Here is a 111,547-nt window from a genome sequence, read left to right on the forward strand (position 1 = left end):
TTTCCACCCTAGAATCCCACCCTAATAACATGGAATTGGCATGGCCATTCCAGAGAATAGTACGTGTCCAACAGACCAAAGGCAACCCATGGCCACAGTTAGAACTGAAGCCCTGCCAATGGCTTAATAATGACCCCTCATGCTGGAACCTATGAATATGTCTGAATTAGTTTTCTGTGGTTGCTATAACAAGTTACCACAAACCAGGGACCTTACCCAGGTGTCTCAGGGCTGTGCTCCCTCAGTAGATTATAGGGGAGGATCCTTCCTGCCTCTTCCAGCCCCGGTGGCTCCAGGGATCCCTGGGTTTTTGGCCACATCACTCCAGTCTCTGCCCACATGGTCTCATGGTGTTCTCCTCTGTGTGTCTGTGTCCAAATTTCATCTTGTCATAAAGACACCAGTCATGGGATTACAGCCTATCCTCCTGCATGGTGACCTCATCTAAACTAATGACATCTGCAAACACTGCATTTCAAAATAAAGTCATATTCACAGATGGGGGAGTGGGGATAGGTCTTCCATATATGAACTATGGGGGAAGATGCGATTCACCCCTTAACCATGTCACCTTGTATATTAGTCCATTTTCACACTGTTGATGAAGACATACCCAAGACTGGGCAATTTAAAAAAGAAAGAAGTTGTAAGAGAAACTGCAGAGGTCAGAGAAAGAGAGAGACTAGAGGATACTGTGCTGCCGGCTTTGAAGATGGAGGAAGAAGTCATAAGCCAAGGAATACTGCAGCCTCTAGAAGAGGGAAATGTCAAGGAAATGAATTTCAACATGTAGTGAGCCTAGATGGTACCACTGCACCTAGATGGCACCATGTGGCTAGGGCAGCCTCAATCATGGCAGAAGGCAAGGAGGAGCAAGTCATGTCTTACAAGGACAGTTGCAGCAAAGAGAAAAGAGCTTGTGCAAGGAAACTCTCTCTTAGAAAACCATCAGATCTTGTGAGACTTATTCACTGTCATGAGAACAGCATGAGAAAGACCTCCTTCCATGATTCAATTACCTCCCACCATTCAAGATGAGATTTGGATGGGGACACAGGCAAACCATATCACTTTGCATGGCAAGACAGACTTTGCAGATTTCATGAAATTAAGTGTCTTAACATGGGGAGATGATTCTGGATTATTTGGGTGGGCCTAATGTAATCATAAAGCTTTTTTTTAATATAGAGAGTTGGTTCAGCGGGGGGTTGTTTTTTGTTTTTATTTGTTTTGTTTTGTTTTGAGACAGGGTCTTGCTCTGTTGCCCAGGCTCACTGCAGTCTCAACTACCTGGGTTCAAGCAGTCCTCTCACCTCAGCCTCCCAACTAGCTGGGACCACAGGCACGTGCCACCACTTCCAGCTAATTTTCTAAAATCTTTGTAGAGACTGGGTCTTGCTATGCTGCACAGGCTGGTCTCAAATTCCTGGGCTCAAGCAATCTTTCCACCTCAGCCTCCCAAGTAACTGACACCACAAGCACACATCTAATTTTGTATTTTTTTTTTGTAGAGATGGGGTCTCATTATATTGCCCAGGCTGGTCTCAAACTCCTGGCTTCAAGCAGTCCTCCCACCTTGGCTTCCTGAAGTGCTGGGATGACAGGTTTGAAGCACTTTACCCTGCAAATTAAAATGTTTTTAACTTTTATGGATACATCAGAGTTGCACATATCTATGGGTTTGATGTGATACTTTTCAATACAAACATACAATGTATAGTGGTCAAATCTGGGTAACTGGGCTATCCATTGCCTCAAATATTTATCATTTCTTTGTGTTGGGAACATTCTAAATGTACTCTTCTAGTTATTTTGAAATATACAATTGGCAGGGTGCAGTGGCTCATGCCTGTAATCCCAGCACTTTGGGAGGCCAAGGTGGGCGGATCACCTGAGGTCAGGAGTTCGACAGTGGTCAACATGGTGAAAGCCTGTCTCTACTGAAAATACAAAAATTAGCTGAGCACGGTGCAGGGTGCCAGGAGGCTGAAGTGTGAGAATTGCTTGAACCTGGGAGGTGGAGGTTGTAGTGAACCTAGATGGCACCACTGCATTTCAGCCTGGGTGACAGAGCAAGACTCCGTCTCAAAAAATATATATATACACAATAAATTAACATTTAAAAAAATCTAACATTTGGCTGGGCATGGTGGATCACAACTGTAATCCCAGCACTTCGAGAGGCCAAAGTGGGTGGGTGGATCATTTAAGGCCAGGAGTTCAAGACCAGCCTGGCCAACATGGTGAAACCCCGTCTCTACTAAAAATACAAAAATTAACTGGGTGTGGTAGTGCACACCTGCAATCCCAGCTATTTGGGATGCTGAGGCAGGAGAATTGCTTGAACCTGGGAGGTGAATGTTGCAGTGAGCCGAGATCACGGCATTGCACTCCAGCCTGGGCGACAAGAGTGAGACTCAGTCTCAAAAAAAGAAAAAAAAAGCAAATGTTTTAAAAGGAAGAAAGCCTTGAGGTTAAAGGTCATCTCCAGGCAGAACACATCACCCCCTGTCCTTGGCCACCACGTCACTCTATCCCACTATTTGGGCAAATACTACCTTCATGCTATCCACTAAAAAAAAAATCACACTCCCCCATGTCATCGTGAGAACCTGGAATAGAAGAATGACATGTTTTCTTCTTTGTTTTCAGAAACCATAACATTTCCCACCCGGACAGCATGCTCAAAAGAAAAGAAAAGGGATTCAGAAGCACTCATCTTCTTTTTAATTTTTTTTTAATTTAAAATCTTCAACTTCCCCCACAGCTATAGGACGAATGGCGTGAACGGATACGCTTTGAAGGTGGAGGTTCTGGCTGGCTTACAAGCAGCCAGGACTTCTGCAGAAAACCCCACTGCGGCTTTTAGAAAACACATTCTTTAAAACGTTCACGTATAGCTCTTCGTTTGTATTTTGTTTTGGTTTTGGTTTTGGTTTTGGAGACGGGGTTTCAGTCTGTCGCCCAGGCTGGAGTGCTGTGGTGCAATCACAGCTCACTGTAGCCTCCAACTCCCAGGCTTAAGCGATCCTCTAGCCTTAACCTCCAGAGTGGCTGGGACAACAGGCACGTGCCACCACACTCGACTAATTATTTTTTATGCATAGAGATGGCATCTCCCTATGTTGCCCAGGCTGGTCTCGAACTCCGGCCTCCCACAGTGCTGGGATTATGGCTGTTTGAGAATTTGTGTCAAACTGTGGCAGGCCAGGTCTCTATCAGCAGCCAGAGCAACCAGCTGTCCTTTATTATAATTCTGATGAGTGTATAAGTTAAACATTAAAGAGCAGAAGAAAGCCGTTCTGGGAAGGAGGGCCAAAATGCCGACACAAACCTGTTCAGACCTGCCTGAGTTTTCACAGACCCTAAAGTCTGATCAAATAATCAAAGCATTCTTACACATACACCTCAGACCAGGGCTCACTGCAGATTAAGACACTTTCCAAGGATCTAGAGAAAGCTTCGCAGACCCTGGACCCTAGTTAAAGATTAGATAGGGACTGAAAGACAAATGCTCCTGCTTGTAGGTGCAATCCCACACGCAGGCATAGAGCTTCAAATGCATATAAACCCTGGAGAAACAAGTTTTCACTTGGAGTTGATTTGGTGAGTTAATCCAATCTTCTCCCTGTAACCCGTGGCAGAAATAAATTCCCTTCTTTCCCAATCTGTCTACACCTCGTTATTGAACCCCAAGAATAAGCAGCCAGCCCTCATTCGTTTGTCCGGGAACAAAACTTTATTAAAGAAAAAAAAGTATTCAGTGATATTAGGTTGGTAATTGCAGTTATTACTTTTGCTCGAACCTCATACTTGTGAAAGCATCACCAAAAAGATAACGAACATTGTCCAGATGACTGTGTTAAATACAGGGACCGCGGCAATGGGGGTTCGCAGTGCAGGAGAGAGACTGAGCTCAACCTCCAATCTGAATACAGCAAGGGCGAGTGGGAACGTATAGGCAAGGGGCAGGCAGGCGTGTACAGATGGAGCGGATCCTGGCTAAGCCAACCTCACAGGATTCTAGCTAAAGCCGGCCAGGGAGTCAGACATCACCCGGGGGTGGCAGACGATGAGGAACCTGGTATCATGGGTGGTGGCTTCTTGCAAAACTGACTTAGCAGGTCCTTTGCTGAAATCTAATTTTATAAGGAAATGCACAGCTGGGCCTGGGAGGGGCTTCAGGAACCTGGCGACGGTTTGGCCAGGCAGGGACTTTTTCTCACGTCTCCTCACCCAAAGGTGTCCGTATTGAGTTCTTGCATCATTTTCTTTCATGCATTTCCCCAGTCCTGTGTTGCAAACCAAACCCTGCAAATACAAGTGTGCTGCCGGCCTGTGAGCGGAGGGAATCAGCGAGGCAACCTGCAGAGAAGCCGCTCGGTCTGCAGACCTAGAGGAAGGACGCAGGGCTCTGCTAAGGAGGGCCAGCCGCGGGGGTGCAGGAGAGGGGGGCTTACAGCTGCCTTGCAGAGGGCCTGCCTTTATCTTGGGGGATGCCGGCAAGTCTGGCCTTTGACTCTTGTCCAAGATAAGGGCTGAGATTTATGACGTGCTAGTTAAAGTTCAAACCTCCCCTCTGACCCCAGAGTCTGTTTCTTTGCTTAAGGTTTGCACGTTTGCAAGTGGCCTATCCAGTTAGACAGGCTGGCGTCACTGAATGACCGAGTGGCAGCCGCAACCCCCACCTCCTCCATGTCTGCTGTGAGGCCTCCTGAAACCAACTTCCTCTCACTGTCCTTGGTGTGCCAACCCTGAGACAGAACAAAGGAGACCCTGGGCAGCTCCAGCACTGGCTGTGTGCCCTTCTCTCCTTGCACTGTCTTACCATCTTTTTTTTTTTTTTTGAGACGGAGTTTCGCTCCTGTTACCCAGGCTGGAGTGCAATGGCTCGATCTCGGCTCACCACAATCTCCGCCTCCTGGGTTCAAGCAATTCTCCTGCCTCAGCCTCCCGAGTAGCTGGGACTACAGGCATGCGCCTCCATGCCCAGCTAATTTTTGTATTTTTAGTAGAGACGGGGTTTCACCATGTTGACCAGGATGGTCTCGATCTCGTGACCTCGTGATCCACCCGCCTCAGCCTCCCAAAGTGCTGGGATTATAGGCGTGAGCCACCGCGCCCAGCCACTGTCTTACCATCTTAAACGAAAGCTCTGCCTGAGCATGAGCATGCTGGGTGGGGCCTGGGAAATCCACTCAAACATCCAAACTAGAAAACAAGAATTTTGAAATTCAACCACCAGGCGTGGTGGCTCATGCCTGTGATCCCAGCACTTTAGGAGACCAAGGTAGGTGAATTGCTTGAGCTCAGGAGTTCAAGACCCACCCTGGGAAACATGGTGAAATCCCGTCTCTACCAAAAATACAAATATTAGCTGGACATAGTCGCTCGCACCTGTGGTCCCAGATACTCAGGAGACTAATATGGAAGGATCGCTAGAGCCTGGGAATTTGAGGCTGCAGTGAGCTGGAATCATACCACTGTACTCCAGCCTGGGTGACAGATGAGACCCTGTCTCAAAAAAGCAGAAAAAGGTCGGGTGAGGTGGTTCATGCCTGTAATCCCAGCACTTTGGGAGGCCGAGGCTGGCTGATCACTTGAGGCTAGGAGTTCGAGACCAGCCTGGCCAACATGGGGAGACTCCGTCTCCATGAGAAAAAATGCAATAATTAGCCGGGCAAGGTGGCAGCTGCCTGTAGTCCCAGCTACTTGAGAGGCTGAGGCAGGAGAATCACTTGAACCCGGGAGGTGGCGCTTGCAATGAGCTGAGATCATGCCACTACACTCTAGCCTGGGCGACGGAGTGAGACTCTGTCTCAAAAAAAAAAAATTGAATCTAGAAATGACAGGACAAGGACTTAGACCATCAAAAGGAGTTTGCCGTAGACCAATATTCCCATCAAGATCCAGAAAACACAAATAACACTTTTTTTTTCTAAGAATATCAGCTTAAGGGCACAGGAGAGACATCAAAGGAATGTTGACTGAAGGTCACTAAAGAGAAACAGGGAGAATTTCCACCTGGCTCTTTTCCTGTTAGGGCATTTGTCAATTCCGGACACAGAGCACAGGATAAAGAATAGGGGCAGAGAGCTGTTGTAGATCTTTCCATCGTCTCAGAAGGTTGGGGCTCGGGGCTGCTAAGGCAGCTGCGAATTCTGAGCAAGGCCCCAGAGACGAGGGAGGCAAAGACACAGAAGCCTGACCGTGGCGATTTCCTCCTGAAGGCATCTGCTACACGCTGAAGCTGCTCAAGCAGAAAGCTCTGAAAGTCATAATGACGTTCTTTTCAGTTGTTACCTGATGCTGAGAAAAATAAATTGCAATTCAGGTCTCAACAAAGAGGAAGGAGCCTGGAAAACACCTCTTGCCTTTGACCAGAGTCCGAAGTCTGGAGATGAACGCTTTAGGAAGGAGGACAGACTAGAGAAAGCACACTCCTTAAAAAGACCTGTGAACCCGGAACATCTGAGACAGGTCTCAGTTAATTTAGAAAGTTTATGTTGCAAGGTTGAGGACGCACCTGTGACGCAGCCTCAGGAAGTCCCGAGGACATGTGCCCACGGTGGTTAGGGAGACATGAGACATCAGTCAATACATGTGAGAAGTACGTGGGTTCAGTCCAGAAAGGCGGAGCAACTCGAAGCAAAGGCAGAAAGACTTGAATAGTAAAACTAAGAAGGCTTTTTCAGTGTGTGGACAATTGCAGGACCCGGAGCTCTGCTAGTCGTCACTGAATCAGTCCCTGCCATGCACGCTCAAAACAAAAGACAGTTCACTCGAGACATCCTTAAAGTGTCTCCATTCTATGCCAATCGAGATTTCTAAATCTTGAGCCTTGTGTTCGTGTCTTTACAGTATTTTTCTTGACAGTATGTGAATTATAGTACACGCTGAGCACTTCAGCTATTTGCTAAAATTTGTGGGTGACTGTGAAGAAAAGCACATGTGGTTGCTTGAATTGACAACTGAATTAGCTACTTTTTTTCTTTTCTTTCCTTTCTTTCTTTCCCTTCCTTCCTTCCTCCTTCCTTCCTCTTTCTTTTCTTTTCTTTTTGAGACAGGCTCTGGCTCTATTGCCCAGGTGGTAGAATCTCAGCTCACTGCATCCTCAGCCTCCTGGGCTGAAGTGATCTTCCCACCTTGGCCTCCGGAGTAGCTGGGACTACAGGCATGCGCCACTGTGCCAGGATAATTTTCTTGGCATTTTTTTGTAGAGACGGAGTTTCACAATGTTGCCTAGGCTTGTCTCAAACTCTTGGGCTCAACATATCTGCATACTTCAGCCTCCCAAAGTGCTTCCTTTACCCGAAGCACCCTTCTGACTTCACTGATAGGCAAGCCGTGGCTGTTCAGACTTGCTATTTGGTAAACTATACACAAAGGGAGCTCGTTTCTACAAAGTGAACAGGGGACTGCATTTCCTTCCAATGATCAAATCTGAGTTTTTAAGCAGAAAATGAGTTCTACAAAATTTTTAGGCTGGGCACGGTAGCTTATGCCTGTAATCCCAGCATTTTGGGAGGCCAAGGAGGGAGGATCACTTGAGCCTAGGAGTTTGAGGCTGCAGTGAGCTAGGACCTCCAGCCTGGGCAACAGAGCCAGACCCTGTCTTAAAAAAAAAAGTTGTTTTGCTCTGTCAGCTCGACAGCTTTCTAACCCTTATAGAGTTGAGTGAGGAACCGTGATGTTGCCAAATGCTGTAAGTTTTATATTGTGTAATAAAATGTGTTGACATTAAAAATATCTGCAAAACTCAGTGAACTGATAGTTTCCAAATGACCAGGACATGATGTTGTCAAATCATATGTGGGTAAAAGATTATACAACGTGCAAAATGCAGACCAATGGGTTTTAATTAAGTATAAAAGGAATATGATACGGTTTCAGATTCCACACTGCAATTCACCTCTAAGTAATGAGTTCTTGTTGAGTTGAAAGAAAGAAAATTATTCAAGTTTCTATGAAAAGGCTATTCAATACTCTTCCTTTTTGTCGTCATAAAATTGAATCAAAACAGTATATTCCAAGAGATTCAATGTAGAAGAAAATATGAGAATCCAGTTGTCTTGTATTTAAGGCAGACATTAAAGAGATACAGACAAAGATTAAAACAATGACACTCTTCTCAATAAAGTTTTTTTGATTTGTAGAACAGAATTATTTTTTCACAGAAATGTCCTACTTGAGTGAACCTGTAATGCATCAATTTTTATTATTTTTAAAAAGAATACATGTTTTGGTGTTTCTCAGTTTTAATTACTAATACAGAAAATAACAACAGATACCACTCTCATAAAGCAAAAGCTCTTTGGGCCATAACAAATTTTTAAGAATGTAAAACTTTATGGATTTTATAGATTCTGGGACCTAAAATGTTAGGACCAGATCACCTAGAGAATAGAAGACTAAGATTAAATTGAGATGTGGGTTGGGGGTCATGACCCATGCCTGTAATTCCAACACTTTGGGAGGCTGAGATGGGAGGATCACTTGAAGCCAGGAGTTTGAGACCAGCCTAGGCAATATAGCTTGATCTTGTCTGTACAAAAGAAATAAATTAGCTGGGTGTAGTGGTGCATGCCTGTGGTCCCAGCTACTTAGGAGGCTGACGTGGGAGGATCTCTTGAGGCCAGAATTTTGAGGCTGCAGTGAGCCATGATCGTGCCACTGCACTCCAGCCTGGGCCACAAACTGGGACCCTGTCTCTCAAAAAAGAAATAATCATAATAAATTGAGATGTGTTTTTATTACTTGAGAGACTGAAAGAAATGTTGACCCCCACCCCTTTTTTCCATTATCGGAAATGAAAGCATTGATGTCCTTTTCTGTTTGAACTACTTTTATGTAGATATACTGAAATTCTAAAAAAAAAATTACTTTCTGAGGAGAGTAGAGAACTATTGTGAAACTTCAGAAATACGTCAGGAAAATCTTCTGAGCCTCAGACCTCATCGGGCATTTTAGCACTGCAAATATCTACATTACACACAGCCCTAGTCAAGACGTATTCCCTACTTAAAGGTCTATTAGGAACTGAAGGTCCCTTCAATCCAGAAAAAAAAATAGGTAGATGATAATAGATAATAGATAGATAGATAGGATGATACATAGATAGGATGGATGGATAGATAGAGAATAGATAGGATGGATGGATAGATGGACAGATAGATAGGAAAGATAGATTAGATGATAGGTAGATATATAGATAGATAGGATAGATGGATGGATGGATGGATGCATGATAGATAGACAGATAGATAGATAGATGTCTTTAGGTTTCAGACGGACCATACAAACGCACAGTAGGCTGAACCCGTATGAGACAGTCTGTGCAGTAACCAGTCCAGGAGCCCAAACGACAACCTTTGTAACCATCAGCCCAGCATGGTCCAAAATTAGTTTCTGCAGTATTCCTATATTTTGCCCTCAACTCAAGACCAACTACAGAACCCCAAATATGCCCCTAACCAATCATATTGGTAGCCTCGCTTCTAGTGAGTCGCCTCTAGTTTTCCCAGGCCAACGGCTGCCAATCAGGGCTCGCCACAAGCCTTCTCTTTTTCCACTTGCAGGAGAAGAAAAAATAGGTTTTCTTTACTCTTCTAGGTGTGTTTTGTTTTGTTTTTTTGAGAGAGAGTCTGGCTCTGTCACCCAGGCTGGATGGAGTGCAGTGGCGCCATCTCGGCTCACCGAAGCCTCTGCCTCCCAGGTTCAAGCGATTCTCCTGATCGCTGAGCCTCCGGAGTAGCTGGCATGACAGGTGTGCACCACCACGCCTGGCTATCTGCTAGTTTTTTTGGCTGGGCTATGTAGTAATTTGACATAAAACATATTAACAGGCGAAACATAATTTTAATGACAGCACGTGCGTGAGATTCCCACAAAAAAACGAGACTGAAAGAAGGGCCAGATGATTGAAGCTTATATATTATCCTGAATTACAGAAAGGAACGGAAATAGCTTCTGTGGGGGCAATGGTGGTGCAGACAAATTAGTGATGGGTGAAACAGGCATGTGCGGTGAAAAAAGGCTGGCTGGTTATTACAAACCCGTCTCTCTAGCGATAAAAGTTGTCTAGGCTGGGTTTGGTGGCTCTCACCTATAATCCCGGCACTCTGGGGTACTAAGGTGGGAGAATTACTTGAGGCAATGAGTTCGAGACCAGCCTGGGCAACATAGTGAGCTCCTATCGCTACAAAAAATAAATAAATAAAGATTAGCTAGGCATGGTGGCTCATATCTGTAATCCCAGCACTTTGGGACGCTGAGGGCGAGGATTGTTTGAGGTCAGCAGTTCCAGATCAGCCTGGACAACATAGCTTCATCTCATCTTTACAAAAAATTTAAAAAATTAGCCAGGTGTCGTAGCACATATCTGTAGTCCCAGCTACTCAGGAGGCTGAGGAAGGTTGATTGCTTGAGCCCAAGAGTTTGAGGCTACAGTGAGCTGTGATTTCAACAGTGTACTCCTGCCTGGGCAACAGACCCTCTCGCCAAGGAAAAAATACACGCTGTTTCCAAGAAGTCCTCTTCCTGGTACACATAATTTTACCAATGAATACTTTCTTTATAGATGTAAATTTCTCTCTTTTTTTTTTTTGAGATGGAGTTTTGTTCACTCTCGTTGCCCAGGCTGGACCTCCGCCTTGTGAATTCAAGTGATTCTCCTGCCTCAGCCTCCTGAGTAGCTGGGATTACAGGCATGAACCACCACACCCGCTACTTTTTGTATTTTTAGTAGAGATGGGGTTTTACCATGTTGGCCAGGCTGGTCTCAAACTCCTGACCTCAGGCGATCCACCCGCCTCGGCCTCCCAAAGTGCTGGGATGACAGGCATGAGCCACCACGCCTGGCCTAAATTTCTCTTTTCAAAAAGGAAATGTGTACTTTATTTTAGGCAGTTGAGGGACAAGTAAAGAGCTCCTCTCGTATTAGGTGGTCTCAATGTTTCGGCTCAAAGTAATGGCTACGTTGGGCTGGTAGATTCTGGCTGCCGGCTCTCACATCTGGGGCGGGGATCCTTGTCGTTCAGTCCCTGCCAAATGCAAATGGCGATGTCTGACTTCCTTACTAGGGCCAGCTCTGAGTAAGCGGCCTCTGCTTGTTTTCGTTTGGGATGAAAACATCTGGAATGGAGGAAGTCTCATTTATTTCCACCCGTTCTATTTATTTATTTATTTTGAGACAGAGTTTCACTCTGTTGCCCAGGCTGGAGTGCAGTGGTGCGATCTCAGCTCACTGCAACCTCCGCCTCCCAGGTTCAAGAGATTGTTCTGCCTCACTCAGCCTCCCGAGTAGCTGAGATTACAGGTGTGTGCCACCATGCCTGGCCAATTGCTTGCCTTTTTGGTAGAGACAGAGTTTCACCACGTTGGCCAGGCTGGTCTCCAACTCCTGACCTCAGGCAATCCACCCGCCTTGGCCTCCCAAAGTGCTGGGATTACAGGCGTAAGCCACCACGCTTGGCTTTTTTTTTTTTTTCTTTGACACAGTGTCTAGCTCTGTCACCCAGGCTGGAGTAGAGTGGCACAATCTTTCTCAATGCAACTTCTGCCTCCCAAGCTCTAGTGATCCTCCTACCTCAGCCTCCCAAGTAGCTGACACCACAGGCATGCACCAACACACCCATCGAAGTTTTGTTTATTTTGTACATTTTGTACAGAGGGGGTTTTGTCATGTTTCCCAGGCTAGTCTTGAACTCCTGGACTTAAGCAAACTGCCCACCTCGGCCTCTCGAAGTGCTGGAATTGCAGGCATGAACCACTGTGCCCAGCCAATTTTCACCTGCTCTAAAGCAGCTGCTTAGAGGACATGAGCTTGCAAAGACACAGCCCCTGAGCCGAGTTCTCTACATTCACGTAAAAACCAGCTAACGCACTGCCATCCCAACCCACTGCCAGACCTTGGATAATGGATAATCACCCATCTCCCTGTGCCAGGATGTGGCTTCAGGGTAAAAATAATGAATACAGATGTGACATTTATTCAGCCTTGACATGAACCAGGCACCACTCTCAGTGCTTTGCAGATCCCAGCTTCTACAATCTTCACAGCAATTGTGGCTCTTTTGCAACTCCATATCTCAGGGCATTTTGCCAATGTAGCCATTAGTCTATGAACAAAGCCCCATTCTGACCAGATTGAAGAGTCCAGAAAGGGAGAATGTGGTGGTGGACTTTGTTCTGTCAGTCACTCAGCAATCTCGCTCTTCTACTGACATCACCTCATGTGGCTATGGTTCTTCTACTTCCTTACAGGGCACAAGGTGGGATAGCACATCTAGGTGTTCTGCTATCATTTTGCCCCGACCCAACACATGGAAGAGTGGATCTCAGGCTTGGACCCTCCCACGTGTCCCTGAGCATCCCCCAACAGTAATCCCATAAAGCCACTGTTGCACGGTTCCCACAGGCTGTCCTTGAGTTCGCCGTGTTAGAACACTAGCTCTTCCGTTTTTCTTACTCTCCGGATGACCCCACACACTCACCATGCATGGATGGAGTTATTTAAGCAATCCAGGTTCATTTCTGTTGCTTGTGAGGGGTTTCAGGGCATGCCACCCCAAAACATGGCCACTTGGCATTGAAGAAAACAGCAGAAGCAGGAGGGTCTCTCTCTCTGATCTTCCTCTCAGCTTTCTCCCCTGATTTGAAAGGTGACTTCTCTAAACCCAGAGGAAAGAAACATCCTTATTTCCTTTTTTTAAATTATTATTTAATCGTTTCTTTCCATAGGTTTTTGGTTACATAAGTTCTTTAGTGATGATTTGTGAGATTTTGGTGCACCGAACACCTGAACAGTATACACTGCACCCAATTTGTAGTCTTTTATCCCTCCTCGCTCCCCTCCCACCCTTTCCCCGAGTCTCCAAAGTCCATCATGTCATTCTTACACCTTTGCATCCTCGAAGCTTAGCTCTCACTTATGAGCGAGAACATACAATGTTTGGTTTTCCATTCCTGAGTTACTGCACGTAGAACAATGGTCTCCAGTTCCATTCAGGTTTCTGTGAATGCCATTAATTCGTCCCTTTTTATGGCTGAGTAGTATTCTATTGTGTGTGTGTATATATCTCACAGTTCTTTCATCCAGTCATTGATTGATGGGTATTTGGGCTGGTTCCACATTTTTGCAATTGTGAATTGTGCTCCTATAAACATGTGGGTGCAAGTGTCTTTTTCATATAATAACTTATTTTCCTCTGGGTAGATACCCAGTAGTGGGATTGCTGGATCAAATGGTAGGGAACATCCTTATTTCTGAAGATACAGGGACGCAGAGGAGTGTGAACTGTTAAACTAAAATCTGGCTTGAGTCCTTGTGGGTGAACCCTAACCTGACTTGGTAGGTAGGCAGGCAGACTGCAAACCTAAGGCATTAGTCTGTTCCTGCACTGCTATAAAGAAGTACCTAAGCCTGGGAAACTTCTAAACAAACGATGTTTAATTGGCTCATGGTTCCACAGGAGGCATGGCTGGGGAGGCCTCAGGAGACTTATGGTCATGGCTGAAGGCGAAGGGGAAGCAGGCATGTCTTACCATGCCTGGAGCAGGAGCAAGAGAGACAGCGGGGAGCTGTCACACACTTTTAAACAACTGGATCTCGTGAGAACTCCACCATGAAAACAGCACTAAGGGAATGATGCTAAGCCATGATCCAATCACCTCCCACCAAGCCCCACCTTCAATACTGGAGATTACAACTCGACATGAGATTTGTGAGAACACACATCCAAATCATATCACCTAACTTAAGAGTATGCTTCTGTAACAATAGCTACATCTCCACCAATCCCAGCAGCCATACTTAACCACTCACAGGCAGTCAACTCTTCTAACCATGTTCAAATAAGGAAAACACTGAGCTGGAACCAATTGAATCTCTTTCATTTTTTCTTTCTTTCTTTCTTTCTTCTTTTTCTTTTTCTTTCTTTTTCTTCTTTCTTTTTCTTTCTTCTTTCTTTTTCTTTCTTCTTTCCTTTCTTTTCTTGACAGAGTCTTGCTCTGTTGCCTAGGCTGGAGTGCAGTGGCATGACCTTGGCTCACTACGACCTTCGCTCACTATAACCTCAGCTCACTATAACCTACACCGCCTGGGTTCAAGCAGTTCTCCTGGCTCAGCCTCCCGAGTAGCTGGGATTACAGGCACCTGCCACCATGCCTGGCTAATTTTTTTATGTTTTTAGTAGAGACAGGGTTTTGCCATCTTAGCCAGGCTGGTCTTGAACTCCTGACCCCAAGTGATTTAGGGTTTTCTTCTGCTCCTCATTTGGTGACCCTACGATTGAACCTCTTTCTCGTCTGCAGCCCTGAGTCTTGGGTTATAGACATGCTGTGTGTAACGAACCTGTTATGGTTACAGTTTAGCCTGGACCAGGCAACAGAAGTGGCTCCTCACCAGACACTGAATCTGCCAAGGCTTGACCTTGGACTGTGAGCCATAAATGCTGGTTGGTATAAACCCTTCAGTCTATGGTGTTTTCTCATAGCAGCTTAAACTGACTAAGACAGCTGGGGAGCGATTTGGCAGGTAGTCTCTGAGGAATGGCTGTTGCCTGTGAGTTGGTCCAGGTTTCCATCATTTCCATCTTTCACAATGGCTCACCTTTTAAATTAAATTAAATTAAATTAAATTATTTTATTTTATTTTATATTTTGAGATGGAGTTTTGTTCTTGTCACCCAGACTGGAGTGCAGTGGCATGATCTTGGTTAACTGCAGCCTGTGCCTCCTGGGTTCAAATGATTCTCCTGCCTCAGCCTCCCCAGTAGCTGGGACTGCACGTGTGTGCCACCACGCCTGGCTAATTTTTGTAATTTTAGTAGAGACAGGGTTTCACTATATGTTGGCCAGGCTGGTCTCGAACTCCTGACCTCAGGTGATCCAGCTGCCTCAGCCTCCCAAAGTGCTGGGATTACAGGCATGAGCCATGGCTGACCCCGGCCTGGGATCCCTTTTATAAGGACACTGACCCCTAACTGTTTGCTAAAATCACCATCTCCTAATGCTATTGTCTTGGGGATTAAGTTTCAATACACGAATGCTCAAGGCACCCATTGTTCAAGGCAAGCATTGAGACCCTAGCAACAGCCAAATCCACAAACACTGCCAAAGAATGCCCTAACAGCTGCCGTTGTCTTCTACGAGGCTCTACACAGCCTCCTGAAGGGCAGAATGCCTGGACTGGCCTCTCTGCCAGCCAGCCAGCAACAAGATTGTCACTTTCCAGGCTCTCTGCTGACCCTACCCTATGAATTCTGGCTAGCTTTTGACCCTTCATCCCCAATGGACCCCTCTCTAAGAGAAGAAATCCATTTGAATGCAAGATCACTGACCAGTGTACAAAATGACAAATAAGATGTCTCGGTGTTCTTGGACAGAGGCCAAGTCTCCAAGTCACATGATCTGAACTGGACTAGAAGGTGGTAATGAAGGAAGAAAGGAGACGGATGAGCCCTGCTGAATCTGTTTCAATCTTGCTGTCAGAGGCTTTTGAACCACAGCGACTCCATCTTGAATAGGGGCTGGGTAAAATGAGGCTGAGATCTGCCAGGCTGCATTCCCAGGAGATGGGGCATTCTAAGTCACAGGATGAGATAGGAGGTCAGCGCAAAATACAGGTCACAAAGACCTTGCTGATAAAACAGCATGCGGTAAAGAGGCCGGCCAAATCCCGCCAAAAGCAAGATTGTGACAAATGTGACCTCTGGCTGTCCTCCCGGCTTATTATATGCTAATTATAAAGCATTAGAATTACTAAGAGACACTCCCACCAGTGCCCTGACAGTTTACAAATGTCATGGCAATGTCAGGAGATTACCCTAACATTGGTCTAAAAGGGGAGGAATCCTCAGTTCTGGGAATTGCCCACCTGTTTCCCAGAAAACTGAAGAATAATCCACCCTCTGTTTGGCATATAATCAACAAATAACCATTAAAAAAGGCAACCAACAGCCCATGCTGCTGCTCTGCCCATGGAGTAGCCATGCTTTTATTCTTCTACTTTCTTAATAAATTTGCTTTCACTTTACCCTATGAACTCGCCCTGAATTCCTTTTTGCACTAGCTCCAAGACCCTTCTCTTGCGATCTGGATCTGGACTCCTTTCTGGAAACACGGCTATTAATGTTAAAGTGTTAACTGACTGCAAACACCAGGGAAAACAGATGAAATTGCGAAGTATGACCTTCCGGGGCCCTCCACCAGAAAAGAAAGGTTGCCTCAGATGGGCATTCGCACAACCCCTAAACACACTGCACATCCTCACTTTCCAAGGGTAGGGAGGGCACTGCTTATGTGGGCAGCGCGCCCCAAGGGACGAATCATGGGTACACCATGTAAACTCCCAGGATCCAGGTGAAACTCCCTCGCTCTCGCTCTCCACCTTCAGGTGTGCACTTGGGTCTCTTCCCTGTTCTAAGGCTGTTTTAAATAAACGTCCACTCCTGCTCTGACACTTGCCTTGGTCTCTTTTTCTGCCGTATGCCCTCAGTCAAATTCTTTCTTCTGAGGAGGCAAGGATTGAAATTACTGCAAAGCCATACAGATCTCTGCTAACTCAGATCTCTTCCACTGCTCTCAGGTACAGAGTTTCAGTTCTGCAAGATGAAAAGTGTGGAGACCCACTGCACAGCAATGTCGTTAGACTTTACGGAGCTCTCAACTCTACTCCCCACTTTTCTTTTTTAAATTTTTGTAATTTTTTTGTAGAGACAAGGTTTCGACATGTTGCACAGGCTCGTCTCTGTGTCCTGAGCGCGAGAGATCCACTCACCTTGGCCTCCCAAAGTGCTGAGCTTACAGGCATGAGCCACCACAGCTGGCCTGAACTGTACTCTTGAAAATCGTTGAGACGGTAAATGTAATGTTTTGTGTTTCGCACTACAATACAAAACAGGGGACTCCAGTTTACATTGCTTCAAGTCTTGTTCCTGTTCCCAGACTTTTCTCTTGTTTTCTCCTCTCCTCCCTTTTTGTTCCCCCACTGTCCTCTGAACCTTGACATATCGCAAAGCCTGGCAACAGAAACTGTCCTGGGAGTTGCTGAAACGGGACTGCACCAATAATACCAAGAAAGAGGCATTTATTACAGTGACAACAGTTTCCGATGGATACGATGCCAGGTTTTGCAACAGCTGAAGATGAAGAAAAGTGTAATTTGTTTTCTCGTCTTTTTTTTTTTTTTTTTTTTTGAGATGGAGTCTTGCTCTGTTGACCAGGCTGGAGTGCAGTGGCTCGATCTTGGCTCACTGTAACCTCTGCCTCCAGGTTTCAAGCAATTCTCCTGCCTTAGCCTCCCGAGTAGCTGGGATTACAGGAGTGCATCACCATGCCTGGCTAGGTTTCGTACTTTTAGCAGAGATGGGATTTCGCCATATTTCCCAGGCTGGTCTCAAACTCCTGATCTCAAGTGATCCGCCTGCCTCAGCCTTTCAAAGTGCTGGGATTACCAGTGAGAGCCTGTGCCTGGCCAGGAAATCGAAATTTCACTCAAAAACAGGCGCCCCTCTCTTCTTCTCATCTCACAAAAGTCGGATCCCGCTGTGCTTCAGTGAATGAGTTCCCTGTGCATAGGGGCGCTCTGGTGCAGAGATTGGGTCTTGCTGTGTTGCCCAGGCTGGATAGGATGTGGTGTGATCATGGCTTGCTGCAGCTCAGCTTCCCAGGCTCAAACAATCCTCCCCGCTCAGCCTCCCAGGTTGCTGGGAGTACAGGCATGCACCACCAGGCCTGGCTAATATGTATATATTTTTAAAGAGCTGGAGTTGCTTTGCTGCCCAAGCTGTCCTCAAACTCCTGAGCACAAGTTATCCTCCCACCTTAGCTACCCACCACGCCCAGCTAGTTATTGTTGTTGTTACTGTAGGACGGGGTTTGGCTATGTTGCCTAGGCTGGCTAAGTTTGTAAACTATCATACACAATCATAAACATAAACTTTTAAAAAAATCTTAATGGTGCTGCTCCTTTTCTTTTCTTTCTTTCTTTCTTTTTTTTTTTTTCGAGATATGGTCTCACTGTGTTGCCCAGGCTGCAGTGCAGTGGCGTGATCTTGGCTCACTGAAGACTCCACCTCCTGGGCTCAAGCAATGAAAAATTTTTAAAAACCCAAGTTACTGGCAGTATCTCTAAAGATCTCAATAAGGTCAAGCACGGTGGCTCACACCTACAATCCCAGCACTTTGGGAGGTAGAGGCAGTCAGATGGCTTGAGTTCAGGAGTTTGGGACCAGCCTAGGCAACATCGTGAAATCTGTCTCTACTAAAAAAAAAAAAAAAAAAAAAAAAAAAAAAAAAAAAAAAATAGCTGCACATTGTGTGCATGTCTGTCGTCCCAGCTACTTGTGTGGCTGAGGTGAGAGTATCACTTGAGCCTGGGAGGCCAAGTGGTCAAGACTGCGGTAAGCCCTGATTGCGCCGCTGCACTCCAGCCTAAGCAACACAGTGAGACCCTGACTCAAAAATAAGATTTCAATCAGACGTTGACGAAGGGAGCAGCAGCACATTGTGCTAAGAGCTTTGTGTTCATCGTCTCGTTTTATCCTCAGAAAATTCCCATGAGCACGTGGTATTATAATCCCTATTCCATAGACAGCGGAAGAAGATGTGGGGCTTAGTGTTCATTTGTTACAAAGATGTTTCAGAGCTATTTTTTAAACTACTGGCTGCATTTCCCTGATGAGGTATGAAGTCTGTTTAGAACATCAAACCTGGCTTGTTCTTAAAAATAAGAGCCACTCCTCATCACTCCCATTACCACCTGACCTCTACCTCCTGTCAGATCAGCAGCGGCATGAGATTCTCAGAGCAGCGCAAACCTTACTGTGAGCTCTGCACGCAAAGGATCCAGGTTGTGTGCTCCTTATGAGAATCTAGTGCCTGACGATCTGTCACTGGCTCTCATCGCCCCCAGAAGGGACCGTCTAGTTGCAGGAAAGCAAGCTCAGGGCTCCCACTGATTCTGCAAGATGTTGAGTTGTACAATTATTTCATGACATGCACTTGAGTCACCCCAGGACCAGTGCCCCCAGCATGGTTTGTGGAAACATCGTCCCTGGTGCCGAAAAGGTTGGGGACTACTGATATACAGTCACTATAGGATGACTATAGCTCAAAATAATATATAGTTTCAAATATATGCATATAAAAGGAGAATACTGAATATTCCCAACACAAAAAATGATACAGGTTTGAGATGACGGACATGCTAATCACCCTGACCTGATCAGTTACGTTACTATGTGCCCCATAAGTGTGTACAATTATTACATGACAATTAAAAAACATTTTAAATAAAAAATAAAATAAAATGTTTATTGCTTACTTGTAAAATTTTTCCTTGCAGTTCCAACTCAAATAATGCTTGTCATTATTATTAGATTTTATTTGTTTGTTTATTTTTTGAGACAGATTCTCACTCTGTCACCCCGGCTGGAGTAGGGTGGTGTGATCTCAGCTCTCTGCAACCTCCACCTCCCGGGTTAAAGCAATTCTTATGCCTCAGCTTTCCCAGTAGCTGGGATTACAGATGCGTGCCACCAGGCCTGGCTAATTTTTTGTGTGTTTTTGGTAGAGACAGGGTCTCACCATGTTGCCCAGGCTGGGCTTGAACTCCTGGCATCAAGTGATCCACCTGCTTCAGCCTCCCAAAGTGCTGGCATTACAGGAGTGAGCCACCACACCCAGCCTGATGCTTTTTATTTTAAAAACAAAATACAATAGAAAAGGCCAAAAATAAAATAGGCCCTACCCTTTGTTTAATATAAAATACAACTCTTATATCACAGAACACAGGCAAACACACACTGGAAGGAGTCCACATGACTGTTTTTTAACATTTTAATTTAAACACGTCAGCGTTTGTCCAAATGAGGTGATATAGGCTAGAACGCACAGCAGGATTCCATACTGGACTCACTCCATGAGCCAACTCATCACTGCCCGTGAACATGAATTCTGGTCCCCAGAGAAGCTGACATTCTTTCCCTGAATGTTCCCGTGGTCTCCCTCTGAAAGCCGATGACCGTCCAACCCTGACTCACCTGAGACTATATCCATATGGCTATTTTAAATTAACCCCTGAAATGTCCTATGAGCACTGCCCTCTGAGACTGCAGACTATTAACCACTCAGACGGAAAAAGAAACAGTCCCTCCATCACCCATATCTTGCACAAAAAACCACCACCACTAATGCCATAAATCCAGGCAGGTTCCTTTACCCAAAGGGCTAAACTGCTTCAGGTGACATAAAAAGTGGCCATGCCTCTCCACATAAACACATCCAATCAACACAGGCCAGGATTGAGCTCTCGCAGGCCTTCCTATCCCATCTCTCATTTCCTCTCTGCTTTTCCCTGGCATGTGCATGCTAAATAAACCTTCCAAACATTTCAAAAATCACACTTTCCTCTCTTTATTGCAATGATGCCCATTTTAATGACACTCCTGGTGGCCCCTGACAGCCACCTGGTGACAAACACAGCACACTGTGTCCATTAAATGAAGATGCTCTGACAATGAGCCTTTCTCATGGAATAAAGTGTCCTGTCTCATAAAACTGAGAATTCTCCAGAAAGAGCTGAGTGGGATGGCTTTGAGGAGCACAGTGATTCAATAAGTTACTGAGAACTGAGGTAGTGAGGGTAGCCTGACCGCACACTGATTTTTGTCGCCAAGCACAGAGCATCTCTAGATCCTGTCATCGTCAGCAAGTTGTTGCTCTAAATCATTTGGGGGCAAGTCCTTGATTCTTCCAAACCAGGAAGTGAGTCGGTTTAGAAGACCTTACATCCCCCGTGCCACCTACAATGTTTCTTCCCAACGTCCACAAGTAGCATTTCTGTCAACAGCACTAGAAGTCCTGTTAGGATTTAAAGCAGAGAGACCACAGCCGGGGTGTTTCTCAGATACACTTCGCCAAGTCCAAATGAGAGTCAAAGTCACGACGTCTAAATGTTTCCTTAGCCCTACAGAAATGGGTCTCCTTTGCAAAGGCTCAGAGGCGCTAAATACATATATTAGCGTTGTTAGCTTAGTGATGGGACGAAGTCTGCAGTGAGGTTTAATTCTAAATAGGGTAGGTCTCATAGCGCCTGTGCGACACGGCGCCACCATACTTCAGAGGTCCTTCTGGCAAGAGCAGCGACCACCGCCAGGGCCTACTAGAATTTTGTTATTGCTCACTTTTGCCGACAAGGTGAAGGGTAGAACTGAGCTCTAAAGAGAGCCCAGAAGGCATTGGTGCAGGGGTTGGGGCGAGGGGCGTTAAGGTGGATTTCTATCCTCTACGTTCCTTGTGTGAGGCACTCAAACGGATTAAGCATAAATAGAGGCACAAGGTTCAACAGCGTTTCCCTCTGAAAGGACCAGAGGAGATCCCCACGCAATATAACCACCCGACAACAGAAACATCGTCTAACTACACACAACGCCCACCACTGCCGGATTACTGCAGGAACCGGTCCAGCTTCTCCTGGATGCGGGCAAACGCGTCCTTCCCCATGTAGTCAATACGGCCTTCCTCCCACTTCCTCCTCTCTTCCTCGGGGCTCAGCTCCTTCACTTTCTCTTCAATGGAGATCTGGGAAACAGACACGGCCAGGTCGACCTAGGGAAGACAGTCAGTGAGAGATGGTTTTTGCGGCTGTCCATTATCAAGGGAGAGACTGCTAAAATCCACCCAGCGTAGGCTCCTGCAGAAAGACGCATCCCAGTTCTCAAAAACAGATTGCTAATCACTAGCACTCTGTTTTTAATGAGAGAGGGTCTCACTCTGTCACCCAGGCTGGAGTGCAGTGGTGCAGTCATAGCTCACTGCAGCTTTGACCTCTTGAGTTCAAGAGATCCTTCCACCTCTGCCTCCTCAGTAGCTGGGACGATAGTAGACATCACCATGCCCAGTTAATTTTTGTATTTTTTTTGCAGAAATGGGGTCTCATTACGCTGCCTCGGGTGGTCTTGAATTCCTGGGCTCAAGCAGTCCTCTTGCCCTGGCCTCCCAACGTGCTGGGATTGCAGGCAGAAGCCTCCACACCCAGCAGCACTTTTCTTTTGAGCTGAACACACACTAGCTTTAGTATAATGTGCTTAGAAGATAGATTTTTTTGCTTAAGGTTTTTGAAATTTTATAAAATGTAATTGTATATGTTCTCTTTTTATGAAGAATTGTTTTCATTTCTAGCCACTAAACCATTTTAAACACACACGCACACATACGCACGCACACACACACACACACACACCCTACTGATTTAATATTGTCACCCATCAAAACTTCTGTTTTGTATGACAGTGAATAACCAAACTATGTCAAATGAAAAAAACTGACCTCATGTAAGTAAAGCCTAGAATAGTTTGGACTGCTTGGCACAGGAATTTAAATAATAATTCAAGTAGTTCTTTCAAGGGCAGAGTTTCTGCCTTCTTAAGGGACATATGAAAAAACAGATGAATACACAAGTGTGTAACAACACACACAAACACACACTTTTGTTTGGCATTGAGATGAGTCAACAAAAAGAATAAATACATTTGCTTTAAACACTTCCTACCAAGAACTAGAAAAAGATTTTTAAAAATTTAAAGATGGTAACAATAATAGACACATACATCTATCTGTCTGTCTATCATCAGCATCACCTAGCTATCATCTATCTATCTACCTATCATTATCTATCCATCTAATCATCACTATATCTATCTATCATTATCTATCTAATCATCACTATCTATCTATCGATCAGCTATCTCATCTATCAACCATCTATTATCTATCATCTATCTCATCTATCTCCTTATGTTCTATCCATCTATACACCCATCCATCCGTCCATCCATTCGCTTTATCTATCAGTCAATCATTGGTTATCTATCACTCTACCATCTATCTACCTATTTATCTATGATCTCTATCTACGTATGTATGTTCTATCAATCTATGCATCCATCCATCCAGTCATCCATCCTATCATCTATCACTCTATCCTTCATTTATCTACCATCTCTAGCTATCTGCTATCATCTAGCTCTTCTATATTTATGTATCTATTATCTAGATGTGCAGATGAATGGATAGATGAGATAGATGATGGATAGAAAACAGATAGATAGTGGATGCAGTGGCTCACACCTGTAATCCCAGCACTTTGGGAGGCCGAGGAGGGCAGATCATTTGAGGTCAGGAGTTCAAGAGCAGCCTGGCCAACATGGTAAAACCCCGTCTCTACTAAAAATACAAAAATGAGCTGGGCTTGGTGGTGGGCGACTATAATCCCAGCTACTCGGGAGGCTGAGTCAGGAGAATTGCTTGAACCTGGGAAGCGGAGGTTGCAGTGAGCTGAGATTGCACCACTGCACTCCAGCCTGGGCAACAGAGTGAGACTCCATCAGAAAAAAAAAGAAAGAAAATAGAATAGATAGATAAGAGGTAGAAAGATAGATACATGATATGTAGAGACACAGATACATATAAAGATAAAATTTAGTTTTCATTCCATGGGCATATACTATTTTCTTCTCTAATTACTTGCCACAGTGTTTTTGAGAAGTTTCTACATACAAGGTTCTGCCTTCTACACTCATTCCCATATATTATGTTTTATTCAGAGACAGTCATCCTATTGATCGAGGTGATAACAAGATTTAAAAGCTAAATTAAAAAGTCCACTGCAGCATCTCTCCCTCTAAGGGCACTTGCATTTAGATCCATGAAGTTCCTGAGAATGAAATGGTTCTGGAATGAACAGGACCTACAGCACCCTACCCCACGCTAGTTTTCAAGATAAAATAGTACAGTGATTGTGACATTCGTGCTAACAAGAGTTGAGTATCGCCCCAGTGCTGTGAAGTGGGTATTACACAAGATACTAAATGAACAGGGGACGGTCCCATAGAGGACGGTCCCCTAGAGGACAGCGTGGACACAAAGGAGAAGGTCAAAGTGCCCCCGTTTAGCAAATCAATGACCAAAAGCTTCCTAATCTTTCTGAGTCAAGCACTGACAAGGGCTTTCCCTGGACCACTCTCCTTCCTAATACCCCTCCTTCCAATTCTGTGAGGCGGGGAACCCGGTCTCCACCTCATGAACAGTGAAGCAAAGTAATGAACTCAGGCTGGGCACGGTGGCCCATGCCTGGAATCCTAGCACTTTGAGAGGCCAAAGGAGGATCACATGAGGCCAGGAGTTCGAGACCAGCCTGGAAAGCATAGTGAAACCCCAACTCTACAAAAAATAAAAATAAAAAATTAGCTGCTTGCAGTGGCCGTTGCCTATAGTTCCATTTCCTTGGGAGGCTGAGGCAGGAGGATTGCTTGAGCCCAGGAGATGAAGGCTACAGCGAGCTATGATCATACTCCAGCCTGGGTTACAGAGCAAGACCCTGTCTCTAAATAATAGTAATAATAATTTTTAAAAAGAAAAAGGAATGAACTCACCCAGGATCCCAAACCTACCACATGGCTGAGCTGCCCAGCACAGGTCTATCCAACCTCACACAGGTGCCCTGTCACCCACTAATAACTACAGATTCGAGTCATAGAGCCTCAAATGATGACCACGAGGGTAGAACATGTTGAAGGGATGAATCCACATGTTTCGAAGAAAGCTTGACATCAACCAACAGCTCTAGAAATTAAGTTCAAAATGCTGCATTGGAACAGTGACCAAGCAAGAATGAGGAAAAAAAATTCACATTTTCTCCAAGGGTGACTGTCTGTGGAAGACATTTAGTCAATGCAAACATTTATGATGCAGTAGGTCCCCTTCAATGGTATGAATGGCACACATTCAACACCACCTTTCAGTCTACACCTAGACCTAGCTCTAGAGCTGTATTGATTGTTACTTAAAGACCAAATGGCGTTATTAGATCATGCTTAAAGGGGAAGAGAAAACGTTAGCAATTGCTTTCATTAAATCCATCAATGGAGAGAATGTAGTTGAAGATAAGAACATTGCTAAGAGGAAGGAAGAGAAAGCATGCATCTCTCATTTCATCCTGAAAGAAGAAATTATTTGCATGCCCCATTTGGACTGGAACATTCACGTGCCCCTCGACAACAATTTTCAGCTTTTAATCTCTTGACCTCCCTCCTGTTCACTTTTGCAGAACAGCTTTTAAAGAGTGAAAAGGCATGATGATCAGAGTTGAAGATGGCAAAAGAGAGTCAGCCGATCACCCCAGGCAAACGCCAGAGAGAAGACAGAAGAATCAGAGGCAGGGGAGAAGGAAGCCGATTCTTATTTTTTGTTAAATGAGGCTGAAAAATGAATTAACGGCTGTTGGGTGCATGCACTTGACCCCAGTGAGAGTGGATGGCCTCCACCGGGAGCCTTGGACACGGGGAAGAATTTGGATACCACCTCCAGAGCATCCTGTGGACTGGGGTCCCTGACGACCTCAGCAGGGAGTTCCTGGCTCAGTTCGAAGGTTTCCTCGGATGGGACACTTTTGACTTTATTCGCTGGCTGCTAAAACATAACCATTCCATCATTAGTCTGCGGTGGGCTGCAGGGAACTGTATCCCTAACCTAAATGATGGAGAACTCTTTATCCTGGGGTAATATAAAATCAGATTAATGGGTTGAGACCAGGCACGGTGGCTCATGCCTGTGATCCCAGAATTTTGGGAGGCCAAGGCAGGAGGATTGCCTGAGCCCAGGAGTTCGAGACCAGCCTGGGCAAAACAGCAAGACCCTATCTTTATTATAATTAACTTTTTTTAAAAAAACAATGGGCTGTGCTTGATCCTCTTTTCTGGGAATGCTAAATAAAAATAGCTCAGCTTCTCTCCACTAACTTTTTCTGAGCCATCCACCATGTGTCAGACAAGAGGAGATGCTACAAGTTCTTATGCAATTCATTCAAGTTAAATTTTCAGAGAGAGAGTTGACTTATTTATACCAAATGCCTACAGAAGCATTTTACTAAGATAGTCTCTCTGAGAGTTAAAAAAAAAAAAAGAGGGGGAGGGTGTCTATGCCAGTTTTCTGATGACATGTGGTAATAAAAGCCCAGATTCGTAAGGATAAATTTAGGGAAAACAGCATTAAAATCAAATCTGTAGTCATGGAATACTGACTTTAGACATGGTGCAAGTCCTATCAAAAGTTTAAAAAAATTAATGGAGACATAGATGCTATCTTGACACTGCATCTTTTTCTTCTTAAATTGTTTTAAGTAAAGTGGAAGAAAATAATAAAATGACCAAAAACAAAACCCCACAATAAATTCGAATAGACAGCCAGATTCCATATCCACCAGGATAATAGAGAAATAGACTAATTATAACACAACTTATTCCAGGCGGGAGAAGCCATTCAAAATAGAAAATGGGAGGAATTCTAAAAGGCATATTGTGCCCCCACTGGTATGTGATGGGGATGGACACTGTGAGAAATAACAAGCAATAAGAGAGCTGGCCATGTGTGAGTCATATAGATGAGGAATACCAGTGTGGTTTCAGTCTCTGTGAAGTCTGCAAGCTGAGGGGAAGGCTGGGACAGTGGGTCACACGTTATCACAGCAGGAGTCTCAATTTCAGGACAACCTATCATCTGTTATAAAGAAAGAGAGCAAAGGCAAGTTAAGTCAAACCTTCGTGCAAATAAATGCACTTAACTGAAAATACCCACTCTATTTTTTTCTTTCTCCATGATGCAAACACAGCTTGATACAGGGTAGGTCTGGGGCAAGGTCATAGGCTCACCAATACCTGTCTTCATTTCTTCTTCTTCTTCTTTTCATGCTAACGTCCAACTGCATTTTGTGAACTCCTTGTACCTGGACAGGACCATGGAAATGATTCTCACAAGCAGATTGAGTGAATGTGAGGAAGTGACATGAGTTACCTCTGCGCTGGGCAACGAGAGAAATAAGATTTTCCTACCCCCTCTTCTTCTACCAGCCAGGTGAAAAACAAGGTCCCTCCACATCTCTGAACTGGGCCTCCGTAAGAAAATAAAACCAAACAGAGAACACATCAGGTGACTCTTTTCTCAACTCTCCCAAGGATGGTCCATATCTAACACCATTCTAGATGTGGAGGAGATAACTGAATGCATTACATACAATGGCTGTCATCAGCATCAGCGTCTAATCCTCCCAAGGACTCTCACTTGAGAAGAGCTGCTCAAAAGGTGGAGCACAATAATAGGAGCATCCTGGATCCCTGAAAGACTGCATGGAGTAGAGGATACATTGGCCACCCCTGCTGGCTGTGACACAAATGAGAAATAAACTTTTATTTATTTGAGGGTTGTTTGTTATAGCAGCTAACCTACCTTGACAAATACCAGGTCAAGAAGCAAACCTGTGTCCAAACACTGGGGTCCTCATCAGGTCAGGTCACAAGGCAGTTAGCTTAATGAGTGTGAGCCACAGAGATAAGATAACACTGACATCCTCACTGAAAACACACTGTGGAATTCTTGGGAGTGGATGTGGTTGAGCCTCAACATAAGCCCCTCTTGCCAACATCAGGCCGACTTAAGTGAATTGTAATCATTCAAATGCAGACTCCCAGGCCATGGTCCCAGAGATTTTGAGTGATGTCAGCTGGAGTGGAGATCAGTCACTTGGACACCCAGCTCCCAAATTTCTGATCCCAGCATTCCCTTTTAGGAGAATGTCCAGTTCATTCTCCTAATTGAGGCATGAATGTATGCATTTCACAGGTGTTTATGGAGAGATGGGCAGTGAAGATTAAACAATGGCCTACACAGACATCATCTGCACCTTCATGAAGCTTACTGTCAATGAAGACAGACAATCAACAAATAACAAATACAAAATGGCAAACCATGAGAAATTCGAGGAAAGAAAATGCTATTGTTACCAAGAGACCTCACCTGGCCTAAAGGGGGAGACACTCCTGGGAGAGCAATATCTAAAATGAAGCCTGAAAGATGAGTAGAAGCCAATGATGTAGAATGACTGGAAATACAGTAAGAAGAAGAACATGCTGAAAAATACACATGAAAGCAGATCAGTATGTGCAGCGCCCTCAGGCAGAGGAACAGGAGCACAGAAAGAAATAGAAAAAAGGTATCTGCAAAAACTGGACACCCCCAAGTCATTATCAGTGAGATTTAGTGAAACTTTAAGATGTAAAACAATGTAACCATAAACTTGTTTTTTTAAAACAATCATGAACTTTTTTTTTAATATTGACTATTCTAACTCATAATCATGAAAGTATAAATTTATTTATTTATTTATTTTTAAGACAGAGTCTTGCTCTGTCGCCCAGAATGGAGTGCAGTGGCATGATCTCAGCTCACTGCAACCTCCACCTTCCGGGTTCAAGTTATTCTCTTGCCTCAGCCTCCTGAGTAGCTGGGATTACAGGCATGCATCACCACACCTGGCTAATTTTTTGTGTGTATTTTTCATAGAGACAGGGTTTCACTATGTTGGCCAGGCTGGTCTCGAACTCCAGACCTTAAGTGATCTGCCTGCCTCGGATTCCCAAAGTACTGGGATTACACGTGAGAGCCACCATGCCCAGCCTATGAAAGTGCAATTTAAATAACTCACAGAAGAATAGAGCAGAACGGTGGTTGCCAGGGGCTAGGAGGTGCTTCGAATGAAGACATGTTGGTGAAGGAATATGAAGTTTTAGTTATACAAGATAAATATGTTCTGGGGAATCTAACGTACAGCATGGTGACCACAGTTAACAATATAGGATTGTATACTTAAAATTTGCTATGAGAGTAGATCTTATGTGTTCTCATTATCAAGAACAGGAGGAGGAGAAGGAGAAAACAGCATTTATGTGAGGTGATGAAAATGTTAATTGGTTTGATGCAGTGATTGTTTTACAATGTATACAAACAGCAAAGCATCAAATTGTACTCCTTAAATGCATATCAATTTTTATTTGTCAGTGGTACCTCAATACAGCTGGAGACAAACTTTAAAAAATTAACATTAAATAAAATATGGGCTCCTTCTTTCAGATCTCAGCTATGTATGTAAAATCCAAACATAAAACCAGGTTCTAGGCCGGGCGCGATGGCTCATGCCTTTAATCCCAGCACTTCGGGAGGCCGAGGCGAGTGGATCACGAGGTCAAGAGATCGAGACCATCCTGGTCAACAAGGTGAAACCCCGTCTCTACTAAAAATACAAAAATTACCTGGGCATGGTGGCGCAAACCTGTAGTCCCAGCTACTCGGGAGGCTGAGGCAGGAGAATTGCTTGAACCCAGGAGGCGGAGGTTTCAGTGAGCTGAGAGAGAGCCATTGTACTCTAGCCTGGGTAACAAGAGCAAAACTCTGTTTCAAAAAAAAAAAAACTAGGTTCTAAGAATTATGGTGTAAAGCGAAATTATAAGTTGTCAAAGACATCAGAAAACCATGATAATAGCACTCCTCTTTTAGCAGATGCTCATGGCTGGCTGCTGAATGGCACTCATAAGCTTCTCAGCCATGATTCCTTTTAATCCCAACAGCCTTATGAGGCAGACAGGTTGAGCCTTCCTCTTACTGCTGCAAAGTTTAATTTGCAGACAGAGATACTTGTCCAACGTATGAGAGATAGTGAGTGAGAGAGCGGGATTTGGGTATGCGCCTCTGTGTCTGCCAAACCTTGCCCTTGAACCGTATGCAATGTACGTGGTTTTCCAGGGTCTGCAAAGCACCAGAATGAGCCTTGGGATAAAATGATGAATGCAATAACTGCATTATCATCAACTACATGAATCCTATGAAAAGGAATAATTTCTTTCTTCAACCAGGGCTGGTAGAGGGATGGCCTGGATTTGAATACTGACACATCAAGGAAAAGGACCTGGAGAAATGACTCTGAGCTGTGGGGCTTTCAGTGAGATGTCTCACAGACATTTATTGTGATGGATAAATGAAGCAGCCAGACAGGCAAAGAATAAGTGCTCAAGAAAGGATTCGTTGAATTGGATTAGGGAAAATGTCAATCTGTTTCTGTCATCTAATTTCTCCCAACAATGAACACATAAATAAGTTCTATGGGGCCAGTCATGAAGTACAATCCTTCATTGGAAGGGATTTAACTCCGGGTTATACGCTTGATTACAAAGGATGAAATAATGATGCAATTTTCAGCTTGCCTTCTGCAGATGTGTTACAATCTCATGAATTTAAATGAGGACGAGAAGTTCAGTCAGCCCTCGCTAATGTTTCTCATCAAGACCCACGGGCTTACTAAACAATTAATATTAACAACTGAAATATAAACCAACATTTATGAATAAATATCGCCAGTATTCTTACTAGTAAGAAATAGATACTTCCTCCTTTGCATATCATGCAGAGAGAAATTTTAAGATGAGAAGGCAACAATCTCAAAGTCTGCTCTTAAGATCACTTTTGGCAAGCTTGTGAATACATGGAATATAAAATGTGACTTTTACAAACTGCATTTATTTTTAGCCTTAGGTAATAGCTATTCTACTGATTTATCCCCTAAAAGCCTGACTGAAGATGAGGTCACCTTGAAAGAAGACACTCTGAAACTGGAGGCAGGCCAGAGAATTGTCAGCTCAGTAGAGAGAGAGGCTGAGATATGCAGAGATGCTTCAAAACAAAATGCTCTGTGTGGGAAGAGGAAAGCTGAGAGAGGGCATTGTAAAGGCAGATGAGGCAGGGATAGATATACAATAGACACAGAATGTTCCAGTACACAATCCAAGGACATACATTTAGAGCAAAAAGGGAAGCACTCCTTTGCATCATGGGCTGTAAATTTGTGAAAGTTAATTACTGCTGGAGGTGGTAAATGCTAAAAATACATATCAGCTCGGGAACTGAAATGAGATTTTTCCACTTTCAGCAATTGATGAAGCTGTTGTTTTACACTATGTCTTCTTCTGCCAAAAATACCTAAAAAGGCTGCACAAATAATGTATATAAAACTTTTTTTTTTTGAGATAGAGTCTTGCTCTGTTTGCCCAGGCTGGAGTGCAGTGGCACCATCTTGGCTCACTGTAACATCTGCCTCCTGGGTTCAAGTGATTCTCCTATCTCAGCCTCCCAAGTAGCTGGCATTACAGGCATGCATCACCACACCTGGCTAATTTTTATATTTTTAGTAGAGACGGGATCTCACCATGTTGGCCAGGCTGGTCTTGAACTCCTAACCTGAGCTGATCTGCCTGCCTTGGCCTCCCAAAGTGCTGGGATTGCAGGTGTGAGCCACCACGCCTGGCCTAGAATTATTTTTTAAGTACATCAGAGAGCTACCAAGGCAGCAAAAACATTAGGAGTGAAGATAGCAGAGACAAACAGAAGAGTAACCCTTACACTTGTTACCTTACTTCAACTCAGGGCAAATAAAAGACTGGGAAGCTGAGAAACTGAGCAGTTTTCAGCAGTGCTAGGAGGCTGAGGGGCCCATAAATATTAATAGCAAGGACCAATGAGGGACCCTGGTACACACCACAAGCTTTCTTTTGTGACCTTGCTAAGAGGATAACCGGAAATGGACTGGTTCTCATAAACACTGAAGCCCAATTTCCCTCCAGCTCAGCCCGAGATACGATCTGGGCAAACCACCTCAGCGTATGGAAATCACATCAATTTTTTAAAAAATCCTCTTTTGGAGGATAATATGATATAATAATATGATTCAGAGCTACAAATAGTCTTTGCAAATTTTTTTTTCATTTACCGTGTCTGGCTGTCAATTGAAAAATTAACTATTACACAAGAAAAGACCAAATGAGTGAAAATCGAGAGCAAACAAAATTAAGCAATAAAACCAAACCCACCCGAAAACTAAATATGTGATTTATCAGACATGGACTATAATTAAATGTGAGAAACACTTTAAATAAAATAGGAGGAAAGATAAAAATTTTCAAAGTAGTATTGAAACTCCACCCAAAAAATCTGATGTTAATTTGAACTAAAACCATAATAACTGAAAACTAGAATGTGGGGTTAACAACGGATTAGACATAGCCAAAGAGATCAGTTAACTAGTAAATAGGTCAGTAAAGTATGGGGAGAAAGACTGATAGAAAATGCAGATAACTGTGTCACAGATACATGGGACACAGTCAATGGTTCTACTAATGTTAGTGGAGGCCGGGCATGGTGGCTCACGCCTGTAATCCCAGAGCTTTGGGAGGCTGAGGCGGCTGAATCACCTGAGGTCAGGAGTTCGAGACCAGCCTGTCTGGCATGCTGAAAACCCGGATCTACTATAAATACAAAAAAATAGCCAGGTGTAGTGGTGGGCACCTGTAGTCCCAGCTACTCAGGAGGCTGAGGCAGGAGACTTGCTTGAACCTGGGAGGCAGAGGCTGCAGTGAGCCAAGATTGCACCACTGCACTCCAGTCTGGATGACAGAGTGAGACAACATCTAAAAAAAAAAACAAAAGCAGGATACACTTCAACAGAAAAGTGTATTATAAATAAAATAAGATTCTCTACAAACAAGAGCAAAAAAACTTGATAGCTTAAAAAGAAACTGAAGGACAACTCTAATCTTTTAATTAACTGCATTTCCCTACTCCAAATACTGGAAGTCAAAACACTGGAGAAGATGCTAATTGCATTTTTTTCTTTAATACATTAATGTATGTGGAAAAAATTAATATTCAGCTTTTCTTTTAAAAACACAGACCTGGGCCAGGCACGGTGGCTCACACCTGTAATTTCAACACTTTGGGAGGTCAAGGTGAGTGGATCACTTGAGCCCAGGAGTTCAAGACTAGCCTGGGCAACATGGCAAAACCCGTCTCTACAAAAAATACAAAATATCAGCCGGGCATGGTGGCACCGCCTGTAGTCCCAGCTACCTGGGAGGGGGTGGGAGGGTCACCTGAGCCTGGGAGGTCGAGGCTGCAGTGAGTCAAGATCGTGCTGCTGCACTCCAGCCTGGGCAACACAGTGAGACCCTGTCTCAAAAACAGGAACAACAGCAAACACCAAAACACAACAGCCTTGTCATCTTGATACATACTGAATAGCCCCAGCATGCACCATCGGCTTTTATGAAGTTATTGCGATTTATGAAAATAACCTTTTTTTCCATTCAATTTAGGAATTCAGCTCCCCTAAATAAAAAACTCAGAGTAACTCAGCAAATGGACGACAGCAGGTGACAGTGAAGCTGTGAAGCTGCATGATTCATTTCAAAGACCACCTGGGGTGTGAATTAATGAATGGAATTTCTCCTGATATCCATGGAGGATTGGTTGCAGAACCTCCTAGGGATACCAAAATCCATGGATGCTCAAGTCTCTGATATAAAATGGAACTGTGTTTGCATATAAGCAGTACACAATCTCCCACAGACTTTCAATCATCTCTAGGTTAATTACCATATCTATTACAATACATATGCTATGTTAATACTTGCTGTATCGTATTGTTTAGGGAATAATAACCATAGAAAAAAGTCTCTACACGTTCAGTGCAGATGCAATTTCTTTTCCCAAATATTTTTGATCCAAGCTTGGTTGAATCCACAGGTGTGGAACCCACAGATGTGCAGGGTGAGCTATATATCAGATACTGTATGGACAGCATCCCTCCCACTTTTTGTTTTAAGATGTTCAGAAATATTGATTTATCCAAAGTCACCCAACTAGTATACAAAACAGCTCAAATGTTCAACTCCTTGTTCAGTGTTTTTAAATATTATCTTGGAAAATGTGACAGTAAGATATAATAATCCATCAATCAACATACCTTTTGTTAAATAGAGTGTTTGTTTTTTTTTTTACTTTAAGTTCTAGGATACATGTGCAGGACGTGCAGGCTTGTTACACAGGTATACGTGTGTCACGGTGGTTTGCTGCAGCCATCAACCCGTCACCTAGGCTTTAAATCCCTCATTCTTTGTCCTGATGCCCTCCCTCCCCTTGCCCCCAATCCCTTCCCCTGAAGAAGTCATTGTTTTTAGAATAATAGCAGAAAATATATAGACCGTAACAAAATTTTTTAGGTCAGTGTTCCCAACCCACTATTCACCTACATTAGGATGGAGAGGTGGGGAGAATGGGGAGTGAGATTGAAGGATGAATTTATGTGGACACGGGAACTCCAAAATTCCTTTTTCTTTTTTTCTAAGATGGAGTCTCACCCTGTTGCCCAGGCTGGAGTGCACTGGCACGATCTCAGCTCACTGCAACCTCCACCTCCCGGGTTCAGGCGATTACCGGCTAATTTTTGTATTTTAGTAGAGACTGTGTTTCACGGTGTTGGTCAGGTTGGTCTCGAACTCCTGAGATCAAGTGATCTGTCTTCCTCGGCCTACCAGCGTGCTAGGATTATAGGCGTGAGTCACCATGCCTGGCCCAAAATACCTTTTTTGCTAGTATTCTTTTTATTCTGTCAGGTTTTTTGTATCTGTGTTGCAGTCAGCCAACGTAATGCTCCCTAGTTATTTAAGGTTATGCTTCTTTTTCTTTTCCTTCTTTTGAGACTGAGTCTTGCTCTTGTGCCCCAGGCTGGAGTGCAGTGGCATGATCTTGGCTCACTGCAGCCTCTGGCTACCATGTTCAAGCCATTCTCCTGCTTCAGCATTCTGAGTAGCTGGGATTAAAGGTGCCTGCCACCGCGCCTCACTAATTTTTGTATTTTCAGTAGAGACAGGGTTTCACCGTATTGGCCAGGCTGGTCTTGAACTCCTGAGCTCAAGTGATCTGCCTGCCTTGGCCTCCCAACGTGCTAGGATTACAGGTGTGAGCCACTGCGCCCAGCCTAAATGCATTTTTGACTTAAGATATTTTCAGTTTACGATGGGTTTGTTGAGATGTAAAGCAATTGTAAATCAAAGAGCATCTGTATTTAAACTGCTTTGGTTTCACCTCCATCCCTTTCTTCCCATTCCTGAATCTCTCTATTTGAATTTATCTTCCTTTCTGCTAAATATTTAAGCCGGTCTCTAAGTCTTCTGCCCACTGGGCCTCCAATGCTCGGGTGTCTCCTCCTTTCCCCTGGACCTACGGAGGCATCCCCGCTCCTGCTGCAACTAAGCATTTCAGCGTCCAAGTCTGAGGCCAGTCTGCTCTCTCCTGCCTGCCTCCCCTTCACGCCATGCCTGGGGCCTCTTGCAGGGCTCACAGATACCTTCTTCACTTCGTCACTTTCCTATGGATCAAACTACATCTGAGCTGGATCTGTCTGTTTTCATCTCCCTTGCTGCCCCCTCTGTGATGTGCAGATGCTGTTTATTCATTTAAGGGCCTGCAGTTGGGCACTGCGCTGCCATCTCCCATTGATTTTTTTTGAAATGGGTGGGCATGATGGTGGGGTGGAGGGAGGGGTGAGGCTGGGCAGAGCCCCCAAGATAAGAGATTCGGGTTCTGCAATTACTTTTGAGAACTGCTTAAATATCCTAAGCAAACTACGCTCAGCCCAGCGGGGGGGTCATCTCCCCTCACTGTACCCTCGGTCTTGAGCTCATGGTCAAACTGACAGCAGAAAGACGGAAGGTCCCAGGGCCACCTACTGTCCCCAGCACCACCCAGACAGAGACAGCTTCCACCTGCAAGGATGTTCTTCATCTCCTCCTAGGTCTTGTCCTGGGCCCTGGAAACTGGTGATTCTCCAATTGTTGAGATTTTTGTTTCTACCCTCCTCCTTTCTGCAATATTGCCCCTTGAGAATGGGGTGGGGATTTGGAGCCATGCCAAAAATGTCCAAAGGGCACTGCAGTCTCACTGTGTATGAAACCAGCTGATAGTCCTCTTGAGGCTGCTGGCTGTTGAACATGCTTTTTTTTTTTAAATTTTTACTTTTTTAAAATTGACACATAATAGTTGTACACGTTCACGGGGTACATAGGGATGCTTCAATACATACAATGTCCGGTGATCCGGTCAGGGTAATTTGCATATCCATCACGTCAATTATGTATCATTTCTTTCTTTTGGGAACGTACAATATCCTCCTTCCAGCTATGTATTACTGTTGGCTACAGTCATCCTACAGGGCTATAGAACATGGCAACACATTCCTCCTGCCTAGGTGTAATTTTGTATCCTTTAACAAATATCTCCCTATCTTCTCCTTTCCCGCCACCTTTCCCAGTCTCTAGGACACTCTCTTCTAATTTTTCCTTCTTTTTTTTGTTTTTGTTTTGACAGGGTCTCATTCTGCTGCCCAGGCTGGAGTCCAGTGGTGTGATCTTGGCTCACTGCAGCCTCAACCTCCCAGGTTCAAGCCATCCTCCCACCTCAGGCTTCTGAGTAGCTGGGACCACCAGCAAGCACCACCACACTCAGCTAAGTTTTGTATTTTTTGTAGAGACAGGGTTTTGCTATGGTGCCCAGGCTAGTCTCAACTCCTGATCTCAGGCAATCATCCTGCCTCAGCCTCCCAAAGTGCAGGGATTACAGGAGTGAGCCACTGTGCCTGGTCTTACTTTTTACTTCTGTGAGATTAAATTTTTTTAGCTTCCACAGATAAGTGAGAACATGCAATGTTTAACTTTCTGTTCCTGGCTTATTTCACCTACCATAATGTCCTCTATTTCCATGCATGCTGCTGCAAATGATGAATTTCCTTTCCTTTTTTCTGGTGGAATAGTATTCCATGGTGTATCTATGCAGTGCCTTTTCTTTATCCATTCATCCTTTGACGGACAGTTGGGTTGAATCCATATATTGGCTGTTGTGAATAAACTGCAGAAAACATGGACAGGGACAGATGTCCCTTCCATATACTAATTTACTTTCCTTTGGATAAATGTCCAGTAGTGTGATGGCCGGATCATATCGTAGTTCTATTTGTAATTTTTTGAGGAACCTTCATACAGTTCTCCATCCTGGCCGTACTTATTTTTAATCCCCGTCAACAGCGGCTAAGAGTTTCCCTTTCTCCACATCTTAACCAGCATTTTTTTTTGTCTTTTTGACAACAGACAGCACCTAAGCAGGGTGAAATGAACGTGCTTTTGTGTCCTCGTCCATCTCCTTGGGCATCAAGGCGGGACGATCCTCAATTCTACCACCATGATGCTCTGCACGTGCTTTTTTCAGAAGCCCCGTGACTCCACGGGAAAGTCTCTCCTGGGTTTGGCTTGACTGGCTCTGACTGAGATGTGCCTCAGGGACAGACAACACGCAGCTAAGTTGCTGCCGCATCCACAATGATGAATCCAAAGCAAAAGTCGAAGTGACTTACGTCAACAGAAGATCACCGCAACAATTCCATGGAGATTAATACGAATTGAACATGCTGGGCACTGTTTTGGAGAAACCAAAGTGCTAAGTGCTCTCGCTCTAAATTGGTCTATTTTTTTCTGAGATTGGCAGGGCTACAACTTGAGCTGCAGCTGGGACTGGAGCTTTCTGACTGTTTGCCCTTTGGGAGTCTCTGGGAAGCTTGTTTTTAGGGGCTGTGACAATTCATGTAAATCCCTCGAGGGGCTGAAGGGTGAACACACACTTGCTTCTGAAAGAGAGTGGCTGACGTTACGAATGAGGCAGTGCCCACCGTGGTTCAGAACAGACTTTTAAGATGCTTTTAATGGCCAGGCGCGGTGGCTCATGCCTGTAATCACAACACTTTGGGAGGCTGAGGCGGGTGGATCACCTGAGGTAAGGAGTTCAAGAACAGCCTGGCCAACATGGACAAAGCCCATCTCTACTAAAAATACAAAAATCAACCAGGCGTGGTAGCTCACACCTGTCCACCTACTCAGGAGGCTGAGGCAGGAGAATTGCTTGGACTTGGGAGGTGGAAGTTGCAGTGAGCTGAGATCACATGATTGCACTCCAACCTAGGTGATGGAGTGAGACTCCATCTCAAAAAAAAGAAAAAAAAAAAAAGAAGAATGCTTTTAAGATCATCTGCAAAAACACAATCCTTTAAAATAATCCTTATTCAGACAAAGCTCAGCCCACAGTTTGAAAAACTGCTAACGTTCAAGACTCAGTGACAGAACAAGATTAAAATTACATAACCAGAAATCAGAAAGATGGTTTGAAAACTGTTTTCTGAGGACTCAATAGAGTCTTGTGAAAACAAAATAAATCTTGGAACTGCAATATCACTAAGCCAAAGGGAAAAGTGAAGCTGGGAGCTGCTTGGGCAAACCTGCCTCCCGTTCTCTCGGTCACCCTCTGCTCACTGAGATAAATGCATATCTGATTGCCTCCTTTGGAGAGGGTAATCAGACACTCAAAGAAACAGATACAACCATTTGTCTCTAACTACTTATGAGCTGGAAGCCCCCTCCCCACTTGGAGTTGTCCCGCCTCTCCGGACTGAACCGATGTACTTCTTACACATATCGCTACGTCATGTCTCTCTAGAATGCATAAAACCAAGCTGTGCCGCGACCACCCTGGGCACCTGTCGTCAGGACCTCCTGAGGCTGCGTCACAGTGTGTCCTTAACCGTGGCAAAATGCACTTCCTAAATTTGTTTTTATGAAGCATTCAATAGTATTTCTCTTTCAGGCGAGGAGTTTGAGCACTCAGTTATTTTCAGTGGATCAGAGTCCCCCTTTATTTGCATTAACTAATGCAAATAGAAGCATGAGCCTTGAATGGTGCAGCAAACTCTTTGGTTTACAGTCCAAACTTTGTTGCCTACTAAACATTTCATGTAAATGCGAGTTTTCCTTAGACATCCTGATCTGAGCATGGCTCAGCTCCACTGCCCGTTTTGCACATCATGTAAGAGCTCACATGAGGCACGTCCTGGGGCCGGACCCAGGCCATGGCACGCTCAGGACACACCCGAGGAACGCAAAACCAGAAAAACGAATTTACACCTCCCCAGTCGTCACCATCTGAACCGAAAAATCTTTTCAATGTGTTTGGGTCAATGTGAACTCAGCACTCCGACATTATTAATGCCTAAGGTTGTCGGGGCATAATTCACAGCACAGTGCAGTGAAGCCCGTGGAGTCTTCCATAGCAATGAGTGTGAAACGTAAAGGCCGCTTGTTTACAAGCAACAAGAAACGGCTCTCCCGAAGTGCCCACCGTGAAAAGAAATATATATATTTCTATCTGAAATATACAGAGAAAAATGACTTCCCTTCAGCCCCATCCCCAGATCCTTCCCTAAGTATGATCTCAAAATAATTCTGTTGAGAAACTTGTTAGGATGAGTGGTAAAGATTTAAAACAAGAAATCTTTTTTTTTTTCTTTGAGACAATGTCTAGCTCTGTCACCCAGGCTGGAGTGCAGTGGTGAGATCATAGCTCACTACAGCCTCAGCCTCCCGGGGCTCAGGCAATCCTCCTGCCTCAGCCTCCCAAGTAGCTGGGACTGCAGGTGCACACACCCAAGCCCGGCTAAATTTTTTGACACTTTTGTAGAGACGAGGTCTCCGTGTGATGCCGGCTGGTCTCAAACTCCTGGTCTCAAGCAATCCTCCCACCTCAGCCTTCCGAAGTGTTAAGATTACAGGTGTGAGCCACCATGCGTGGCCCCAAGAAATCTTTAAACACAAGATATAGTTCCGAAGTATTCGCCTAGAAAGCGGAGCTGGAGAAATGACAGCCTCCATTCTTTGTTTTGGAAATAAGATGTGTTTTCATTTTTCTTCTGTGGAGACAAAGTTCTGCAGACAGCCTCAATAGACACCACTGTGCAGGTCAACATTAACTTGAACATTGAGCCCCGGCAGGAATTCATCCTCACTTGAACCCCTTTTCAAGTCAGGGGTTGGGCTGAAAGCTCTCAGGATGCACGGCCCAGTAGCTGGGTCGAAGGAGCACTGAACGTGAAAGAGCTCTGTACCCCCAGACTCTACAAACGGCTCGAGAGTGAACGTGTGTCTCCATGCGGCATCAGTGTTTTGAGGCTGCTATATAAGAAACGGCCACACACTGGTGGCTTATGCCAAGGCAGACTGATCATCTGATAGTTCTTGGGACCAGAAGTCCAGTGGGTAAAATCAAGGTGTTGGCAGAGTTGGTTCATTCTTGGGGACCTGGAGGAGAATCCACTTCCTGCCTTCTCTGGCTTCTGGAGGCCACCGTATTCCCTGGCTCGTGGCCTCCTTCTATCTTCAAAGCCAGCCACACAGCCTCTCCCAATCCCCCTCTCTCTGCCCTCTGCTTCCAGCCTCACTTCTCTTTCTCTGACCTTGACACTTCCGCCTTCTTCTTTTAAGGGAGGTTTGTGATGACTAAGAGCCCACCCCCATAATCCAAGATCATACCACCCCATCTCGAGTTCCCTCATTTAATCACAACTGCAAACTCCCTTTTGTCACACAAGGTCACTTTCACAGGTCCTGGAGATTGGGACTTGGGTATCTTTCTGGAGGTGAGCTTGAGTCGGTGTGCCATAATGCAGATAAATGCAGAAGCTTTGAATGCCGCAATAAAGACCAGCCCTTCCCTCCATCACCCCTCCCCAGAGAGCCAGGGAAGCCGGTTCTCTCTGCTCTCTCACTGGGAGCCAGCATCTGACTCTCCATCACACCTGTGTGGAACGCAGATACTTACATCTTCTGAACGGCGTCCTTCAGGCAGAGACAGGATCTCATCCACTATGAGATGGGTTGGCTCTGGAAGGCCCTGAGCAGGCTGGTTAGATCCAGGTGCTGAATTTGCACATGGCACGCTGGCACTAGGTGTTGAATTTGCACACGGCTCTCCAGCGCCAGACGCTGAATCTACACATGGCACCCCGACATCACTGAGGCAAAGCTGCACAAAAACAGACACATCCAGTGAGCTGTCCTGGGGGAGGGGGGTGCAATCATTAAATAATTGTCCTTCATGTTTTATTTCTCAGAACCATTTGACACTAAGCCTTAAGATTCCCTCCTGTGCAATCCAGTACTTAGCAAAATGCCCAGCAGGAAATATGTGGCAAGGCAATGTTAGCGAAGTGAACACAAACACTGACGTCCTAGTGTCAGACGATGAGAGGCGTTTTCAGCAGCCCTTAAAAAGTAGCCCCTGGCTTCACCCAAATAAAAAACCATACTAAAAATTAAAATAGGAATTCTCTTCAACTTCCCAAGCAGTGCATGTGCTGATAGCAGACTCTGTGGCATTAGCAAATACTCTAGTAAAACAACAAAAAAAGGCCGGGCGCGGTGGCGCACATCTGCAATCCCAGCACTTTGGGAGGCTGAGGTGGGTGGATCACTTGAGGTCAGGGCTACAAGACCAGCCTGGCCAATGTGGCAAAACCCCATCTCCACTAAAAGTACAAAAATTAGCGGGGCGTGGTGGCGTTCACCTGTAATCCCAGCTACTCGGGAGGCTGAGGCAGGAGAATTGCTTGAACCTGGGAGGCGGAGGTTGCAGTGAGCCGAGATCGTGTCACTGCACCCCAGCCTGGGCTACAGAGCAAGGCTCTGTCAAACAAACAAACAAACAACTCTAGTTTTCTTTACTCTAGTAAAAAAAAAACACACTCTGGTACTCTAGAGTACTAGTACTCTAGTGCAAATACTCTTTTAAAGAAATAAGCTCCTAATTGCAAAAGGTTTTATGTAAGGCAGATGCATTCCATATTCAACACACTGCAGATACTTCACTATTTAGCACATCTAGGGGCTATCATTATATTTTCTTAAATCAAATTGGTGTCAATCAAAAATTTACAAAATCCTCTTCAGACACTTCCTCCAATGGCTATCTCAAATGATGGTTTCAAGTGGAAAATGTTGACCCGAATGACATCATCCTCAGTCATTGTGAATCACTCGTCCATGAGTGTTTCTTACTCTAATGAGGACGGCTAACTTCAACAACCTATTTACGCACAAGGCCTATAAATTAAAACAGTATCTCTACTCATTAGGAATTCTTCATTTTGAGCCAAAAAATAAAAATTTTTTGAAGAGGTGCTTCCTTCTCAGTAGTCTTTTCCATGAAATACAGTATTTAGACACAAATGGGGCGTTTCAAAAAAACCACGCCAGACCTTGCTGACGAGGATGTTCTCCTCGCCCTCAGCTGTGGGTTTTAAGGGAACCCCCCACTTACTGTGTGTCCAGGAGCTGCGAGTGCTTCCCCTGCTTGGACGCTTTGATAAAGGGGCAACACGTTGTTCTGGTAGATGGTCCACCAGAGATTAAGGAACGCCGCCTGGTGCTGGCTGCTGGGCGCTGAGCCCTGCTCCAACACCGAGCCGCTCTGTGGATTGTACTTGTAGTTCCAAGGCTTTGTGGACCCCAAAAAGTGGACGACCTTTGCACTGGAACCGAATCTGAGAAGGAAACAGAAGGGATTCTGATTTCCACTCAGACGCGATAAAAGACACGCAGAAAGCACCCAACTACCATGGAGCTCCTCAAAGACAGCCTCCAAAGGACTTGTCCCAATGGATCTCCATTACTGATTGTTATGATTGATTATACTACTATTATCTGCATAGTAATCAATATATAATCAATAACAATACACTACTACTTCCAATGCAGTCATCAGTATATAATCAATAATCAACTACTATCAGTGTAGTGATCAATAGTCAATAATAATCAACTACTATCGGCATAGTAATCAATATATAATCAATAGTAACATACTACTGCTATTAATTCAGTCATCAATCTGTGATCAATAATAACAAACTACTATCACTATGGTAATCAATGTACAATCAAGAATAACACACTAGCGCTATCAATGCAGCAGTCAATATATGAGCAATAGTACCATACCCGACTGTCAAGCTAGCAATCAATATATAACCAATACTACTCCTCCATCAGCATAGTAGTAGTAGTTTCATTTGCAGTTATTTTACATAAAGATATATTTTTAAATCACAGTTTTTGCAGTTATTTTATTTTCTATATATGAAGAAACATAATCATAATCCTTTGAGATTTTTTCCCAAAATGGGAATAAGAAATCAGTTTTTTAAAAACGTGAAGTATGGCAGCCCAAATCATCATATCCTTAAAATGACAGGGACAAAAAAATAATAGCTTTTACAGATATCCTTGGATAGCAAGCGGCAAGGCAACTGGCTTTTTTTCTCTCTTACAGGATTCTAAATTTTCCCCTCGCCAACTTTTTTCTTGTTCATCATCACCACCATCCTCCAGGAGCCTTTTTGAACATTTTTTTCTTTGATCACCTCCTCATGAAATATGAATACAAAAGTCACATGACATATCTATGTTCTGTACATTACAACTGTGACTACACATTAAAAAATAAGAAGTTTTTCACTCCCGAGAATCAATTTCTCTTCCTTGGGGACACTATGTCCTCTGTAGAGAATACAAACTCTAGAATTATTCATTCCCAAGGTGATTCTCAGATTCTCTATTTTCATTTATATCCCTATCTTCTGGAGAAGTGAATTTCACAGCTTCTGGTCCCCTCACCCTTGACCCTCTTAGGGACCCAAAGAGCTTTGTCCGTTTGGATTCTTACTTTTTTTTTTCTCCTGAGCTGAGGCTTACTCTGTCACCCAGGCTGAAGTGCAGTGGCACGATCTCGGCTCACTGCAAACTCCACCTCCCAGGCTCAAGTGAGCCTCCTGAGTAGCTGAGACTAGCGGCATGTGACACCACATTCGGCTAATTTTTTTATTTTTATTTTTGGTAGAGACAGGATTTTGCCATGTTGTGCAGGCTGGTCTCAAACTCCTGAGCTCAAGTGATCCACCCGCTCAGCCTCCCGAAGGGCTGGGATGACAGGCGTGAGCCACCGTGCCCGGCCATGCCTCTGTGGATTCTATCTCTCTGTATTTACAATAATTGAGATTAAAACTGAGAAATTAGAAAACGTATTTATCAATCCCTTAAAAAAAAAATCAAACCAGGCTGGGTTCGGTGGCTCTCGTCTATAATCCAAGCACTTTAGGAGGCCAAGGCAGGTGGATCGCGAGGTAAAGAGATCGAGACCAGCCTGCTCAACATGGTGAAATCCTGTCTCTACTAAAAATGCAAAAATTAGCTGGACATGGTGTTGCACGCCTGTGGTCCCAGCTACTTGGGAGGCTGAAGCAGGAGAATCGCTTGAATCCAGGAGGCGGAGGTTGCAGAGAGCTGAGATCGCATCACTGAACTCCAGCCTGGTGACAGAGCGAGACTCCATCTAAAAAAAAAAAAAAATCAAACCATTATGCAGTAACATAAATTTCATATTTTTTCATTAAAAATACCTTCTATATTAAAAAGAAGAATAATTGTGAAAAGAGTGGAATCCATTTTCCCAAGAGGCGACAGCTGGTTCGTCCTAGCTCTGTCTGTGTTACCTTATCACATGCCAGGCAGTGTCTGTAAAATTCCAGCATAGACGCATGAGAAAATGGCAGCAAGAAGGGAAAAAAAATCACATCTCAGAATTCTTTTTTAAAAGTAGTTGTGACTTTGAAGACACTTGAAAGAGTTACAGGGAACTCTTCAGGGTTCCTTGGGCCACAGTTTGGGAATCATTGTCATTTACACCAATGTGTGTCTATATGTGTGTATATAAAGCTGGACATAGATAGATCGATGTATTCATATTTACACAGATGTCCAGATCTAGATAGATAGATACGTATATAGATCCAGATAGATACACAGATATAGGGAGATCTGTAGATCTAGATAGAGAGATAGAGATCTAGATTTAGATCGCTAGATAGAGATAGGTAGAGATAGAGATAGCTACAAAGAGATGTAGATCCAGACAGATAGAGGTACATATATAAACATCCCGATCTATCTGGATACATGGAGATAATAGATATGATAGATAGATGACAGATATCTAGGTCTGTGTAGACAAATATCTACATAGATATATACATTAGATAGATGAATATATATAGAGAGATATCTAGATCTAGATCTAGATACATATGTAGATATAGATATATAGCTCTATGTATACACATAGATATCCAGATCTAGATACATACATACATACATACATAGACAGACAGATACATACATACATATATAGACATACAGACAGACAGATAGGTAGATAGGTAGATAGATTTTTAAAATATGCCAACAGCTGGTATATCTTCCAAGAGGGAAGGTGGCTCAGGAGCGGCAGAGCTGGCAGGATTGGCCAGGGTGGAGAACTTACTGCTTGAAGGCAGGGCTGTAAGAGTACGTCGTGTTACTACTCAAGTTATAGATGAACGGCAGGTGCTTTTGGATGTCTGCCGTCGACCAGTTCCTGAAGAAACTATTCAGTAAGCCTTGGTCTGCCCCTACAGAATGAGCAAACGAAAAAGCAGATTAGGAAAGTATGGTCCGGTCCACTCCAAGAACGCGAGCTGTGCCTGAAGCTCTCAACGTAAACACTTGCCCTCAGGGTTACTAATTCCATTTCTTCTGTCTGCCAGCTAACACATTCTGTCTGTTCTCAGGAAGGACTGATAACCCAAGCCATTGATAAAAATACGTGCATATTTCCTCCAAAAGTCTCCACTAGGAGCCCCGAGATGAGTAAGAAAATTGCATATGGAGTCCAAAGCACTCCACTCATCCCCTCACGAGTGCTCCCTGGTAGTGACAACGCTTTTCCTGACCTTTTTGCTGGTTTTATTAACTCTTGGCCTTTACCTAGAGGCAATTCTTCACTGGTCCAGTATTTTCTTTATTCTTTTCTTTTTTTTTTTTAGACAGAGTTTTCACTCTTGTTGTCCAGGCTGGAGTGTGATGGCATTATCTCAGCTCACTGCTACCTCGGCTTCCCAGGTTCAAGCGATTCTCCTGCCTCAGCCTCCTGAGTAGCTGGGATTACAGGCATGTGCCACCACACCCAGCTAATTTTCTATTTTTAGTAGAGACAGGGTTTCTCCGTGTTGGTCAGACTGGTCTCGAACTCCCGACCTTGGGTGATCCGCCCACCTCGGCCTCCCAAAGTGCTGGGATTACAGGCATGAGCCACTGCGCCTGGCCAGTATTTTCTTTTACTTTATGAAAATTCCAGCACATGTCCTCTCTACTGACTCCCATTTGAACAAATACGTGGCTTCAGGTTACCTCAGTTTAATTCTCCCCTATATTCTACCAGGGGTCAGCCAACTACACTCTCTGCATGTTTTTGTAAATAAAGTTTTATTGGAACACAGCCATGCTCTTTTCTTTTCTTTGAGACAAGGTCTCACTCTGTCACCCAGACTGGAGTACAGTAGTGCAATCATAGCTCACTGCAGCCTTGAATTCCTCAGCTCAGGTGCTGCTCCCAACTCAGCCTCCCAGGGAGCACAGGAAACAGGTGCCATCACCACATTCAGCTTATTCTTGTAATTTTTGTAGAGATAGGGTCTTGCCATGTTGCCTAGGCTTGTCTTGAACTCCTGGCCTCAAGCAATCTGTCTGCCCTGGCCTCCCAAAGTGCTGGGATTATGGGCATGAGCCACCAGGCCCAACCCATGTTCAACGCCAAGTACAGTCACACAACACATAAAAGTGCTTGGGTCAAAGACAGGCCATACATATGACAGCGGTCCCATAAGAGTTTATCCTGCATTTTCACTAGAGCTTTGTGAGGTTTGGATACTTCCCACTATGTGACAGTTGCCTGCAGCATCCCATGCAGTCACACGCTCTATGGGTGTGCAGCCTAGGAGCAGCAGGCTCTACCATCCAGCTTAGGTACCCAGGAGGCTGCATCATCTGGATGGTCACACAATGACAAAATCTCCTAACACATTTCTCACCTATTTTATATGACTGGATTGTCGAGCTGTTTTTTCTGCTTAGCAAGGATATTTCCAATGGTTCTCTCAACTGCATATTTCCTTGTGTACTTCTTGATCTCTTCCTATACCCTTGACTGGCCGTACCTTCAATTCCCACCTCGATCTTCAAGTGGCCATTCCCAGATAAGGGGAAATGAGTACAGGCAGCAGTCCCATTCTCCTCCTCAAATGTCCAGGCTGCCCTGGCTTACCGTCAAAGCTGCCGTGTTCCATGGCGTGCTGCAGCAGAAGCTTATGCGTGTGGAGCGAAGGCTGGAAGACAAACACCCCACTATTGAAGCAATCCGGCCACCCTGGGTCTGGGGCTGCAGAAAACTCTCCCCGGTCGAACAGCTCATCGACATTGGACAGCACCTGGTGAAGCAAAATACGGAGAACGTGCCGCAATGCTTCTTTTTTAATTTTTCTTTCTTTTTTTTTTTTTTTGAGTGGAGTTTCGCTCTGTCGCCCAGGTTGGAGTGCAGTGGTGTGGTGTTGGCTCACTGCAGTCTCCACCTTCCCGGTTTAAGCAATGCCCCCACTTCAGCCTCTTGAGTAGCTGGGATTACAGGCACCTACCACCACGCCCAGTTAATTTTTGTATTTTTACTAGAGACAGGGTTTCACCATGTTGGCCAGGCTGGTCTCGAACTCCTGGCCTCAAGTGATCCACCCACCTCAATTCCCAAAGTGCTGGGATTACAGGCACAAGCCACTGTGCCTGGCCAATGCTTCTTTCTGCAAAGGCAGATTGAGTTTACAAAATAATACAGTAGGAACTTTAGGATGGGCCTGGAAATGCTTGCTGGTTGGAAACCTGCGTCCAGTTTTTTTTTTTTTTTTTTTTTTTGAGTGACTCTTAAGACTTTCACACTTACACTCAAAGGACAAACATTTGTGAGAAAGACTGTTCTGTGGTTGATTTCAAGTGGTTGAAGCAACACTGTCTAAAATTATTTCCTCAAAGTTCTTAAAATCCTCCATGAAATTCTCTTAATTGTATATCCTCAACACACTAGCAAATGTCAGCAATGACATTACAGAAATTCATAAGCAGAGACGTTTGGAAGTCAACATAATGTAATTAATTGCCTTATAGAGCTTGACAATTAATTTCAGTTCTTTTTAACCCAGCGGTCCCCAAGATTTTTGGCAATAGGGACCAGTTTCCTGGAAGACAATGGTGGTGGGAGACGGTTCCAGGATGATTCAAGCACATGACATTGAAATAATTCCACAACTCAGCATCCTGTAGAATTGGTGGGAGCCCTGAGCTTATTTTCCTGTGAGTAGAAAGTCCCATCTGGGGGTGATGGGAGACAGTGACAGATCATCAGGCCTTAGATTCTCATAAGGTGCGTGCAACTCAGATCCCTCACATGCGCAGTTCACAATAGGCTTCGCATCTCTATGAGAATCTAATGCTGCCGCTGATCTGACAGGAGGTGGAACTCAGGTGGTGATGCCAGTGACGGGAGTGACTGTAAATACAGACGAAGCTTCGCTCGCCTGCTCATCACTCACCTCCCGTTGTGTGGCTTGGTTTCCAGCAGACTGGTGCCTGTCTATGGCTCCAGAGGTTGGGGAACCCCTGCTTTAACACATATGGATTTTCTAAATTATGCAACACTATTCTGATTAGCATTCTTGGTTTCTTCTTTCTCCAGACCTGGTTTTACTTAACCAAGACAATCCAGAACTGACTTCTAACACTCCAACTTCATTTTCCATTTTGATTTTCCAATGGCTGTTTTCGAAAGTGCCCACCATGGGTTTCTACACTGTGTAGGTCACTAGCCCAGATAGCGATTAGGAGATGTCACAGCTTAAAGGGCCTGGTGTACCAGTCCAATCAGGACCACATAATTCAATATACAATCATGGCGACAGGATTTTTCTTTTCCTTTTCTTTTCTGAAACAGGGTGTTGCTACGTTGCCAAGGCTGGAGTGCAGTCACGTGATCTCAGCTCACTGCAACCTCTACCTCCCAAGTTCAAGCGATTCTCATGCCTCAGCCTCCCAAGTAGCTGGGATTACAGGTGTGCATCAGTATGCCTGGCTAATTTTTGTATTTTTTGTAGAGACAGGGCTTCACCATGTTGCCCAGACTGTTCTCAAACTCCTGGCCTCAAGTGATCTGCCTACCTCAGCCTCCCAAAGTACCAGGATGGCAGGCATGAACCACTGCACCCAGCCACAAGTTTTTTTTCCTAATGGTTCTATTTTGCTTGTGTAAAATATTGTGGTTATAATTCATTCCTGGGGTAGGAACATGTCTTCCAACCCCTCATTCTCTTCAGCAGGGTCTAGCACAGTGGTGGGGGTATGTTATGTCTGGTTGTAATAGACTGAATACTGTGTTAGAAATAGAAATGCACATGACCTCACAGGCATCTGCCAGTGAGAGCTGACAGCCTGGCCAGCATGTTAAAACCCTGTTTCTACAAAAATACAAAAATTAGCTGGGCATGATGGCAGGTGCCTGTCATCACAGCTACTCAGGAGGCTGAGGCAGGAGAATCATATGAACCATGGAGGCGGACATTGCAGTGGGCAGAGATTGAGCCACTGCTCTCCAGCCTGGGTGACAGAGTGATTCACCATGTCAAAAAAAAAAAAAAAAAAAGAGTTGACAGCCTGCTTAAGGATGGAGAGATGGGGTCTTGGAGGTTTCTTATCAAGTAGGGAATCTTCACTCACCAGAGTGTCTGCATCCAGGAAGACACACTTGCTGTAGTGAGTGAGAGTCCAACAGTGAAGCTTGGTGAGGGTGACGCCAAGTTCAGGTCTCTTCAGAAAGGCCAGGTGGATGTAGTCTGCACTATCGATTAGATTCACTTCAATCATTTCATCGAACACCTTGGAGAGGATGGCCCTGGAACAGACATGTGCCAAATAGGAGGACAGTGGGTGAATATTTAGCACAGAACTGCCTCTTCCTTTGGGAGGGTGCTGTTTTGCTCCTCACAAACATAGAACAGAGAGAACTCCCCACTGGCCTCCCTGCGGTCTCCATGTTCAGAGCTCATTTCCATGGATGGCTCATACTTGAATGCAAATGTCAATGGTGTGAGATGCCACCGCACTGGAAGAATCAACATACTACTTTAGTCATGTACCTGAGCTAAATGACTGAAGCTTTAGGGGTGCATAGAAACCACCATAATTTGTAGGACATTTTGAAATGATTTAAGTATTTTTGAACATGCTTCTTTGATAGCCAGTGTTATATTTTTCAATCAACACAAAGCACAATGATTACTCTAAGTTCAATATTTTCATATTCATATATTTAAAGTCATGCAAGGCTTGGCGTGCAGTGGCTCAGGCCTATAATTCCAGCACCTTAAGAGGCCAAGGTGGACAGATCACTTGAAGTCAGGAGCTGGAGATCAGACTGGCCAGCATGGCGAAACCCCGTCTGTACTAAAAATACAAAAATTAGCCAGGCTTGGTGGCATATGCCTGTAGTCCCAGCTACTTGGGAGGCTGAGGCACGAGAATTGCTTGAACTTGGGAGGCAGCGCTTGCGGTGAGCCAAGATCACGCCATTGCACTCCAGCCTGGGAAATAAAGCAAGACTCTATCTCAAAAAAAAAAAAAAAAAGCAAAAAAAAAACAAAACAAAAAACTGAAGAGCAGTCTATAAAATAATTGACAATTACTTAGATTGGACAGTGGAACAGAATCATGTCAAATGCATCCATTTGTATTTAACTTTTTTGTTTCCTTGTTTTTAATTAAGCTGCCTCTTGCACTAATGTATGTCTGGGTTTTATGTTTATTTCCCCATTCAGAAAGTCTATCTTTTTTAAAAGGAATTTTAATCCATTCGTGTTTATTATGATCACTGTTACATTGAGACTGAGTCCCGCACTTTCATTTCGTATTATTTCCCCTTTTTTACATGTATCAGACGTTCCACTTCTTTGGTGTCATTCTTTCCCACCCGCCTCTGACTGCGTGAATCAGGTTTTCTTCAATCCATGCATTTCCCATGAAGGCTCTGAAACGTGTACAAATGTTTTCTAGTTTTCTGGTGGTGACCACCTTTCAACTGCCTAAGCTGATATTTTCTATCAAATATAAAGATAGTCATTATCTATGTCTTCTTCCCAGACGAAACGAAAACGTGAACATAGGCTCATTCTCTCTTTCTTCTCTGCTCTTTCAATTATCTCCCATGTGAAACATTAATTCCAGATTATTTTCATAGCTATGCGCTAACAGATTCATACTTAACTGTGTTTTATACATTCATTTATTCAGCACTCCTTCCTGTGTGCTCCCTTCTTTTTATTATTACTATTTTGGGACAGGGTCTTGCTCTGTCACCCAGACTGGAGTGCAGTGATGTAACCATAGCTCACTGCAGCTTCAATCTCCTGGGCTCAAGTGATCCTCCTGCCTCAGCCTCCTGAGTAGCTGGGACTGTAGGCATGCAGCACTACACTCAGCAATTTTAAACAAATTTTTAGTAGAGACGAGATCTCACTTGTTGTTCAGGCTGGTCTTGAACTCCTGGAGTCAAGTGATCCTCCCACCTCAGCCTCCCAAAATGCTGTAGTTACAGGCATGAGCCACTGTACTTGGCTACTCTCACCTTTCTTGGAGTCACATTCCATTTTGCTGGAGTCAATCAACTAACTTTTTCCTCAAAGGTCTTTGAGCAATAAAATGTTTGTGCATCTGCATATTTGAAAAGTATTTGTTTTGCTTTCAAATTATGGTACTAAAGCTGAATACAGAACTTTCATTTCAACGTTATCTTTCACCAGAATTTTGAGACATCAGTTGTCTCAACCAGATTGATACAGAAAGGCATTTAGGATTTTTTTTCATTTTTGCTGCTCTGAAATTTTACCACTTTGTGTCTACACGTGAGCTTTCTTCATTAACTCTGCTCAATATCTGGAACACTCTCAATCCAAACATTTTTCTCAGAGCTGAAATATAATAGTAGTTACTTCTCTCTTTCTCTCTTTCTTTCTCTTTCTCTCTTTGTTTTTCTTCTCTCTCCTTCTTTCCTTCCTTCCTTCCTCCCTCCCTCCCTCTCTCTCTCTCTCTCTCTTTCTTTCTTTCTTTTTCTCTCCTATTTGACAGATGTTGAAGTTCTCGGGCCTTTTATATCTCTTAGCATTTCTCTTGGACTCTACATTTATTTGTAAGATTTCACTGCTCAGTATTCAAGGTAAGTATTTCTCTGAAAAAGTACCCATCTTTCAGCAAATCTCCCTCTGCTTTGGGCCCAGTTATTTATGGAATTTATGGCATCTTCACCACAGTTGCATAAAGATCCAGACGGGGGGAGGGCAGGAGAAACAGCACTCCACCTCACTACATATGGCACTGTCATTTATGCCCTTACATCCTTTTGTTCAGCTCTGCTCATTTCCCTAAAATAAACTCCTGGAAGCAGAATTACGTTTCATGAGTATGGTTAGTTCAAAGCTATAAACGTAGGCTCCTGGCATGGTTTCCCTACAGAGAGATCGCTCCACAACACGCTTGTAGCACACAGCCTGAGTGAAGGGCCATCTCCCACCACCCACACCCCTGGTCACTGCTCACTGCTCGTCTTCTACTCCCTGACCACTACAGAGCACCATCCCTCAATTCTCCCCATGACTGTGAAATATACAATAAAAGGTCCTACAAAACCTCAACCCGATCTGCAACACTAAACCCTTCCCACCATTTCTGCCATGTTGTTTCGGACTATTTTAAGTTCCTCTTGAGTAGATCTTAAGTCTACTTTGATAAAGTCACGCAATAAGCAATAATCACGTGATGGAGAATGCAGTACCCATCCCCTCAAACATTTATCCTTTGTGACACCGACAATGCATTTTTCTATCCCCTCCCCCAGCTGTGAAAATCACACAGGGAATCTGCTGGTGTATTTTTGGACCTTAATACAGTCAGGTTTTTTTTTTGACCGAGTCTTGCCCTGTTGCCCAGGCTGGAGTGCAGTGGTGCAATCTCGCCTTACTGCAACGTCTACCTCTCGGGTTCAAGTGATTCTCCTGCCTCAGCCTTCTGAGTAGCTGGAATTATAGGCACCACCATGCCTGGCTAATGTGTTTTCTGTTTTTAGTAGAGACTGGTTTTACCATGTTCGTCAGGCTGGTCTCGAACTCCTGACCTCAAGTGATTCACCTGCCTCGGCCTCCCAAAGTGCTGGGACTACAGGTGTTTAATGCCTATTTTTGTATTTGTCTGTCTACCTTTGCTTCTGGCGCATGCAAATCTCTCAAGTGTTTAAGAGTTCTTTGTACGTGATGGACAATAAGAACCTCTTCATTATAATATTATAAATTTGTCCCTCAGTTTGCTTTATCTTTTAACACATAGTATCTCTGGTGCACAGCAGTGCACTTCCGGTGTCTTCTTTCATCTTGTGTAATTTACAACAGCATTTCCAGCTTTCAGATGAACGAAACATCCACCTGGATCAATATGCGGAGATATTTCATTCAACGCCCTGCAGTGCACAGGACCGCCTGCCACATGGAACCCTCCAGTCCCACACAGCAGTGCTGAGAAACTGCCATCTATTTTCTCAGATTTTTCTATGTTTTCAATGTTTACCTCTATATTTATAATATACGTGGTATTCTTTTTGTTTTTTAGAGACAGAGTCTAGCTCTTGATGCCCAGGCTGGAGTGCAGTGGCGCCATCTTGGCTCATTGCAACCTCTACCTCCTGGGTTCAAGTGATTCTCCTGCCTTAGCCTCCTGAGTAGCTGAGATTACAGGTGCCTGTCACCACATGCAGCTAATTTTTTTTTTTAGTAGAGACAGGGTTTTACCATGTTGGTCAGGCTGGTCTCGAACTCCTGACCTCAAGTGATCTGCCTGCTTCAGCTTCCCAAAGTGCTAGGATTGTAGGCATGAGTCACCATGCTTGGCCTGGAATTCTTTTGGTTATGAGTTTAGTTTTTATTTTAAAAGGATATTACCATTGACTTTCTCTAAAATATTAATGTGATTAATGACATTAATAGATTTTAAAATAATAACCTATCTTTGCTTTCATAGAATAAGCACCATTTATTTCTTTACTACAGGGCTAGAGTTGCCTTATTCATACCCTGTATTTGAGGGCTTTCTAAATCCATACATAAACACAATCAAACCTGGAAATCAAGTTTGGGTATCAAGATTATGACAGTTTCTCAAAATAAGTGAGCATATTCATCTTTTTCTATGCTCTATGATAGTGTATGTAGCAGGGAAATGAACTCATCATGGGCAATTTAACAGAACTTCCCAAAATGGCTCACGCCAGGGCCTTGCTACAAGATAAGCCTTTGGTAACATGTTCAGTTTTTCTCAAAGTTATTGTCAAATAGAAGGTTTCTATTTCTTCTGATGACAACAGCCAAGGTCTCACCAGCTTCCCTCGAAGGATCAAGCACTTCTTCAATACTACCAACGTTATTACAGTAACGGTTCTATACAGTATTCGCTTTTAAAAATGCCTCCAAATGACTTCTTTTTAATTTCAGTTTTGTACATTTATATTTTCTCAAATAAAAGATTCATTTTTATTTGCTATTTTTATTTTTAGAGAGAGGAGCTCACGCTATTGCCCAGGCTGCAGGGTGGTGGTGCGATCATGGCTCGTAACAGCCTCGAACCTCTGGGCTCAAACAATCCTCCCATCTCAGCCTCCTGAGTAGCTGGGACTACAGGTGCACACCACCACACCAGACTAACTCTTTTTATTTTTTGTAGAAATGGGGTCTTGCTATGTCGCCCAGACTGTCTCAAACTCCTGGCTTCAAGCAATCCTCCCACCTTGGCCTCCCTGAAGATTTATTGTTAAATAATCTGGCCAGGCTCGGTGGCTCATGCCTGTAATCCCAGCACTTTGGGAGGCCAAGGAGGGTAGATCACTTGAGGGTAGGAGTTTGAGACCAGCCTGGCTAATATGGCAAAACCCTATCTCTACTAAAAATACAAAAATTAGCCAGGCATGGTGGCACACGCCTGTAATCCCAGCTACTCGGTAGGCTGAGTCAGGAGAATCATTTGAACCCAGGAGGCGGAGGTTGCGATGAGCCGAGATTGCACCATTCATTGCACTCCAGGCTGGGCAACAAGAGCAAAACTCTGTCTCAAAAAAAAAAAAAAAAAACAAAATCTAACCCCTGAATTTGTTTCTTGTTCCCAATTATTAGTTTTGCTGTTTTATGTTTATAAATTTTTTTTTTACTGCCATCTGCTTTTTTTTTTTTTTTTTTTTGAGACGGAGTCTTGCTCTGTCACCAGGCTGGAGTGCAGTGGCGCGATCTCAACTCACTGCAACCTCAGCCTCCTGGGTTCAAGCGATTCTTCCGCCTCAGCCTCCCGAGTAGCTGGGACCACAGGCGTGTGCCACCATGCCCGGCTAATTTTTTTGTATTTTTAGTAGAGATGGGTTTCACCATGTTGGCCAGGCTGGTCTTGATCTCTTGACCTCGTGATCTGCCCGCCTCAGCCTCCCAAAGTGCTGGGATTACAGGCGTGAGCCACCGTGCCCGGCCCTGCTTTTTTTTTTATTTTAAAAATATTTAAGGCTGGGTACGGTGACTCACGCCTGTAATCCCAGCACTTTGGGAGACCGAGGTAGGCAGATTACTTGAGGTCAGGAGCTCAAGACCAGCCTGGCCAACATGCTGAAACCCTGTCTCTACTAAAAATACAAAAATTAGCCGGGCATGATGTTGGGTGCCTGTAATCCCAGATACTTGGGAGGCTGAGGCACTAGAATCTATTGAACCCAGGATGTGGAGGTTGCAGTGAGCCAAGATCGTGCCACTGCACTCCAGCCTGGAAGACAGAGCAAGACTCTGTCTCAAAATATGTATATCCTATATATACATATTTGAAGTGGATAATTTCTTTACTGATTGTACCACTTTAGCTACCGCCTTTGCTTTGTATCGGTAGCACTCACCTTGCAATGATTTTCTGAAATAGTACATAATTCAAGCTTTCATTTGTACCCAGATCGACTTATTTAGGAGAGCACTTCTAATTTAAAATGTCTGAGGATGCATGGGTTGGTTTTTTCTTTGTTTGTTCTTTTTTTAGTTTAGCTATTAACATCTAGATTTATTATTTCATCGTCAAAAAACGTGACATTCAATACCTGCTGCAACTACCATATTAAATGCCTCCTGGTCCCATTTGTATAAAATCAGCTTTTCTAAGTGGTCCATGGTTGATGAAAGAACATGATTATTGCTTACATAATGTATGACACTTCAGAAAAGCCTATGCTTTATTCACTAGACACATTTGTTTATGTATTTGCTTTATTTGTGAATTAAAGACAAAGCGGGTTATAAAAGGACATTATAAAAACAAAAAGACTCGTTGGCAGGGTGCTGTGGCTCATGCCTGTAATCCCAGCACTTTGGGAGGCCAAGGCAGATGGATTGAGTGAGTCCAGGAGTTCAAGATCAGCCTGGGCAAGGTGGTGAAACCCTGTCTCTACCAAAAATACAAAAAAATAAAGATGAAAAAACAGCCGGGCATGGGGGCACATACTTGTGGTCCCAGCTACTTAGAAAGCTGAGGAGGGAAGATCACAGGAGCCCGGGAGGTGGAGGTTGCAGTGAGCTGGGATAATACCACTGCACTCCAGCCTGGGCAACAGAACGAGACCCTGTCTCAAAATCAAAGACACAAAAAGAATTGAGTTTTCAGTTTCCATGGTTGTGAGAACGAACAGTAACCATACCCAGTATTGTTTTTTAAAGTATTGTGAAGCCAATCTCATGCATGTTTCCACATGATTCAAAGATTCGTTACAAATGTCAGAGGCCCATCATGATTGCCTGCCATCCAGTCCTGTGAAGAAGGCGGTCAGTCATCAGAATAGCTCCTGGGACCTCTAGCGGGATAGGTGACTCTCCTTCCACAGGACCCAGCCGGGCACAGGCCACATCTCTAAGCCTTACCTGAGCAGCCTGGACACCTGAGGAGTGATCAACACCACCAGCTTCCTCGTCGGCCTGTGTCTCCTCAGTGACTGCCCCAGGACCAGGGCACCCTGGCAGTAGATGTCATTGGTGGCCAGTGTGACAAAAGCCTGATCAGTCACTGTGAAAATCAACAAAAACACCAGAGTTACACTCATGAGGCACGGCAGGGGCGATGGTGCCACAGTCGCCTCCTCTCCTCTCCCGAGCATCACGGCTGGGGCCCGGCGCGGCGGCTCACACGTCATCCCAGCACTGCGGAAGGCCAAGCCGGGTGAATTGCTTGAGCTCAGGAGTTTGAGACCAGCCTGGGCAACATAGTGAAACTCCATCTCTACAAAATATATAAAAATTAGCTGGACATGGTGGCATGCCTGTAGTTACAGCTACTCGGGAGGCTGAGGTGGGAGGACACTTGAGCCTGGGAGTTCGGGGCTGCAGTGGGCCATGATTGCACCACTGCACTCCAGCCTGGCCGACAGACTGAGACCCTGTCTCAAAAACAATCACGACTTGTGCTGAGTAGTCAGTACTCTGATTCACATACACGTTTCCTTTCATTCTAAACAAAAGAAAACACAGAAAGAGTGTGAAGAAACCTTAAACATGAGGCAAAGTCAACCCAACTGCTACGACCATTTCCTCACGCTGAAATGCCAGGGAAACTCACAGCTACAATCTGTATGAGTTCCGCTCCTTTATTTTATATTGTGTTTCACTCTTGAAAACTCAGCCAAAGTGTTTAGATCTTAGATGAAAACAAAAGGCAAAAAGTGGAAGCAATGCCTTGATTCCCTGAGTTACAGCAAAGATGTAATCCAACTCACTCAAAACAACTGTGCTCTGAGCTAGTGCAGTGGCTCATGCCTGTAATCCCAGTGTTACATACAGGAGGCCAAGGAAGGAGGATCGTTTGGGCCCAGGAGTTTAAGACCAGCCTGGGAAACACAGCAAGACCTCATCTCTACTGAAAAAAAAAAAAAAAAATTAGCCGGCCTGGGCTGGTGGCTCACACCTGTAATCCCAGCCCTTTCAGAGGACAACGCAGGTGGATCACCTGAAGTCAGGAGTTTGAGACCAGCCTGATCAACGTAGAGAAACCCCATCTCTACTAAACATACAAAATTAGCCAGGTGTGGTGGTGCATGCCTGTAATCCCAGCTACTTGGGAGGCTGAGGCCGCAGAATCTCTTGAACCCATGAGGTGGAGGTTGCAGGGAGCTGAGATCGTGCCGTTGCACTCCAGCCTGGGCAACAAACAAGAAACTCTATCTCAAAAAAAAAATGCCAGATGAGGTGGTGCACAACTGTAGACCCAACTACTCAGGAGGCTGAGGCAGGAGAATCGCTTGGGCACAGGAGGTCAAGGCTGCAATGAGCCATGATTGCACCACTGAACTCCAGCCTTGGCAACAGAGTGAGTCTCTGTCTCAAAATAAAATAAAATAAAATAATTTTAAAAAAAGAAAGGAAGAAAAGAAAAGAATCGTGCTTTGTAAAGAAACAGCCAAACATGTTATTTAAATTCTGGACAGACCATTTCTTAAAAAGACTTCAACTCAGGGATGTATGAGGCAGGAGAGACAACAGCAGATACAATTTATGGCAGTTTGAAGTCTCTGTGCATAAGACTGATGTGAACTTTTGTAATGACTTTCAAACCACTTGATTCTTGGGCACTCAAGCCCCTGTTGCCAGGAGGGCATCCAGCAATGCCAAGTCCCACAGTGTCCAGCCCAATATACTGTCCATGGAAACTAAAATTCTCAGCATGTAGGTGACCATGGCGCCTTCCCTGGAAGCAACACTCCAAGCAAAGCCAACCCACAATTCGCACTAAATATAACAAACACAAGTGTTCCAGACGTGTGTTCCAGGGCTGCCTTCTCGACCTTTACATTCCGATGGGGTAAATTCCAAAATGAGCCTGTTACAGCTGCTCCTGTAGACAACTCCTCCCCACCCTTGCACGAAGAAGGAAAGAGAATTCCTGACATCTCCAATACAGACAGCAAATTTTACAACTTATTTCTGCAGAACAAAAGACACCTATCTGTCATCAATCTATATCTAGTTATCCATCATCCATCCATGCATCCATCTATTTATCTATCATCTATCTATGCATCCATCCACCTACCATCTATCATCTATTTATCCATCTACCTATCATCTGTCTACCCATCCATCCATTTATCTATCATCTATCTATCCATCCATCAATCTATCTTCTATCAATCTTCTATTTATCTATCTACCTATCATCTATCATCCATCCATCTGTCATCTAACAGTTCTCTGCACATCTATTGTTATCTATCGATCATGTATCTTTATCTATCCATCCATCAGTCATTCATCCATCCATCATTTATCTATCCATCTATTCATCCATCCATCCATCATCTACCAATTCTCTGTACATCTATTTATTATCTATCTTATATAATCTGTCTCTATCATCTATCAATCCTTCCACTCATCCACCTATCTATCTCTATCATCTATTCATCTATCATATATCCATCTATCCATCTATCCATCCATCCACCCATCATCTACCAATTCTCTGTACACTTATTTATTATCTATCTTACTATAATCTCTCTGTGTATATCATCTATCTATCCAGCCTTGCACCCATCCACCTATCTACACCATCTAATCTATCTATCATCTATCCATCAATTCATCTATCATGTATCTATCCATCTACCTATCACATACCTATCCATCCATCCATCCATCATCTACCTATCGTCTAGCAATTCTCTTCACATCTGTTATTTATTATCTAGCTTACTATCATGTACCTCTGTTATCCACCTATCTATCTATCTAATCCATCTATCTCTAACATCTGTTTATCATATATCATCTGTATCTATTTATCTATTATTTATGGACCTATCGTCTTTCTATCATCCATCCATCTATCTCCATCATCTTTCTACCTATCACCTTTCTATTATCCATCCACCTATCTATATCTATCACCTACCTATCATATATGTGTCCTCCATGCCCTCTATGTATCTACTTATTTATGTCTATCAATATTTCTATCATCTACCTATCTACCTAATTATATCTACCACCATCATCTACCATCTATCTCTAGTTTTCTTAATTACTAGCTTTAAAATGATAATCATGGTGATTACTACTCCTTTAGACATTTCCAAAGGCCGGAGCTCTGATCAAAATTACTTCCCAAAAACAGGCATAGCTGTCATGAACCTGTTCGGTCGTCTGTTAGGCTCTTTTGTCTCTAAGCAGAGGAGTGGGAGAGGAAGCAGACACTGGGGACTGGCATCTACAAAGCCCAGAGCTGGCCAAGGTAAAGGTGCTATGTGAACTTCACCCACAGACCTCGAAAATCAGATAATGTGTAAAACAGGGCCAGAGGTCCAATCCCTTACCCCGTCCTCACCAAGGTTTCTCTGATCCATATCTTGAAAGAGTGTGGAGGCAGAAAGAACCACCAAGTTGAACCCCCAGCGTTGAGCCCTAAGTGTGAACATATTTCTAAGCAGCATAATGGGTATCCCCACACCTAAACATATGACCTGCTTAGAGCTTCACCTTTCCATGCAAGCTCTCAGAATATTAATGGGAAATTAACATAACATGTGCACAGGTTACCAGTGTTTAGTCCATACACAATGTTGTGCGACCGCTACCTTCAGGTAATCCGAGGACGTTCTCATGACTCCAAAAGGAGGCCCTGTACCCATTAAGCAGTCACTCCCTATTCCCTCTTTCCAGCCCTGGCAACCACAAATCCACTTTCTATCTCTATATTCCTATTTTGGATATTTCCTACAAATGGACTCATACACTCTGTAGCCTTTTGAAAATGAAATACTTTTCTCTATTTTTTCTTTTTATTTATCACAATAAACTTCACATGACATAAAATTCACCATTGTAAAAAGCACAATTTATCACAATGTTGTACACCCACCACCTCTGTCATCACCCCAAAAAGAAGCCCTGCACTCATTCAGGAGTCTCTCCCCATTCTCCCTTCCCCAGCTCCTGACAACCACCAATTCACTCTTTATCTCTATGGATTTGCCTATTCGGCACATTTCATGTCAATGGAATCAAACATCATATGGCCTTTTGTGTCTGACTTCTTTCCATCAGCATGATGTTTTCAAGATCCATCCATTTTCACCATTTCAACCATGTAACTAAAAGTGTAAACCGGGAATCTTCCAAGCAAAGATGGTGGACAGGGAGCTCCTAGTTTCTCTTTCTTTCGTTCTGAGATAAAAGGAGAACAAACTAAAAAGTGTGCTAGTGTGAACCCCAAGCCAACAAGAAGGCAGGAGAAAACCGTCAGCCAATAACAGAAACTGGAGAAGTCACTGAAATTCTGCAAAATTCTCAGAAGCCCAATATGCCCATCACCAGGGGGAAAATCAGACAAGATGATCTACTCTAAAGGAAATAAAAAGCCCCCCAAAAAATAATCACCACCTCATAAAAGTGGAATTCCTAACCTATAACATAACCTTCACAAATTCAGACAAGTCAGCAACCCTTGCAAATGGGCACAGCTCAGCTTACATTCCTCATTTTTATACATGTGGATATAAAGCATTACCAAACGTTTGAAAAGCACCTTCACCAAAAAAAAGACAACTGAAAAGTTATGAGGTGGAGTGGGAAGAACCCCACAAATACCAGGCAGTCCATGAAACAGAAATTCAAGGACAGACAGACATAAAAATTCTGACTGCACTAATTAGTTTTATTTCAAAAGATTAGGGGGAGAGGGATACATCTATAAACCAAGAATCAAATGCTACAGAAAACATCACTCCAAGGATAAGAAATAATTCTTAGAAATTTAAAATATGATTTGCTGGAGTGAAAATGGAGTAACAGAAGGTTTGGAAAATGTCATTGAGGAAATCTCTCAGAAAGTAGAATAAAGGGACAATGGAAAATTTCAAAAAGCTAGAAGCCTACAGTAGCAATTCAGAAGGTTCACCAACATGGGTTTCAGAAGAAGAGAATAGCAAAAAAAAAAAAAAAAAAAAAAGAAAGAAGAAAAGTTTTCAAAGAAATTAAACAGGAAATTTTCCCAACAGCAGAAACTCAGTCTTCAGATGTAAAAAGCCCAGAGAGTATGCAGCAAAAGAATAAGAAAACCAAGAAAGAAAGAGAGAGAGAAAGGAAGGAAGGAAGGAAGGAAGGAAGGAAGGAAGGAAGGAAGGAGAAGGGGAGGGAAAGGGAAGGTGAAGAAGGGAGGGGAGGAGAGTAGAGGGGAGGGGAGGGGAGAAGAGGGAAAGGAAGAAGGGGAGAGGGAGAGATGCAGAGAGAGAGAAAAAAAAGAAAAAAAATCAACAGTTCTTATCTTGACAATATGTTTCTGGAATTTAAAAACACCACGGATAAGGAGAACATCTTGAAAATGCCAAGAAAATGAAAGTAAAATAAAAATACAAATCAATCCTACAAAGGATGAGACTTAGACTTCTTATCATGAATAGCAGACAGTAAAACAGAGCACCATATCTAAACTCTGAGTGCAATGGTCCTCAACCTAAAATTCTATACCCAGACCAAATAGCTAAAATTCTATACACAGGGCAATTAGCACATCTGCTGCACATTTAACTACCATGTACCATTTCTCTGGCAAGTATTGGAGTATATGTTTCATACTGAGAATGGACTTGTATTCATTTAATTTACAAATAGATTTTTTGCACACGCGCGTAGTCCCAGCTGCTTGGGAAGCTGAGACGGCAGGGTTGCTTGAGCCCAGAAGTTAGAGGCTGCAGTGAGATACAGTTGTGACACTGCACTCCAGCTTGGGTGACAGAGCAGAACCCTGTCTTTAAAAAGAAAATGTGTGTGTGTGTGTGTGTGTGTGTGTGTGTGTGTGTATATTTAATTGCAAAGCAGATGGCAAAGTAAAAAATAAGATAAATCAAATCATATATATTATGAAAAGAATCATCAGCAAAGTAATGTCAAACTGAAAACAAAGTGCCGTTTACAATTTTTAGTCTTTGATTGGCTATATTAAGATTTATTTGTAATCTCCAATGTATAGATTATTGAAATCTGAGGAACCATGTTTAAGGACCATGTGAATTGAAGAATAGAAAGGAAAAAGGAGTGCGTTGTTTAGGAACTACAATGACAAAGGTAAGAGAACCCCCAGTAGGGGGACATTGTTTTGAGATTTCCTCCTGACCTGACTGTTCTGTCCACCTTTGAGATGCCAGAGGGATTGATTCCCCTCTGAACTTCACCATTGAATCTGAGAATGAGGGCTAAATCACACTCCAAAGGTCAGACTTTGGGATTTCCCTTCAGAAATAGATGATTGAGGTTAGACCTTGCTATTTAGATGCTTGGTCCTGCAAGAACAAGCTTTGCAGAATATTTGCCATGCCAACTCCTATACCCCAGTAAGGAAAAGTCTGCTGTCTCCAATCCCACATACTGACCTGCACTCTTAAGGAGCACAGAGGAAGAATAGATAATGTGTAAAATGAAACTTGGCATCATCTGGCCTGGGTCATGAGCTCCTCAACTGGTAGATTCAGATCCCTATTACCTACCTCCTAGGTCTCCCTAAGAACCCCAGAAGCCTCCTCTGTGCAGGGCATTTACAACATGAATTCTGTGGTAAGGAGAAGTCCACTTGCCTCCAATCCCACATTCTACTCTTGTATAACTAACCTGAGATCTTAAGAGAGAGGCACCACAAAAAAGGTTGGGGTTTTTGTTTATTTTGCTGTGGTGGTGGTTTTGGAGACAAGGTCTCCCTCTGTTGCCCAGGCTGGAGTGCAATGTTATGATTTCAGCTTACTGCAGCCTCAACTTCCTGGGAGCAAGCAATCCTCCCACCTCAGCCTCCTGACTAGCTGGGACCACAAGTGCACACCACTGTGTCCAGCTATTTTTTGTATTTTTTGTAGAGACAGATTATGTTGCCAAGGCTGGTCTCAAATTCCTGGGCTCAGGTGATCTGTCCACCTCGGCCTCCCAAAGTGCTGGGACTACAGGTGTGCCACTGTGCCTGGCCTTTTTTTTTTTTTTTTTTTTGTCAGGGTCTTGCTCTGTCTGTTACCTAGGCTGGAGAGCAGCAGCATCACAGCTCACCGCAGGCTAGAACTCCTGGGCTCAAGCCATCCTCCTGCCTCAGCCTCCTGAGTAGCCGGGACTACAGATGCTCACCACGGCACCTGGCTAATTTTTAATTTTTCTGTAGAGATGGGTTCTCTTGCTCTGTCACCCAGGCTGCATCTCGAACTCCTGGCCTCTAGCGATCCTCTGGCCCTGGCCTGCCAAAGTGTTAGGATTTCAGGTGTGAGCCACTGCATCAGACTAGAAAACATTTAAAGTGGGTCTCACATCAACCACCCTGAGTGACAACTTCCCTCCTTTGCATTCTCTGCTCTACCGAGTAGATTCTGCTCCCTGTTATCTGTCTCCTCAGTCCTTAGAACCACATCTTCTCCCCCAACATACAGTGAAAGTCATCAGTTTCCTCATTGTCTGCAAATGTAAGCCGGGTCCATACTGCTGCTCATCTCATCCCTCACACTCAGTCCTCACATCCATCTCAACCCCTCTAGGTCTTAAAGCATAGCCTATGAGCGGACACCGTGGGGCTACTATCACTCCCTTAATTCACCTGGAATTCCCTCTCCTCCCAGGCGCACAGTGACAATGGCAAAGGCCACCCATCCCTCGGAGATCTTCCTGCAAACCCTGCTCCGTAAGACAGCCCTTGTCATCACAGTCCCTCACCTCCCATGAGGCAGGACCCTTTATCTCTTGTGCTCATTTTGCTTACTGGTGGGCTCATCACTGACTCCTTTCCCTAGCAAACTCATGAATGAGTTTCCTGGGGCTGCCTTGAGAAAGTACCACAAACTGGGAGGCTTAAACAACACACATGCCCTCTCTTACAGTTCTGAAGGCCAGGATTCCAAAACCAAACTCTAGGGGAGGGTCCTTCCTGCCTCTTCCAGCTCCTGGTGGCTCCAGATGTCCCTGGCTTGTGGCCACATCACTCCAGTGTCTGCCTTCATCTCCACATGGCCTCCTCTGTGTCTGTGTCTCTTCTTCTATCTCTTAGAAGGACACTTGTCATTAGTTTTAGGGCCCACCCAAATAGTCCAGGATAATCTTATCTTGAGATGCTTAACTAATGACATCTGCAAAGACCCTATTTCCAAATAAGGTCTGTAAACCTAAACTAAAATTCTAGTCCTCCCAACTATGTAAATGGCCAATGGCACTCCAAAGTTAACCTGAAAAACGAGTTCAGGCCATAATAAGAAGAGATGGTCAGACATGCCTCATCATACCCTCCTCCCTTTTGGAATTCAGGAAAAACTGACCGCCATAAACATCAACACAGACCTCAAGTCTGATAAGACACATTTACAGTCTATTGTCTCTGAAGGCTGCTACCTGGAAGCTTCATCTACACAATACAATCTTGGTCTCTACAACCTCTTCCCATAACCCATTTTCAAATCTACCTATGACCTGATGCCACCCCCAGCAACTCTCTTGCTTCAAGTAGTCCCACCTTTTCAGATCAAACCAATGTACATCTTACATCGTACATATATTAATTGATGTCTCACGTCTCTCTGAAATGTGTAAAAGCAAGCTATGCCCCCACCACCTTTGGCTCATGTTGTCAGGACCTCCTGAGGCTGTGTCATGAGCATTCTTTAACCTTGGCAAAATAAACTTTCTAAATTGGTTGAGACCAGTCTCAGACACTTTTGGTTCACAGGTCCCATTCACAACTTCTGGGGGAATGTGAGTTTTAGGGGGGACACTGCTTAGCCCAGTCCACAGTGCTGTGCACATAAGCTGCCCACACAAGGGCATCTGCTTAGAGAAAGAGGAAAGGATTGAAGCTGGAGGCAGGAGACAAAGAAGGTGAAGGGGCAGAAGACGTCTACGTGGACCTAATGACCTGCTCTCAGTGCATTACACGTTCATTGTGAATTCAAGTCCCAGGCAATTCCCACGCACGAGACTCTGCTAGGTACTGGGCCCAGCAGCTGACAAAGTGCAAGCTCTGTCCTCAGACACCCGCAGCTCCATGAGAAACGTCAGCCTTAACAAATGAGTGTTTTAATACTGCAAGCCAAGTCCTGTGGCTGGCAGCAGTTTTTGAAAGGGCACTGTATAAGCTCAGTGATAAATGGCCAGGAAGAACTTATCCAGGAATCAGTGGATCAATAACCAAGAATGAATATGGCTCCCATCCATCCAGGGTCTAGACAAGGCGTACCTATGTACTATCATTAATTCCCTTTGCAACACAGAAATGTGCTTCAAAAATGAGAAAACCAGGGCTTCAATGATTAATTAAATGTCTCAGGTCACCCCTGACTCCAACACCCACAAAAGCCCTCAAAGTAGCTACTGTGTCCTGCCTCCAATAAGAAACTGGATTAAAAACAATAAGGCAAAGAAGGAAGAGGCGAAAAAAGTCTGTGAGCCAAAGCCAGAGGTGGAGATGATAGGTCACACTCAGCATTCCTGGAGTACGAATCCTCCCAATGTAGCAGCAGTGGCCGGAGAACAAGGACCAACAGGGAGGTGGGTCAGAGGGCCCAGACTACGAAGGTGATATGCAGCATTTTCTATTATCCTCAGGCGTACGAGGAGCTATTTGAGGGTTCCAAGTCCTGTAAGAAGGTCTCATCTCCATTGCCAGGGAGGGCCCTCTGGCTATCTAGAGAAGAGGATGATGGAAGTGAATTGGCCAAAGCAGGGTGCAGAGGACAGTGAAGAGAAATGGCGAAATGATCAGTGATCGACCTCCACCTGTGCTGCTTTTATAGCTCTTCATGAGGACACCAGTGACAACCAAGAGAAATGGCAAACTGATCAATGACTGATAATCAGATGCACTGGTTTTTTGCCTCTTCATGAGGATCTCAGTAACAACGGAAAGAAATGACAGCGATCAGTGATTGATAACCATGTGCGCGGACTTTTTATCTCTTCATCAGGACGTGAGTGACAACTAAGAGAACTGGCAAAGTGATCAATGATTGGTAACCATGTGCACTGGTGTTTTGATCTCTTCATGAGGATCTCAGCGACAACTAAGAGAAATGGCGGAGGGCTCATTGATTGAAAACCACTTGTGCTGGTTTTATAGCTCTTCACGGAGACCTCAGGGAAAACACTATGATTAATGGTTGTTATAGACGGATGATAACCCATCCTGAAACACCTATGATAAAACCCTAAGCCACGGGACCTCAGAATGTGTCTGTATTTGAAGATGAGGACTTAGGTAAAATGAGGTCACTAGGGTGGAACCAGCAGCACTGCTGTCCTCCTAACAAGGGATGAGGACACAGACACACACGGAGGGATGACCTTGTGAGGATACAGAGAAAGATGACATCTCCAAGCCCAGCAGAGAGGCCTCAGGAGGAGCCAGCCCTGCGCACACCTGGACCTTGGACTTCCAGCCTCCAGGACTGTGGGAGAGTCAATGTCTGCTGTTTAAGCCTCCCAGTCTATGGGACTTTGTTATGGCGGCCCCAGCAGACAAACACAGCAGTATTCAAATGAATGAGTTATCTAATTATGGGCTGAATTGTGCACCTCCAAAATTCATATATGAATGTTATAACCTCCAGGACCTCTGAATGTGACTGTATTTGGATATAGGGTCTTTAAAGAAGAGATTAAGGTAAATGAGGTCACTCGGGTGGGCTTTGGTCCAATAGGATTGGTGTTCTTATAAGATGAGGGGATTAAGCCGGGCACAGTGGCTCACACCTGTAATCCCAGCACTTTGAGACGCCGAGCCAGGTGGATCACCGGAGGTCAGGAGTTCAAGAACAGCCTGGACAACACGGTGAAACCCCATGTCTACTAAAAAACAAAAATTAGCCGGGCGTGGTGGTGGGTGCCTGTAATCCCAGCTACTCAGGAGGCTGAGACAGGAGAATCGCTTGAACCTGTGAGCTGGAGGTTGCAGTGAGCTGAGATTGCGCCACTGCCCTCCAGCCTGGGCGACAAGAGTGAAAATCCATCTCAAGAAAAAAAGAGAATAGGACACAGACACACACAGAGGCCTCAGGAGGAAGCAGCCCTGTCCACACCTACCTTGATCTCAAACCCAAAAGACAACGCAGACATGGCTACATTTAGAGTGAGAGTTTTATGGAAATACTGGACGCTCTGTTTCTCTCTTTGGTTTAGCATGGGCAGAATACTGACCACAGTCACATAATGACAGGACAACACCAGTTGGCACAAGAGCTCTCTCCAGGAACAAAGGATCTGACATTCAGACTTTTGCTTTGACGTCTGAAGGTCACCTCCTGAAGGTCAGCCACTTCCCACGCAGGACACTGTAAAACCCATCTCAAGTGCAAAGACAGATAGCAGATCGCCATGGAACAGAGATGAAACATTGATTGACAGGCGCTTAGCTTCCACATCGCCTTGCCTCAAAGAAACGACCGGAGATCAAGTCCTGGTGCGGTGCTGGAGAACAGCCAGTTATCCAATGCTACTGCGTTGAAGGAGGCACTTTCCACTCCACGTGCCACCGCGCTGGGCACTTTCAGCAGCAGCACGGAGTAGAAACACAGCAAGAAAATCTGTCACTGCACTCCAGCCCACAAAAAGGAGATATTGTCACAAAATTAAGTCCAGCCTGGAGATCGTAGGGGCTGAGAATTTATGCATCTGTGGCAACGGTTTCTTTCTACCCCTTGCCTGCCCTCCTGCACTCAAGGCATCTTCTAATCACCCCTCAAAATCACCTTAGCAGCTTCCTTCTCAGCCCTTCTCTACTCAAAGGTGGCTTTTGTTTTCTGCAGAGTTGAATCTTCTCTTCCGGCACGAGGCTGAGCAAGATGTATCCGAATGTCCGTCTTGAATGCTGCTATTATACAGACCCTAGCAGGCTTGGGGAAATGTGTGGCTTTCACTTTAGAGAGCTCCAAACGCGTCCCTAGAACAGAGAATCTTTTCTGCCGTTCCTTGGAACAGCGTTTTCCATACACCTCATGAAAACAGCCCTTAAGATCCCTCCCCTGACGATTTTCCTCTCTAAGTCCAAAGTGGGAGAAAACAGGATGGAAGCAGCTCTGGCATTTACTAAATCTCTCCTCTGAATAAAAGAGTAATCTGTTCTGTGTGTGTCTTTTAATTGCACTCACGGCCAGGCGCGGTGGCTCATGCCTGTAATCCCGGCACTTTGAGAGGCCAAAGGAGGAGGACTGCTTGAGCCTACAAGTTCGAGAGCAGCCTAGGCAGCATAGTAAGACCCTGTCTCTACAAAGTTAAAAAAAAAAAAAAACATTTAAAAAGAAATACATAAAATACACTCAGGAATGATCCAGTTTGGTCTGGTACAAGGAGGTGTCTTAATGATTTAATGATTAAAAATAGAACCAGTATCTTTCTTACGGGATGAGGTGACAATATATGTTCTCATATCTAGGCCTCTGAAGTCAACCAGTCTATCTGATGTCCACAGAACCAAGTGCAGAGAGATAGGGCTCGCCAGTCCTCAGGGGGCAGGCCTTTCCTCAGCCTGCCCGCTGCCTGCAGGAGGATTAACCTGGGTTCATATTTTCTTTCTTGGTGTTTCTGGAGACAGGGTCTCACTCTGTCACCCAGGCTGGAGTGCAGTGGTACAATCATGGCTCACTGCCAACTTGACCTCCTGGGCTCAGGACCTTCCCACCTCAGATTCCCTAGTAGCTGGGACCACAGGCACATGCCACAACTCCCAGCTAATTTTTATTTTTATTTTTCCTAGCGATGTGGTCTGACTATGTTACCCAGGTTGGTCTCGAACTCCTGGCCTCAAGCGATCCTGCTGCCTCAGCTTCCCACAGTGCTGGGATTACAGGTCTGAGCCACCAAGCCAGGCCATCCCTGCATCTGTGCTGGGCACAGAAATTAAACCGATGGCCTGAACTCCAAGAACTGGAAAACAGCCTCTTCCCAGAGTTTTAGGGCCATTTTAGGAGAACAGACTTCTTGCCATCGGCCTTCCAGGCAGTGAGAATGTCAGACAGTTCAATGCTATTCCCAAGAAACAAGCCCAGTGAAACTTCCAGGACTACATCTTACAAAGGGAACTGGTGAAATCCCAACGCCACGTTCAGTTGCTACCAATCACTCCCTCCCAGCAGCTGAAGCCCACCGCTATTTCCAGCAGCGTCGGATGGACCAGTCCCTCCAGACCCACAGAGACCTGGGTGAGGCAGTGAGGGGAGACTCGGATTTGGGGCAGTCCTGGGTCGAACTGGGGTTCTCTCCAGCACAGACCAATCTCAGTCAAGCCAGCAGGAACAAGCAGGCTGAACTGAAGGAGCCTGAGCTACTCACCCGACATGGTCCTCCGTGCCGCGTGCAGTGGGCGCCGGGGAGCAGTGGGTGGACTTCCCCACCACGAACCTGCAGAGCAGAGGCGCCGTCTCCAGGAACCCGCGTGGATTTCCAGGCCTGCGGACGACAGAGCGGCGGTCCCGACACCCTGAGCCTCAGGCCCCGCCGGCGTCACCCCCGGCCAGCTACCCACACTGTGTCACTGCGCCTCACGGGGCCCCGGCCTCCTCCGACGCCCCCACGATCCCCACTCCCCGCACTTCCTCCGTGGCGCTCCAGGTCAGCCTCCTGCACTCTGGCCAGGGTCCCCTTGACCCCCTGTCCTCCCCAGTGTCACCTGAGACCGCGCTGCGTCTAAACACTCATGTGCCCAGCAACCACACAGCCCCCAGGACCCCCCGACCGACCTCTGCAGTATGAGCAGCCGCCCCGCGCACCTGCTTGGAGTTCTGGGCCCACCCCTGCGCTCCCGGACCCCGGGATCTGCACTTCCTCCGAGCTTGGTTGGGCTGCCTCTGCCCGCGCGCCCACCGGCCAGACGCCGTTCCCCCGTCGCTCCAGTAACCCCCCGGCCCACCCCCTCGCCCCTCGCCCCTCCTCAGCAAGCGCCCCCAAATCCGTTCCACGCCCTGCACCTCTCCCTTCCCCCGAGCTACCACAGCCTCTGCCTTGGGACCGCGCTCCCAACCCCAAGCCTCCCAGCCCTACGCCCCAGCCCCCGTCTGTCCTCCGTCCTGGGGCAGCCTCGGTCTCCCCGCGACCCGCCGCGCCTGGACCTGTACTCCCCAGCACTCGGCGCCCCCGCTCGGCGCACCCAGCCCCAAGCGCCCCAAAACCCTCCTCTCCTTCGCGCTTGGGCAACCTCTGACCTCCAGCCCCCTGCGCCCCTCGCCCCTCCTCTACACTCCAAGCCGTCGCCCCTCCCCCAGCACCCAGCCTCGGCCTCCGGGTTGCGCCCCCACCCCGCTGTACGCCACCCCCCCAGACCTCTAGGTGTTGGGGCAGCCTCTGCGCCCCCCGGCCGTCCCCTGCACCCAGGCTTCCTCCACGACCCACGGCCCCCTGCACCCCCGCCCCCCGGCAGCCCCCGGCACCTCTTCCGCGCTGCGACAGCCTCTGCCCTGGTCCGGCGCTGGAGGCTCCGAGGGCATGGATTGGCTTCTGTCCGGAAGCCCGGCCCCGCCTCCCTCGCGGGCGCAGGTCCTCTCCGCCCAGCTGCAGCCCCCGCCCGCAAACAAGCCCGCGCGCCGCCTGGTGCCCAGCCCTGGCTGCCGGGGAGAGACACCGGGGAACGGCCAGGGGCTGCGCCCCGTGCCGCGCCCCGCCCATCGCCCGCCGCGGCCCCCACTGCAGGCCGCGGTTTCTAGGCTTGGACATTTAACCTTCAATCAGCCGGCCCCAAAGTAAATGTTTGCAATGGCTTGAGGCCCTGGGCCCAAGGCCAGCGCGCAGCCCGGGTGGAGGCCGCTCCTCTGGTAGCCTTCCAGAGGGAGAAGGCAGGGCTCGTACGTGATCTTAATGCATGAAAAACGCACGTGTGCAGACTTGCACGCCTGAATGAATGAGTGCACGAAAGAGAGAATAACTGAGTGTTCAGGCCTCAGCTGTTGCATGCATAGCGAGTGTGTGACTGGCTGGCTGCACGCGGGGTATATGCATGGATGAGTGAGTACGTGTGTGTGTGAATGCATGTGAGGCGTGAATGAACAACTACACATGAATGAGCTAGCGAGGAAATGAATGAACCATCAATGTTTGCGCCAAGGAGGGAATGAATGAATTTAGAGATATATGCATGAATGTAGGAGTGACTGTGCCAAAAACTAGGTGAATGCATACATGCACGAATGAAGGCATGAATCTATGAATGAGTGAATGAATGAGTTGAATGCACGAATGATAGAACAAGTGATTTCATGCATGACTGAGTGCATGAATGAGTGAAAGTGAATTTATGATGCATGAATGAGTGCATGAGTGAGTGAACAAGTGAATTCACGCCTGCATGAGTCAGGTGTATGAATGAGTGAGTGAGTGAATGAGTGAATTCATGCGTGACTAACTGCATGGATGACTTAAGTCAATTCATGCATGTACAAGTCCATGTATTAGGGAGCGAATTCATGCATGCAGGATTGAATGAGCACGTGAAGGCATGCATTTATAACGGAATGAATGTGTGTGAGTGAATGAACAGGATACGTGACAAGTGAATATGTGGATGAATGAGTGAATAAATATGTATGAGTCCATGAGTGAGCTGAAGAAACTAGCATGTGTGTTAATGCACACACACATGACTGAATGAGTGAAGATTGCATACGTATCATGAATTAATGTATTATGTATGAGTGAATAAGTAAATTGAATGCATGGACAAGTTAATGGATGGATGAATGAATGAATAAGTGAAAGTGTGAATGCATGCATGCGTGCATAAGTGAATTAAGTGAATGAATACGTGAATGTGTGAATGCATGCCTGTATGAGGTGAATGAGTGAATGAATGTGTGAATGCATGCATGTATGAATGCATGAGTTGAATGAGTGAACTTACTTGGAGAAGAAGAGCCTTCATGTGACCATCAGAAAGAGACAGCAAAGGAACCCAGATTCTTGCCGAAACTGTCAATGGAGATCAACGCAAGCTACAGCCAGGCCTTCCTGATTTAGATTAATACCTAGCATGATCAATGGTCTGTGGGTACCAGGCACTGTGCCGAGGGCTGCCCCTGCATCAGCTCAGCCTTGGGGACAGGTATTGGTGGTGTTTTTAGCTCTACTTTACAGATGGGCCGAGAGCTGTTGATAAACAGTGGAGGCAATCTCTGACCTCCCACAGGCTACATGCAGGAATTTAACTCGTGACTACTGGGGCTTGGTAAGACATCTGCAGGGCATAGTAAGCCTCAGGAAGGCACATTTATTTATTTATTTTTTTTACATGTTATTACAGCATTTTTTTTCTGCATTTGTATCAAACAGGTTTACATATCAAATTTTATTGATTGATTTACTTTATTTTATTTGTATAAATTTACGGGGTACAAGTGCAATTTTGTTACAAAGATATACTGAGTTGTGGTGAAGTCTGGGCTTTCAGTATAACCATCGCCTGAATAGTGTACATAGTACCTATTCAGTAATTGCTCATTCCCCGCCATCCTCCCACTCTCTCACCCTTCTGAATCTCCAATTTCTATTAATCCACTCTCTATGTCCATGTGGACATATTATTCAGCTCCCACTTATGAGTGAAAACATGTGGAGTGCTGTGCTCTTGCGCTGGGTAAGGGAGCCATCCTATGGGAAAGGGTCTTACCAGTGTTCTAACAAGAGATGCATTGACAAAGGACTCAAGACAGCTCCTGCCTCCTGGACTGTTGAGAATGATGTGATTGTCATCCTGATCCCTTTCCCAGGGTTAGATGGAAGTTACTACTGGAGTTTTTCACCAAGGCATTTGTGGCATCGGGGCTGGACTGCCTGTGGTGGGCCCATCCTGTGCACTGCAGGGTGTTGAGCAGCCTCCCGGGGCTCCATCTGCCAGATGCCATCAGCACACTTTCCCAGTAGCGACAATTAAAACCGACCTCAAACATGGCAAAGTGTTCCCTGGTGGGGGCAAGGGCAGAAGGATTCTTAGGCTGTGAGCCACTGTTTAGATAGATGATAGATAAATAGATAGATGATGGATGGAGAAATAGGTCAGCAGATACATGATAGATGATACACACACAGATGATAGACAGATGAGATAGATAGGGTGGACAGAGAGATGACAGAGTGGAGAGATAGGTGATTGATAGATAAACAGGTGATAGATATATGGATAATAGATAGTACGTAGATGGAGATAGATAAGTAGATAGATGATAGGAAGATAGATAATAGATAAAGATGATAGATTGATAGAGCTAGATAAATACATGAGAGCTAGATGGAGATGATAGACAGATGATACATAAATAGACTACAGCGCAGTCTCTGTGGTGGGCCCATCCTGTGCACTGTAGGGTGTTGAGCAGCATCCCTGGGCTGCACCCACCAGATGCCAGGAGCTCCCACCCCCTCCTAGTTGTCACAACTAGGAAGATCTCCAGACCTTGCCCAATGACCCCTGAGGGTAAAATCATCCCCGTTGAGAAACCCTGCAGAGTAATAAGAGAGCCCCTTCTAGGCCCTAAGGAAAGACACGGGAATGCTGCCCCTTCCTCAACCTTCCCACGGCATCTTCACCTTGTGTTTCCAGGTATTCCCAGAGAAGAGTGGCAGGTGAAACTCAATGCACACCACCCCAGGCCGGCATCCTCAAGATAGATGCTCTCTGCTGTTAAGCAGCTCCTTGGCAGGGTAGACAGGCAGGGGCTGCCTCCCGCCTCCCTCTAAGCAGCTGTCATCTCCACTGCCTGGTGAACACACTTTTCTCCCCATGCAGAGCAGAAGCCTCTGAGCTCCTTAACACACATCACGCACCCCGGACATCTTATCCAGAGCAAAAGTTGGGTAACATCCAGCTTCACCTTGGAGTCCCAGTCCTTACGGGCTTCAGGTCTTTGCTGTGGCGTCATCCTGTGCGCTGCAGGGTGTTGAGCAGCATCCCTGGGCTGCACCCACCTGACACCTGGGGCACCTCCACACCATGGCGATGACCAAGTGTCTCCCAACAGAGCAAAAACTTGGGCTTCTATTTACTTGTGATGTTTTTAATGCACACCCCAAATTAAGAAAACAAACTAAACAGAGCTCTCCTGTGCTTTAGCAAGGGTGCGGAAAACTTCAAACTACACTAGTGGTTTCTTTAGCCTATGGCCGGCTTTCTCAGACTCTTCACTGTGGATATTCGGGGCTAGAGCATTACGGCGGCGCGGTCCTGTGCACTGTACGCCGTTTAGCAGACCCCCTGGGCTCCACCCGCTGTATGCAGAAGCGCAGCCCACCTAATCATAACAACCACAAATGACTGCACACGTTCCCAAGTGTTCTCTAGCGTCAAAAGCACCCAGGTGACAACCACTGCCATGATTCGATGTAGAGAGATGGATGATAGATAACAGAAAATAGATGATAGATGATCAATACTATAGATAGATCGATAATAAGTAGACGGTAAGAAACAATGATAAATATAGATGGATGACAGGTAGATGATAGATATAGAGTTAGACAGATTACAGATAAATGATGATTGATACATTAGATAGAGATACAGATAGAAAATAATAGATAAATGATGATTACAGACAGATAACAGACAAACGATGATGATGATGGCAGGTAATAGGTAAATGATGATGATGGTAGGTAGACAGGCAGACAGACAGACACGTAATAGATAGATAAGTGACAGATAATAGATAAATGATGATAGATGGATGGATGGATAGATGGATAGACTGATGACGGATAAAGAGATGAATAATAGGTAGACAATGGATAGATAAACAATGATGGTAGATTAGTTCGAGAGACAGAAACACAGCCAGGCAGACAGACAGATAATAGGTAGATTGATGATGATGATGATGAAGATACGAAGACAGATAGATGATAGATAATAGATAAATAATGGTGATGGATGGATAGATAGATAGATAGATATTAGATAAATGAAGATGACAGATGAATAGATGAATGAATCTCTGTGGGTGTTGAGCAGCGTCCTAGGCCCCACCCACCAGCTGTCAGGAGCACTGCTCTTCTCTCAGGAACACGGGGTCTCCAAAACAGAATCCCAGGCTGCGTTTTGCCGAACACCCTCTCCCCATCTTTTGATTTTGAATTAGGGGTGAGATGTGCAGGCTCAGTCCTGGTCCAGCAGCACCAGCGTCACCTGGGAAACTGTGTCATGCACATTCTCAGGCGCCTGCAGGCTTCCCCCGACGGCCCTATGTGAACCGGGCCTTCCCGAGTTCCTAATGTGCAGCTAGGCTTGAGAGGCACTGCTTGCGTTTCTGAGATTTGAGGGTCGTGGGGAAGGGTAGCTGGAGCCAGGAGGACTGGAAAGGGTGGGGCATGGATTTGGCAGAGACAGAAAAGGGTTGAGGCAGCCAGAGAGAAAAAGACGTTGGCAAAATTGCAGGGATGTTTAAACAGCATGTTTAGCGCATGCAGGAGGCCTCGGTCTCTCAACACAAACAAGCGTACGTGTTGCACCATTCTCTGCCCCATAAATCACCCCACTCCTCCTCACCCGACCTTTCTCCCATTCCACTGAGAATTTGTGCTCTGAAAGCAGAGCATAAGGCCCTAAGCCACAAGGCAACTCTCATGATCCCCGGGCAAAAGAGCTCCGTTTTTAAACCCGGAGGAGGCATCTTCCTCCGGGGGTTGAGGGGCTCCTGTTCCTGTGTGTGTTGGTCTCCAGGAAGCCACGGAGAGCTTGGCAGCGGGTGAGCTTTGTCATGGGTGCATTCGGAGTAAATCTTTCTCTCCTCCCTGATGCCAATTTTCCTCGGTAGGCATTTAAAGAAAACATCAAGACATTTATATGCCTGGGACAATGTTATCGGAGAGGTAGTTATAGGACCTTCTTAGAGTTCTGTGTGTGTTCGGAAAGGGAGGATTGAAACCCAGAAGGCAGCCGGGCATGGTGGCTTACACCTGTCATCCCAGCACTTTGCGGGGCAAGGCAGGAGGATCGTGTGAGCTCAGGAGTTCAAGACCAGCCTGGGCAATATAGTGACATCCCTCTGTCTTTAGAAAACATTAAAAAAATATGTAGCCAAGAGTGTTGGTACACGCCTGTTGTCCTAGCTACTCAGGAAGGCTGAAGTGGGAGGATCGCCTGAGCTCAGGAGTTCAAGACCAGCCTGTCCAATATAGTGACCCATCTTTACAGAAAAAAAAAAAAAAAAAAAAAAAAAACCTTAGCTGCGTGTGTTGGCACATACCTGTAGTCCCAGCTACTCAGGGGGGCAAAGTAGGAGGACTGCTTGAGCCGCGGAGGTCAAGCCTGCAGTGAGCCATGATCACACTATGGCACTCCAGCCTGGGCGACAGAGCAAGCCTCTGTCTCAAAAAAAAAAAAAATCCCTCAAACTCAGAAGGCACAGAACAGATGTTTGTGCCAAGCTCTTTGATTGCACATGATTGTGACAAAGGTTCTAAGAATTGAAGACAAGTTCAGAATGAAAAAACACATTTGCGATACACAACGTGTCTACGTGTATGTGTGTGCGTCACAATTGCAATTACATTTCAATATTTTATCTTTTGGTAAAGATTAACATAATAATATATAAAGAACTGCATTGGCAAACAACTTCACACAAAAATAAGCAAGTGATTTGCAGCACGTGCTCCTGTCAACCACTATTTTTCCTTTCTCTCAAGGTTCCTTCATGCTTTCTCACCTGATCACTTACTTTTTTTTTTTTTTTTTTTTTTAGATGGAGTCTCACTCTGTCCTCCAGGCTGGAATGCAATGGCATAATCTTGGCTCACTGCAACCTCCACCTCCTGGGTTCAAGCAATTGTCCTGCCTCAGCCTCCCAAGTAGCTGGGATTACAGGCATGCCCCACCACACCCTGCTAATTTTTGGATTTTTAGTAGAGATGGGGTTTCACCATGTTGGCCAGGTTGGTCTTGAACTCCTGACCTCAGGTGATCTGCCGGCCTTGGCCTCCCAAAATGCTAGGATTACAGGTATGAGCCACCGTGCCATCCTAACTTTTGTATGTTTAGTAGAGACAGGGTTTCACCATGTTGGCCAGGCTGGTCTCGAACTCCTGACCTCAGGTGAGCTGTAGGTACAGCAGTCATCTTCTGCCATGAGTGAAATGGGCCAATGACTTATGAAACACAGGACTGCAAGACACAGAGAACCTGGCTGCTTGAAGACATTGTTAAACCCTCAAATTGACCCAGCCCAGAGGTCCCGAATCTAAGTACATCTTGTTACGGATGCTGTCTTTATTGCTTCAACCATTTTGAGTTGGCAGAGATAGAGAACGGTTGAGGCGGTCACATGGGGAGGGAGATTGATGAAACTACAGAGATGTCGGGGGAAAAGTGTCATCATTTATAAAATCGAGTAGAAATTGTGAAACATGTTGGTCACAGAATTCCTTTGCCCTCTTTTTTTGTTTTGCATTGTTTCTCTACCTTTGTTGGGTCACAACTATTCCTGAAAAAAAGCTATGGACATACACAATGTGTGTATATAATGTAAGGGGTTCATAGATTCCTTTAAGATTTCTATGCCATGATAGGGTAAGAACACTTGCTCTATAGTCATAATCAACATTCCTTATTCCCTAGTCCCATCCCGAAGTTTTATAGCATTACACATGTAGAACACACTCCTATAGTGCAACAGTAAACTCATTTGAGAATTCCTGGGGAGGATCACTATAACAATAAAAAATCGAAATAAAAGACAACCAACAGTCGCTAATTATCAAAGTATCATTTGCCTGGAAGCACCTCTAAATCAAAAGCCTTGCATTAGCAAGCATCCTCTCTCTACAGGGCTATTCAGGAGCATTCTTATACTGACTGTCAACAACAGGAAGCAGAAACCTCCCTACATCCAAAGATTCCTGGCCTCTTTGATTTCAATGATAACGTACGCTTAAAAAAAAAAGATAACGTGGCCGGGCGCGGTGGCTCAAGCCTGTAATCCCAGCACTTTGGGAGGCCGAGGCGGGTGGATCACTAGGTCAAGAGATCGAGACCATCCTGGTCAACATGGTGAAACCCCGTCTCTATTAATACAAAAAATTAGCTGGGCATGGTGGCGCGTGCCTGTAATCCCAGCTACTCAGGAGGCTGAGGCAGGAGAATTGCCTGAACCCGGGAGGCGGAGGTTGCGGTGAGCCGAGATCGCGCCATTGCACTCAAGCCTGGGTAACGAGAGCGAAACTCCGTCTCAAAAAAAAAAAAAAAAAAAAAAAGATAACGTACAAATACAGCAAAAAGGTCAATATGTAAAATCGCACACCAGTCACAACTGACATAAACCACCCAGACTCCAAAATACATACATATGTAAACCCTGTACATCTTTCCTTCTCCCGCACCATCCTCACAATATTTAGCACAGAGACAGCTTACATCTGGGACTGCCATCATTTTCTGGGTGACAATGTTGTCCAGAATGAAAGAAAATGCCACCTGGTCATCATCGTCCAGCAAGGGGTTGACAGCTTTCTCTAAACGAGCTAATTTGTCTTCCTTCTGAAATTAAACAAAGCAAAGCCAAGACAGAGATTCCCTCAGGTGTGATCACCATAGAAAAATTAAGGGTAATTTAAGGTTCAGCTAGCTATGTATTACCCTTGCCCCAAAAAGTGTAACTTTGAATTATCTACTGAATGACAACACGTCAAGATAAATGATATTCCAGGCTGGGCACAGTGGCTCACACCTGCAATCCCAGCACTTCGGGAGGCTGAGGCAGGCGGATTACTTGAGGCCAGGAGTTTGAGACCAGCCTGGCCAACATGGTGAAACCCTACCTCTATTAAAAAATTAAAAATTGGGCCGGGCGCGGTGGCTCACGTCTGTAATCCCAGCACTTTGGGAGGCCGAGGCGGGTGGATCACGAGGTCAAGAGATCGAGACCATCCTGGTCAACATGGTGAAACCCCGTCTCTACTAAAAATACAAAAAATTAGCTGGGCACGGTGGCGCGTGCCTGTAATCCCAGCTACTCAGGAGGCTGAGGCAGGAGAATTGCCTGAACCCAGGAGGCAGAGGTTGCGGTGAGCCGAGATCGCGCCATTGCACTCCAGCCTGGGTAACAAGCGAAACTCCGCCTCAGAAAAAAAAAAAAAAAAATTAAAAATTAGTACTTCATTCCTTTGTTCTTAGTATTAGTACTTCACTCCTGTTTTCTTTCCCTTCAAGACAGGGTCTCACTATGTTGTCCAGGATGGAGTGCAGTGGTGCTCAAGGAATCCTCCTTCCTACCGTAGTGTCTCAAGTAGCTGGGACCACAGGCGCATGCCACCATGCCTGGCTAATTTTTATTTTGTAGAGACAGAGTCTCACTATATTGCCCAGGCTGGTCTCAAACTCCTGGGCTCAAGTGATCTTCCTGCCTTGGCCTCCCAAAGTGTTGGGATTATAGGCATGAGCCATTGTGTATATTTCAATAAAGCTGCTTAAATAAAAGGTTATTTCTGAAATGTGGTCAGTGGATCCGGCAATTAGAATGTAGCTAGTACTTCAGCCGAAGACAAGTACACGGGTGTGAGGCATAAATGGTAAGTGAAAAAGTGGAGAAGGGTATATTGAGCATGTTAGTTAAGAGTACAGGCTCCTTCTTAGAGAACCACAGGAAAAAAATAAACAAAATAAAATTTAAAAAAAAGAGTACAGGAGAATCACTTGAACCCAGGGGGCGAAAGTTGTAGTGGGCCAAGATCCCACCACTGCACTCCTCCAGAGTGAGACTCTGTCGCAAAAAAGAAAATCAGCCGGGCGTGGTGGCTCACGTCTGCAATCCCAACACTTTGGGAGACCGAGGTGGGCAGATCACCTGACGTCAGGAGTTCAAGACCAGCCTGGCCAACATGGCAAAACCTCATTTCTACTAAAAATACAAAAATTAGCTGGGCATGATGGTGGGCACCTATAATCCCAGCTACTCAGAAGGCAGAGGCAGGAGAATCGCTTGAACCCAGGAGGCAGAGATTGCAGTGAGCCAAGATCGTACCACTGCACTTCAGCCTGAGCAACACAGACAGACTACATCTCCAAAAAAAAAAGAAGATCACAGATGTAGGTTAGAAGTGCCCCTAAAGGTAAAGTCCTCTTCCTTTTTTTTTCATACATGGGCAGGACGTGCAGATTTGTTAAATAGGTAAACGTGTGCCGTGGTGGTTTACTGCACACATCTACCCATCAGCTCATCTTTCTCATTAAACAAAAATTTTTTTAAGCTATTTAAACACTACAGACCTGTATGTTCACCTGGAAAATGAGGGTTATAAGAGTACTCATTTTAAAGATTTCTTATGGTGAAATTAAAAAAATGTGGCCGGACACAGTGGCTCACGTCCGTAATCCCAGAACTTTGGGAGGCCAAGGTGGGCAGATCACTTGAGCTCAGGAGTTTGAGACGGACCTGGGCAACATGGTGAAACCAACACTTTGGGAGGCCAAGGCAGGCAGACCACTTGAGGCCAGGAGTTCACGACCAGCCTGGGCAACATGGCGAAACCCCATCTCTACCAAAAAAATACAAAAATTAGGCCGGGTGTGGTGGCTCACGCCTGTAATCCCAGCACTTTGGGAGGCCGAGGCGGGTGGATCACGAGGTCAAGAGATCGAGACCATCCTGGTCAACATGGTGAAACCCCATCTCTACCAAAAATACAAAAAATTAGCTGGGCACGGTGGCGCGTGCCTGTAATCCCAGCTGCTCAGGAGGCTGAGGCAGGAGAATTGCCTGAACCCAGGAGGCGGAGGTTGCGGCGAGCCGAGATCGCGCCATTGCACTCCAGCCTGGGTAACAAGAGCGAAACTCCGTCTCCAAAAAAAATAAATAAATAAAAAATAAATACAAAAATTAGCAGGGCACGGAGGCAACAGCCTTTAGTCCCAGCTACTCGGGAGACTACTGGGCAATAGGCGTGAAACCCTGTCTCACAAGGAAAAAAAAAAGACACACAAGCAGATTACTTCTTCTTTTGTCTTCTCAGCTTTTGAGTGCCTCTAACATATTTGTAGATCAAATCAAAGATTCAGACACAGAGAATATGGTCACAAGTGCATACTCTACACAGGTTCCATCCACACTGAATGTCTCTCTCTTCTAAGCTAGGCTCACCTCTTCCACTACTTTCCATGCAACTGTTTCATTGCAATGGACAGACTCCAAATTCTCCAGAGGATATAAGAACTAAAAACAGTGGGAATAAAAGAAAGTGATATTTATTCAATGACTGAAAATGTATATTATCTGATTTTCATACCCACAAATGAGTGCACAAATGCACTGTAGTCCTCTCAATCCAATCCAGTTTGAATTTAGGGCCAGTAAGGAATGAATAAGGATCTGAACAGTGACCTTTGCAGCCATGGGACATATGATTCTTACCATTGTAGGTTGCACTATTTTTCACAATTAGCTCCAGATGCTCTCTGAACTCTTCCCGAGATGGGTAGAGGCGTTTACGGACATTTTCACGAAGTGTCTGCAGGTCCATTGGCCGAGTGATGATTTTGTAGTAGTCCTTTACAACCTTTGCATTAACTGGAGTGTGGAAAGGATATGTCTGCAAACAAGAGCCAGAACCATACGTCAGCAAAGAACACTTGCCAGAGCCAATTCCCGAAGACTCACACATCTTAACCTGTCTATCAACTCTGAAAGGAATCTTTCTAGACGGAGCAGATCTGTTTCCTCTGTTAAACTGCTTTAAAAAAAATAAAAAACTACATCCCTCAAAATTCGAGGTGCCTAGACCTATAGATTACTGCCCCCTACTGGAAATCACAGACAGAACAAAGGACCTTAACATCCATACTATAGATATCCAATGCAATGAACTCACATTTGGAAGATCTCTCACGTCATTGATGATGGACTCCAAGATGGATGATAGCGTCACCACAGGGTCTGTGTGGCGCCGATGGATGGACTTACGAGGTCTCTAAGGAGAAACAAGACATAAGAATGCCTCCTCAGACCAAAAAAAAAATCCATATTCTGTCTGGGCACAGTAGCTCACGCCTATAATCCCAGCACTTTGGGAGGCCAAGGAGGGCAGACCACTTGAGGCCAGGAGTTCAAGACCCTTCTGGACAACATAGAGAAACCCCATCTCCAAAAATTAGCCAGGTGTGGTGGCATGTGCCTGTAATCCGAGCTACTCAGGAGGCAGAGGTAGGAGGATCACTTGAACCTGGGAGGGAGGCAGAGGCTGCACTGAGCCAAGATCACACCACTGCACTCCAGCCTGGGTGACAGAGCAAGACTCTGTCTCAAAACAAAAACAAAACCAAAAAACCCCCCACAACATCAGCCAAGCACAGTGGTTCACGCCTGTAATTCCAGCACTTTGGGAGGCTAAGGCGAGTGGACTACCTGAGGTCAGGAGTTCGAGACCAGCATGGTCAATATGGCAAATCCTCATCTCTAATAAAAATACAAAAATTAGCCAGGCTCAATGGCTCATGTCTGTAACCCCAGCACTTTGGGAGGCAGAGGTGGGCGGATAACTTGAGGTCAGGAGTTCAAAAACAGCTTAGCCAACATGGTGAAACCTCGTCTTCAAAAAAAACAAAAAAAAAAATACAAAAATTAGCTGGGCATGGTAGTGTGTGCCTGTAATCTCAGCTGCAGAAGAATTGCTTGAACCTGGGAGATGGAGGCTGCAGTGAGCTGAGATCACGCCACTGCACTCCAGCCTGGGCAGAATAAGATTCCATCTCAAAAAAAAAAAAAAAATCCACATTCTCTAACTAGACAAACATGTTTTAGAAATCTTACAATAAGTGCTCGCTTCAGCAGCACATATACTAAAATTGGACCTATACAGAGAAGATTAGCATGGCCCCTGTGCAAGGATGACACGCAAATTCGTGAAGTGTAAAAAGAAAAAAAATTTAGAAAAAAAAAAAAGAAGTATTACAATGAACAGTACCCATAATTCTCAGGGCAAGGCAAATGGAGACTCTAAGGCTGTGAGAGCCATGGCATACACGGCCAGGGGAATCAGTCAGAACCCACTTAATCAGAAGGAAGCAACGCCCAGACTCACATTCAAATAGTCACAATGAACAGTGGTTCCAACTCGCCGTTTTTTCTTTGGAGGAAGCTGCTGTTTAGGAAACTTGAGAACCAGAGATTTTCTTCGAACCTCATCCGCACTGCAATCAAAACACTTTTTCATAAGATGCAGCCCCGATTTCTGGTCCCCAGAAAAAAAAGCAACTATAATACAAAAAGTCCAAGGTACCTAAGAACGAGCCTAGGGAGGAAAACACCAAACCAAAGGCCAGACACCCACCTTCTAAGGCTCAGATGAGGCAAGCCCTCATAGACTCTCCAAATTAATAACTTTACCTCAGTTTCCTATTAGGAAGATAAGGAAACCAGGCTAAAGAATTTTAAGAATCGAATTCCAACATTCTACCTTTTTTTTTTTTTTTGAAATGCAGTTTCACTCGTTACCCAGGATGGAGTGCAATGGCGCAATCTCAGTTCACTGCAAATTCCACCTCCCAGGCTGAGGTTAACTGCCTCAGCCTCCCAAGTAGCTGAGATTACAGGTGCCTGCCACCACACCGGGCTAATTTTTGTATTTTTAGTAGAGACGGGGTTTCACCATGTTGGCCAGGCTGGTCTCAAAATCCTGACCTCAGGTGATCCACCCAACTCGGCCTCCCAAAGTGCTGGGACTACAGGCATGAGACACCGCGCCTGGCCTAGACTACTTCTTTTAAGATAACAGGGAAATTTCTAAACGGTATAAAACCTATTTACTAACAATATATACAACTTTAAAAAAAAAAACTTGGGCTGGGCGTAGTGGCTCACGCCTATAATCCCAGCACTTTGGGAGGCTAAGGCAGGTAGATCACCAGGTCAGGAGTTCAAGACCCACGGTGAAACTCTCTACTAAAATACAAAAATGAGCCGGGTGTGGTGATGCGTGCCTGTAATCCCAGCTACTCGGGACGCTGAGGCAGGAGAATCGCCTGAACCCAGGAGGCGGAGGTTGCGGCGAGCCGAGATCGCGCCATTGCACTCCAGCCTGGGTAACGAGAGCGAAACTCCGTCTCAAAAAAAAAAAAAAAAGAAAACGGGTCTAAGTCTCTAAGTCTCACACCTGTCATCCCAGCACTTTGGGAGGCCGAGGCGGGTGGATCACGAGGTCAAGAGATCGAGACCATCCGGGTCAACATGGTGAAACCCCCGCCTCTACTAAAAATACAAAAAATTAGCTGGGCATGGTGGTGCGTGCCTGTAGTCCCAGCTACTCGGGAGGCTGAGGCAGGAGAATCGCCTGAACCCAGGAGGCGGAGGTTGCGGTGAGCCGAGATCGCGCCATTGCACTCCAGCCTGGGTAACGAGAGCGAAACTCCGTCTCCAACTCAAAAAAAAAAAAAAGAAAAAAAAAAAAGAGTAAGACGTAGATCAGCGTTCCAAGCACTGATCCTCGCACCAATAAGGAGCGAAGGCCCGGGGTGTCACGCGCTTAGCACTTACCCGGAAGTGGGGAGTAGCGGTTATCCTTGTGTACCGTTTCTGTGACAACTGAACTGGAACGTTGAAGGTGGAGCGATAGAGAGACAAGCCCTAAAAGAAACCTGCCTCCTAAGGCAGTAGCCATCTCGTCGTGGATCGTTAAGTGACTTCATGGTGGATCGTCGGTGGATCGGCAGCAAGGGCCGCACTTCCGGACTTCTTCCGCCAACTTAGTAAGATTAATTTACTGGTCATTCCTAATAGTTATTGATAGCTATATATTTATATTGTGCTTTTTATACGTGTTTATATGAAATGTACTAGTATACCGTTTCTTTCCTTGAAACTGACTTTCACTCTGTTGTCCAGGGTGTAGTGCCGTGGCATGATCTCGGCTCACCGCAACCTCTGACACTCAGGTTCAAGCCATTTTCCTTCCTCAGCGTCCTGAATAACTGGGATTAAAAGGGCCTGCCACGACACCTGGCTAATTTTTGTATTTTTAGTAGAGACGGGGTTTCACCATGTTGGCCAGGCTGGTCTCAAAATCCTGACCTCAGGTGATCCACCCACCTCGGCCTCCCAAAGTGCTGGGACTACAGGCATGAGCCACCGCACCTGGCCTAGACTACTTCTTTTAAGATAACAGGGAAATTTCTAAACAGTATAAAACCTATTTACTAACAATATATACAAATTTAAAAAAAAAAAACCTGGGCCGGGCGCCGTGGCTCACGCCTGTAATCCCAGCACTTTGGGAGGCCAAGGCAGGCAAATCACGAGGTCAAGAGATCAAGACCATCCTGGTTGACATGGTGAAACCCCGTCTCTACTAAAAATACAAAACATTAGCTGGGAGTGGTGGCACATGCCTGTAGTCCCAGCTACTCAGGAGGCTGAAGCAGGACAATCACTTGAACCCAGGAGGCAAAGACTGCAGTGAGCGGAGATAGCATCACTGCACTTCAGCCTGGCGACAGAGACTTCGTCTCAAATTAAAAAAAAAAAAAAAAAAATCATAACATATGAAAGAGCTTCCAAGAGCCGTCTGAAACCTTTGCTCCCTTCCTAACCACATATATACACACACACACACACACACATATGTATATATATATATGTGTATATATATATACACACATATGTATATATATACACGTGTGTGTATATATACATGTATATATATATATATTTTTTAATCTTTTTAACTTAAAAAATTTTTTTTTTCTTTTTAAGACGGGAGGGTTTCACCATGCTGGTCAGGCTGGTCTTGAACTCCCAACCTCAGGTGATCCGCCCGCCTTGGCCTCTAAAGTGCTTGGATTACAAGCGTGAGCCACCACGCTAGGCCACCTGACCATATATTTTTTAGAATTTTCATACTGGGCTGGGCACGGTGGCTCACACCTATAATCCCAGCATTTTGGGGGCCAAGGCAGTGGATCAACTGAGGTCAGGAGTTTGAGACCAGTCTGAAAACATGGCGAAACCCTGTCTCTATTAAAAATACGAAAATTAGCCAGGCATAGTTGCAGGCAACTGTTATCCCAGCTACTAGGGGAAGCTGAGACAGAACAGCTTGAACCCAGGAGGCAGAGGTTACGGGTGGGAAGCCACCTCAGTAAGGGAAACGAGCAGGTGTCCTGCTGGCTGGTCCGCAGAGCGCTAGCTCCAAAGCTACCATCCCCTGCTCCCCTGGTCCCGGGGTCGCCTTATGCTCTCTTCTGCCCCTCCGCGCCCAAAACTGATCACCCCCACGCCACGCTGCCCCCGCACGCACTAGGACGGGATCCTCCTGCCCGGCGTTAGCCGCGCCCTCTGTTCTCGGAATAAGGGCCGAGGCAGGGAGGTCAGTGGCACTGGAGGCAGCAAGAAGGGGCTCGTCCGGGCCACGTATCGCGGGCGCCTGCGGCACAGGAGGGGCCACGGCGGCCAACAGCGTTACCGCTCAAGCAAACGGGTCTAAGTCTCACGCCTGTCATCCCAGCACTTTGGGAGGCCGAGGCGGGTGGATCACGAGGTCAAGAGATCGAGACCATCCGGGTCAACATGGTGAAACCCCGCCTCTACTAAAAATACAAAAAATTAGCTGGGCACGGTGGCGCGTGCCTGTAGTCCCAGCTACTCGGGAGGCTGAGGCAGGAGAATCGCCTGAACCCAGGAGGCGGAGGTTGCGGTGAGCCGTGATCGCGCCATTGCACTCCAGCCTGGGTAACGAGAGCGAAACTCCGTCTCCAACTAAAAAAAAAAAAAAAAAAGAAAAAAAAAAAAGAGTAAGACGTAGATCAGCGTTCCAAGCACTGATCCTCGCACCAATAAGGAGCGAAGGCCCGGGGTGTCACGCGCTTAGCACTTACCCGGAAGTGGGGAGTAGCGGTTATCCTTGTGTACCGTTTCTGTGACAACTGAACTGGAACGTTGAAGGTGGAGCGATAGAGAGACAAGCCCTAAAAGAAACCTGCCTCCTAAGGCAGTAGCCATCTCGTCGTGGATCGTTAAGTGACTTCATGGTGGATCGTCGGTGACGTCGTGGTGGACCGTCGGTGGATCGGCAGCAAGGGCCGCACTTCCGGACTTCTTCCGCCAACTTAGTAAGATTAATTTGCTGCTCGTTCCTAATAGTGACTGATGAGTGAATATTGGAGTGTGCTTTTTATACGTGTGTATATGAAATGTTTCTTTCCTCGAAACTGACTTTCACTCTGCTGTCCAGGGTGTAGTGCCGTGGCATGATCTCGGCTCACCGCAACCTCTGACACTCAGGTTCAAGCCATTTTCCTTCCTCAGCGTCCTGAATGACTGGGATTAAAGGGGCCTGCCACGACACCTGGCTAATTTTTGTATTTTTAGTAGAGACGGGGTTTCACCATGTTGGCCAGGCTGGTCTCAAAATCCTGACCTCAGGTGATCCACCCACCTCGGCCTCCCAAAGTGCTGGGACTACAGGCATGAGCCACCGCGCCTGGCCTAGACTACTTCTTTTAAGATAACAGGGAAATTTCTAAACAGTATAAAACCTATTTACTAACAATATATACAACTTTTAAAAAAAAAACCTGGGCTGGGCGTAGTGGCTCACGCCTATAATCCCAGCACTTTGGGAGGCTAAGGCAGGTAGATCACCAGGTCAGGAGTTCAAGACCCACGGTGAAACTCTCTACTAAAATACAAAAATTAGCCGGGCGTCGTGGCGGGTGCCTGTAATCCCAGCTACTCCGGAGGCTGAGGAGGGAGGAAGGAGAATCACCTGAATGCAGGAGGTGGAGAGTGCACTGAGCCAAGATCGTGCCACTGCACTCCGGCCTGGGCGACAGAGCCAGACTCGGTCTCCAAAAAAAAACAAAGGCCGGGCGCCGTGGTTCACACCTGTAATCCCAGCACTTTGGGAGGCCAAGGCAGGCAAATCACGAGGTCAAGAGATCAAGACCATCCTGGTTGACATGGTGAAACCCCGTCTCTACTAAAAATACAAAACATTAGCTGGGAGTGGTGGCACATGCCTGTAGTCCCAGCTACTCAGGAGGCTGAAGCAGGACAATCACTTGAACCCAGGAGGCAAAGACTGCAGTGAGCGGAGATAGCATCACTGCACTTCAGCCTGGCGACAGAGACTTCGTCTCAAATTAAAAAAAAAAAAAAAAAAAATCATAACATATGAAAGAGCTTCCAAGAGCCGTCTGAAACCTTTGCTCCCTTCCTAACCACATATATACACACACACACACACACACACATATGTATATATATATATGTGTATATATATATACACACATATGTATATATATACACGTGTGTGTATATATACATGTATATATATATATATTTTTTAATCTTTTTAACTTAAAAAATTTTTTTTTTCTTTTTAAGACGGGAGGGTTTCACCATGCTGGTCAGGCTGGTCTTGAACTCCCAACCTCAGGTGATCCGCCCGCCTTGGCCTCTAAAGTGCTTGGATTACAAGCGTGAGCCACCACGCTAGGCCACCTGACCATATATTTTTTAGAATTTTCATACTGGGCTGGGCACGGTGGCTCACACCTATAATCCCAGCATTTTGGGGGCCAAGGCAGTGGATCAACTGAGGTCAGGAGTTTGAGACCAGTCTGAAAACATGGCGAAACCCTGTCTCTATTAAAAATATGAAAATTAGCCAGGCATAGTTGCAGGCAACTGTTATCCCAGCTACTAGGGGAAGCTGAGACAGAACAGCTTGAACCCAGGAGGCAGAGGTTACGGGTGGGAAGCCACCTCAGTAAGGGAAACGAGCAGGTGTCCTGCTGGCTGGTCCGCAGAGCGCTAGCTCCAAAGCTACCATCCCCTGCTCCCCTGGTCCCGGGGTCGCCTTATGCTCTCTTCTGCCCCTCCGCGCCCAAAACTGATCACCCCCACGCCACGCTGCCCCCGCACGCACTAGGACGGGATCCTCCTGCCCGGCGTTAGCCGCGCCCTCTGTTCTCGGAATAAGGGCCGAGGCAGGGAGGTCAGTGGCACTGGAGGCAGCAAGAAGGGGCTCGTCCGGGCCACGTATCGCGGGCGCCTGCGGCACAGGAGGGGCCACGGCGGCCAACAGCGTTACCGCTCAAGCAAACGGGTCTAAGTCTCACGCCTGTCATCCCAGCACTTTGGGAGGCCGAGGCGGGTGGATCACGAGGTCAAGAGATCGAGACCATCCGGGTCAACATGGTGAAACCCCGCCTCTACTAAAAATACAAAAAATTAGCTGGGCACGGTGGCGCGTGCCTGTAGTCCCAGCTACTCGGGAGGCTGAGGCAGGAGAATCGCCTGAACCCAGGAGGCGGAGGTTGCGGTGAGCCGTGATCGCGCCATTGCACTCCAGCCTGGGTAACGAGAGCGAAACTCCGTCTCCAACTAAAAAAAAAAAAAAAAAGAAAAAAAAAAAAGAGTAAGACGTAGATCAGCGTTCCAAGCACTGATCCTCGCACCAATAAGGAGCGAAGGCCCGGGGTGTCACGCGCTTAGCACTTACCCGGAAGTGGGGAGTAGCGGTTATCCTTGTGTACCGTTTCTGTGACAACTGAACTGGAACGTTGAAGGTGGAGCGATAGAGAGACAAGCCCTAAAAGAAACCTGCCTCCTAAGGCAGTAGCCATCTCGTCGTGGATCGTTAAGTGACTTCATGGTGGATCGTCGGTGACGTCGTGGTGGACCGTCGGTGGATCGGCAGCAAGGGCCGCACTTCCGGACTTCTTCCGCCAACTTAGTAAGATTAATTTGCTGCTCGTTCCTAATAGTGACTGATGAGTGAATATTGGAGTGTGCTTTTTATACGTGTGTATATGAAATGTTTCTTTCCTCGAAACTGACTTTCACTCTGCTGTCCAGGGTGTAGTGCCGTGGCATGATCTCGGCTCACCGCAACCTCTGACACTCAGGTTCAAGCCATTTTCCTTCCTCAGCGTCCTGAATGACTGGGATTAAAGGGGCCTGCCACGACACCTGGCTAATTTTTGTATTTTTAGTAGAGACGGGGTTTCACCATGTTGGCCAGGCTGGTCTCAAAATCCTGACCTCATGATTCGCCAGCCTTGGCCTCCCAAAGTGCTGGAATTACAGGCATGAGTCACCACGACTGGCCTATATTTTATTTTTTAGCATATCTTCTTGATATTTTATTTTATTTTTCGTTCCAACTTTCAGATTCAAGAGGTATATGTGCAGATTTGTTACATGGGTGAATTGAGTGTTGTAGAGGTTTTGTGTACAGATTACTCCATCATCCAGGTAATTAGCATAGTAATCGAATTTTTTGATCCTCACCCACCTTTCTCCCTCCACCCTGAAGTAGGCTGTGGTGTCTATTGTTCTCTTTGTGTCCACTGGTACTAAATGTTTAGCTCCCACTTATAAGTGAAAATATGCAGTATTTGTTTTTCTGTTCCTGTGTTAATTCGCTTAGGATAATAGCTTCTAGCTTCATCCATGTTGCTGCAAGGAACATGACTTCATTCCTTTTTACAGTTGCATAGTATTCTGTGGTGGATATGTACTACATTTTCTTTATGCAGTTCACCATTGAGATTGATAAGCATTTAGGCTGCTCCCATGTCTTTGCTGTTGAGGTGCTGCTTCTTTAAGGAACTGTTTCCCTTATCTATTTTTAAATTCACTGTTAATATAAACTGATCTTTTTAAAAAAATTTTACTTTTAAGTTTTGGGATACATGTGATGAACATACAGCTTTGTCACCTAGGTATACGTGTGCCATGGTGGTTTGCTGCAACTATCAACCCATCGTCCAGGTTTAAAGCCCCACATCGATTACGCTTTTGTCCTAATGCTCTCCTTCCCCTTCCCCCCGACCCACCCTGACAGGCTGTAGTGTATGATGTTCCCTTCTCTGCATCTATGTGTTCTCATTGTTCAGTTCTCACTTATGAGTGAGAACATGCAGTGGTTGGTTTTCTGTTCGTTTGCTGAGGATGATGGTTTCCAGCTTCATCCATGTCCCTGCAGAGGACATGAACTCACTCATTTTTATGGCTCCATAGTATTTCATGGAGCCATAAAATTTCTTTATCTCATTATCATTGATGGGCATTTGGGTTGGTTCCAAGCCTTGCTATTGTAAATAGTGCTTCAATAAAAATACATGTGCATATCCTTTGGGTATATGGCTAGGAATGGGATTGCTGGGTCAGGTGGTATTTCTGGTTCTAGATCCTTGAGGAATTGCCACACTATCTTCCACAATGGTTGAACTAATTTATACTCCCACTAACAGTGTAAAAGCATTCCTATTTCTTCACATCCTCACCACCATCTGCTGTTTCCTGACTTTTTAATGATCGCCTTGTAACTGGCGGGAGATGGTATCTCATTGTAGTTTTGATTTGCATTTCTCTAATGACCAGCGATGATGAGCTTGCTTTCAGATTTGTTGGCCACATAAATATCTTCTTTTGAGAAGTGTCTGTTCATATCCTCCGTCCACTTTTTGATGGGGTTGTTTGCTCTTTTCTTGTAAATTTGTTGAAGTTAGTTGTAGATTCTGGATATGAGACCTTTGTCAGATGAATAGATTGCAAAATTTTTCTCCCATTCCGTAGGTTGCCTCTGTTCACTCTGATAGTTTCTTTTGCTGTGCAGAAGCTCTTTAGTTCAATTAGATCCCATTTGTTCGTTTTGACTTTTGTTGCAATTGCATTTGGTGTTTTATTCATGAAGTCTTTGCCCATGCGTATGTCCTGAATGGTATTTCCTAGGTTTTCTTCTAGGGTTTTTATGGTTTGGGGTTTTACATTTAAGTATTTAATCCATCTTGAGTTAATTTTTGTATAAGGTGTAAGGAAGGGATCCAGTGTTTGTTTTCTGCATATGGTTAGCCAGTTTTCCCAGCACCATTTATTAAATAGGGAATCCTTTCCCCATGGCTTGTTTTTGTCAGTTTTCTCAAGATCAGTTGGTTGTAGATGTGTGATGTTATTTCTGAGGCCTCTGTTCTGTTCCATTGGCCAATATATCTGTTTTGGTACTGGTACCGTTGCTGTTTTGGTTACTGTAGCCTTGTAGTACAGTTTGAAGTCAGGTAGCGTGCTAACACCAGTTTTGTTCTCTTTTCCCTAAGATTGTCTTTGCTGTACAGGCTCTTTTTCGGTTCCATATGAAATTTAAAGTGGGTTTTTTCTAATTCTGTAAATAAAGTCACTAGTAGCTTGATAGGAATAACATTGAATCTGTAAATTACTTTGGACAGTATGGCCATTTTTACGATATTCTTCCTATCCATCAACATGGAATTTTTTTCCATTTGTTTGTGTCCTCTCTTACTTCCTTGAGCAGTGGTTTGTAGTTCTCCTTGAAGATGTCCTTCAATTCCCTTGTAAGTTGTATTCCTAGGTATTTTATTTTCTTTGTAGCAGTTATGAATGGGAGTTCATTCATACTTGGCTCTCTGTTTGTCTGTTACTGGTGTATAGGAATGCTTGTGATTTTTGCACATTCATTTTGTATTATTGGTGTATAGGAATGCTTGTGAGTTTTGCACATTCATTTTGTATCCTGAGACTGCTGAAGTTGTTTAATCAGCTTAAGGAGTTTTTGGACTGAGACGGTGAGGTTTTCTAAATATACAGTCATGTCGTCTGCAAACAGAGACAATTTGACATCCTCTCTTCCTGTTCGAATACCCTTTATTTCTTTCTCTTGACTGATTGTCCCAGCCAGAACTTCCAATACTATGTTGAATAGGAGTGGTGAGAGAGAGCATACTTGTCTTGTGCCAGTTTTCAAAGGGAATGCTTCCAGCTTTTGCCCATTCAGTATAATGTTGGCTATTGGTTTGTCATAAACAGCTCTTATTATTTTGAGATATGTTCCATCAGTACCTAGTTTATTGAGAGTTTTTAGTCTGAAGGCGTGTTGAATTTCATCGAAGGCCTTTTCTGCATCCATTGAGATATTCATGTGGTTTTTGTCATTGGTTCTGTTTATGTGATAAATTGCATTTATCGATTTGCATATGCTGAACCAGCCTCGCATCCCAGGGATGAAGCCGACTTGATCGTGGTGGATAAGCTTTTTGATGTGCTGCTGGATTTGGTTTGCCAGTAATTTATGGGGATTTTTGCGTTGATGTTCATCAGGGATACTAGCCTGTTATTTTCTTTTTTGTTTTGTCTTTGCCAGGTTTTCGAATCAGGATGATGATGGCCTCATGAAATGAGTTAGGGAGGATCACCTCTTTTTCTATTGTTTGGAATAGTTTCGGAAGGAATGGTACCAGTTCCTCTTTGTAACTGTGGTAGAATTTGGCTGTTAATCTGTCTGGTCCTGGGCTGCTTTTTGGTTGGTAGGCTATTAATTACTGCCTCAGTTTCAGAACTTGTTAGTGGTCCATTCAGGCATACGACTTCTTCCTGTTTTAGTATTGGGAGGATGTTTGAGTCCAGGAATTTATCCATTTCTTCTAGATTTTCTAGTTTATTGGTGTAGATATGTTTATAGTATTCTCTGATGGTAGTTTGTATTTCTGTGGGATCAGTGATAATATCCCCTTTATTACTTTTTATTGTGTCTATTTGATTCTTCTCTCTCTTCTTTATCAGTCTGACTAGCAGTCTATCTATTTTGTTAATCTTTTCGAAAAACCAGCTCCTGGATTCACTGATTTTTTTTTTTTTTTTGAAGGGTTTTGTGTGTCTCTATCTCCTTTCGTTCTGCTCTGATGTTAGTTATTTCTTGTCTTCTGCTAGCTTTTGAATTTGTCTATTCTTGTGTCTCTAGTTCTTTTAATTGTGATGTTAGGGTGTTGATTTTAGATCTTTCCTCTTTCTCCTGTGGGCATTTAGTGCTATAAATTTCCCTCTTAATAATGCTTTAGCTGTGTCCCAGAGATTCTTGTACGTTGTGTCTTTGTTCACATTGGTTTCAAAGAACCTTGTTGTTTCTGCCTTAATTTAATTATTTACCCAGTAGTCATTCAGGAGCAGATTGTTCAATTTCTATGTAGTTGTGTGTTTTTGAGTGAGTTTCTTAATCCTGAGTTCTAATTTGATGGCACTGTGGTCTGAGAGGCTGTTTGTTATGATTTCCGTTCTTTCTTTTTTTCTTTCTTTTTTTTTGCTGAGCAGTGTTTTACTTCCAATTATGTGGTCAATTTTAGAATAAGTGCTATGTGGTGCTGAGAAGAATGTATATTCTGTTGATTTGGTGTGGAGAGTTCTGTAGATGTCTATTAGGTCCGCTTGGTCCAGAGCTGAGTTCAAGTCCTGAATATCCTTGTTAATTTTCTGTCTTGTTGATCTGTCTAATATTGACAGTGAAATGATATCATATGAAATGCTCAGTTAAAACCAGAGATGGCAGAAAGAGAAGAAAGAAAAAAGAGGCTGGGCATAGTGGCTCACACTGTAATCCCAGCACTTTGGGAGGTCAAGGCAGGTGGATCACTTGAGATCAGGAATTCGAGAGCAGCCTGGCCAACATGGTCAAACCCTGTCTCTACTAAAAATACAAAAATTAGCCAGGCATGCTGGCAGATGCCTGTAATCCAAGCTACTAGGGAGGCTGAGGTGGGAGGATTGTTTGAGCCCAGGAGGCAGAAATTGCAGTGAGACAAGTCAAGATCATGCCACTGCACTTCAGCTTGGGTAACAAAAAGAAAAAAGAAAGAAAAAGAACAATGAATTGAAAATGGTTACCAACATAGTAGTTACTAATCCATCTATATCAATAATCACTTTAAATGTGAATTGTATGAATATGTAGATTAAAAGACTGTCAAAGTTGATGAAAAACTAAGGTCCAGAATATATGCCGTCTAAAAGAAACCCCCTTTAAATATAAAGATTCAAGCACTTCATAAAGAAAGAGATGGAAGAAGGGAAATCACAATAAATCTGGAGTAGCTATATTATTTTCAGACAGAGCAAACTTCAGACCATGGAAATTTTTCAGGAATAAAAGTGGGCATTGCATAATGATAAAAGGGGTCAATTCACCAGTAAGACATAACAATCCTTAATGTGTGTGCATCTAACAACCGTTTGTTGAAATATGTAAGGCAAAAGTTGATAGAACTGCAAGAAGAATAGAAAGACCCCCACTATTTATACTTGGACGTTTTAACACACCTCTTTAATTAAAAGATGAAGCAGGCAGAAAATCAGTAATGTATGGTTGACTCGAACAACACCATAAATCAACTTGATCTAATTGACGTTTATAGATTACTTTGACAAAGCAGAGAATACATATTCTCAAGCTCACATGGAACATTCATCATTAGAGAACAGGTTCTGGTCCATGTGAAACACCTAAACAAATCTAAAAGAATATAAATCATGTAAAGTATATTCTCAGACCTTAATGAAATTAAAATTAAAATAACAGAAAGATGATTGTAAAGTCCCAAAACATTTGCTGGTTAAATGGCAGAGTTTTGTGTAACAGCTGGGTCAACAACAAAGTATATAGAGAAATTAGAAAGTATTTTAAACTAAACAATAGTGAAAATACAGCTTACCAAAATCTGAAGGGATGTAGCAAAAGCAATGCTTAGAGGAAAATGTATAGTATTAAATCCATATACTAGAAAAGAAGAAAGATCTCAAATCGATTAGTTTAGCTTATTCTTTAGGAAACAAGAGAAAGAAGAAAATTTAACCCTAAAGCAAACACAAGAAAAAGAGACCATAAGAATTGGAGGGGAAACCATTGAAATTAAAAATAGGAAAACAATAGAGAACGAGAAAATCAACAAAACCAAAATCTGGTTCTTTGGAAAGCTATGTAAAATCGGCAAAATTCTAGCAAGGCTAACAAATAGAACAAAGACACTAATTACTAATACAAGAAATGAAAGAGAGAGGTCATTACTACAGATCCTGTGGTGTATTAGTTTCAGTCTTAGAAAATCTAAAACTTTCTAAAACAATAAAGTCTATTTAAAATGTCAAAACTTTTTTATACCTAATGCATGTGGGGCTTAAAACCTAGATGAGGTGTTGATGGGTGCAGTAAACCACCATGGCACATGTATACCTATGTAACAAACCTGCACGTTCTGCACATGTATCCCAGAACTTCAAGTACAATTTAAAACAATTAAAACTCTTTAAATGAATAGTGATTGATCAGGAGTTTGCTGAAGCATGGAGGTGTCTATGTAGATGATACAGTGCATGCAAAGGCTGAGCTCATAACATATTGTGTTTAGTTTGCGTGTCAGTGTCTAGCGTGCTATGGCTGCAAGGGACAGTAGAAGAAAGACCCCAGAGAGCTTGGCCTACTTAGCCAGACCTGTGAATGCATTTGGGGGACCGAGTCTTACAAGCTCTGTTGAATACATGGGTATCCACAGGAATTTAAGTGAAATTTCTCAAGGTGAAACTGACTTGCCTTTTATTTTCCCTTAAGAGGAAATGGGCCTTTGGTAGTCAGTAAAAGGAAGAAAGATTGAATATAATGACGACAACCATAATAGCAGCTGACAGTGAACAGTGCCTGTCGTTTGTTTTTTCAGCTGCCTTATGCCAAGGTTTTTTGAGCAAATAACTTTTGAATGGCTTTTAAAATTTATGTTAAGGATGACTCACCTGAGGTATACCTGAAGGTATATTTTGAAGCTCTAGCCCCCAATATGACTGTATTTGGAGATAGAGTTTTTAGGAGGTAATTACAGTTAAATGAAGTCATAAAGGTAGGCTTCTAATCTGATAGGATTGGTGGCCTTACAAGAAGAGAGAGCTCTCTTTCTCTTCCTGTATGTACATACACACCAAGGAAAGGCCACAAGAAGACAAATGACCACATCTGCAAGCCAGGAGGAGAGGCCTCACCAGAAACTAGACCTTGCTGGCTCAGTTTTTTGGACTTTGCAGCCTCCAGAACTGTGTGAAAATGTGTTGCTGTCATTTAGGCAACCCAGTCTTTGGTATTTGTTATGGCAACCTGAGCTGACTATGACATCTTCCATCTTTTCTCTAGCCCTGGAGGATCATTAGAGGCAACAGCTACAAATAAATTCCGTGTGTGGGAGCTTGATGTTTATAATTGTTTAAAGGGCGATTTGGCTTGTCTCTTTGTCTCTTTGTGTTTTAATAGCAGAATGGCATTTCACATAATAATTTAACTCCATGGCTGACTCTATTCGGGGTCTGCCGAAGGGGGTTTGCATTCCTTGCTTGTGATTTCCATCGCCTGACACCTAATGTAATGACTTCCACTGCAAGGGCCATCACTGTGTCTGTGCAGCTCTAATCTCATTGGCAACCTTCTGAGTGCTGGGATGTCCCATTGAATCAGAAAACTAGTGCTGTATATAATTAATTACATCCCTTTCTCCAACCCCAGCAACTGTTATACATCACTTCTCCTAAAACTAAGTGAAAGAAATATTTTTTCCCACTTACTTTTCAGTAAGTGCAGACAGCCACTTTAAGCTTTTTTTTTTTTTTTCATTTAAAGTATTCATGAGCATGTTTCTGTTGAAAATTTCAGATGCATTCTTTTAAGGATGTAATTAGTACCTGAGCTCCCTAACTAGCTACCGTATTTCGGGTCAGTCACTGTAACTGGAGTTCTAGTCATCTGCATTTAGGCGGCAACCATCTCTGTGATTGTTCTCTATAATAGATCTTTTACCTGATAAATAGTACATGTAATTTTACTATCAACACTGCAGTTCATTGACAGTACCTAAGAACCAGTTATTCTGTGGGTTAGGCTGATTTGATAGCCATATGGGGTAATAGAATATGGGACTGGATTTTGAGGGCAGGGTTTGCTACGATTATTTAGGTTGTATCATTAGGCATTATTACACCAAATAATTTACCTAAGTGGATGGTCTTCAATTTTCAAGTCACTCAGATTTTGAGTGACTGATAAATTAAGAGAATTAGGTTCATTATGGGGAGTGAGAAGAAAAAAAGTACATCAGAAGCTTGGAAAAGGCCAGAATCTTAAAACTAGCTAAGCCCATAATGCATTCCAGTGAATTGTTAAGATGCTATTATTATGTTAAGAAGTCCTCTGCTTTCCTACAAAGGTCTCTGAGAGTATTTTCTGTTGGCCATTAAGCAGAGCTAGGCAAACCAGACAGCAGTTGTGACTTGAATGCTCTATTATGTGAATCCATTTCAGTTTAGGTATGGAAGATGATGGTGCCTCAGTGCTGTTTGCATCATTAAAACTCAGGAGGGAAAATGTAGAGTGAGTGGAAAAGAGGAAGGTGAAAAAATTAATTGGAGCTGTGAGACCAATGACACTCCTATCCGGTCAAGCCCCATCTACAGTTAAATAATTAAATGCTGTCTAGAGGACTCTGAAGGAGTCACTTCTTAAGAATCTCTGAAAGGCTGTTAACCTTTCGCCGTATGTAGGAAGCATAGCCCCTGGAACATATTCTGACTCTATGCACTAGAAAATGGAAATCAGTAAATTGGATTCAGTAAATTCCAGGATTAGGCAGACATTCTTAGAGCTTATCCAGGAGAGTTTAGTTACCGCAATAACAAATACACTCATTTCCCAAACTCTCTTCTCTAGCCCAGCACAAGTCCTTGTACTTTCTGACTTTTGTGCTGTTTCCTCTGGAATGTGCCCTCCCAGCCTTTCACTTATTCAGTCAAATGCTAAGGTAGCCTGAAAAAAGGAGACTGTACTCATATCCCATCATCACCAAGAATTCTTAAATCCTTACATTTGCCAACCTAAGAGAGCTCCCTGCTTTGTGGCCTGTGGCCATGCAAGATTTACTTACGTCTAGAAAGGAACACTAACTTGGCTCCTGAATTTTCACATTAAAAAATTAATCCTATACTCTTTGCTTGTCTCAGGTATGAATCTGTTTTATATCAGAAGGGAATATTAGCCCTTTATACTTAAAAACAAAAACAAAACAGAGTCTCGCTATGTTGCCCAGACTGGATGGAGTGCAGTGGTGTGATCTCAGCTCACTGCCACCTCTGTCTCTTGGGTTCAAGCGATTATCCTGCCTCAGCCTCTTGAGTAGCTGGGATTACAGGCATGTACCACCATGCCCGGATAATTTTCGTATTTTTGGTAGAGACATGGTTTCACCATGTTGACCAGACTGGTCTCAAACTCCCGATCTCAAGTAATCCACCCGCCTTGGCCTCCCAAAGTGCTAGGATTACAGGTGTGAGCAACCGTGCCCAACCCTCTGTACTTTTTCTATTCATATTTTAAGAAGACATGAGCTCATACTATATTCATGGTTAATATCCTGATTTCTTAACATTATACTCAGTCATGGGCTTCTTAGAACAACGGTATATTCTGAAATGAATACTATATACAAGGTATATGAGTGGGGTCATTTTTGATTGAAGGTGTCAGAAAAACAATTTGAAGTAGCTTTTAAGTAAGAAAAGGTATTTGTGCCATGTTACTGATAAATTATTTGGTGACACTTAGTTTCACATATAGTATTTTTTCCCCAGCTCTGCTTTCTCTGGTTTTCTGAGTCTTGGCTCTTTCCTCACACAGAAAGATGCCTTTTTAATGTGGCAGTAGGAGACAGGTACCAGCCGTCTCACCCCAATCGCCATCTACATTATAAAGAGAGACCTTCCAGCTGGAGGGGAGGTCTCATTTTCCCCACATGGCTTGGATGCCCTGTTGTCCTACGATGGGCAGGCACCATTCTGATTGCCTGCTGACTCACAAAATCAACACAAGTCTACTATATTCTATTCCTATTCTGCTCAGCACTCTTCAGACTCTTCCTGAAATGCACATGGCAGTCCCACTTCTTTTCCTGGGGCTCTTTGTTACACAACTTCCTGGCTGGAATCACAAACAGACTCATTCTCTTTCCAACTGAAAATAACCAAAAAACAATCAAGTTGATGTTCTCAGTGATATCTGTGGGGAACTTCTTTCTGGAATTGTGGAATTAGTTATGTGAACAGACTTCAATAGGAATAAAAATCCAATTTCACTTTTGTCCACCTTTTTGGTAGTCACAAACACATTCACTCCCTTTCCTGCATTTTAAAGTGGTTCTTCAAATGGTTTTTAAGCCCTGTAAACATTGAGACACACTTAGATGCCATTCGTGATCTGAATGTCAAGTCTCCATTTAAACTTATGTGTGCTGCCTGAACTCTCTAAGTGTGTAACTGATTGTCTACTGTAATCTCTCTTGAATTCAGACTCCACTATCATAAATCAATTTTTCACCTTTTATCTCTGGGGCCACATCTTGGATTCAGTAAATTCCATATTCTCGTGACTTTGGACTACATCCATAAGAACATTAACTGCTATTACACCATTCTTCGTGCTTTTCTACTGCCTTACTCTTACTGATATTGATCACTCTTTTCTACAGTTTGATTTCTGTTATTTGCCAGTGTGTCATTATGTGTCAAAATCCTATCTGTTTCATACTACAAGCAAACCTTGAATGTAAAATAGAGACTTAAACAGAATATCAGTCAGGAAGCAATTCACTGCAAGGAATTCTAGTGATTTAACTAGGAGTTTAATTTTTTAATTGTTTCACATAACAACTGTATCTATCTTGGGCTGCCAAAATTTCTATTTAAGGCTACTTCTCTAAATGAAGATGGAATTAATGATTAAAACTAAGTACAGAATCATTTAGGCATGTTGACTTTGAAGTAAGAAAAGATTTTACTGCATGTAACCCCAACTACAGGCTCTTAATCAGATAAGAGTTTGTTTAACTGTTATTATCACAGAAAATGTGTTGACAGTAAATTCCTTCTTTGTATAGTAGCTCCACATCATTAAGAGTCAATGCTCTAGTGATCCTTCATTTTACCTTGCCATCATGAACTTGCTAGCTTTCCAGTTCAACTAATGTAAAATAACGTTTCTTTTCAACTTTTAGTCTTAAACCTCATCCTAGGCTTTCAACTTCAAGTAACAAAACACAGCTACAATAGCTTAAATAAGTATGGTGGTTGTTGCAGTGACTCAATGGCATATTCAAGGAACAGTGTTCTTAAGTATTTTCACTCTTCAATTCTGGTTGTATTTCATCTTTATACTTCTTGTCTCATGAGCCTAGGAAGGCTTCCTCATTTTAGTCATCTTCTTTATACTTGTCTCATGGTACTATATTTCCTTATTCCAGCTGTCATATATAAATTCAGCCAGTGAAAAGGAAAAAAGTGAATGTCAAATGGCAAAATGGGTCCTTCTAGATGTGTCTGTCGAGATGGCTGCGCTCAGGTGAGTAGAGCTGCAGTGACCTCCGGTGTGGCTGAGGAAGACCTGAGGAGGCACCCGCAGGCTAGTGGGAGGAGAGCATAAGGCTCCAAATGGAAAATCATGAATCCAATAATAACCAGGAAAACATTTTTGAAATCATAAACAGAAAAATTAACCAGCTTCCAGAAGCAGAAAGGAATCTACTTGAAAATGGATCAGTTTATGTTGGATTCAATGCTGCTCTCTGTGGCCTCATAGGAAACAGTCTTTTTTGACGCATCTTGAATGTGACAAAGGCTCGTATAGTTTCTGCCTTACCAATGGCAGTGCTCCCTTTCTTTACAACAGAAGTAACTTACAGAGGTTTTGTAAATTTTCCTTTGATAACAGGTGATTTGAACTGCGAAACCTGTACCGCAACACGTAGTGGACTGGTTGGTCTTCTTGTTGGTGGTCGATACCCTGTTTTCTTAGCTTTACCTATAAATGGTAGCCTAGCAGCCAGGTATGAAACAGCTCTGTTACCAAACAAAGGGAGCATCTTACGTTACTGGATTAGAGTTTCTAAGCCTGTCTTTAGAAAGATGTTATTTCCTATTCTGCTCCAGACTGTGTTTTCAGCATACCTTGGGTCTAAACAATATAAAATACTTATAAAGGCCCTTCACTTACCTGAACCTGGCCAAGAAACTCACTGATTTTAAACAAATATGTACAAAAAAATAAAATAGTAAAAACAGAAAAAAAAAAAAAAAAAGACGTATCTGTCCTTTATCAGGCCAAGAAACTCAGTAGACTTCTGTTCCTGTTGGTTGACAGCTGTGTCATATGTCCTCCATACCCTAGAATGGGGATGGGAAAGGGAAATGCTGCGGACAGGGGCTTGGGTCAGCAAACCTCTAGTACCTGCCAAATGGAGTCAGATATCACAACAGATTCTCTAGAATTGTCAAGGTACTAAGCTATGCCTAGAGTCACCTCATTTTATAGATCTTAGATCTGTACTGTCAAATATGATAGCTACTAGCTGCTTGTAACTATTTAAATTAAAAATTAAGTAAAATTCAGATTCTTAACTCTCATTAGTCATATTCAAGCATTCAATAGCCACATATGGCTTGTGGCTACCACATTAACAGTATAGATATCGTACTTTTCTGTCACTGTGGAAAGTTCTGTTGCACAGTGCTGTACTAGATAAAATATGGTCAGTGAAAGAACAGAGTTAATTTACAGTTCTCAGAGCTTGCTGGCAGCAAAGCAGACACCAAGCATGTGATCTTCTGATGTTTGATCAATATTCTTTTAAGTAGATAACACGGCTTCTTAAATATTTTTGTCTCCTGCTTAATATTATTGCTTCTTTTTTTTTTTTTTTAAATATACCTTTATAGTTTGTTCTGTGCTCTAGTGAATATGATTGGCTAAAAGTACATAACAATTTGTGGTGTTTTCAATCACTGAGCTACTTAATATTACAATATAATGAAGACCTAAGTGGTCACAAATAAGTTATTTGAGACTAGTTAAGAATTGTGGTGACAATGAAGTAATCTGTTCTGGCCTTAATTCTGGTTTCGTTTTTATGATGGCTAAAATGCATTGCGCCTCTTTAAGAAATCAGATGGTAAAACTGAGTTTTTTAAAAGAGAGTGAGAGGAGCAGCTGGAGGCCCAAATATTGCTCACCTCTTAGAAAGCTTTTGAGATCCTCAGCATAGAGCAGGGCTAGTGTGGGAGAAGTGCAGAAGCAAAGATGTTCATAAGAGTAATAAAAAGGAGAAAGGCTTTTATCACCTACAGTCTATGTAATATCAAGCTGTAGATGGAAACACCTGGTTTAAAGTTTGTGCAAATAGCCTTGGTGACGGGGGCAAAAGAGGTTAGTTAGAAAAAAAAAGGAATATTAGAAGTCAGAGATAAAGAGTGCTCCGTGTATTTGAATTTCTTCTTTTTTTTGGTCATAATTTATTTAAGTGGGCTATTTTATGAGTAGTAAATGGGAAATGTTAAACTGTTTTATTATTTATATAAAAGTACATGCACACATAATCTGGTTTATTGCTGCTATTCTTGACTTCTTAAAAATTAAGCTGTTTCGCCTACGCTGCCTGAAGTAGACATCATTGATCACCTTGTGGCTATAGCTAGAGGTGAAAGTGTTTCAGAGGAGTAAGCATCATCCTCTCATACCTGGCCTTCATTTCTGACTCCTTTTGTATAACGAATAAAACCTTAGCAGTAAAAACCAAATACTTGGTGACAACCCAGTCTACTACCTTAGTTAGAACATGTTCAATATTTTTGACCATTGATCTCATTTTTTTCATACAAAGAAATTTAACCTTTCAAGTAACTCATTTCCCTGGTCCAGTCAGTCTCTGTATATGTCTCTGTGCATGTTTTTCAAGCCCTCAGCAAGGAAGTAAATAGCTAGCATAATCATCTATAGGTTGAGAAGACCTTGGTTTCTTCTAGAGATGTGTTTTGTTTTCATATATCCAGAAAACACAAATGGAAATTGTGTATCTTAGGAAAATACGGTACAGATAATCAGCGGAGAATCTGATCTGAGTTCACTCCCTAGCTATGAGGATGTGTACTTTAACTGTCTATGTACTGATATGGAAAGAATGTGAGAAAATTAGCTTTGTGCCCTTAAACAAGTAATTTATCCATAAGCTTATTTTTCTCACATGGAAATGAGGAGCGTGGGCAAGTTTTTTGCGTGTGTGTGGCCCAAGTTTCATTATTCTGTGGGAAATATCCCTGCCTTAGTATTTGGAAATCATTAAATGTGTAACCCCTCTGCATACATGAGAAAGTACACTAGAAATTGCTGAAAACAACTGCAGTAGAAAATGCCCAGTACAGCTCATCGTCTCTTCCCATGAGAAAATTGCAAGTTCTCATGAATTCTGACCCTCATTAGGAGGCACTGAGTAAATCAATGTATTTTTGATCAAGCTGCTCACATGAATCTTTTCTCTCCATCTGTGTCTTTCCCTATATGGTGAGTGACATGTCCAGCACATCCTCAGAGAAGTAAGCATAGGTGGTTCACCAAATTCCAATGGTGTTTTGCTTAATGGAGCAAAAACAAGTGGCCTTTAAAGAATGCAACTGTTTCGCTATGTTGTTGGTTTTAAAATAGCACCTGCTCCAGGGTATGAATGTTCTGTCACATGTGCTCTCATGTGTTCAGTCAAATGCATGAAAAAGTAAAATCCATGAAGGAGTAATTATGAAAATAGGGATCTACAAACAAAGCCAAATCCACTTCAGCGGCTCCAAAGTCAAACCCCATAGTAAGAGCTGTATAATTACACTATGCCTCTCATTTCCAAACCAGTCTTTTCATTTAACCCCATGAATTAATTACTTGATAATTAACAGTTATTGTTTGCACATGTTGAATACTGGCTCTTCAAAATATCACCAGGATAACCTGTTGCCAAGACAAAGCTACCCGAATTTACGGTTTAGCAGTGTAAGGGGGAACTCTACCTTGACAAAACTGATAGCATTTTAGGAAGGGAAAGGCAGTGCCAGGATATTGAGACTTTAAAGTCTGGCTTAATGGGGGGAATTGATTAAGATTAGGTAAAGATGATGATGTAATGGTTTAAAATTGTTGAGTATGGAAAAACGGATTGGAAGGGAAGAAATTCAGAAAGTCTCAGGGTACAAAGTTGATACTTTCTGTCTTGGTCTGTTTGGTCTGCCATAACGAAATATCACTAACTGGGTGGCTTTTAAACAATGAAAATTTATTTCTCACAGTTCTGGAGAATGGGAAGTTCGAGGTCAAGGTGCCAGCAGATTTGGTGTCTAGTAAGGGTGTCTTCATTCATAGATGCTGTGTAATCACATGGTGAAAGGGGCTAACTAGTTACCTGTGGTCTCCTTAATAAGGACACTAATTCCGTCATAAGGCCTCTGCCCTCATGACCTAATCACCTCCCCAAAACCACACCTCCTTCCACCATCACTTTGGGGTTAGGATTTCAACATCTGAATACGGGGAGAAGGTGGAATAAGCATTCAGTCCATTGCACATTCTATTGAAGAGTTGCTGGAATGAGCAGCAAAGCTATTTGCGATTTGTATCTTCCTGGGCAAGAGTCTCGTGGAATAGTAAAGTAATATTGATGAATATAGTGTAACAGCAGACTCATGTTAATGAAGAAAGTAAACTGTGTTGTGGTAGATGGTTTGCTTCTCAGCACCTATGTACTAGGGGAAATACATATGCCCTGCTGCTCTTCAAGTACTTATGTATTTTAAAATTCACAGAGGCAAAGGGCAAGAATTGAAGGAATAGACATACTATTAGCTTGGGAGAATGGTGGACACATTCATGGAGAAGATTCTCGCCCTGATCACTGGACATAAGTTTGTAGAGTTTGGGTGGTAGCCTACTGTTTTGTGCTAAAGGCTACTACCACTTGGCTGATCATGGTTTCCTTTCTTCTTTATGGGTTCAAGCGATTCTCCTGCCTCAGCCTCCTGAGTAGCTGGGGAAGTGCAGGGATTACAGGTGTGACCCAAGCACCCAGGTAGGGTGCATCGTGTTTAGAAAATTAGCTTGTGTTACCTGGAATACTCTCCGGGAAAAAACAAAAAAGAAAACTAGCCTGTGTCGCTTTGGGAGGCCGAGGCGGGCGGATCACCTGAGGTTGGGAGACAGAACTCCCTTGCAGGCATTAATGGTAAGTTGTCCTTGTGACTTTCACCTGGACAAGCCCCTTTCTTTCTTTCCTTCTTTTTTTTTTTGAGACAGAGTCTGCCTCTGAGTTCAACAAGTGATTCTCCTGCCTCGGCCTCCCGAGTAGCTGTGACTACAGGTGCCCATCACCATTCCCAGCTAATTTTGTTATTTTTAGTAGAGACGGGGTTCACCATGTTGGCCAGGCTGGTCTCGATCTCCTGACCTCAGGTGATCCTCAGCCTCCTAAAGTGTTGGGATTACAGCTGTGAGTCACTGAACCGGCTTTTTTTTTTTTTTTAAAGGGACAGGGTCTCACGCACGTCACTGCTGCAGCCTGCAAATGCTGCATTTTGTCATCCTCCCACCTCAGTCTCCTGAGTACCTGGGCCTACGGGGGCGTAACCATGAAACCCCACTAACTCAAAAAATTATTTCTAGAGATGGAGTGTTCCTATGTTGCCCAAGCTGGTCTCAAGCTCCTGAGGCTCAGGTGATCCTCCCTGGGTCTCTCAAAGCGGTGGGACACCCCACCCTGCTACACTTAAAAAATTTTCACGGCTGAGCGCGGTGGGCGGATCACCTGGAGGTCAGGAGTTAAGAGACCAGCCTGGCCAACATGGTGAGACCCCCGTCTCTACTAAAAATACAAAAATTAGCTGGGTATAGCGGTGTATACCTGTAATCCCAGCTACTCGGGAGGATGAGCCAGGAGAATCGCTTGAACCTGTGCTATAAGCCCAAGAAACTCCCATCTCAAAAAAAGAAAAATTCTCTTTTAGAAGTGGGGATCTCGCTATGTTGTCCTGGCTGTTCGCAAACTCCTGGGCTCAAGCGATCCTCCCCGGGCCTCTCTGATTCATTAAGTCACAAAAAAATTTTTTTGAGATGGGGTCTTTCTCTGTTGCCCTGGCTGGCCTCAAGCCATCTTCCGCAGGCCTCTCAAAAGCGCTGGGATTGTAGGCGGGAGCCACCATGCTCAGACCACACCTGTCCTTAGAACCAAGCCTGTTCAGTCCAATCACTGAGTGTCACTGGGAGTGCACTTAGCAACGACATCCTTAACAGCAAAGCCCCTAACCATGATGCTAGTTTATTTATTTATTTATTTTTTTGAGACGTAGCCTGACCCTGTTGCCCAGGCTGGAGTACAGTGGTGTGACCTATGCCCACCACAACCTCCCCCTCCCAGGTTCAAGTGGTTCTGTCTCAGCCTCCCGAGTAGCTGGGACTACAGACACCCGCCACCACGCCCGGCTAATATTTTTAAAATCTGTGATAGATACGCGCTTTCACCATGTTGGCCAGGGTGGCCTCGAACTCCTGACCTCGTAATCCACCCGCCTCGGCCTCCCAAAGTGCTGGGATTACAGGTGTGAACCACCACGCCCGGCCCCATCATGCCACTTGGAAGTGTTATTAACAGTTGGGAGCAAGAGATTAAAAAAAAAAAGCATTGCTCTGCATGAAAATGGCGCAAATGAGCTACGAAGGGGTTAAGAACCAGCAGTAACCACACTGTCTATTCCAGGACACCTGCGGGCAGGCCCGCTGCCACGCTGGCCTTAGAATTGACCTTCTAGGAGGAGGGTGCAGAGCAGACACTGGCCAGGCAGCGGCCGGCAGAGGTGGACCCAGCCCTGCCAATCTGCAGGATGACGAATTCAAGGTCAAGGCCCGCTCGCCGCAGGTTCACGTTCACGCGCTTTGCCCGCCGCGCATGCGCTGTGCGGCCCGCGCGTCACTCCCCCGCCCGCCGCCCGACCGCGCACGCGCGAGGTCCCCACCCCTGCGGCAACGATCACGTGACGCAGGCCCCGGAAGCCGGCGGCGCGTGGACAAAGCGCCCGCGGCCTTCTACTTCCGGCGCCTGCCTGCAGGGCCGGTTGACCGCGACCCGCCCGGCCCGGCAACCCGGTTCCCGTTCCCTCGCCGAGGGGCGGCGGCGCCCGCGTCTCCCTACCTGCAGCAGCAGCTTGACCCGCTCGATCGGGGCCACGGCAGTCTTGGAGATGGCGGCGGCGATGCCTCCGGCCAGGAAGTCCTTGGCGAAGGAGATGGCCTGTTCCGTCATGGTGGCGGGGCGGGCAGCGGAGCGGGCGGACAGCCGGAGAGCGGGCGCGGAGAGTGAAGGGAGGGTGTCGCTTGATCAGCCTTGCCGCCGCCGGGACCGAAAGGACAGGGCTGTCAGCGCGCAGCCGCTAAGGCGCCGACGCCACGCCCACTCCCCGCCCCGCGCCCCCGCGCGCTGAGTTCATTGGCTGCGTCGCCCGGCCGCGCCCCTCCCTCCGCCTGCGTGCCTCGCCCCCGAGGGCTGCCGGGTACCGCGCCGCGCCCCACCCCGCGCACCAACGCACGGCGCCCATTGGCTGCGCTCCCCGGCGACGCCCCGTCCCGCACCGCGAGGTATGCCGGGAGTCCGGCCCTGCCAATGCGCCTTAGGGGACGGGGTGGGGGTGTGGGGGCGTCCGCGGCAACCTTGACCTTGTGAAGGTCACGGTGTTGCCGGTGCCCGAATGGGCGGGCGGGCGTCTGCGGAGTCAGGAGCCCATCCCGATCGAGGTGCCTTCCGAGAGCGCCGTCCTCTTTCTCCCGGAGGCCGCAGCGACCTCGCCGGGACGCGCAACACGTGGTGCCCGGATCCCCGACCTTTGACCCTTGACCTCCAGGCGGCTGGGACTCTTTCTCGGTCTCCAGGGTGGCGTGTCGGGAAACCGCGGTCCCTGCCCGCGTGAGGCCAGCGGCGGCTCGGTCCCGCCTCCGATCCGAGACCCCGCGACCGGCATGTACGGGGTGGGTCCCTAGGCCTCTGACCTTTGACCCCGCGGTGCCCTCCACGGCGGGCGTGGGGGATCCTGGGTCGCGCCCAGTTGCCCGGGGCACCCCCGTTTCCGCGTGTCTGCCTGGCGGCGGCTGCGGCCGAAAATCCGCGTTCCAATCCTCCCCGTCTATCCTCCTCCCCCCTCCCCTTCCCTCCCTCCCTCCTCCCTCACTCCCTCCCTCCTCCCTCACTCCCTCCCTCCTGCCCTCTCTCCTCCTCCCTCCCCCCTCCCCCCTCCCTCCTCCCTCCCTCCTCCCTCCTCCCTACTCCCTCCCGCCTTTTCTGCCTCCTCCTCCTGCGTTTTTTTCTTTCCCGGCTCCCTCCTTCCCTCCCTGCCTTTGCTCTTTTCCTCTTTCCTACCTTCCTCTTTTTTCTGCCTCTTTCTATGTCTCCCTCCCTCCTTTCTCTCCCTCCCCCGTTTCCCTCCCTTTCCTTCCTTCCCTCCCTTTCCCTTTTTTCATTTCCCATCTCCCTCCCTCCTTTCTCTGTCTCCCGTTTTTCTCTATTCTGCTCCCTCCTTTTCTTCTCTCCTCCCTCCGTCCTCTCCTCTATTTTTGTTTTCTTGGTTTTTTTGTTTTTGTTTTTTTTTTAAGAGACGGGGTTTCACCATGTTGGCCAGGCTGGTCTCGAACTGCTGACCTCAGGTGATGTGCCCACCTCAGCCTCCCAAAGTTCTGGGATGACAGGTGTGAGCCACCGCGCCTGGCTGTTTCCTCTATTTTTTTCCTCCCTCCCTCCGTCTCTCCCTCTTTTCCTCCCTCCCGCTGTTTCCTCTATTTTTTTCCTCCCTCCTTCCTTTTTCTCCCTCCGTCTCTCCCTCTTTTCCTCCCTCCCTCCCTCTTTTTCTCCCTCCCTCCTTTTCCTCCCTCCCTCCTTTTTCTCCGTCTCTCCCTCTTTTTCTCCCTCCCTCCTTTTTCTCCCTCTTTCCATCTCTCCTGCCTTTTCCCCCCTTTTCTTCCTTCCATCTCCTTTTCCTCTTTCTTTCATTTCTTTTCCTTCCTTTCTCTTTCGTTTTTTTTTTTTTTTTCTTTTTCTTTCTTTTTTTTTTTTTAAGACGGGGTTTCACCATGTTGGTCAGGCCGGTCTTGAACTCCTGACCTCATGATCCACCCGCCTTGGCCTCCAAAGTGCTTGGATTACAGGCGTGAGCCACCGCGACCGGCCCTTTCTCTTTCTCTCTCTCCTCCGCTTTTTCTTTGTTTGTTTGTTTGAAGAGAAGGGGTTTCCCCGTGTTAGCCAGGGTGGTCTGGATCTCCTGACCTCTTGATCTGCCCGCCTCGGCCTCCCAAAGTGCTGAGATGACAGGCGGCCGGCCTTCCTTCTCTTTCCCTTTCCTCCCTCCCTCCCTGCCTCTGTCTTTCCTCTCTCCTCCTCCGTCTTTTTCTTCTGTTCCTCCCTCCTGTCTTTCTCTGTGTTTTCCTCTTGCTCCTTTTTCCCTCTCTTTCCCATCTCCCTGCCGCCTCCTTTTCTCTGTTCCTCCGTGTCTCCCGTCCCTTCCTACCTTTTTCTTTTCCCTCCCCCTTCCTTTCGTTCCCTGCTTTCCGTCTCTCCCTTTCTTTCCCTCTTTCCCTCTCCTCCCCATCTCCCTCGTGGCTTCCCTGCTTTCCTCCTCCCTCCTTTTCCTTCCTCTTCTTTCCCTGTGTCTTTTTTCTTTCCTTGTTTCCTTCCCCGCCCCCCCCCCTTTCTTTTCTCTCCGTCTCTGTCTTTCTCCCTCTTGCTTTTCCTCTCTCTTGTGCACTGGGAAGGCGGAGGTCGCTGACCTGGGTGAGCCCTGCCTGAGGCCTTTCCTGACCTCTGGGGAGGGCGGTCGGGCCCGGGCTGGAGGTTGCGGACGGCTCTCGGTGCTGGAGTGGCTGCTGGACGGGGGAGACGGTGGCTCAGAAGTCACTGAGCCGTGGAAACGTGTGACCTCGGGAGATTGCTGTGGGGAGGGCCGTGGAGACCAAGCGCATTCCTGGCGCTCTGCGAGGGTCCCCCTAGGACCCAGACTGAGCCAGGCTCCCTGCATGGGCCCTGGAGTAGGGGACGGAGGCTGGGCGGGGGTGGGGAGTTTGCTGAGGCCCGAGTCTCTGCTGCTGTGCATTTCCAGTGCCCAGGGAGCCGGAACTGCTGTTTCCAGATGAGGCTGGTTCGCAGGTACTCTGGGGCTGCAGGCCTGCGCCCTGGAACCTGGTGTTCTTGGAGGAGAGAGGAAGGTTCCTTCCGTGCGGGTGGGGACCGCTAACAGTGTCCAGACGCTGAGACGGCCCTCTGGGTGCTGAGCCCTCAGCCGACCCGGG

The 111,547-nt window shown here is 45.0% G+C and overlaps 2 protein-coding genes and 1 non-coding gene across 23 annotated transcripts; 2 read left to right on the forward strand and 1 right to left on the reverse strand.

Moving 5' to 3' along the window:
- Positions 1-19,684: 19,684 nt before the first annotated feature.
- Positions 19,685-84,057, reverse strand: GYG2 (glycogenin 2). Of its 21 annotated transcripts, XM_064364554.1 has the most exons (15): positions 81,976-82,066; positions 78,984-79,106; positions 76,819-76,936; positions 73,248-73,540; positions 72,483-72,550; positions 69,926-70,042; positions 56,525-56,666; positions 49,272-49,446; positions 46,783-46,945; positions 44,965-45,091; positions 41,908-42,130; positions 40,411-40,614; positions 26,455-26,559; positions 25,366-25,473; positions 19,685-21,612 (listed from the first exon to the last, which is right to left on the reverse strand). In XM_064364554.1, exons 6-15 carry the CDS (start codon positions 69,930-69,932, stop codon positions 21,451-21,453), a joined length of 1,416 nt encoding a protein of 471 aa, XP_064220624.1. In that variant the 5' UTR covers positions 69,933-70,042; positions 72,483-72,550; positions 73,248-73,540; positions 76,819-76,936; positions 78,984-79,106; positions 81,976-82,066; the 3' UTR covers positions 19,685-21,450. The 21 variants fall into 21 exon arrangements, 19 of the variants coding, with proteins under 19 accessions (XP_064220624.1, XP_064220623.1, XP_064220613.1 ...); XM_064364553.1 differs by lacking the exon at positions 76,819-76,936; XM_064364543.1 differs by lacking the exons at positions 72,483-72,550; positions 73,248-73,540; positions 76,819-76,936; positions 78,984-79,106 and adding exons at positions 82,433-82,531; positions 83,642-84,056 and having other exon boundaries at positions 25,366-25,470; positions 81,976-82,153.
- LOC135270051 (U6 spliceosomal RNA) lies at positions 83,376-83,482 on the forward strand. The gene has a single exon (XR_010338265.1). It is a non-coding gene; the product is annotated as a U6 spliceosomal RNA (small nuclear RNA).
- Positions 84,058-101,986: 17,929 nt separating the features above from the next.
- On the forward strand, positions 101,987-102,497 carry LOC135269914 (transmembrane protein 126A-like). Its single transcript, XM_064364560.1, has one exon. It carries the CDS (start codon positions 102,061-102,063, stop codon positions 102,436-102,438), a length of 378 nt encoding a protein of 125 aa, XP_064220630.1. The 5' UTR covers positions 101,987-102,060; the 3' UTR covers positions 102,439-102,497.
- Positions 102,498-111,547: the final 9,050 nt, after the last annotated feature.

This window comes from Aotus nancymaae, unplaced genomic scaffold, assembly GCF_030222135.1.
Source record: "Aotus nancymaae isolate 86718 unplaced genomic scaffold, 86718_ANA_hifiasm-v0.15.2.pri h1tg000058l, whole genome shotgun sequence".
Classification (NCBI taxonomy): domain Eukaryota; kingdom Metazoa; phylum Chordata; class Mammalia; order Primates; family Aotidae; genus Aotus; species Aotus nancymaae.

Bases quoted from the DNA above. Each gene is read 5' to 3' on its own strand.
- LOC135269914 (XM_064364560.1), top strand. From the start codon at position 102,061: ATGGCAGTGCTCCCTTTCTTTACAACAGAAGTAACTTACAGAGGTTTT.
- GYG2 (XM_064364542.1), bottom strand. From the start codon at position 83,773: ATGAAAAAGTGTTTTGATTGCAGTGCGGATGAGGTTCGAAGAAAATCT. The intron at 70,043-81,975 runs GTAAGAATCATA...TGTCGTCCGCAG, and splicing joins AAATAGTGCAACCTACAATG to GCCTGGAAATCCACGCGGGT. The intron at 25,474-26,454 runs GTATTCCTCATC...GTTATGTTTTAG, and splicing joins CAGAGACTGAAACCACACTG to CAGCCAGCGAATAAAGTCAA.